At 38.7% G+C, this 144,179-nt stretch overlaps 1 protein-coding gene across 3 annotated transcripts; it reads left to right on the plus strand.

Moving 5' to 3' along the window:
• Positions 1-2,569: 2,569 nt before the first annotated feature.
• LOC122809419 (zinc finger protein 501-like) lies at positions 2,570-118,261 on the plus strand. Of its 3 annotated transcripts, none has more exons than XM_044080908.1 (4): positions 2,570-2,756; positions 69,173-69,299; positions 95,445-95,567; positions 116,347-118,261. In XM_044080908.1, the coding sequence occupies exons 1-4, from the start codon at positions 2,745-2,747 to the stop codon at positions 117,591-117,593; spliced, it is 1,509 nt and encodes a 502-aa protein (XP_043936843.1). In that variant the 5' UTR covers positions 2,570-2,744; the 3' UTR covers positions 117,594-118,261. The 3 variants fall into 3 exon arrangements, with proteins under 3 accessions (XP_043936843.1, XP_043936854.1, XP_043936863.1); XM_044080919.1 differs by having other exon boundaries at positions 95,445-95,555; XM_044080928.1 differs by lacking the exon at positions 95,445-95,567.
• Positions 118,262-144,179: the final 25,918 nt, after the last annotated feature.

The raw sequence follows: 144,179 nt of genomic DNA on the forward strand, positions 1-144,179 counted from the left end.
GTTGTAGAGCTTGTTTATGGCTGGGGTCCACCAGACTGGACGCTTGCCTTTGGTACAGAGAGTCTTAGTTTTGTTTGGGATTGCCTGATCCATGCAGTCCTGTAGGTGCTGGTAGAAGGCATTTGTAAGTGATTCAGCAGTTTGAGTAATGTTTACCACTGGCTCAGGGGCCTTAAAGGAGACCACACTAGTTTTTAGAAGTGTGAAATCGGCTTTTGAGAAGTTTTTCACTGTGGTCTTTTTGTTTCAGGTGGGGGTGGGATGAGGACCTCCAGCGAGATTAGTTTATGATCTGATCTCACCAGTGAGGGGTATACTTCGGTGTTGAACATTTTGATCCCATGTTCATGATGATGAGATCAAGTATGTTTTCTCCTCTTGTGGGGATGGTGACTAGTTGTTCCATGGCATTTGAGTTTATGAACTCCAGGAATCTTTGGGTTAGAGTGTTCGGGCTTGAGTAGTGTTCCCAGTCTATATTAGGGTAGTTGAAGTCACCTAGTATGATGGTGTTTGGAGATACATTTATACCCTCCAATGTTTTCAGGAAGGCCATGTGAGGTTCCTGAGTTTGAGAGGGTGGCCTGTAACATGCTACAAATTGCAGAGCAGTCTTGCCTATGGTTAATTGCACCTGGATGGTCTCTGATGCATCGTGCATTGCCACCAACCTTGAGGTGTGGGTGTCCTTTATGAATATGGACACCCCCCCTCCTTTCTTGGTGTTGTCCGGATTTTGGGGCGGGAACGCATGATATGAGGTGAAACCTGTTAGTGCTGGGGTGCTCTCAGGAGCCTTGAACCAGGTTTCTGTCACAGCACAGACATCAATGTTCTCCATATTGAGAAGGGCCTCGAGTGCGTGCATCTTGAGATTGAGACTTCTGGCATTGAGCAGCATTACCCTTAGTTTTTTCCTTTTTGGTGTTCTAGGGTGGTAGGTTTAGAATTTGAGCCTTGCCTAAAAAAGGCACTATGGGGGTGGCAAGAGCCTTTGCCAATATCCGGAAGCCCAGCGGTGACAGGTGAAAGCCGTCCCTTGCGGAGCAGCGTGGCTTGTCCAGCATGTCATCCCAGGCAGACAGACATTGGATCCCCTTTGAATGACACCAGAATTTAAGCCAATTATTAAAGCTGATCATCTTATCACTGTATTGTGGCATCATTCTAGGTGAAGGTAGGATACTGCTCAAGGTCAGGGTCATACCTGCCTGGGCTACATAATCAGAGAGCTCCTCGATGTCCCTTTTCATGTAGTCCAAGGAGGTACGTCTCAGGTCGTTGACACCAGTATGGACAATGACTGGGTCGTACTTGTACCTGCTGTTGAGAGACCTGAGTGCTTGCGTTATGTGGCGGATTCTAGTGCCCGACAGGCAGCTTACTGTGACCTTCTCCTTACTCAGTCTGGTGAGCGGGACGTCAGTGTGTCTGACTATGGAATCACCAATGACAAGTGTGTCTGTCATTTTGTTTGGCCTTAAGGGCTGTGACTGTTTGACACTCTGACTGTGTGGTCTATGTGTTGCATGTGTTGGGTCGTGAGGTGGTAGTTGTTTGGGTGTCTGCTTTGGTGGCCTCTGCTGTTTTGGTAAATTTTTGATCAGAGCCTCCGAGTATGTCTTTGTGTGAGTATGTGTATGATTTGAAGTTGTGATGGTACCATGTGTGACTGGGTATGTATTGTGTGTGGTTCTATAGGTAATATTGTACTTCTCTTTTGCACACTATTTAAATTGATTTACTTTTGCAGTTTTTTTAGGTTTTGGTGGACTACTTTCTTTGCATATTGCTTAGGAGTTCTCCCTTCGGGCCTCTGCTGAAAATGGACCATAGCCAGTTTGAATTGCCTGATAAATACATAAATTAAAGAAAGGTAAAGCAGCCAACATTAGCTTATTTTCTAGCATGAAACTTAACGGAAAAATAAGTCACAATAAACAGAAATGTATTGGAAGATTAGTTGATTTGGAAGAAAAAAGTCATATTTTTACTCTGTCCTGGCATGCTGTTATGTATGACAAGATATCCTGTCTGTAACATGAGCAATTACTGATATAGTTTACTAGCTCAGGGAGGACTGCATGCAGTATCATTTTTTTTTTTTTTTTTGGCTAATTTTTTATGTGTTGATAAAGAAAATTATAGTAATAGACAACAACTTGTGAGTGGGTTTGTGTACGCTCATATTTTAGCTTTATTTGAAAGTGAAGATGCAATGTGTAATTTAGGATTGGTATGCTGATTACAACTTTGTTGAAGCAGATAAGAAATGAAGAAAGAAAAACCCACTAGCTATCCAGCAGGAAATAATGTATAATTGGGATCAGAATATGTATGTTTCACATGTTGTTAATATTAGGTCTTGCTGCTGCTTTGAAAAAACATAGCAGAAATAAACTCAGAAACCTGTTATTATGATAACATTCTGAGCATCAGGGACTCACCGTTGTGAAGCACAGAAATGTTGTTCTGTCACTTTAAAGGAACAACTGTTAGTATTTCCCCTCCCACAAGCACTAATGAATACTACTACTGAAGGAAGCTATGCTTTAAGGATACAGGAAGTGTAGTGTGGACTACTGGGTTTAACCATATGAGTGGAATCTCTGAAGACAGGAAATGCATTTTTCTCTTGCGTCTTAAAGGTTTCAGCCATTCTCTGAAAAAATTGCAGTTCTCTTCAGTAAATGTTAGTTACACTGTCTTAACAGAAGTGGTGCTGCTATCTAAAACAAAGAATCATGAAACTGGAGGTAAGTGCAACAAATTTAAGAGTGAATTTTCCAGTCACGTGTGTTTCTGATACTTTGTAATTTGTTTTTGTGTCATTGTAGTATATTAACGTGTAATAACAGCATTTATACAGTACTGCAGAGTTATTAACAAATCCGGAATCAAAAACAAAAGGAGGCACTTTCTTTTTATAGACATACTTTATTTATCCCAAACTTTACTAAAAGGCCTGAAAGTGCTAAAAAAAGTGCAGTCATTTTCTTAAGTGTGAATATTTTTATTGTATTGGCCAAATATGGCATAGCACTACAAACTTTATATTTTTCTTACATTTCTTTAAACATATTTGAAACAGTATTTTGCACAGACATTCTAGTTATATATTTTATTTTGTTTAAGGGTGACTACATACATAATGCAATATTTATATATAATACTACTTTTTTTGGCTTTATTTGAAAGTGAATATGTTGAGTTTTCAGTCTGGCATTTAGTGCAGATGGTTAAGGCTCAGGGCTGTGAAGGAACCAGCTCCTGTAGCCCAGGGTACAGAGTTCTATTCTTTTCCTCTCCATTTGCCTGCTGCGTGACTCTGAACACGTCACTTAACCAGGCAGTGCTCCCAGGGGACCTCTGAAAAGGGACACTCATGTCCAGTGTGCTTGCCTAGTTAACAAATGTATAAAATGAATTCGGATTTCATAGGTTCGTAGGTAAGTACTAGGTTAGTTGTCCTTGTGGGTCATTTTAAGCCTCGCCAGTTTCCCTTTTTGTGCTCAAAATATCCCATCCCATTTAGTTATAGATTAGCCTTACCCATCCCATGGTCCATAATTATATATCACCCCTAATAAAAATAACTGGGGTCATACCATAGATAATTTGAGGGGACCAATTCATGTGATAAAGCATTTAGGAGCTGCCTCTGTCCATTAATAGCACAGGGGGGCAGTCCTGTGGTACATTTTCTGTTTCCTGTCCATAGATATAACTTGTTATTGAAAACAGACAAGGATGAACTTTGTTTTATGTGGCTGGGGAGTCTGTTCCACAACAGTAGTATCCTCTGCAAAATATACCTGTCCCTCCAAACCATTCTGCTGATGTTGCAGAAGAGGTTTCAGTCCCTAGACTGAGTATTTCTGATGCCACTTGACTTGCTGATGTGCAGTAAATCCATCAGTAATGGGTTGAAGGATGCCTTGCATGCCAGACCCAAGTCATCGCTTAGCAGTCCATAGGATAATGACTATAGTGACAGGGCTTTGTCTGTCCATGTAAGACATGTTGTTTAGGCTTTGTATCCTTTTAGTAAGGTATCTCCATGGTCATTCCGGTTATTGCATGTGTCCAGACAGATATGTGCAAACGGAGCACTATATTCTGTGGCTGGCCAAATAAAGGCTGAGTAAAGGACAATGACACCCCTAGATCTAGAAACAGTCCATTTGTGCAGTATAGAAGGGCTTTTATATGACAGCAGACACATGTTGCTCAAAACTTAGGTCACTGTTCACGTAAGTTCCCAAATCCCGAATAAGGGGGTCAGCTCTTAAGGCAGTATGGTCAGTGTGGTAGCTCCCTGGTATAGATGACTTGCCAAAGGTTATGATAATGCATTTTTAGCACATTGTTTCAGACTATGATTTTGACACCAATTATTTCAGACAAACCTTTCTCCAGGATGGTTAAGTCATTTGGGAATTCAGTGACTGCTCCTTTGCTATTGGCTTTTAGTTCAGAAAAGATGTCAAATAGGAGATGCCCCAGCATAGAATCCTGGAAGACTCCACTGGTAACCGATCTCTTTGTGGAGGTAACTACCCTGATTCTGATTATCTGTGGACTAGCTGACAATCCAGTGATTCATGATCACTTGGATCATTTGTGTATTTTGTGAATCCGAGAAAGTTTCTGCCATTTATTTCTTAAGACTTCCTTGACAAATAGATGCCTTTAATGACCTTCCTGTAACTACCAAAACAAACTGCTACAGTAACAATAAAATAAAAAAAAGTTTAGTTTCAAATACATTTTTCTGTGCACCTCAACTCCACCACATTTGGTGTGCTGGTACACATCTATTAGCTGTTATCAGTCCTGCCAGTTTTGGGTTGTTCTAAGTGAAGCAGTTGTAATAGGTACTCACTTTAACAGTGGATCTTTGTGACTGAACAATTTCAGGAGATACTCTGTGGATCTTTGTGACTGAACTATTTCGGGAGAAACTCTGTTTAGCAGCTTTTTCATTATTTAAGATTCATGAGGTTTTCCAGATTGCTGGATCTGGTAGCTCTGTAAAATTTGGTTCTCCAGACTTCCCTTCTTTTTGTACAGAGTAAAATGTTTTCACAGTGCAGAAACAAAACCTGCCCATAGACAGCTATACCTGTGCTGAGTCTGTGGCTCAGGGAAAGATATCATCAGGTAAATGAATCAAAGGCACCATGGTTCCATTATTATTAGGGGTCAGAGAAATTGTTGTCTTGCTGCAAGATAATGTATCGAGAGATCCATTGTGGTGTTTTATTACTTCCCTTAACTGTAGTATCTTACTCTTGATGCTTTTGCAGATGGAAGCTTACTTAGTGCTCCAAGTCACAGACAGTAAATCAAAACCTGCTGGAGAAAGAAGGGGCCATGATAATTATACTAGGATACCTTTCAGCATTGCTGTACTCGAAGGTTTGGATCCTGCTATATTTACTATATATTTATAGTGAGGAACAAGGTACCATACCACATGTCAAACCTGCTATATTTACTATATATTTATAGTGAGGAACAAGGTACCATACCACATGTCATCAGGTGAAAAATTATGTGAGGACTCCGCTGATGTGGAGCCCATCCAAGCAGAGAGCTTTTTGTTCCTGAGTGTATTACATTTGTTTGACAGCAGGAAATTATAAGCCTATGTAGTCTACCCTTTAAGTGCATTTAACATTGTATTTCTCCAAGCTTACATTCCCCCTTAATGTTTTTCCACCTGTCCCATGCATTGTGTAGAACCAAGAAACACCAGAAGGGTAAAGTACCAATCAAACAATGCTGTAGCTGACCATTATAAAAAAAGAAAGTATGGTACTGCACGACAATTGAAGCTGACCAACAAATGAAAAGTAAAAACCAGTATTCCTTTATTGTAGAACCAGTAAGTGCTTTCACATTTGTATCAACGCTTCATCAGACTTTCTGTTCTTGCATCTTTTTTTGCCTATCCAACTTTTCTCTTTCCCCTACACTGACATGTTGCTTCCAAGTGCAGTTCCCCTGTTTGGACCATGCCTGTCAATAGCGAGTATCACCACTGAGTGCCCTCCCTGCTGTGCTCCATCAGTCACCTGAGCTGCTGATTGAACACTGTTTGGCTGGGACACAGTTAAGGCTTTATTCGTCTATGCCACTGGAGTGGCTAGCCAACATATTCTCTTATATAAAGGCATATTATTGCAAGCTAATTATTTACTTGTGTTCCAACACAGCTTAACCTTAATATACATTTAGAGTAAAAACCTCTGTCAGAGATGTGTGAGGCAGTGAAGCATAATGTTGGCCACATACTGGTTAGAGGCAGTGAGGCATGATATTATTTCTTTTCTTGCTTAAGTATTCGGGATACACACTGCTTTGGTGCTCAGACACTGGTTAGATGTCTTTATGAGAATTATGCACCCCTTACTCTCATCTTTAAGCAAAATGTTTGATAAATACCTACACTGGTCCTTCATGGCCACTAGCTAAAGGCAGTGTTTGAATGTAAAATTATTTTCTGCTTTCAGTCTGTGTCACCTAGCACAATAGAGTTGAGGCTTACTAGTAGTATGCGTATAAATTAAAAAAAAAATTCCTTTCTTGATACATCATCAGACTATTGTTACATACGGGTTCATACCAGGCAATCTACAATTTAAGCGATTTGAAGTCATGCCACTGATGTCCAGCTAGTATGCTTGACTACTTGATCCCATTGTACATAAGGGATGGGGGGGGGTCTAATTGAGGAGATAAGTTTGCAGTTTCCCATCCATTTGTCTAAGTTAGATTTTAAGATTGAGGGGAATGTTTTATGTTGCAAAAAAGTTTGTTCCACGGGTGGGAATTCCTTTGCAGACAGGTCTGTCAGGCCAGTAAGTCTTCTCTCTAAAATTGTGGATGTTTATAAAATCTATTTCATTCTTAATTTGGTGTGATGTTTTCACATTATTTCTACTAATTTTTAAAGCTCAATTCCTCAGAGTTGGTCTTTGTTTGACAACTTTTCCTGAGATTTACACTGACTCTGCCGCATCTAAAGCCATCCATTGCTAAAAAAAGTATATTAATAATGAGTAGCGTTTTGCACTTCTGCTGATGATTTTTACTATGTTTCATAAGAATCCTGTATTAATTGTTATAGTTCTTGCACCTCAGTAGAGTTTCAAAGCTAAATTGTTTCCACTGTTGCTGTAGTATTTAATTACATTGTATCTGCTAGTTTTACAGGACATTAGTATCTACATTGTGTAGTTTCCTAGCACTTGAACTCTAAAACCAGCACTTTTACATTAAGAGAGTTTTCTGACTGCACTCTTGTGGCAACTATAGCAACTTATCTGAGTTGGGGCCTGCTGGTTGGTAGGCCTTTTTCTGATTCTGTATAAGCTCAGTGTTTGTGCTTGGCTGCTCTCCATGCACCAGTGTTTCAGTCCCCAGTTTAAATGTGCTATTAAGTCCCCCTGCTGCTTTAAGAGCATCTGAGTTGTGCACATTGCAGCATCACCTTTTTGGATAGCTGCAGTTCACACTAGTAAAAAAACTGAAGCCATTGGTAGGCACTGCTATCTCTCTGGCCAGCCTGGTGGGCAACTGTATTTGTGCTTAACATAATATTTATTAATATGCCCGACCAAACACTATTGTCAAGATATTAACATTTTCTTTAAAACATGGATTACTGACAGATACACTGCACTCCCTCAAATGACTCCGTTCATGATCAAATGCCCTCCCAACCAGTTGTTTTCAGTCACGTTTTATACAGTCTGTTTAAATCTTCTTGAAACATTCTTGACATATCTATGGCTTTACTGTGGCCCGTGCCAATTTCTGTTCCTTAATCAATTTCTGAGAATATTGTGGACCTCACCAGTTTTCTGTTTCCTTTTCAGTTTCTTTAACAAAAATCCACACGAATAAATTCTCTCAAAGCTCAAAGATTGTCAGCAAAATAAATCCACCAAGGTGTAAAAACGAAAAAGTCTGTTTATTACAAGAGTGTATAACTCCAACTTCGATCGTCAAGCGCTTTCACTAGACTATGCTAGCTTCATCAGAACAAAACTGATGAAGCTAGCATAGTCTAGTGAAAGCGCTTGACGATCGAAGTTGGAGTTATACACTCTTGTAATAAACAGACTTTTTCGTTTTTACACCTTGGTGGATTTATTTTGCTGACAATCTTTGAGCTTTGAGAGAATTTATTCGTGCGGATTTTTGTTAAACAAACGTGTGGTTCCATACGAGTCCTATTGGCTTTTCAGTTTCTGAGAAGACCAGGGTGTACTCTTGTGAGAAGATAGCCTTTTTCTTTTTGCACTGTTTCATTTTGTTGCATCCGTTCTGTCAGTTGAGTCTTTGTATGGATTTTAGCTTATCATGCTATTTTAGCAAGCATCTATTTTTCAGCAAACCCTATATCATCATAGTCATCTGTTACTAATGTTTTAAGCCCACATCATACCTTGTTGTCTTGCAAACGCATTTTTTTACTAGGCTAATCATACTTGTTTGGTGCATATTCTTTGCTGCAGGCTTTGTATCACATACTTTTTCTAAAAAATAACATGCTGTTACTATGAGGGAAGACAACGTTATTTTTGTACAATATCTATCAAGTCCCATTTTTATTTTAAAAATCAAAAATTAAATTTTTTACAACAAAAGCATTTCATAATTTTTTATACGATTTTCATTAACAGTTATGTTATTTACAATAGAAATGTGGTTAACAGTTTTATCTATATAGATTTTGATTATTGTACAGCTTATATCAGACCCTTACTATTATTCTCTGGATGACAATCCCACCAGTCCATCCACCTATATTGTGTTCTTGCCAGATGTGTTGCCTGTGTTAGTCTCTTTGAATGTATTAATTTTGTCAACCCTGTTGTGTAATTTTTGATCTGATGATGTTAATCTTCTTTCCATTCATCACCGATGGGTTCGGTTCCAGGCCCTTGGAACTGAGTCGACCTTTTTACCAAACTCACACCAGCCAAAATAACTCTCGCGCTAAGTCCCTACCCAAAATGCTCTTCTCCCTGTTACCTCGGATCTCATTTCCACGTAGCCGTAAAGCTGCGTTTCAGCCGAGCTCTCAGCTAAGTGGAACTTTATTTGATATTTGTGTAAAAAAATGTTGATAGCTTCGTATTTTGAGTGAATATCATTTCTGGTGTGTTTTCGTCTGTGTAACCTTGTTTTTCTCCTCTCTACTCTACCCGTTATTACCGTTGGTAAACTTTTAAGTACCATTGTTGGTGTGGCCTTTCATCCCTTACACTTGTGGTATTCCTTCAGTACTATATCTGGTATTGTCTTCCCTGTCTAATCTATTAGCTTTGTTTTTTAGTAAGGTGTTTTTTTTTCTGTTTTCTCTCCTACATATCACTGTATTGGCACAATTGTGACTTCTTTGAACAGTGTTTTGACTTTTGTTCTAATTGTATTATACTGTTGGCCTGTGGTGTCTCTCTATTGAGATGTCGGATAAGAAGGGTACTTCAGGTTTAAAGCATTGTGCTTCATGTAATAGCAAGTTACCTAATAGTGATTCTCACGATGATTGTGTATACTGTTTGGGAGTGCCCCACTTTTTGGTTCAGCCTCCGTGTGTTATTTGTCAGAGTTTCAGTCCATACACTCTTAATGAGGTCAAAAATAAACTGACACTGAAAGGGTTACTCAAGTCTCCCTTTTCAGAGGCTATTTCTGCAATAGAGGTCTCAACCGCTCCTACTAAGGACAAAAAGAGATCCCACTCTGTTCCCTCCTCACCATCGGGTGATCAGGGCAAGCCTGTGAAATCAAAGGTCCCAAAGTTGTCTTCGGAGCATAAATCTGCCTCTATGGCTCTATCTTCCTTGCCTCAGAGCATCTCGAAACCTTCGATACCGGCACCAGTCCTGCCTCTGGCACCAATTATAGACCTTCCTATGCTTATTTCAACTTTGGCACCTGTGGCCACTTCGGCTCAGGGCACACCTTTTACTCCATTAGTTACCATTTTGGAACTGACCATTTTGGCTCTGAGCGTTGTACCTACTACACTGGATTTGACCCCTTTACTCCTGGTCTCGAAACTAGAGACTTCAGTGCTGGCAGACCTTGCACCACAGACGTGATACTCCCCTTCCATAGATCCATTTCTGGACCAAGCATATAGCCCATTCATTAAATGCCCTAATTCTGCATACAGAGTATCCACTAGATCCACCAAGAGCCTGTCGGAACATGATGTGGTGCGTCTTGTGGACTACGGAATCGGTCCTTCCTCAATCTGGGGACTGGGGGATGGGTGCTTCAGCCCAGGGTATGGAGCTGTCTTTTTCCTCAGGTCCATCCTCTGTGCCGATAGCCGCATCTGCACCGATCCTGCTTGAGGCTCCATCTGTGGGGGCAGGTTCGTCAGAGCGGGGTGGGACCTGGTCCTGAGGTTGTTTCATGGTTCCAGTTTCCCATCCCTCTTTGAAAAGGCCTGCCTTCCAGGGGGATGGAGAGGGCTCTTGCTTCTGGCAGAATTCCTTTGATGTCAGAACCCTAGTTATCGCCCCCTGAGCTACAGCTGTCGCAGACCACCCTCTGGAACACTGGGCAGAAAAGCCACAGGACACCCTTGTTCAGGGTACCCACTCTTCTGAGTCCTCCTCAGAGACCCCCAATGAGGAGCCCTCTCGGAGGAGGACGTGCAAGAGGAGGCACATGTACTCACCCAAGCAGTCCTTAACAGAAGACATGGATTATGATGATGGCAAAGGGTCTCCATGGTCACCTCCTGACATCCTGGCAATGCTAAAGAAGAGAGGTGACTGGAAGCCCTCCAACCCTTCATCTGAGGAGTCCATGTTCTTGCAGGCTTTCCAAGCCAGGCCTTCTACCTCTTGGCTGACCCCGCCTGCCAACAAGCTCATCCAGCTCAGCGTGCAGCGTGCTTGGAAGAATCCTGATTCCATTGAGGCAATCCTTTGGAGACCAGACAAAATTCTTTCCCCTCCTGAGGAGAACCTGCATTGGTCCAAGGGGTTACCAGTAGATGCTATGGTAGTGGCGACAGCCACGAAAAAGGACTTGGCCGAGGAAAGTCCCGCTGTCCATCTGCCCAACAAGGGAGTCCCGGGTGGTGGATAGACATGAGAAGTGCGTTTTTGCATCAGGGACCTTTGCAATACAGTCCCTGAACTATTTGGCACATTTTACAAGGCTCCAGAGGGACCTGATTGCTGAACTCTCTGGGATGCTCACAGGACAGTTGTCTGATGAGGTCAGGGACAAAGTGGCTTCGCAGCTCGCAACCTGGAATCGATTTCCAACTCTTCCATGAGGTTGCTTTCACATGCAACTGAAGGGGCGGCTAGAGCAGCGGGTTCGGGCATTGTCATGAGGCATCATGTCTGAATGAACATTTGTGATCTCGTGGACCCCTTCAAGTCTTCCTTTCTGAATGCTTCCATCAAAGCTTCATCCCTTTTTGGCTACAAAGTGAAGGACACGCTAGCCAAGTGCGAGCAAGATGGAAAGACCCTGTCTGCTGTAGGCCTACATTTTTCCAATCCTCAACATACCTTCTCCAGGAATCAGGAGTGGAAAAATGTGGCACGAATCTCAGGGTCTTTCTGTGCCATATGTGGTGGTGATACCCCCAGGGGCAGGGGGGTACTAATTCCAGAAGATGCCCCTATATAGGTAGAGTCCTCATAACAAGGGCTCCAGGGATTCCTTCTCTGGTCAGCCTTACCAGCGATTCTGAGGAGCAGCCCGATTGCTTACCTCTGGAAGCAGTCAGGGGTAATTTCTCTCTGCACCAAGCTGCCTGGCTATATATTACCACCGATCTTTGGGTGCAAAGTTTCATCACCAGAGGTTGCACCATTCCCCTTTCTTGTCAACCAAACCTTCCAGAAATATTTCCAGTGTACCACCTAGTCAGAGGGAAGAAGTAGGTTCAGAGATTATAAAGCTGTTTCAAAAAAGAGTCATCCAACCAGTCCCGCCAGACCAGCCCGGATCCGGATTTTACTCAAAATTCTTTTTAGTGCCAAAAAAGACAGGGGACTTGAGACCCATTTTGGATCTTGGCAACTTAAACAAGTCTTTGTCACCCAAACCAAATTCTGGAGGCAATTGGATGTGCTCAATAGATCTCCGGGATGCATATTGCCACATCAAGGTGGATAAGTGCTCCAGGACTCTGCTTCTCTTCTGGATAGGAGCCTGTCATTATCAATTTTGTGCCCTGCCATTCAGTCTCTCTACAGCCCCCAGAGTGTTCACAAAATGCATGGTAGTGGTCATAACTCACTTGAGACTACAAGGATTCTGGTGTTTCCATATCTGGACGACTGGCTCCTCACCGCCCCCATTGAGCATTTTCTGGTAACAGCACTGCATTATTCTCTCTCTCTCTCTCTCTCTCTCGGCACATGGCCCACCTGCATATCAATGTTCTGGAACTGAGAGCATTTCTGTTAGAGTTGCAGGCCTTTCATTCAGCTCTCCCTTCTGGAACAATTGCAATTCAGTTGGACAATATGTCAGTTGTCTGGTACATCAACAAGCAAGGAGGAAGCAAATCCTACCCCTTGGGTTGAGAAGCCATGAGAATTTGGCAGTGGGCGATTAAGATTCAACTGCTTTCTGATAGCACCGCATATCCCAGGGAGCTCCAGCATGATTGTGGACAAACTGAGCAGATGTATCCTCCTGCCTCATGAGTGGTCCCTCAACCCCGAGGTGGTGACACAAATCTTCAGCCACTGTGGCCAACCTTGCTGCAATCTTTTTGCCTCCCCATTGAACTACAAGTGCAGCAGCTATTTCGCCATACTACCCCCAGAGGGGAGTCACTGAGGGAATGCTATAATCCACGATTGGCCCACGGGACTTCTTTACGCTTATCCTCCCATCCCCCTGATTCTACAGTTTCTAAAGAAAGCTGTTCTGTTGAGATGCAAGGTTATCCTCATAGCTCCATTCTGGCCTTGACAAGTTTGGTTACCCTTCCTTCAGCTTCACCTAGTATACCCACCATGAATTCTGAACCCTCTGCCAGATCTGATTACTCAGCCTCAGGGGTTGAGTCACCCAAATCTGTCCAGTCTCAAGCTGACAGCTTGGTTTCTCCACTTCCATTAGTCACCAGGCAAGCTAATCTCTCCTCACCTGTTCAAGAGATCATTCTGGCCTCTCCTAAACCATCCACCAGAATATTATATGGAAAAGGTTCTCCATCTGGTTCAAGGATAACATGTTAGACCTTTTTTGATAATAGAGCCACTGCCTCTACCATACATATACATCTAGCGGCAATGTCTAATTTCCACAATGGTATAGATGGCACCCCTCTTATTTCTTTACACCTATACAAGGCCTTCCTCAAGGGGACTTCTCATATCAGACCTCCTTTGAGACAGCCTGTGGAACCATGCAACCTCACTTTTTAGTCCTTCAGTCTTTCACTCAAAAACCTTTTGAACTTGCTGCGAAGTGTAACGTAAAGTTTTTGTGTTGGAAATCCTTGTTCTTAATAGCCATCACATCTACCAGAAGGGTCTCAGAGCTGCAGGCATTGTGTATCAAGAGGCCCTATCTGGTCTTTCATAAAGACAAGAGTATCACTTTGGACAAATCCATCCTTCCTTCCAAAAAGTTGTTTCTGAATTCTCCATAAACCAGACCATTGATCTACCTGTGTTCTTTCCGAATTTTGCTAATAGAGGAGAGTACTACCTTCACTCCTTAGACGTACATAGACAACTGAGATTTTACCTAGACAGGACCAAACCTATCCATAAATCTGAACAGCTTTTCATCTCCTTTTCTGGGCCCAGAATGGGAGGGGCTGTTTCCAAGGTTACATTATCAAAATGGCTAAGGGACTGCATACATTTCATCTATTCCCTCAGTAACGAACCTATGCCAAAAGTTAAAGCTCACTCCACTTGATCTATGGCAACATCTGTAGCTTTCTATTCCAGGGCTTCCATGGATGACATCTGTGCAGCAGCTACCTGAGCTAAGCCTCGTAACTTTTATCATTCATTACAAATTGGACTTGCTCTCCAGAGGGAGAGCTGCCTTTGGCTCAATAGTACTCTGGAATGTTCTTTCATAAGGGCCGCCCATGGACCTCAAGGTAGCTTGGGATTCTGTCCCATCAGTGATGAATGGAAAGAAGATTAACAACATCAGATAAAGAAGTTATATCTTGCCATAACATTCTATCTGTGTTGTTCATCTTCTTTCATTCATCACCTCCCACTCTCCTCCCCCCCTCCAAAGGTTCCTGGGGGATGCTTTGGGTCTAAGTGGTGTCCTAGGGTATTTGCACAGAAGTGGCCTCTGCTTTACTTCTCTTTCTCTTGCAAACTCGATCGGAGGTAACGGGGAGACGAGCATTCTGGGTAGAGACTTAGCTCAAGAGTTTTTTTGGCTGGCATGAGCTTGGTAAAAAGACCAACTTGATTCCGAGGGCTTGGAACCGAACCCATCAGTGATGAATGAAAGAAGATGAACAGCACAGATGGAATGTTATAGAAAGACATAACTTTTTTTTTTTTCTGTCCTGTTCTTATTAAAACATTCCTTGGACAATCTTATATTACAATTGCTATTTCCTGCCATTTTTGTCCCTATTTGTTGTAAACATACGCTTCCTTTTGGAAGTGTCTGTATCCATAATGTACTTCTGCATAACCTTCTTTCCCACAAAACCTACTCCTGTTCGGAATTTGCAATGTCTCTTCCAATAGCATGGGGACTGCTGTAAGGACTACCCTATCCCTTGATGTAGGTACCGGTGTGCATACCCAGCACTTGCTTGCATTATTTATTTATGCATATGCCATTTGCATTACTGTAAACATATTAAAATCAGGCATCCATTCTGTGACTTTCCCTTTTTCTTTCTTTTTCTCTTTTAGTACTGATTGCATTGCTGTCCCTTGCACCACACCTGTTATGTATATTATTATGACTAACTTTATCAATTTTTCTTTCCATTCTTTTTTTTCTTTGGGATTTTATCTACAAGGGTTTCTGATTTGGCATTCTTTTTCTTCTAAACCAATAAATCAGCACCTATAAAACAGGGGTCTATATTGAATTAGCGAACGCTTAGAAAAGCGAATGCTAATTCATCGACCCCTGTTAAGGGAAAGCTTACAATCTCGAACACCCAGAACAACGATTTTTTTTCACAGGGAAAAAAATCTCTAGGCCGTTTTTGGGAGTTCGCCATTTCCTCCACTATGGTGCGATCTCGGAGTTGGTATATTTAAGTAGGGGGTGTGTGTGTGTGGGGGGGGGGGTGAAGCCCCCCACATTATATATAATGTTTTAAGTTTTTTTTTTTTGTGGACCAGCGATTTTCTTCCCTGTGAAAAAAATCACTGTTCCGGGTATTCGAGATTTTAAGCTTTTGATTAAATGGGGTTGATGAATTAGCGTTCACTTTTCTAAGCGTTCGCTAATTTAATATAGACTCTAAAAACGGATACATAAATAAATGATCATTTATCTGCCTTACTCTGCTGTCCTTTTTATTATTTTGCACTGCTCTCTATGTTCCAGCAGAGTTTTCTTACACTTTTTTTATATTATTTACTTTCAGGACCAAAGGTCCATTTAGTTCCTTTACTTCTAAAGGTCCTTGCCAGTTACTGTCCCATGGACCAGTTTTATTGAAATTTTTATCATGACTTTGCTTCTAGTTTAAATATTCTCTTTTTTTCTGGCAATATTGGAACCTTTTTCCAAATATGGAATGCTTGCTCTTTGGCTACGCCTTTGCATATTTGTTGCATGTCTTCCATCCATAGTTGATGCTTTGCTGCCTCCAGCAGTGGCCTCTCGCTTTGGATCTCCTGATCAAAAGGGAACTGTAGGGGCATCTTTGTGCCTATCATCACTTTGAATGGGGATATGCTCATTTTGCTATTGAGTGTTGATCCGATTCCCATCAAAATGTTAGTAAATGTTTTACCCAATCATTTATTTTTTCAATGCACATCTTTTTAAACCTGTTCTTTAAAGTTCTGTTCATTCTTTCCATTATCCCCTTTGATTGTGGATGGTATGGTGCATGCAATCTTTGTTGAATTCCCAACATGTCACATAATTCATTTTACAGACAAACTGTCATCCATTGTCTGAGTCTATCACCTTGGGCCACCCCCAGTGACAAAACATGTTTTTCCATAGGGCTTCTGCTGTCACTTTAGCTGTCATTCCTTTGGTTGGAATTGCCTCTACCCATTTTGAAAATACATCTACCACCACCAGCAAATAGCAATACCATGGTCCATCTACCGTGGGTACCCTTTGCGCTTTGGCTTTTTACATTTTGCATTTGTCTGAAGACATAGCAGACATTCATCCTGCACTACTTTACACATTTCTTTCAGATTTGGATTTCAGTACTTTTTCTTTCACTACTGGCTGTAATTTCTCTCGTCCCTATATGTCCCAGAATCTAGTGACTAAACGTCACTAGTTTTGCTAGTTGATATGGAATGTATGGTAATTGTAGCCCTTATTTTGTATGAAAAACATAGAAATGCCAGTCTACCCCATTGCTCACATTTTTCCAATTCTGGTACTCCCCTTTCCTTCTGGATTTTTCCTAATCCATATACATTTGTTCCTCCTCCTCCAGGGACTGTACCTAGGAGAACTGGAGTTCCCCTTCAATTTCATCAGGGTATAAAGATTCTCCCTTTTCAGCGGCTTCCTCTGCTTTGGCATAAGCCAAATCATTCCCTCTTGCATCTTTGTTGTTTGTCCTTTGATGGGCTCTGTTTTAAAGCACTGAATTGTCCTTGCAGTTAATACTTTTGTATCTGTTTCCATATGTTCTGTAAAACATGAGTATGCTTTAAAGGTTTTCCTGCACAATTAGTGAATCCTCTCCTTGCCCACGTTGCCATATGTTGGCTGAATGAATTTACCACATAGGCACTGTCACTGTAAATATTCGCTGGATGGAAATGCTGCAGAACATACTTTACAGATTCCAGCTCTTCCCTCTGTGCTGACCTGTATCCTGGTAATTTGACTAGAATCTGCTTGTCTCCCTTCAGAGTCTCTACTGTAAATCCAGTATATTTCCCGTGCTTCCAGAATCGGGCACCATCCACGTACACAGTCTGAATGTGGTGGTCATGATCTGCTTTTAATGGTGACTTATCTGGCATTTCCAGATCTGCCATGCAGTCATGTGGCTTTTACTCATATCCAATAAAACTGGATAGGTAATACTTGTCCACTGTCTCTATGTGTACATCTCTAGTACTGAATGTAGCCAACCATTTTGAAAGAAAAAAAAAAAAACAGTTTGACTAACCTCCTCAGTAATTTTGTTCTAACCCTGTCAGTAATTTTGTTCATCTCACTATTATTTGAGTTTTTATTGTTTGGTGCGCATTTTGTACTATGAACCCTGAAAACATTGTCAAGTATTCTGTCTTCTTTATTTCCCTAGTATATATAGCCAAAAGCTGCTGAATGCAGAGGTGATGGCCTTTTTCCACTGGAGTCATTTTCTAGCTGCAAAAGTTAATCTGTCTCAGCCGTCTCTCCATTCCTGGAGATATTCCATGAGGCCATGACTGAAGTAGCACTGCAGAAAGTGTTTTTCTCTGCTGCTATCAGCTTCTTTGCCTGTGCTAGCTTATACTTTCCCATTTTTAGTGCCTCTTCTTCAATGCAACTTCACTTTAGAGTCAATTCATCTTTTTGTTCTGACAGCGTTTTATAGAGGGGAGCTGCAGCCACTGCTTAATCCCCTATAAATTCCCTGTTGTAGTTCATAATTCCAATAAATTTGTGTAAATCTGGAAATGCCAAAGGTTTTGGCATCTCCAGAATTCCTTACACTTCTTTGTTTACAAGGAGTCCTCCCTGTTGGTCTGATAATAGTTCCTAGAAATTTCGCTTCTTGTGACATAAACTGTATTTTGTCTTTGTTTACTTTAAACCCTGCCTCTTGCAGTTCCTTTAGACTCTCTTTTTTTAGCTGTCGTATGTGTTCTACCATCTCTGACTTTATCAAAATATCATTAATGTAATGTATAGCCCTGTTATTCTTGCTCACATTTTTAAGATTGTCCCCACTGTCTGATGGAAAATTACAGGGCTGTTTTGAAAACCATGTGGTAATCTAGTCATGACACATTTGTTGATTTTTCAAAGGTAAAGGCAAACCATAGCTAATGGTCTATCACAGTGAGCCACTGACTTTCTGTTTTTATTTGAGCTGCTAGTTCTGGTGCTCTCAGTATCGGGTGCACTCTTGGTTGTGTGTACTGATGTATCTTGCACTCTTGGTTGTGTGAACTGATATATCCATCTGTTACCAATCTGTAACTTCCATCTTTCTTTTTTGCTGGCCAAATTGGCGAATTTGTTGGACTATGTCCCTTTTGGATTATGCCAGCTTTTTCCCATTCTAAAATGCATTTCTTCATATCGACTGCAGCTTCAGCTGGAATTGGATGCCGCCTTTGGAAAGGAGGGATGAAGTCCATTGAGCTTCCTCCTGCTTTTGGTTTTTCCCATAGTGTCTGAAAGTCTTGCTCTATAGTGTCTAATGTATCCTGTCCATCTGTCAGCGGCACTGCTCTATTTCCTTTACTTTCTGTCAAGTTAACTTGTACTGTCATACACTTATATGCCCACTTTGTTTTCATCTTTTGTTTTCCACAAAATGCAGCTGGAAAACTCTGTTACTATTCCTAGTTTGTTCATAATATCCATCCCTATCCTAGTGGTCCCACAACTGGGATGCATCAAAAATGTTCCCGTTATGGGATTCCCGTCCTGATTTAAATCTGATTTACTACAGGCTTGCTGCCTACTTGCTGCTGCTTACTAACCTGCACTACTGCTGAAACCTGAAATTAAAGTTTTCTTTCTTGGGCCCATCCTTAACAGTCTGTTTGTAACAGAGACCATTGCTCTTATGTCTATTAAGACATTTTTCCACATCATCTCCTCCATCCAAAAATCGGTCAAAGGTTTGGGTGGGGGGCACAGACCTATTGAGAATCTTCATCATCCCCTATGTTTCTGGGGACTTCTAGTAACACAAATATTGTGTTCTTGCTCCTGAGGATCATCATCATCCTCATCCACTGGATATGCAGGATATTGCAATTCCTGAGACACAGCCTTTTTTTTTTATTTTTTTGTGGTCTGGATTATAGTGAGGATTTTCCCCATATTCTACCAGATAGACATTCCCTTCATTCTTTTATTGCTTTTTATAATTTCCCCTTGCCTTATTGAAAAAATGTTTGACTTTCAGTACTATCATCCTGCAACTTTTGCTTTTGTCTTCCTTTTCTGGTCTCCTTATTTTCTGGTTCCTTGGCATATATTCCCTTCTGTATTTGCTTGCTTTTTCACTTTTTGTAATGTGGACACTCTTGCTTGACATGTCTAAGTTTCTTACAGAAAAAAACATGTCACCTTTTTTCATCAGGGCTTACCAGAGCTGGAGGGGCTGACGTTGCTTACGGTTCATAGGTAGGTACTAGGCTATTGGCCCTAGGGCCTATATAAGCCTAGCCAAAAGGTGACCTGGCTTTTGCCAGCCAAGAAAATTATTTTCCTGTGCTACTGTTGAGCAGAGCCACAGAAGTGATCCCCAGGGTGAATTTCCTATCTCCCATCCAGTCATCAAGATTTTTCATGAAGAGTGCTAATGAGGAGCTTTGTTTGATTTAGATAGGTAGTTTATTCCAGAGTATGGGAAGTCTCTGGGACAGGAATCTATCCCTCCGGCATGTTCTATTTATTGTGGTGACAAGGTTTAGGTCCCTAGAGCATGTAGTTCAGAGGGATTGTAAGTGGAGCATGTCCAAAAGCTCTGGGTTTGAAATAGCTTTGTGTGTTAGGCAGAGATTGCCTCTGAGTAGGTGATATGCGACGGAGTAAATCTGCAGTTTTTTGAGACGGTCTGCATAGGGCATCTGTTTGAGGCCGGAAATTCTCTTTGTGAGGTATTTCTGCGGCCTTTCCAGTTGTTGTAGATGTCTTGTGAGTACATTCCAAAAGGGGTGTTGTACTCTATAATGGGTCTGAGTGAGTAGAGGGGAACAATTACCTTTCCTGGATGAGAAACCTTTTGTGATGAGGTGTGCCATGTAGAAGGATTTCCTGACTACTGTGGCAATGTGATTATCAAAGGAGAGAGTACTGGCCACCTGTGTCCCAAGGTCTCTTTATCACACTTTTGGCATTAAGTAGACTACCGGCTATGTGGTAGTTCATGGGTACAGCGGTTTTACCAAAAGTGATGACAGTGCACTTTTTGGCATTGAGCTTGAAGCCATGGCTTTGACACCAGGCATCTGTCTCAGCGAGGCCCTTTTGTAGGATGTCCACATCTTTTGGAGTTTTGATTATGGCTCCTAGTTTGTAGTCATCTGCGAACTTCGTTCGCCAAAGACCTTCTGTGTTAGCCTATACTTCAGAGAAGTAGATACTAGACAGGAGAGGACCCAGGACTGAACCCTGTGGTACTCCACTTGTCACTGGCCTGAAGTTGGATTTGGAGTCTACTATTTTTACAGTCTGGGTTCTGAAAGTGAGCCAGTTGGCAACCCATCTTGTAACATAGGGATTTATACCTAGTTTAGGGAGTTTATCTATAATTCCAGTGTAGGGGATGGTGTTGAAAGCCTTGGCGAGATCTAGGTAGGCTATGTGAACCACCTTGCCCTCATATTCCGCTTTGGTGACCGCTTCAAAGAAGTCGATCAGGTTTAGGAGAGATGATCTGCCTTTTACAAACCCAAACTGGGTGGGGTCCTGAGTTTGGAGATTACCAATGTTATTGTTTATAAGTTCCATGATACATTCCATAGCCTTGTAGACCAGGCTCATCAGGCTAATGGGGCAGTAGTTTCTGGGGTCTATGGTGGCTTCCACTTTATGGAGTGGGAGAACCATTGCTGTGTGCCATTCAGTGGGCACATAGCCTGAGGTGAGGCTGTTATTGAACATGGTACTTAGGTGGGGTGCCAGTTTGTTCTGTAGTTCATGTAGAATGCAGCCTGGGATGTTGTCAGGTCCCATGGATGCTGTGTTCTTGGCTTTGGAGAGTGTGTGTTTTACCTGTGCAGCTGTCATTACAGGAACTGTGCATTCTTCCGGTATAGAGATGGACCCTTTAGGGGTTGAGAGGGGGGTAAAGTTAGCACTGAACCTATCTGCCAGGATGTTGGCAATATCAGTTGGTTCTGCATATTTAGTGCCATTGTGCTGTAACTCAGAGGAGATCTGAGTGTTGCCATTGAGATTCTTGACATAGCTATAGAATGCTTTGTGGCTGACTTTAGAGTCAGTGGCAATTTTGTTTTCGTAACTTGCTTTGGAGGACTTTGAGGGATCTCGGCTTCTTACTGAGGCTGACCACGGAGTTCCTCCAATCATGAGATTTTACTTTTTTTTTTTTTTTTTTTTTTTTGCAACAGTTTCTTTCTTTTGTTGTAGAGTTTGTTTATGGCAGGGGACCACCAGATTGGCTTCCTTTTTTTGGAGGTTAGCATCTTGGTTCTGTTAGGGATTGCATGATCCATGCAGTCATACCTCTATTGTCCATCAGCATGGGTGTCGTGAAGTTTGCCACTTCTGTCTTAAGAAACGTGAAGTTGGCTTTGGAGAAATTTTTACTGTGGTTTCCCTAATGGGGGGTGGGGGAGGGATGTTTATGTCTAGGGTGATTAGCTTGTGGTTGGATCTGACCAACGAGGAATTGACCTTTGGTGGGGAGCACCGTTCGCCCATGTTGGTAATAACCAGGTCTAGGATATTGCTGCCCCTGGTGGGGGTGTGGATATTTTGATCCAAGGCATTGGAATTTATGAATTCAGAAAACGTTGAGCACAAGAGTTTGTACATGAGTAGTTTTCCCAGTTAATGGTGGGGTAGTTGAAATCGCCCATTATTAGGGTACAACCTAACACCCTAATAATCTCCAGCGTATCAGGAAATGAGGAGTGGGAATCCTGGGACATGGTATGGTGGGGGATCTGTAGCAAGCTACAATTTGGATTGCGGTCTTGCCCAGAGTTAGATGCACATGGATAATCTCGGATGCATTATGCTGAGCAACTAGCCTGGAGGTGTGTATATCCTTAATGAATATGGACACGCCACCGCCTTTAGTGTTTCGGTCCAGGTTAGGTGGCCGAAAGGTGTGGTATGAATTATAGCCTGGTAATGCAGGGGTACTCTCTGGAGCCTTGAACCAGGTCTCTGTCACTGCACAGATGTCGATGTTCTCCGAGTGCCTCGAGTGAGTGCATTTTGAGGTTTAGACTTCTAGCATTGAGTGGCAATACCCTCGTATTCTGCTTGCTTGTACCTGTTACGGTGGTGAATTTGTCATTTGAACCTTGCCTAAAAAGGCACTGTAGGGGTGACTAGAGCATTATTCAGTATTCGGAATCCCAGGAGCAGGCCATCTCTGGCAAAGCATCATGGTTTGTCGATCATGTCATCCCAGGCAGACAGATACTGGATCCACTTAGAATGACACCAGAAGCTTAGCCAATTGTTAAAGTCAATCATTGTGTCCTTGTACTGTGGTATCATTCTGGATGATGGCAGGATGCTACTCAGGGCTAGGGTCATACCTGTCTGGGCTCCAAGATCAGACAGCTCCTCCATGTCCCTTTTCATGTAGTCCAGGGAGGTACATCTCTGGTCATTCACACCAACATGGACAATGACAGAGTCATATTTGTTCTTGTTGTGGCGTGACCTGAGTCCATGCATTATGTGGTAGTTCCTGGTACTCGACAGGCAGCTGCCAGTAACTTTCTCCTTGTTTAGCCTGGTGAGTGGAACATCAATGTGCCTGACTGTAGAGTCATCTGTGACTAGAGTGTTGGGTACGTTGTTATGCCTTATGGGCTGTGGTTGAGTGGCACACTGAGTTTGTGGGCTATGTGTCATTTGGGTTGTGTTGGGGGTGGAGGTTGCTTGTGTTTCTGCCTTGGAGGTCCCTGTTGCTTGGGCAGGTTTTTACTGAAAGCCTCCATGAATGTAGGTGTGTGTTTTGTGTTTCTATGTGTGTGTTTTGGTGATGTAGGTTTTGAGGGACTATGTGATGAGTGTGGTGTGGTGCAAGTGTTTACCTTTTACTATTGACTGTCTAGTCCAGTCTTGGGTGAAGAGAGCTTTGCTTCCAGTTTGGCTTTATAAGTACATCTCTCACAGGTTGTAGTGTTGGGTGGTAGGAGGAGAGGGTTGTCTGTGTACATGTGGCAATTGCTGCATTGCCCCAAGATGCACAGATTCATCAGGTAGACAGGAGAAAACACCAGGAGCTGACCCTTGGACATGCCGGGATAGGTGCTTATTTGTTAAGAACTAGAAACTGTTTTCCTCAAGGCAAGTGTGGAAAGTTGAGTGCTGTAGTAATTTGTAGCTTATTTAGTGCTTACAATGAGTTCTGAACAAGTGCTGAGCTCAAAGAAACAGACTTGAGTGCTGAAACTAAAAAACTGGCTAGTTCTAAAACAAAATTAAGCTAGAAGGCTTCTCTCCAACACAGAGAGGCTTGGGGTTCAGGATCCCACAAACAGTCCTGGACACAGCAAATTTGTATCTAGACCAGACTACCCACAGGAAAAGCAGGAAACGAGCTTAACAAAAAATTCTAAGTGGAAAGAGAGAAAGGAGGAGCAGAAACTAAGTGGATTGGCCTTCTCAAATGTTCTCCCTGTATTAGGTAGAATGAGGTAATAACACTAGACTGGGAGGAGTGTCCCAGATCAAATTTACAGTATGGGCGGGCAACTGCAAAGCCACCAACTATAAGAACAGCTTACAAATAGGGAGGGAGTGTGAGAAACAAACTGCAGAAATGTTTCTCACAGCAGAAAAGCAGCAGTGAGCCTTTAAATGAAAGTTTTAAACAGATAAAAGCACCTCTAGAGAAAGCTTTTGACTGCAAACAAGTTATCAGAATCAAACAACCCAAACAGATGCTTAATAAAAGTGGACAATTTCCAGTAAATACCTCACACACAGTGAAACGTGCTAGAAAGGTATGCAGTAGACAAAGTGCTATAAATAACTCGAAAAAATAAGCAAAAAAAACAGGGTACTTAATGTTATATATTATAGATCCGAGTTTGCTCAGTGTCCTTTCTTCGATTAGCTCAGTGTGAAATGGCAGAAACACTCACAAACTTAACTTCTTAGGTAACAGAAAGTTGAAACCTGAGATAACTTTAAAAAAAAAGCTCAAAAGAACCAATGAGGTGCTTAATCTAAGCTGTAGTCCAGGTGACCCCAGTCAGCCAATAACCTTAAACAACCCTCTCTCACTGAAATGCTTAATGGCTTTGGCTAAACCAAGATGTCCTTGAACATGTGCTCAGACCAGGGTTGCCAGACGTCCCTATTTGGGCGGGACTGTCCAGAGATCAGCAGCCTGATCCCAAGTCCCACCCTGCCAGTTTAAATCCCGGCCAGCCTCCGCTTTGTTTTTTTTTTTTTTTTTTTTTTTTTTTTGATTGTCCCGTATACCTGGCATACGGGCCAATCAAACACGGAGTTTGTGTTCGCATTAAACACAGAAGCTCCGTGTTTTGATTGGCTCATATGCCGGTATACGGGCCAATCAAAAATCACTAAACACGAAGCTTCTCGTGTTGAATGCGGAACTGCAATGCATTAAACACGAGAAGCTCCGTGTTTAGTGCAGCTGCGCAAGTGAAGTGGTACATTCATTCAATAAGGCTCTTCAAGACTCAGCAGTGTGTGTGTTTAACACATTTCCCATGACGTTTCAGCCTGTCATTTTATTCTCGTGGGTTTAGAGGCGAATAATTTGCTACAACAATTACATAATCATACTGCAAAATAAAAAGCAATGCTTCTCAACCCAATTTTATGTTCAACAGTTGCTCCTAAAGGATAAAGTGCTGTTTTAAACAAGACACGCACAACTGAGTGGCAAATTACTTGTACAGAGGTCAAAACTAGGCAATTACCTGTAAAGAACAAAAGCAAAGTTGGAGTTTTTAAACTTTCGACCTTACCGTATCTATAGGGTTCCCGGGCATACTCCAGGGGTACAGTCTTAACAGCGCCATTCCCTGTCCCAGACAGTGGGGTGCCTGCACCACCCCCAGTGCAGCCCTTCTCTACCCTGTCAACTGGTGTGACCAGAAACCGCTTCGACATAGTCTTTGTTGCCACCTCTTTTCAAGTACAGCACTGTCTTTTTTCTTAAACACCACTTGCTATGGAGAAGGACTACTCCGACAAGTTGACAACAACAGCTCACCGGCTCGTAGTCCATGTGGACCTGAACAAAAGGGCAGTACAAAGATCCCGACCCTGCCCTATACTGCCTTTAGGGGCAGGGATACTCTGCATCGCCTGGAAGGATTGGAAAAGTTTCCACGGCTAACCCTGCTCAGCGGCAACTTTGGAACAAAATGAGCGGTCTAGGCAGATGGCTGCAAAACGCTTGTAATCATGCCTCTCAACCTCTTAGCACTAGAAATCTGGACAAACCCAAAAGTAATGCGTGGACCACGGCCCCAAAACAAGACACGTTTTAGATCTCGCTCTTTTAAACTTAGAAAGATGCAGAGCTACTGAGTGAGCTCAGTTCTTATTGACCTTTTTTATTGATCTTCACTTGCCGTGAGAGACCTTCTTCTTCTTTTTTGTCCCTACCTGGGGTGCTGGAAATCTGGCAACCCTGGCTCAGACACACAGCCTGCACAAACACTAGGCCCAAACACAAGCCTGAATATGGACAATGCTACAAATATCCACACCACTTAGGTAGAAACAAACTGCAGAAAAGTTTCTCACAGCAGAAAAGCAGCAGTTTTTCTCATCCACCCCACCTGCCTCTACCTCTTCCCCTCCTACTGCACTTAAAATTTCAAAACCATCTTCATCATTGCTGAGGGAGAAAATGAATGATGAGACATTTTCAAACATTACATGACCCTTCCTCTCGTCAACCTGTGAACACATTGCTCTAAGGTGTCAGTAGTTTTTCAGAGATACATTTAATATCACCCAGAACTCCCTTTACTTGCTCCAAAAATGCATGTATTGACCTTTTCCTTTCCGGTCTTTCCATTTCCCTGTCATCTGTTGTGAACAATTTGAAAAGCCAAATTAAAATATTGTACCTGTTGCAACATTTTGTCGGAAACTGTAATGTTAAAGTATTCTAACAACTTAGTTGTCAGAGTTTATCCCTGGAAATATGCCAAGAGCACAGCCGCCACTCTGTTTAATTTTGAATCGAGATTACAGTCATTACCAGGAATGAAAGTCTTGTAACATTTTGGAGTAAATACTAAATAAACATTTTAAAGAATCATTCCATGCATTGCCAGCTGTATATGACAACCAGTCTTCAAATGTTAACATATTGTAAAAGATACCCTTTTATCATTCCACTGAGGTATTGTCTGTAACAGATGAGATTGCTGGTATAGATCAACTGAAGTGCCTATCATTATGTCACTACTTGTATGTCCTCAGACTTAATGGTGTCTGAAGCTTTAGGCTCCTGTAACTGTTTTTGTAATTCTGCCTCTGAAGCTTTACGTTCATGTACATTTTTTGACAATTCCCATATTTTTATTTGTAGTTCTAACTGTTTAGCTAATGCCTCCAGGACTTTATTTTTTCCTTTGATTAATTCTTGTCTTAAGTGTTTCTGTTTCATCTCCCCCACCCGACTGAGTCTCAGTAGCAGCATGTATTGCCACTTCAGCCTTTTCCAAAATAACAGTAACATGTTGTGCATGTTTCCTGACTTCTATGTCATGCTTTTTTAACATTTCCATTAGTTTTTCATTAATCTTTCTTAAATTGTCTTCCTGCTCTTTGTCTGAAAGTTCTGTATTGTTAGTAATGGCATCCCACTGCAGACAATAAGACTTAAACATTTCTGCTGTCTTCCCAAACTCTAAACATTTATCTAAAAATGACTGAAATTCCATATAAAAAGTGGAGATTGGCATTACAAAATTACCTTTTGTTTCATATACCATATCTCCGCTACCCTGTGTAAATTATGCATTATCTTTTGCAACACAGTTTTATGACATGTTATACAGAATCGAGAATATTTATCCCTACAGTTTATACATTCAAAAAGCGTATATTTTTTTGCAAATATTGATCATAACATTGTATCCATTTACAAAGATAAACTTTATCACATTTGCTAGTACCAAAACTGCTCTGTTATTTTTAACATCACTGCTGGTTTGTTCATACCATTGACATAGTAATGTGCAAACTTTATCTGGTGTTTCATTTAATTCTGTTGCCACAGTATGTGGGCATTTTGCACTTAAGTCCTTGATGGCATCCATGTTATTTCAGAAAGAGGCTTACCATATTTCAGAAATGGCTAAGAGGTGATTAGTCTGTCAACCGAAACTGAAAGCTGGAAATTTCCTGTCTGTTAAAAATGATGGTGAAACATCTTGAAGCAGATACAGAGACAAAGTCTTGGATTCATTGAAACTTGGAAGTAATAGATACTGCTCACCTGGTCAATACCAAATGTGTTGATGTTGGCACCAATGGGGTAACTGTTTGTTTGTTGTAGTGGACTGGTTTGAATATATTATAAAAGATTCAAATTTAGTCTGGCTCACCTCTGTTAAAATAGCAAACAAAGACACTGTACAATTGTATTTGTTCTTAATATAATTGACCAAACACTACTGTCGAGATTAACATTTTTTGTGACTTGGATTATAGACAGATTCACTGCACTTCCTCAAACTACTCTCAGTTCTTGATCAAAAGTCCTCCCAATCAGTTGTTTTCAGTCATTTTTCATACAATCTAAGTTTAAATCTTCTTGAAACATTCTTGACATATCTGTACTTTACTGTGGCCCATGCCAGTTTCTGTTCCTTAATCAGTTTCTGAGAATATTGTGGACCTCACCAGTTTTTCTGTTTCCTTATCAGTTTCTTAGAAGACCAGGGTGTCAGTTTCTGAAAAGATTAGGGTGTACTCTTGTGACAAGATAGCCATTTCTTTTTGCACTACTATCCATTTCTGTTTGTCAGATCTGATCTGTAAATCGAGTTTTTGTTATGCGTATAGGTTCATAGGTAGATACTAGGCTATCTGCCCTAGGGCATTTATAAGCCTAGCCAGAGTTTATTTGGCTTCCGCCTCCTTGTTAGATTAGCGTATTGTGCCTCTGTAAAGTAGTTCACAGAAGGTACCCTTTTAAGATTAGTTTACTGTGTCTCTGTCTAGCAGGGAAACAGAAGAGATCCCAGGGGTGAATTTGCGATTTCCCATCCACGCGTCCAGATTTCGCTTGAAGAGGGTCAGCGAGGGGCTATGTCTAACATGAATTGGGATTCTATTCCAGAGTGAGGGAAGCCTCTGGGAAATGAATCTGTCCCTCCAGCATGTCCTATTTATTTTTGTGCTGAGGTTTAGGTCCCTGGAGCGTGTAGCTCTAAGGGACTGGGTTTGACATGTCTTTGTACGTCAGGCATAGTTGCCTCTGAGTAGGCGGTAAGCAACTGAGTAGAGCTGGAGTTTTTTTTAGTCGAGCTGCATAGGACATCTGTTTGTAGCCAATGATCCTCTTGGTGAGGTACTTTTGGGGTCTCTCCAGTTGCTGCAGGTGTCAGGTAAGGTACCTCCCAAAAGGGGCATTGTATTCAATTATGGGCCTGATGAGTGACGAGTAGAGGGGCACAATGACCTCTCTTGATCTAGATGCGAACCCTTTCGTGATAAGGTGGGCTATATAGAAGGTCTTTCTAACCACTTTGGCAACGTGATTATCAAAGGAGATATTACTATCTACGTTGGTCCCCAAATCTCTAATTACTTCTTCCGTACTTAATGGATTACCACCTATGTGGTAATTTGTGGGCACCTTGTTTTTCCCAAAGGGGATGACTATACACTTTTTCGCATTTAGCTTGAGGCCGTGGCTCTGGCACCAAGCATCCGTCTCTGTGAGACCCTTTTGGAGGATGCTTGTGTCAGCTGGAGATTCGATTATGGCCCCCAGTTTGCAGTCATCTGCGAACTTTGTCAGCCATAATCCCCCCGTGTTAGCCTGAACCTCAGAGAAGTATATACCGAATGAGAGGTCCCAGAACTGAGCCCTTTTGGGATGCTACTTGTAACTGGTTTGGATTCGGACATGGCACCTGCAATTCTGACCATGTGGGTTCTATTTCTGTGCCAATTTGCAACCCATCTTGTGATATAGGGGTTGATATTTAAGCTGGTAAGCTTATTTATGATGCCCGAGTGGGGTATTGTGTTGAAGGCTTTTTTGATGTCCAGGTAGGCTGTGTGGACTACCTTGCCCTCATCTATGGCTTTGGTAACAGTTTCAAAGAAATCAACTAGGTTTAAGAGGCAAGATCTGCCCTTAACAAAGCCGAATTGGGTAGGGTCCAGTGTCTGGAGGCTCCCAATGTCATTGTTTATGAGTTCCATGATAATACGCTCCATAGCTTACCAGACCAGACTAGTCAGGCTTATGGGGCGATAGTTTTTGTGATTACAGGGGCTTTGCATTCGTCCAGTATTAAGATGGGCTCTTTGGGGGGTGGGGGGGATAAAGGGGGGAAAAGTTAGCACTGAAAAGTTAGCACTGAACCTATCTAACAGGATGTTGGCAATATCAGTGGGTTCTGTATATCTAGTGCCATTGTGTTGTAGCTTAGAGCAGATCTGAGTGTTGCCATTGAGATTCTTGACATAGGTGTAGAATGCTTTGTGGTTGTCTTCTAAAATCAGTGGTAATTTTATTTTCATAACTAGCTTTGGAGGATTTTATGAGGGATCTCAGCTTCTTATTGAAGCTGACCAGGGAGTTCCTGCAATCAGGGGATTTTACTCTTTTTTGCAACAGCTTCTTCCTTCTGTTGTAGAGTTAGTTTATGGCAGGGGACCACCAGATTGGCTTCCATTTTTTTTGGAGGATAGTGTCTTTGTTCTGTTGGGGATGGTACGATCCATCCACTCGTGTATGTGCTTATACAGTGCATTTGTACAGGATTCAGCAGTTGTACCTCCTATTTTCCATCTGTATGGGTGTCATGAAGTTTGCCACTTCTGTCTTAAGAAGCATGAAGTTGGCTTTGGAGAAGTTTTTTTTATGGTGGTTTCCTTAATGGGGGGTGGGGGGGGTGGGATATGGATGTCTCGGGTGATTAGCTTGTGGTCGGATCTGACCAGTGAGGAGTTGACTTCTGGCATGGAACATCCGTTACCCATATTAGTGTAAAAAATTATTAGCAGTGATCAAACAAACACCTTACTACTGTATCCATCAATATTTATTTGTATTGGTACAAATTCTTGCCAGACAGTTAACACTGTCAGAGTTATTTCAATTCTATTATAACACAGCTAGAGCACAAAGTAATTTTATTTATTTATTTATTTATTTATTTACATTTGTTGACCGGGAGTGTCCTACTGGATGTAGGTCCATTTTCAGCAGAGGCCTGGGGAGAAAAGCTCCACAGTTAAAATAAACAGACAGTAGTTACATTGGATTACATAGCGATTAACAATTTGATTAACATAGCAATTAATTACAAACGTATTTACAGATGAAGAACATAGTACATCAGTAGGCAACTAGAATCTTTATCTGCGAAATACATAACAGACATTAAATGTTACAATAAGAAGTTCTTGCTGTATAATAAGTACTAGGCTTATGAGCATCTGAGCTTGCTATAACCAAGGTAGCTAGTGGATTGGTAAGAAAGGTAGTGGTTGGATGGGGTGGGTGACATTAGAGTGGGAGTTGCAAGGGCATAGCCAGCATGTTTTTAGGTGTGCTTTTATTAAAGTTTTGAAGTGGGTGCATGATGCTACGGTGGTAATTGTGGGTGGGAGGGAGTTCCATAATTTGGCTATGGTGCAAGAGAATAGTGCTTCACCAGCAGAGTTATTGGCTTTAGAGATCTGCAAGTGATTTTTGTTTCTGGATCTTAGTGGTCTGGTGGTGCGATAGGGTTGGAGTAGATTCTGGAGGGATGGGACATTTAGTGGATGGTTTACTAGTTTTTGGGCGAGTGAGAGTTGATACCATTCGAAGGAGGTGAGGGAGTTCAAGCCAGCCCAGTTCAGCAAGTGAGAGACAGTGGTGACTATGGTAGGATGCCCTTGTGGCAAATTTGGAAATTTTGTTGTAGCAGGTAATGACTCATGCACACTCAAAGACGTCACTAAAGAGAGAAAATACTGTCCAGTTTATATACTCTTTTAAATGTCAAACAATGTTATTTTTAATGCCCTTGTGACTCGTTCTTCTGGTTTCTGTTTGTGTCATGAAAAAGTCCATTGGTTATTTCTAGCCTGGACAGTTTCTGTTGAAATGCCAATGTTACATTACCAACGGCTGTTACTTGATACTTTTATGAACACAAATATTTAACACATCTCCTCTGTTGTATCTGAGATAGCTCCTTAAGTTGCATTTGCTAAAACTTTTATTAACTTTGTAACTTTCCATATTGCCTTAGTGGCGCCATACCAGTGAAAAAAATCATCTCCTGAAATAACATAATTTCCTATGTCCAGCTGTTTTAAAATCTTTCCCTATTTTATTTCATCATGGACCTCCCTCTTTTTTTCTGCTGATTTTGTACCATGTCCTCTGGTAATGTGTGAGTAATTCTCATTATTGGAACTGCATACTCTATGTAACAAAATTTCTCCTCTTTCATCTCTTCCTTAAAAGTATTAACTCCCATGCTGTTTTTATTTTATAGTCCGTTTTTTCACATGACCAGAGTTTGTGTAAAGTAACAACCTTGACTGTCCCTTTTTTTTGAAAACAGAGTATCCCTTTTTCTGTTTTCATCAATTGAAAATGTTTTTTTATGGCTGATTGTTTGTTTGTTTTACAACTCTATTTTTAGAAGATTCTTTAAACATAAACCTGTATGTGTAACCTCTACAGGGACTGCATGTAATGGAGTTTTCCCTCTGTAAGGAATATGGCTAAAAACCCAACAATTTTACTTGTTACGTGTCTTTGCAAACAAATTTTGCGTGTCCAGAAATATATTGAAATCCGGTATCTGATCTTGATGTTGTTCTCATGATCTATTATATCTTGAGTATCTCTCCCCATTTTTTCTTTGCAACTGTTTATTTGCATTTGCTTTTGTATGTACATTTATTTTAGATTGCCTTGTCCTGTCCATAGATTGCTGCTATAGAAACAAATTTAAACTTTTTAAGACTGTTAACAGACTGTTACTGTACTGATACTGTTTGTCTGTTATTAACTTTGATTTTTCTGGACCAACATGGTGTGCTGCTTTTGCTTGGATTTTTATTAGCTGAAAAATACTATTTGTCTAAGTTTTTATTACGTTTTTTAATGACTCTGTACTTTTTCTACCTGTATGTATTGCTGTGTATTATTCCCAGGATGGCAATTACACCAGTCTGAGTAGGATGTTCTTGCTGTACTAGTTTGTTTGTAAGACTGTTTGCTTGCTGTTCTATTTTATGTAAGACATTCTTTTGAAAATATGACATTACAGTCGCTGTTTTTTACCAATATTGATCCTGTTTGCTGTATGTATAAGCTGCCTTTGGAGACGTACTGTACTTTTAATGTGTGTGTGTGTGTGTGTGTGTGTGCGTGTGTGTGTGTGTGTGTGGGGGGGGGGGTGACCCTCTCTTCTTACCATAGAACCTTTTGTCATTTAGGATTTGTCATAGGTACTGCCTTAAATGTTACTCCATTTCCAGACGTAGATGTGGACTTGCATAACCAACATTTAATTGCATTGTTTAGTTTTGCATATACCATTTGCATTACTGTAAATGTATTTACTGTATCTGTATTAACTTTAACTTTACACTGTATCTGTATTAACTTTTCTCTGTGTCTGTATGTCTGTAGGTTATTTCTGTGTTTATTCTGAATCTGTCCTGGCTTATTAAACCAGTAAAGTAATATTTATTTTTGTGTATTTTCCTGTCTCCTTTGTTTAATTAATTTACATTGAGTTTGAAAGATTCCTGCAGACTGATAACATGTGTTCCATTAATTTGTTTTAATGCCTATTGCCTGCCATGATCTGGGTTATAGGGAGGATTATCCTCATATTCTACTGGTCATAATTTACCATTTTTATTATACTGTTAGTGTTTGTAATTACCCTTTTCAGTAAGCTAAGGTGTTTGTCCTTCCTTCTGTTTATTGCTTACCTCCTTTTTCTGTGTACCCTGATGTTTGCACGTTATTTGCATATATGCTCTCTTCTATTTATGATTTACCTGTTTAAAAACAGTGTATTAACGGTCTGTGGCTTTCTCCTGTTTCCATCATTGCACTGCAGAATTGTCTGCAGTAGACAAGATTGTTGTACCTGTAACAACTGACATCTTTAGGCTTAATTTTTATCTTTAGACTTTAAAGCATTAAGCTACTTTTTTTAGTCTACAAGCTGTTTTTGTACATTTCATGTGTGTGTCTGCAATACTGCGCACTTCTTTTAAACTGTTTAGCACTCCGGCTTTGTCTTGCTCGAGGTGGAGTTTGAGATGTGTAATTTCTGAGTCTGTATCTATCTGTCTGACAAACTGATTTTAAAGCTGCACCTGCATTTTGTAGAATGTCATTAACTGTCTGACGGAATTGCTTTAACGCACCATTTTGCCTGACCAAAACATTATTTTGTTTTTTTTTTTCTGTCATGCTATTTAGAGTGTCTGTCTGATCCTTTTCAGATAGTTTTTTTTAAATGGTGGAAACTGGCATTACCTTGTCTGTATGTTTAAAACAGTTATGTGAGTCTAGACACTCACCAGTTCAGCTGCTTCCTTTACTATGACATCTACCAGAGCATTTACTGTAGCCTCTTCTGTATTACATTTTTATGTGCTTTGATTTTGACAATACTAAACTTTCTAATGCCCATAACTCCCATAGTACTGGAACATGTTTTAGGGGTTTGCCAACACTGTCGATGACTCTCCTTCTGACCCAAACTGGCATGTGTAAATGCAAAAAAAAAAAAAAAAACATCATTTTAAACAGACCACACAGTGTATGTCAACCATTGTTTAAATGCCAGCATATTGAAACAAAATTCCTTTTTGTCTTGCCACTGAGGCAGAGTCTGCAATAAAGAAGACTATTGATATATATCAGCAGGAGAAATAACTGCCATTTCTGCTGAACCATGCCCAATGTCAATTGGTATATTTTGTACCCCTTGTAAACCTTGCTGCGCTTTTTCTAATTTAACCTCTGTAGTTTGTGCCCTTAGTAAATGTTGTTGGGCTCTATCCGATTGTTACATTAAACCAGAAATGTCATTATGTAAAGCCTGAATGCTATGTTGAGTCTGTTCCTCTAAATGGTATTATTGTCCCTTACTACTGTCCCTAGGGAAATTTTGAAAATTTGTGAAAATCTTGTTTTTTTTTTTTTTTAAAGGTTAATATTAATAACACACTCTACTATGCTAGAATTTTTTTGTGCATCTGCAATATTTACTGTAAATGACATTTTTATGTAGTCTGTTACATTACTGACATTAACTGCATACACTTGTACTGTATGAGATTTAGGTAAAGCCTTAAGATGTTAAAGAAAATGTGCAACAATTTGCATTATATTTGACATGCATGACTGTTGTATATGTGAAAAACAATCTGTTTGATTCTAGCATTGTTAGTTCATCAGAATAGGATATATCTTATGGTATGGCTTGCATATTAGACTCCTGTGACAAGATAGACAATAAGTTTGGAAAGTTAGTTCCACATAAAAAAAGTCTTTATGAATTGCTGTACATTTGATGTATGGATTATAGGCATTTATGTATTTACAAATACAACTGTTATCTAAATTGTGAACATTAAACGTTTCAGATTTACATTTCATGTATGACACAGAAGTTTTAAGCCATATAAATTTATATTTACAATATGTGAGCATTGTGAAGTTAACTGTCTCTACTGGCATCCATGTTTATAACTGTGAAGAATTTACTGTATTTTGCATAGATGACAAACAGGTGATCAAGCTGAAGTCACTTAGCAGACACGGTGTCCTTCAACAGACGAATTGATGGTGGAACGTCGCAGGACAGCTTCTACGGTGTCACTCTGTATCCACCAACGAAGTACTGGAACTGTTGATGCACTGGAACTGTCAATCTGTTGAACTCCTGGAAAATTTAAGGCCTTTATGAAAAATTAACTGTTGGTAATGGATGAAAAAGGTTATGGCCAGTGAGTTAGGCTCGCCAATGTAAAATATTACTAGCAGTGACTAGACAGACACCGTACTACTCTATCTGTTGATATTTATTTGTATTGGTACAAATTCTTGCCAAACCATTAATACTGTCAGAGTTATTTCAATTCTACTATAGTAGAGCACAAAGTAATGACTGATGCACACTCAAAGATGTCACTAAAGAGAAAATATACTGTCCAGTTTATATACTCTCTCTTAAATGTCAGTGTTCTTTTTAATGTCACAAAACACAAAATAAAGCAAACTTGCTCAAAGGAGCCTGTACACATAAAAGAAAAAAGTGTCAAAAACGCTAAGTAATCCACAAACTGGTAGGAAGGAGAACAAAGGAACTGTTTATTCACCGACTAAGCGCTTTCACCCAATGTCCATAGGGCATCATCAAAGTGAATTAACACAAAAAAACTGTACATTTATACAACTCTAAAATACAACACGCCCACTACTAATTATAAAATGCTGTGCCAATTAATTCTTAAAAAAATAGTTAAAAACAATTGAACACACTGATAAATGTTCTATAATATTAAATAACTGGATGACTAAATAAAAATATATATAAATATGCACAAATGAATATAAATATACATAAATATGTGCAAATCCTGCTATAAATAAATTAAAAAACTTGACTAACAGAAGTGTACCAAAGAAACATATATGTATTTTAAACCTGCATATGTGACATTACAAAAAAAAAGGGGGGGGGGTAGTGTTATTATAAAAGAGACATTATTTCTAATGGTCACCTTAAACCTGCAATGCTCTTAACTTCAATACTGAACTTAATGATATATTATCATTAATGCCTGGAGATATAGTGGCATTTTGTCCGCCTGTAGATATAGTGGCATTTTGGCCTCAATTGCCATTTTAACTCCAAATTCTCTAGGTATAGGTTAACATCACCCTCTCTAAAATGGTCAACAATTCTGTCAATAATAAAAAACAAGACTTTATTGAAACCCTCACATTTCACTGATTGATTATAAAGTGCACTTTCCTTCTTTCTTTTTTTAATGTCCCTTACATGCTCTAATATTCTTTCTTTCATTTTTCTAGTGGTTTTACCCACATAGAATGCTGAACAGGTCACACATGTCGCTATGTAGACCACCATCCTAATATTACAATTGCCTGGACTAGGTATCGAACGTTGGTACCCCTCAACCATGACATATGGCCCTGTGTTAATAAACTTTACATGCTTTACACATGTTACACTTAGACATCCTAGATACCATCCTTTACTTGTTACATGTTTTTTTCAAATAGATTCTTAAGGTTGGCACCTCTAGAAAAAGTCACTTTAGGGGCCAATCCTAACATATTTTTAATGTCAGGACTTACAATCTGGTTCCATGAATGGCCGGCCATAGTCCATATGTGTATAGCTTCATAATTAAAAGGCAATACTAAAGATGTACCATAATCTATCACCTTTAATTTTGTGAGTCCCTGTGTTGGTATGCAAGATAGGCAAGAATTTTTTTTTCTTTTTCTACGTACTTCATTCCTAATTTTAAATCAGTAACTTGTTTGGGTAACCTCCTTCTTGAAACATACCTACAAGAGTATACATTTCCTATTCAAAATCACCTTCACTACTTGTCAGTCTTGAAATCCTAACCATTTGGCCCTTTAGTACACTCTTTTTGATGGTTGAGGTGACAACTGTTGTAATGTAGGAGGTTGACAACTGTTGTAATGTAGGAGGGAATTAGGAGTATGTTTTCTTTCTATGCACTCTAGAAATTAATTTTTATTTTTATCCCAAATTAGTGTAATGTCAAGAAAATCAATGCTCTCGTTACCAACTTTACATGTAAAGTTCAAAAATGACGTATAATTTAAATAACTAATAAATTCTTCAAGCTCACCTACTGAACCTTGCCATAAGATCAGTATGTCATCAAGGAATCTTAACCATGTAATCACTTTACCATACAAGTTGTGTTCAAAACCACAGTTTTCCTCCCACTTGGCTAAGACCAGGTCAGCATATATGGGCGCACATTTAGCCCCACACCCATTGTTTGATGGAAAATTTCACTTTCAAATAGTAGGAAATTATTCAATAACACTAGTTCCATCAAATCAACTAAAAGCTGTCTCTTCACATTGTGCATTCCCTCTTTGCCAAACAGGGCATCTCCAAAAAGCACCAAGCCTTGATCGTGCGGTATAGAGGTGAATAAATTTGTGACATCAACTGTAACAAATAAAAAGTCATCATTAATGGAAGTGTCCCTTAAGATTTCTAAACAGTGCCACAAATCCTTTAAAATGTGTTTATGATACTGTACACAATTTTTACACCAGAAGTCTATGTATGCTGCTATAGGCTTAGTTTTTGAGCCAGTCACAGAGACAATGGACCTAAATGGGGAGGTTGTGTAAATCTTTGTGGATTTTTGGAATTCCAAATATCTTGGGTGTTATTGGGAAATCCAGTCGTATATTTGTACTCTGTATAATCAAGCACATTCTGCGTTAAAAACATCATGTAAGACCCAGTCAATTTTACTATATGCTCTCCTCATCTCATTAATAGAGACCCTCTCATATGTTTCAGTGTCATTTAACAGCTCATAAATTCTACTTACATAATCCTGGTGATCCATCAAAACAACCCCCCCCCCCTCTTGTCAGTCTTCATAACTCTAACCTGGTTATGCTCTTTTTAAGTTGTTTCAACACATTCCTTTCATCCCTTGTTAAATTGTACTCCTGGCGGTTTCCTGAATTCTTAAAAATACATCTTATTTCATTTTCACAAACAGTCTCAAATGCAGCTACATGTAAATCGGTGGGACAAATGTACTTTTCCTTTTTAGCTGTGTAACATAAGGTACAACTGACTTCTGTTTGTCATGAAAATAAAACTTCAGGCTTAATTGTCTAATAAGTTTAAAATTAGTTAACTTTAGCAACATCTTGCTTAAAACTTGGCACAAATGAAAAACCTTTACTAAACAAGGTCATATGCACTTCATTTATGGTGTGCTGCAAAAAATTATACACACTAAAACCATTCTTAGAAATACAGTCACATACAAATTGGTCAACAGGTACCACATCATTGTAATGGCCTTCATAGTTAGAACTGTGTCCATTCAACATAATGTCACTTAACACCTAGTTCTTCCACTGGTGTTGGTAGAATGAATTCCTCACTTGTCCCCCCCCATTGTCTCTGTTGTCTGTTCTGCATTCTCTTGGACATTCTTGGGAGTGGAGGCTTTTCTAAAAAATCATTAACAGTCTCACTTGATGGCTCATTGTCCCTGTTAAATTCATCTTCAGAACGGTTAGCCAAACCATTTTGTTCCTTAGCACGCTTACTAGGTAAAGGGTAAACAGTTTTATGTATGTAATCATTAGTATCTCTTAATATTTTCTTTTGTTTTCTGACTAAATTTTCTTTCATATATTTGTCTGTTTCAATGAAAATAGAATGGTATATATGCTTGTTAGCTTCAAACAGCAAGTCACTATTTATGCTGTTTATTTCAGTTATTTCTTTTTCTAGTACACACAGTTTACAATAATTTTCTCTAATAATAATCCGCACTAGATCTAACCCAGTGCAGTCAAAAAGCTCCAATAGCTCACCATGCATAATCGATCCAGTCTCTGTCTCATTGGGAAATTTCCATATTCTTAAGCCTTTCGGCACTTGGTTTAGTTCCAATGAATGTTTTAAGTCAAGATTGTCAGCTTGCAGGCCTTTGAACTTTAACAACTTCTCAAATGTATGGAGCTGTGTACGGACTGTACCATACCCCTCCCCTTGAGCGGGGTTATCTGTTTGTGTCATGAAAAAGTCCATTGGTTATTTCTAGCCTGGACAGTTTCTGTTGAAATGACAAATGGAAAGTGCAAGTTATTCTTGAGATGAAAAAGTCCCTGAGATGCAAAGTTCCTGTTTGAAATGTCAATGTAACTTCCTTTTTTCTATAACAGAATGCCATTTACAGTAAGCCCACAATTTTGGGGAAAAGCTTTTTAATTTATACAATCTCTATCAATTGGTAATGACCAGGTCCAGGATATTGCTGCCCCTGGTGGGTGTATGGACAAGCTGATCCAGGGCATTGGAATTTATGAATTCCAGAAAACGTTGAGCAAATGAGTTAGTACATGAGTAGTTTTCCCAGTTAATGGCGGGGTAGTTGAAATCACCCATTATTAGGGTATTGGGCTGTACAGTAATATTATCTGGGGCATTGTGGGGGGGGGTCTGTAACAACCTACAACCTGGATTGCAGTCTTGCCCAGTGTTAGTTGCACTTGGATTATTTCGGATGCATTATGTTGAGCAACTAGCCTGGAGGTGTGGATATCCTTAATGAATATGGACACGCCTCCTCCTTTCGTGTTTCAATCTAGGTTAGGTGGCCGAAAGGTGTGGTATAAATTATAGCCTGGTAATGAGGGGTGCTCTCTGGAGCCTTGTACCAGGTCCCTGTCACTGAACAGATGTCAATGTTCTCCATTTTTAGGAGTGCCTCGAGTGAATGCATTTTGAGGTTTAGACTTCTAGCACAGAGTAGCATTACCCTCAGATTTTGCTTGCTTGTATCTGCTGTGGTGGTGAGTTTGTCGTTTGAACCTTGCCTAAAAGAGACACTATGGATTGGCAAGAGCCTTAGCCAGTATCCGGAATCCCAGGAGCAACAGGTGCAGGCCATCTCTGGAAAAGCATTGTGGTCTGTTGATCATGTCGTCCCAGGCAGACACATACTGGATCCCCTGGAATGACACCAGAAGCTTAGCCAGTTGTTGAAGTCAATCATTTTGTCCTTGTACTGTGGTATCATTCTCGGAGATGGCAGGATGCTACTCAGGGCTAGGGTCATACTGCCTGGGCTACATAATCCGAGAGCTCCTCCATATCTCTTTTCATGTAGTCCAGGGGGGTATGTCTCGGGTCATTCACACCAACATGATAATGACAGAGTCATATTTGTACTTGCTGTGGAGTGAACTGAGTGTGTGCATTACGTGGTGGATCCTGGCACCTGACAGGCAGTTGACAGTAACTTTCTCCTTGTTTAGCCTGGTGAGTGGGACATCATTCTGCCTGACTATAGAGTCTCCTATGACTAGTGTGTTGGGTCCGTTGTTTTGCCGCATGGGCTGAGGTTGAGTGGCACACTGATTTTGTGAGCTGTGTGTCATTTGGGTAGTGTTGGGGGTTGGTGGTTGCTTGCATTTTATCTTTGGAGGTCTCTGTTGTTTGGGCAGATTTTTATTGAGAGCCTCTGTGAATGTAGTTGTGTGTTTTGTGTTACTATGTGTGGGTTTAGGTGGTGTAGGTTTTGATGGACTATGTGTTGAGTGTAATGTGGTACAGGTGTTTACCTTCTCTTGACAGCCTAGTACAGTCTTGGCTGGGGAGAGCTTGTCTTCCAGTTTGGCTATATAAGTGCATCTCTCACAGGTTGTAGTGTTGGGTGGTAGGAGGAGAGGGTTGTCAGTGTACATGAGGCAATTGCTACATTGCCCCAAGATGCCCAGATTCATCAGGTGGACAGAGGAAAATACTGGGAGCTGACCCTTAGACATGCCTGTATAGGTGCTTTCTAATTTAAGTACTAAAACCAGTTTTCCTCCTAACAAGTGAGGAAAGTTGAGTGTTGCAGTGATTTGTAGATTTAGTGCTTGTAATGAGTTTAGAAGAAGTGCTGAGCACAAGGAAACTGTTTTGAGTACTAAAACTAGAAAACTGGCTAGTTTATAAGGGAAAATTTGAAGAGAAGACTTTCTGCCACCGAGAATAGTTTAACCGCAGTTAAACGGCCCTGGGCGATGCACAAAACAGTGCAAACATGAGTTTTTAAACAGAAAGATGAAAGGGATAGAAATAGCCCAAAATGGCCAATAAAACTACAGATTCTACTCAAATATATTACATTTGTTTAAATTTTAAATACAAAGTCATCAACAAGGGTTTTCTGTAATTAATTTGATTGGATGTTATAGTTATGTGATTTTTCAAGTGTATAAAAACGCACGTATGTAAAATGAAGTCCTGATAATAAAGAATGAAGTCACTAATTCTTGGTATTATTTTGGCGCTTGTACCACTCATTTGGTGGTTTGAGTTTTAGTGGCATTATCTATTTGTTCACAGTGCTGCATTAGCATCATTTCAGTTCATTTGAATTTGCCACTTGTACCTTCTGAATCCCACCACTGTATTTCCTTTACACAAAGTAATTGGCTTGAACTAACCAGTAAACTACCACCACTGTAACAAAAGCTCACTCTACTGTCACTTGTCTTGTGTATTCAAATAAGACGATGAGGCTTGTGTGTTCGTTTTAAGTAGTTTATTACACACAAACACATCAGGATGGATGACTGGAACATTAAACAAACTGACTGGCTGCTACACACATCCATGCTTTCACTCTGGCTGCTCACTGAAAATGGCACTCTTGCTTGCACGTGCTCAGTACTTGTATGCTGGTACCCATAGGTTTATAGGTGTGTACTAGGCTAATGGCACTGGAGCCTTTACAAACATAGCCTGTAGGATTACCCTGGCATCATACCACCCAACCTTAGTTCCTAGTGCCTCTGTCGAGTAGAGCCACTGGAGTGATCCCCAGGGTGAATTTTCTATTTCCCATCTACTCATCAAAATTTCTCTTTGAGGGACAGTGAGATGTTCTGCGTGACATGTATGGGGAGTCTGTTCCATAATATGGGCAGTCTCTGGGTTATGAACCTATCCCTCCAGCTTGTTCTGTTGATTGTGGTAATGAGGTTGAGGTCTCTGGAGCATGTAGTGCAGAGGGATTGTGATTTCTTTACATGTAACATTTCTAACAGAGCTGGTTCAGACATGGCTTTGTAAGTCAAGCAGAGATCGCCTTTAAGTAGGCGATGTGAGACAGAGAATAGTTTGAGTCTGTCTGTATAGGACAAGTGTTTAAGGGCTAGGATCCTCTTTGTGAGGTACTTTTGTGGCCTCTCCAGCTGTTGCAGGTATCTAGTGAGGTACATGCCAAATGGGGCATTGTACTTGATGATTGGCCTAATGAGGGAAGAGTAGAGGGAGACAATGACCTCTTTCTTCCTGGATACAGAACCCTTAGTAATGAGATGTGCCACATAGGACTTTCTGACCACAGTGGCAATGTGGTGGTCAAAAGAGAGGTTGCTGTCAACCTGTGTTCCCAGATCTCTTATAATGCGTTCTGTGTTCAGTGGACTACCATCGGTGTGGTAATTCAAGGGAGCTGGGTTTTTCCCAAAGAGGATGACCACACATTTATTGGCATTGAGCTTAAAGCCATGGTTCTGACACCAGTCGTTGGTCTTATTGAGGCCTTTCTGTAGGATGTCAGCATCACTTGGGGAGTTAATAATAGCTCCCAACTTGCAATCATCTGTGAACTTTGTCAGCCCGAGTCCCTTCATGTTGGCCTGGACTTCAGAGAAGTAGGTACCAAACAGGAGAGGACCCAGGACCGAACCCTGTGGGACTCCACTCATGACTGGTTGGCAGTCTGACTTGGAGTCCGCTACTTTCACACTGTGGGTTCTATCTGTGAGCCAGTTTGCAACCCACCTAGTGATATAAGGGTTGATGCCTAGCTTAGTAAGTTTTTCTTTGATTCCTGAGTGGGGAATGGTATCAAAGGCCTTGGCCAGATCAAGGCTGGTTGTATGAATCGCCTTACCTTCATCCATATCTCTGGTGACTGATTCAAAGAAGTCGACCAAGTTGAGCAGGCATGGTCTACCCTTCACAAAATCAAACTGTGTAGGATCCAGAGATTAGAGATTCCCTATATCCATTGTTTATTAGGTCCATTATGATGTGTTCCATAGCTTTGCATATCAGACTCATCAGGCTAATGTGGCAATAGTTCCCAGGGTCTGTAATCACTTCTCCTTTGTGGAGAGGGATGACTGTAGCAGTGCACCATTCAGTAGGGACAAAGCCTGAGGTGTGGCTGTGATTGAACAGAGAGCACACAGGTGAGGTGCCAGTTCACTCTGTAGTTCATGTAGAACACAGCCAGGGATACTGTCAGGTCCTATAGAACCTGTATTCTTGGCATTGAACAGTGCTGTTTTAACCTGTGCAGCAGTAATACTGGGTGCCTGGCAATCTACTGGTATTGTGATTGGTCCTGGGGTGGGGGGGAGAGGGGTAAGTTAGCACTGAATCTGTCCTCCAGTATATTTGCAATATCTGTTGGCTCGGTATAGGAGGTACCGTTGTGCAGTAGCTCAGAGCAAATCTGGGTATTGCCATGGAGATTCTTTACATAACTATAGAAAGCCTTGTGGTTGTCTTTCCTATCTGCTGCAATTCTGTTTTCATAGCTAGCTTTAGAGGATTTGATGAGGGATCTCAACATTCTGTTGAGGCTGATAAGGGAGTTTTTCCAGTCTTGGGACTTCACCTTATTCCACATCAGTTTTCTCCTTCTGGAATGGTTCTTAAAGGTACAACACACACACTCTGATCTACATCCTCCCTCTTTGACTAATCTGTCATGCAATGAAAAAATGACAATTGAATAGGCATGCAAAGACGTATATAAACAAGAACAATCATGTCCAAGTTGTTGTGTATATAGGATTAGGTCTTGAGGTAAGACCTGGCCTCGTGATATAGTAATTAGAACTGGGTTTAGCAACAGGGACAGTCACTGAAGAATGTTCTGCTTCAGGATTTTCAGGGATACTTACAGGAACAGATGATGAAATGTTCTCTGGAACATGAACATTGGACAAATCGCTTTGAGAATGTCTCCATTACAGACAAGATGCTGTAACACTGGCTCAGACACTGGTAATAAATGTTTCTGAGTCTGCCTAAATTCCATCCCTTGTGATTCAATGATGTACGATCTCTGTTCTTCACATAAATGTTTTACAAGTCCAATCCGATCAAATCCTTTTGCTGTCTGGATCCTCACTATTTCTCCTTTTAATGGATTCTGAGGTTTGCTGGTTTTGTCGTAGCAGGACATTTGGGGCAAGCGCTTTTTTAGACGTTTACCGTTTACTGATTTGTTTTCAGCACTTGGAACCAACAAATTCTTACTGATTGGCAGTGTGGTTCTGGTTTGTCCTAATATAAAGCTCTGAGCAGGCAAACCAAGTAAATTATTGTGAGGAATGTTTCTGAGATTAAGAAAGTTTAGAAAAACACCAGTATTAGGTTCATAGGTTCATACTAGGCTATCTGCCCGAGGGCATTTACAAGCCTAGCCCATCGTTTTGTGGCTTACGCCACCCCTTTAGTATGGGGAACTATACCCATTATTTTGCTGTGCCTCTGTCGAGCAGTGACAGTATTGTCTTTCGGATTTCTTGAACAGCTGTTTTGCACTTAGAGCTGTACTTTTAGCCAAGCCATTTGATTGTGGATATTCAGGACTACTAGTAACATGAACAAAGTCCCAAGTCTTGGCAAATTATTTGAACTGCTGACTTGTAAAATGTGCAGCATTGTCAGAAAGGACTTTGTGTGGCTACCATCGACAGAAAAATGCCTCTTCAACTTCAAAATGACAGTACTTTAAGTTAGGTTAGGAAGTAGGTCAATCTCAAACCAAATTGAATAAGAGTCTACTACCACCAGGTAATGTTGTCCATTCCATTCAAAAATATCTGTAGCTACTGTTGAACAAGGTAGTTCAGGAATCTGGCTTAACTGAAGTGGTTTCCTTTGTTAATGCAGTTTAGTAGCGGTTAGAGTTGTCTCCTCACAGCAAGAGGTTCCCCTGTTCGATTCTCGGCTGGAGCTCCTTCTGTGTGGAGTCTGCATGTCCTCCCCACGGTGGAGTAATGTTAGACATGCAGGTAGGTGTGAGCATGAATGGGTGTGGCTTCATGGAAGGTTGGGCATTGGGCTGGCAACTCGGCATTGTAAAAATCTACTGCCAATCATTAGCGGAACGGAGTTCCGCTGTGGCGACCCCTAACTGGGAAAAGCTGTAAGACATTACTAGTACTGTTACAAACAGAGCAAGAAGAAAGTATTTTCCCAATATCTTTTGACATAGAAGGCCAAAATACTAGACCTCTTGCCCTTCTTTTGGTAGAATCAGTTCCTGGGTGGCCATGATGCAGGATCATCATATACTCTTGTTGGAAGGATTTTGGAGCAATCAATTTTGGACCTTTCATGATGATAGCATCTTCCATCAAAATCTCGTCTCTGTAAGGAAAATACTGCTGCACACCTACTGGTAAACAAGATTTGACGGCCATCCTCAACTGATAAAATGGTTGAGCTTCTGGAGAATTGGATCTGAAGCTATTTGAGTTCTAAGCTCATCAAGATGTGTGGAAGAAAAATTTCTCAATTCCATGACTTCAAAATCATGTTTCTCATTGTTGTGTTGTTCATTGGTTTGAATGGGTGATCGGGATTAAGTATCAGCAAGATGAAGGTTTGTCTTTGGTGTAAACAAGATTGAAATTGTACTTCTGCAATTTGAGCATCATGCATTGCAATTTCACAGGAGCTGTGTGCCCTGGCATTTTCAAAATACCAACCAAAGGTTGGTGGTCAGCTTTGATTTGAATAGGTTTGCCATAAATATAATCATGGAACTTCGAATATGCAAACACAGTTGCCAAAAACTCTTTCTACTTGAGCATACTGCATCTCGGTTTGGGTTTGAGTTCTCGATGCATAGGCTACTGGTCTGCTCTCTTGACGAATGACTGCAACAAGACCAAACTTCATCACAGGGAAGAGTTACTGGTTTGTGAACGTCTTAGTATCTTAAAGTGGGTGGGGTGGCATTTCTGTGTTTCAGGACATCAAATGCTCTTTAGTGGTGTTCCAGCCAGGACCATGTGACATCTTTGCGTGTCAGCTCTCTTAGCAGTACTGAAAGGTCACTCGTCAGGAATGAACTTGCCCATATATTTGACCATGCTAAGAAAACGTTGCAAGGCTTAAACATTAGCTAGAGCTGGCATCTCAAGAATTGCAGTTTGCTTGGAAGGATCTGGTCATAAGCCTAAACTAGTAAATGAATGACTTACATAGGTAACTTATGCATAGGTAACTTATTTTAGCCTGAATTTACATTTCTGAGGATTCAGCTTAAGATTCCCTTTACGAGCACATTCCAGAACTTTCCTGAGATTTCTATCATGCTCTACTTCACATTGCCTACTACAAGAATATCATCTGATATAGCACATGGATAGCCAGAAAAAATTCCATCGCATGTTGGAAGACACTGGCAGAATTTATTCGAATTGGCATTCTCAAAAAATCTGTACATGCCAAATGGCATACTGAAAGTGGTTAGCAATGAAGATTTTCAATCAAGCAAAATTTGCCAAAATTAACTTTTTGCATCTAAGATGAAAAAAAAAAACAGTGATGGTTGGCATAAGAGCAGCAACTTCTTCAGCAGTTCCCATTTGATGATGAGGTTGTTTTAGTGCTTTGTTCAAATATTTTGGATCAATAATATTTTAATAATATCTGAGCTTTTCTTATGAGCTACCACCATGGAAAATGTTCTACTTCACATTGCCTACAGGTATGCAGGTATGACCCTAGCCCTGAGTAGCATCTTGCCATCACCCAGAATGATACCACAGTACAAGGACAAAATGATTGACTTCAACAATTGGCTAAGCTTCTGGTGTCATTCTAAGGGGATACAGTATCTGTCTGCCCGGGATGACATGATCGACAAACCACAATGCTTTGCCAGAGATGGCCTGCACCTGTTGCCCCTGGGATTCCGGATACTGGCTAAGGCTCTAGCCACCCCTATAGTGCCTTTTTTAGGCAAGGTTCAAATGACGAATTCACCACCGTAACCGGTACAAGCAAGAAGAATCTAAGGGTATTGCTACTAAATGCTAGAAGTCTAAACCTCAAAATGCACTCACTCAAGGCACTCCTTAAAATGGAGAACATCGACATCTGTGCAGTGACAGAGACCTGGTTCAAGGCTCCAGACAGTACCCCTGCATTACCAGACTATAATTCATACCACACCTTTCGGCCACGTAACCTGGACCGAAACACTAAAGGCGGAGGCGTGTCCATATTCATTAAGGATATCCACACCTCCAGGCTAGTTGGTCAGTATAATGCATCCGAGATTATCCAAGTGCAAATAACTCTTGGCAGGACCGCAGTCCAAATTGTAGCTTGCTACAGATCCCCCACCATGCCCCAGGATTCCCACTCCTCATTTCTTGATGCACTAGAAAATATTAGGGTACAACCTAACACCCTAATAATGGACGATTTAAACTACCCAACAATTAACTGGGAAAACTACTCATGTACCAACTCTTGTGCTGAACGTTTTCTGGAATTCATAAATTCCAATGCCTTGGATCAGCTTATCCAAACCCCCACCAGGGGCAAAAATATCCTAGACCTAGTTATTACCAACATGGGCAACCGGTGCTCCACACCAGAGGTCAATTCCTCATTGTTAGATCCGGCCACAAGCTAATCACCCCAGACATCCACATCCCTCCCCCAACCCCCATTCTGGAAACCACAGTAAAACATTTCTCCAAAGCCACCTTCTTAAGACAGAAGTGGCAAACTTCACGACACCCATGCTGGTGGACAATAGAGGTATGACTGCTGAATCCTACACAAATGCACTTTATAAGCACTTACACGAGTGCATGGATCGTGCAATCCCTAACGGAACCAAGATGCTATCCTCCAAAAAAAGGAAGCCAATCTGGTGGTCCCCTGCCATAAACAAACTCTACAACAGAAGATAGAAACTGTTGCAAAAGAGTAAAATCCCATGACTGGAGAAACTCCCTGGTCAGCCTCAGTAAGAAGCTGAGATCCCTCATAAAATCCTCCAAAGCTAGTTACGAAAACAAAATCGCCACTGACTCTAAAGACAACCACAAAGCATTCTATAGCTATGTCAGGAATCTCAATGGCAACACTCAGATCTGCTCTGAGTTACAGCACAATGGCACTAAATATACAGAACCAACTGATATTGCCAACATCCTGGCAGATAGGTTCAATGCTAACTTTACCCCACTGTCATCCCCTAAAGGGCCCAACTCTATACCAGAAGAATGCAAAGTTCCTGTAATCACGGCTGCACAGGTAAAAAACACACTATCCAAAGCCAAGAACACAGCATCCATGGGACCTGACAACATCCCAGGCTGTATTCTACATGAACTGCAGAACGAACTGGCACCCCACCTAAGTACCATATTCAGTCATAGCCTCACCTCAGGCTATGTGCCCACTGAATGGCGCACAGCACCGGTTATCCCACTCCACAAAGGGGGAGCCACCACAGACCCCGGAAACTACCACCCCATTAGCCTAATGAGCCTGGTCTGCAAGGCTATGGAATGTATCATCATGGAACTTATAAACAATGACATTGGTAATCTCCAAACTCAGGACCCCCACCCAGTTCAGGTTTGTAAAAGGCAGATCATGTCTCCTAAACCTGATAGACTTCTTTGAAGCAGTCACCAAAGCCGTAGATGAGGGTAAGGTGGTTCACACAGCCTATCTAGATCTCGCCAAGGCTTTCGACGCCATCCCCTACTCTGGAATTATAGATAAACTCACTAAACTAGACTCACTAAACTAGGTATAAATCCCTTTGTCACAATAAATGGCTCACTGACAGAACCCACACTTTGAAAGTAGCAGACTCCAAATCCAACTTCAGACCAGTGACAAGTGGAGTACCACAGGGTTCAGTCCTGGGTCCTCTCCTGTTACCCTGTACTTCAGAGAAGTTAGATACCAAACACAGAATGTCTTTGGCTAACGAAGTTCACAGATGACTGCAAACTAGGAGCCATAGTCAAAACTCCAAAAGATGTGGACATCCTACAAAAGCGCCTCACTGAGACAGATGCCTGGTGTCAAAGCCATGGCCTCAAGCTCAATGCCAAAAACTGAATTGTCATCCCTTTTGGTAAAAACTCTGTACCCATGAACTACCACATAGGCGGTAGTCTACTTAACACCAAAAGTGTGATGAGACCTTGGGACACAGGTAGACAGTAGTTTCTCCTTTGATAATCACATCGCCACAGTAGTCAGGAAATCCTTCTACATGGCACACCTCATCACAAAAGGTTTCTCATCCAGGGAAAAAAAGAGGCCATTGTTCCTCTCTACTCGTCACTCGTTAGACTCATTATAGAGTACAATGCCACTTTTTTGGTATGTACCTCACAAGACGTCTACAACAACTGGAAAGGCCACAGAGACACCTCACAAAGAGGATTACCGGCCTCAAACAGATGCCCTACGCAGACTGCACTTTACTCCGTCACATATCGCCTACTCGGAGGCGATCTCTGCCTAACACACAAAGCTATGTCAAACCCAGAGCTTTTAGACATGCTCCACTTAAAGAAATCCCAATCCCTACGAGCTACACACTCTAGGGACCTAAACCTTGCTACCACAATAAACAGAACATGCTGGAGGGATAGATTCCTGTCCCAGAGACTTCCCATACTCTGGAACAAACTACCTATCTATATCAAACAAAGCTCCTCATTAGCAAAAACATCTTGATGTTTGGATGGGAGATAGGAAATTCACCCCGGGGATCACTTCTGTGGCTCTGCTCAACAGTGGCACAGGAAAATAATTTTCTTGGGTGGTGAAAACCAGGGTACCTTTTGACTAGGCTTATATAGGCCCTAGGGCCTATAGCCTAGTACCTATCTATGAACCTATACCCATTCGGTTGGTTCTTCTGTCTAGCTCAGCTCTGACACTGTTCTGCATAGCTACAGGAACTTTCTGTGCTGGTGTGATGACTGGGCTTACCTCATGGTTTAACTTCATGGAGTACACGACTGGGTGTTTGCCTAACTTGTCTTCATAAATATTCGCATAGTCAGAAAAAATAGTTTGGGTGAAATTTGAGCTGTTATTTGTGCTTACATGATTGTCTTCTTTATTAAATGAAAGCAGTCATTTTCAAACTGTCTTTGAGGCCTAATAATGACTGCAAGTGTCTCTTGACTATGTAAAACTGCAAGTCATAGCTGTTCCCAGCAGAATAACATGAAAGCACTACAGCGCCTTTGGTTTGAATTTCTTCACCATCATAAGCAACAAGCTTTGCACACTTTGTCAGATCAAGTTTCTCACCAGCTTTTACTCTAGCAAACATATCTGCTGACATTAAATTTCACTTTGAATCAGTATCAACTTTGAGCTCTGTAGGTCTCTCATTAAACAGAACAGTACAAAATACTTCACTCTTTGCCCACAAGTCTACTGCATTGACTGTTTCATTAAGCACAGACACACCGTCAACATAAAAAGTAGGCTCGGAGCTTTCCAATTGATCAACATGCCTCTTTGAATGCTCTTTTAATAAAAGAATATGCCCTTTAGATTTACAAAGTCTTTTGAAATTATTCCACTTTTTACATTCGTGGCACTGTTGACCTAAAGCTAAGCACTTATCTCGCATGTGCTCATGAGTACCTCCACAGTTACAACAGTTATCTATGAGGTTTGCCTCTGGTGTTTGCTAAGTCTCCCCTCTGCTTCATTGAGGGTGACTGAGTTTTACTGAAGCTGCTCTAGCTTTTATAGAAACCACAGGTTTTGCTAGAGAGGTCCAGGGTGTGGTTGTACTCTTGTGTAACTTTTAACCTCATGTTACATACTATCATCATTAGCATTGGAAGGCACTGCAAGCATGTTTCTCTCATTTGTAAGCATATTCGTGTGCTTTTCTGTGAGCTCGCATATCTGACAAATCTCTATGGCCTTGTTTAAAGTTAAATCACTGTCTCAAAGCAAAATCGCTCTCACTGCATCATCTGTAATACCACACACAAGTCAGTCCTTTATCAACTCATCCCTTAAATCACCAAATCTGCACGTTTTAACCTTATTTCTTAAGTCAGTTATATATGCTGCAAATGTTTCACCAGGCTTTTGATCTCTTGTGTAAAATATGTGCCTTTCAATTGTAATATTTGTTTGGGGGTTGCACGTTTCTCTAAATTTATGTTTTAAGCATTCAGGGTCTTCCCGCGTTTTAGCCTGTACCACAATGTGGCGGTCCTCTTCCTCCCCTGCATGCACAGCTGGGGCATACACAAATGAATGCTCCCACTCAATGGCTTTTGAACCAGCTAAATTAATCACAGTCAATGCTTTTGTATGTGTGTCTTTGTCAGAAAAAGCAGCCTGTATGGAAATATCATACTCTTGCTGAAACACTCTCCCACACTTTCTGCAATATGATTATCAAATACAAGTGGAGCAGGCCTGCAAAATTACCATGCCAAAAGTTTCAAAGACACACCAGGTACTTGTGATAATATTCAAATGTACAACAATCCCTTTGAAAAGACTGGTACTTTTGTGAAGTAACTGTACTATTGTACTGCACACACTTGTCAACACTTTGAATACTTTGGATATTTGAATAGCTTTAGTTAATATGAAAAAGAAGCATGTAGAGAAAAAATCTGGTTGTTTTTTTTAATTTCTGACCTGTTTGCGAGTCATTTGAGCTTTGGATGGTCCACTCATGTATATTTCTCCACTACCGACTGTGTGCCTCATGGTTTTGACTTTGGATCCCATTCTGACAGAATGTCGCTCGATAAGACGATGAGACGTGGGTGTTCGTTTAAGTAGTTTATTATGCACAAACACATCAGGATGGATGACTGGAACATTAAACTTAAACTAAGTGACTGGTACACACATACGTGCTTTCACTCTGGCTGCTCATTCAAAATGGCACTCTTGCTTGAAGGATCAGTACTTATATGCACGTGTCCATAGACTGGAAGGGTTCTTAAAGGTACAACGCACACTCTGATCTTGATCTACCATATACCACCCAGACAAATGTCTGTTCTTAATGCCAAATCATCTGTTACATTACATCCCCACTTCTGACCTGCACACTTGCAATCAGTTCCTTACTGAGTCAAAAGTCTGTGTCTGTTACAGCAATCTCTCTGTGGTAGTCCTGTTTATAATGTTCTGGAACTCATGACCTCTATAGATACAAGATAATCCCAGGACCTCTTCCTTGTAAATGTCTAGGCTTTAGCTTTATTCAGCCTGAAAATACACCTGCAACTTTCTATTTGACAGTCTGCTATCAAAACTGATTAGCACCTCTCTTACTCTTCATAACTGCACCTAAGAATGCTAATCAAAACTTTGCAAACTAACATCCTATATTTATAGTTCATTAGACTTTCAATGTGTAATTATGTACAGAATGTTTTTATATTATATCCTTACTAAATAACTCTGATCTTCTCCTTTGAGACCATAGAATAGAAAGTGTAATAGGGCTTGTTAGCACTGACTTATACAGCCTGTATATGCACATAGCTACCTCAGTTCCACCTCACAGTACTACATAAATATCTTTCCAATTAATCATTTCATTGTTTGTTATCCATAAAGTGAAAATGACATAACCTGATAGAAGAGCTTTGTCTACTGCAGTTAGTTGAAGGTGTTGCAGAAATGTATGCACAAATCTATACTTGTAGAAATGAAACCACCAGGAGTAGAGCCTGCCCAGAGTAGTACCTATACTGTAATGGACATGCAACTTCCCTTTTAAGGTGCATTAGAAAGGAAGCCTAGTAACACAATAAACAATAGCTACTATTTCATCTATATATATCTCATAAATTTATTTATGAGTTCATAGGTTTGGTAAAAATAGGACACCAAACACTTCAATGCCCTAGATCTAACGTCTGTACTTAAAGGTGCCCATACATTCACCCAATTTCTTGTCAAAGGTATGTTTGGATGGGCTGAATTTAATTAAAACCAGTAATTTATTCCATTGGTATGGGAATCCTTGATATAAGGGGCTGCCATCTTTCACTATACAGTGGATACTTGTTTTTATCGATGCTGGGTATCTTCTTGTGTTCCATGTCTCCCCGGGAATATTCAGAACAAAAGGTTTCAAATACTAACTGGTCCTTTGGAAAACTGTGTGTGTGTGTGTGTGTGTGTGTGTGTGTGTGTGTGTGTGTGTGTGTGTGTGTGTGTGTGTGTGTGTGTGTCAGGCATAGGTTTCCTCAAAGTATGTGAAAACATACAGGTTATACGGGATTGGGTCTCAATGGTCTTTAACTCTCTTTGGGTATAACATCACTGCAGCTTTAACTATGATTATAGAGTGTTTATGACTAAACTAAAATAATGGCAAAGGTGATGTGAGTATTGATAGATATGGATCAGTGTGTTTTTGTGGATGGGAGGCAAACATTTGACACCATTAACTCATTCACTGAAATGGAGCTCAGGAAGTTTGTACTGTAACTTCAAATGGGTGGAGCCTCAGCGTTTTGACAGAATCAAATTATGTCCTCACATTTCAAACAAATGTTCATATGTCTGAAACCATAGGGGTTATGAGAGAAGTATAAATGGCAAACCCTTCAGCACAAACTATTTTTATAATGGTACTATTCTTTAGGTTCTAGGTCTTAAACTGAATTGTAGAAGTCACAGTAAACACTAACTATTATGCTTGTAATATATTGTAAACAATTTGCAATATCTCAGCAACCACTCAAGTTACACACATACTGTCAGCAGCATGTTATTCATCTAACTGAGAGTTTTCATATGAGGCTAAGGAGTTCTGTCTGTTTACTTGGTTGTTGAGATACCTGCGGTAGTGGTGCTGCGGTAGCATTGTCTCCTCACAGCAAGACGTTGTCGCGTTCGATTCTCAGCTAGAGCGTCTTCTGTGTGGAGGCATGCGTGAATGGGCATACCTTCGTTGAAGGTTGTGCGTCAGGGCTGGTAACTCTGCACGTAAAAATCCACTACCAAACATTAGTGGACTGGAGTTCCGCTGTGGTGACCCCTATCCGGGATAAGCCGAAAGAAACAACAACTTGGTTGTTGAAATATTTAGAAAACTGTGAAAACTATATCTATATAAATATAAAAAACAACAGTTAATATCTCTTTACCTGCACTAGACAGAGGTCAAATATTAATGCAGTTGAGTTTGCCATTGTGTAAGCTTTAAGATGAAATCTTTTAAAACCTTGTACATTGCATGGTTTTGGAATTATCGATGCAAATATGAGCAAGCAATGTTTGTCATGTAGTGGTGTCAATAGGAGATAACTGCAGATGCATCTGGAGGTGTCACTGGGATATAATTTAATAGAACTTTATCAAATGATTACTGTTTCATATTAAACTCTGCTGTAGAAACGCTAATTACTATCCCCTTTAGCCCACTTTTTCCTAACCAAAAATGTTCTCACTAATTTGGACTGCAGTCTTCCTGATGTTACCTTTTACTCAAAAATTCCCCAAAACTTTAGATGACCGTAAATAAAATTTGCAGATTTACCTTCCTTGTTGACTGCAGATCTCGTCATTTGATATTGTGTACAAGGCCTTTCCATCACCAAAAGAGCAGTTTATCTCGTAGGTTTTTTATTCACAAAATACTAAACAGTGCCAATTTCATACCTTTGAGTTGGAAGCTACCCATCCAAGACCAGGTTTTCTTTCCTACGAATTATCATTTGATATTGTGTACAAGGCCTTTCCATCACCAAAAGAGCAGTTTATCTCGTAGGTTTTTTTTATTCACAAAATACTAAACGGTGACAATTTGATACCTTTGAGTTGGAAGCTACCCATCCAAGACCAGGTTTTCTTTCCTATGAATTATCCACAAGAAAGCTGTCACATTAAACAGACCTCCATATAAAATAGTTACTGGAGAGTGTGCTTTCTCCTGACTAGGCTCAGCATTATGGACCAGAACTTCAACCTGAATTATGGAGCCTGGAATCTCTCGCTGAATTCAGAAAGGACTTCTACAAACATTTGCACAAGAGGGTTGAGTGCTTTAGGGACAATGGTAAACACCATATCCCATCAAATGGCATACGACCTTCCATTCACTGTGAAGTGTTAAATTCTGACAATATGACAGGCTTTCCTGGTTTTGTTATCCTAAGTATTGTCCTGCTTCTTTCTTGAATTGTTGAAATTCAAAAGGGTCTTTATGTATATACTGTAAGTATTGTAAACAAATGTGCTTTTACTGTTGACTCTAGCTCCGCAATGTTTATGTAAGATTCTGTAACAAGTAGAAGGATCTGCAACAAGGATGGATGTTCCAAAACACTTTATAAAAACATTTGATTTTTGTATTTATTTATTGTATGTTTCTAGATTATTCATGTTTACTTTTGTGTGTGTGTCCTTTTGGGTCGTGGCTAAAAACGGTTTTTGGACCAGCCCCCCCTACACAGGTAGTAAATAAACAGAGCAATGATGATCTAGATGGAAGCCGAGTGTAAGAAAGCACTATTATTGATGGCGGGTCTTGATGCAGAGAAGGTATTGAATTAATGTCAGCTGTGATTTTATGAATAGGGCAATGCTGCCATTTGTTTTCCCTGATAGAATAATAAGGTTAGTTAGGAGGATATATAAATGGTTAGAGGCAAGAATTAGGGTGGGAGGGTTCCGCTCTGATCAGCTGTTTTTGAACAGAGGAACCAGGCAGGGGTGTCATTTCTCCCTTTTATTTGCTTTATATTTGGAGTTATTGTCAAGGAAAAATAAAGAACTCACAAATTCAAAGATATAACTGGTATGATAATGAGGAAAGTTAGCTTTACTTGCAGATGGTATTATTTTGTACTGGATAAATCCAGAAAAGGACATTTCAGTGTTGTAGAACACTTGAGACGGTGTCAATTGTTTTCAGGGTATAACATTAATGAAGATTCAACAACGGCTATAGCAACACAAAATCTATGACGGCATGATAGGATAAAGTATTTAAGTGTGAGTTCTAAACTGTTCTGTTTTGGCCACTAAATATATGTTTGAAGAGACTAAAAAATGCAAAAATTGAGAAGTTGGAATGACTAGATATGGGGAGAGACTAAACAAAATTTAATAAAAATTGAAAAGTAAGAATCTCTTGATTATGGATATGAATAGTAAGATACAAGCAGTGAAAGTGTTTTTTAGTCTCTCTAGTTTTATATAAAAAGGTCAAGCGTATTTTTAACAAACAGAGCAGAAGTTATTGACCATAGTTTAGAGTGTTTGAAATTTGGGAAGGGAGGAGGAGAAGAGTTAATGAGATAATTTGTTTCTTTCCATAGGGCAAGGTGGTTTATGATTACATGATTTGAGGGAGTAGTTTAGATCTACATGGTTAAGGCTCTTCTTCATAATACAAGCAGAAGGTTTCAAATCTAAGAGGAAAGACGTGGTAATGAAAGGTGTGTGTGTGTGTGTGTGTGTGTGTGTGTGTGTGGGGGGGGGGGGGGTTCAAGAAATAATGAGAGAGATGACTTTTTGATGCAGGCCGTTAAGGAAAATAGCAACAGCCATATAAAATATTTTAATTATAAAGTAGTAGAAAGTATTCGAAGAACTTAGCCAACACAGGACTGGAGAAAGGAGAGAGTACCAGTAAGAGTGACCTGCAAGTAGGGTTGTAGAAAATAGGCAAGATGAGGCTGGAATTTATTCGAGAAAATTTAGTAAAGGAACCAACATAATGAGAGCAAATAACTATGGGGGGGAGATAATCGAGTGGGATGATTCCAAGCAGAAGTTTGGACTGCAAGTTAGAAACTCTGTTCCCTACTGAGGATTGACAGCAAAATATAGGTAAAGAGAAAGGGATGAGGAATGCTAAGTGAAATCTCAGTTCTTCATGAGTTTTTAGGTTGAGTCTAGAACAGAAGCTGCTGCTGAAAGGGATAATTATTAATGCATATTAAGCATTTCATGGTAACTGAATACCAATCAGAAGAGGATAGAAAAGATTCAGAAGAGAGAATGGAAAAACAGTGTACAAAGGAATAGTGGGAGAAAATTGCATGGCTCTCAAGTATACAACAAAGTTCAGAAGGTTTGACATTTTTGGATCAAAGTGTTGCACAGGTATTTTATACCCCAAACAGACTTCAGACACTTACCTTGGGTTATGCTTAATACTATTCACTGCCAAAAAAGCAGTTACTTGAAAGTGGAAATCAAAATTTAAACCAACTATAACAGAAGTATTGAATATTGCAAAAGAGGTAAAATAATTGGTGTAGGAATCCTTAGAAATGAGAAGGAACAAATAACATAGAAATAAATGGAATGTGTAAGAACTGTGCCTGCAGAAGTTCAGGAAGGGTGAAGTTTAAATGAAGGCAGGAACTGAGCAATTTATATAATGTTGGCATGAAATATAGTTGTTAAAATGTAATAACTAAGCTACAGATGAGAGAGAGGTGCTGTAGTCTTTGTCTGTAAGACATGCTTTAATGTCTTTCAGTTCTGTCTGTGAAGGATCTTCTTCAATTTTTAACAGATGACATGTGAGTAGGTGACAGAACAGGGCACAGTGTTCAATAATTGGTCAGGTAAGAGCTCTATTTAGGTAAGAACTACCTCAGTGGCATGGCTTTCAATCCCATGTAGGATCAGGTGAGCAATTCTTGTGCTTTACAGATAGTAATGGGTTGTATGAGTATCAAATGAAAGTTTATCCGCTGCAAGGACTCCAAGGTAATTTACTACACTTCACCATTTAGTTTTCACTCACCAGTAGTATAGAAAACAGAGTGGGGGTTGCCAAATGCCAAAATGCTGTATTTCCAAGATATAGCTAATATCCACTACACTTATTACTATATATTTAAATACTTTTCAACAAAAAATCTTGTAAAGTTCATTTCAAAAGTATAATATACAGTATTTACACGGTCAAATCCAACATAGTCTTACAATGTTAAATTTGTCTGAATCCAGACTGTTATTTTAAGGTTTCTGACCAGTCTGGGAGAACTTTTGTTTCTGTCCCTCCATTGTGTATACTTTACTGAGTTTTTTTTTTCATTAACGTCAGTGTGTCAGTATCAAAGCTCTTGTATGTCTGAGTGTACTGTTACATCATTTTCTACTGTTCAGACATATACAGTTTAAGCACATCAAAGAACAGCCCTGTTTTCTTACAGTCCTTTACTGCAGCCCCTTTTTATCATCCCAAATACTTAATATCTAAAATTTCCATGACGTTCATGTTTTTTTTTCCCAAAACATCATACCTCATCTGTAGTATGCCATCTTCAGAATATATTTGATTAATACAGACAAAAACATGCACACATTGTATGCTTTGGAGAATTATTTCTGTAGTATTTTCATTTCTATTTCCTTTTCTCCTTAAACATTCTTAAATGGGCTAATACACCTAATAGTCTCTGTTGATCCCAAATCAATATCCATTTTTGTAGGATACGTCTATGCAGTATTTTTTCCAGTTTGTAACTTTTACTCTGTTTTTATTATTTCCCATTAATCAAATAATTCATATCTAACATGGCTGTTTATCTGCAAGTCAACATATGTTGTTGCACCTCTGCCTTTTCCAGCATTCTTCCATTTCTCGCAGGATACAACTTTCAGTTTACTCTCACTCATTTCATACTTCATATTCCATCTTTCCAGTGGTACCATTATCACTCCAAATTACTCAGGTTGAGTCAGTACAGTTTTTTTATATAAACTTGGTTCCATTCGCTATATCCCTAGTTTGGGAGATCTGCTTGTTCGTTTACCCATTCACCCAGTTTGAAAGTGGCTGTTTATATTGGGTACTGTTTTTCTGTCCCTGGATTCTTTTATTGCTTTATTACTATGTTGGGTAGTGTGACATCTCCAATTCCCATAGTTTTTTTAATAGTTTATAGAGCTATTATTGCTTTATTTCAATTTTTTCCAGATTTCCTAATTTTCTGTATATTTACCTTTTCAGTCATGGCCATGTGGAATGGTTAAATGCTGTATCATATTAAACAAAAAAAAAAACACTTGATGAGATAATAACCTTAACTGACTGAATTCTTCCCACTTGAGTATTGATTTTTATACTTTTGTCTTGCAGTAATGTCCATGATTTTCCCTTCAGTTTTCTGGACTTTCTTACTCAATTGTATCTTTAATGTCCATTCATGTTATGAAGTCTCATTAAACTGTGTAGACTTCTCTTGTATTTACCCCATTTACCTAAATTCTCTCCCCTACTCTAGTAAATATTGTCATGTCGCCTCACAGCAAGAGGTTCTCCCATTCGATTCTCGGCTGGAGCGCCTTCTGTGTGGAGTCTGCATGTCCTCCCCACGGTCGTGGCATCCGAAAGATGTGTGAGAGGGTGTGCCTTTGTTGAAGGTTGGGTGTTGAGCTGGCACCTCGGCACTGTAAAAATCTACTGCCAATCATTAGCGGACCAGAGTTACGCTGTGGCGACCCCTAACCGGGAAAAGCCGAAAGAAGAACAAAAAAATTATAATTTAATTCTAAACACTCCACATAATCTAATAGCCCAAAAAAGTAAACTTAATATCCATTATCTGTAGATGAACTCAAAATATCAGTGAAGAACTCTGGAACAAAATTAAATCCTCCAAAAGTAAGTATAAATTAAGAATTGCTGCCTCTTTTAAGGGATAACCCCAAAGCCTTCTTCAGCAGTGTTAGAAACCTTGAAGGTATAATGCCCAGCAATGGTCAGAGCTAACGCTTAACTACAACTCTTACTTGCTTGCTCAGGTCATGGCAAATTTATTGGCGGACAAATTCAGCTCTTATATTACTCTGCTATCTTCCCCTAACTTCCCCCAAAGTACTGGCAAACCCACACACCGCAGGTCCTGAACGCTGTCTCAACTTGCTCCATGGGTCTTGCTAATGTGACATGCTACCTTCTTGTCAGCACCATTCGCATGTCTGGTACATTCACTGATAAGCATATTCGCCCTCAATCTCCCTACTGGATTCACACCAGAGAAATGGAGAACTGTAGTACTCATTCCATTCTGTAAAGGGTGAATCCACTACTGATCCCTGCCTCCTGAATCTGTTTGGCTTCTTTGAAAATATAACTGATGCATTAGATTCAAGCAGTTTGGTTAGCACTGTCCACCTGGAACTGAAGAAAGCTTTTTGATGCCATCCAATGTTTTGACAAGATAATCAAACTAAATGTAAACCCATATGTTACCTGCTGGATTGCAAACTGGATCGCTTACATAACCCAGTCTGTTAGTGTATGAGGCACACTTTCTTTGAAAAACAGTGGTGTCCTCTAGGGATTGGTCCTAGGACCACTTTATGGTATGTACTTCTCTGCTGTTAAGACTGACATCACAAGGGCCTGTGGCGGACCAAGTTGGAACTGTCTAACTACTTGGCCAACTTCAAACTTTTCAGGAAGAACTAACATGCACCGATTAATGGTGATTGGTCAATGAGTTGAGATTAAATCCTAAGACATGCATCACTGTGCTCTTTGGTAATGCTGGATACCCATGAACTTATGACATAGGTGACACCCTTTTGAAAGCTGATTCTGCCATTTGGGATTTGGAGAGTTCATTCTCAATGAAAGTGCCCTGTGATTGCCATGTATCCACTGTTAGGAAATCCTTTATCTTGCAAGACTAATCACCAGGCATATTTATTCCAGATGTAAGGAAGTTATCATCCCTGTCTTCTCCCTCATCAGGCCCATAATAGCGTTTAAAGGCCTGTTTGGTATGTGCAGGGTCATATGTATGATCCATCTTGAGAGACTTTGGCATTTTCTCACTAAGATAATCCACGGTATAACTTTGTTCAGATACCCAGACTGCCTTAAAGGGCTTTTCTCTTTTTTCTATTTCCTACAGTTTCTTGAGAGTTGACCTCTGTCTAGCCTACATAGCCTCAGGGGATCCAGTATTATGTGATCCCTTGCACCTCCATAAAACTAATAACACCTACAACACCTGCTTGAGAGATCTTAACTTCTACTGAAAACTAAATAGGACCTGCCGGTCAGCTAGATATATCTCAGAGAATCCCACTTTTATGGAATAGAATTCCTTTTGATGTAACGTAAAGTAGCTCCTGACCATCTTTAAGCATAACCTGGATGAATGGATGGGCAGTCATTAATACAACCAGAGTATGGTCACTGTAGCCTTCATGGTATAAATTAGCCATGTCAATGGATGCGAACCAATGAAACCCGACGTCAGTAGTGTGAACCATACCTCCAAACAATCACAAAAAAGACACTGTGGGGATATTGCATTGCAGACCACTATTACAACACCGATTTTAGTATATCAGTCCTTTAATAGTACAAGACAATTTAAAAACAACAAATAAGGGAAAAAACTGAATAAACCCTTAACTTTGTCACCGCATTTTCATCCCAACTTTTGGGAGGTTATCTGAGGAAGTCCCAACGTTTGGGATGAAAATGCAGTGACAAAGTTAAGCATTTATTTATTTTTTTTTCCATGTTTGTTGTTTCTAAATTGTCACGTATTAAAGCACTGATATACTGAAATCAGTGGTGTAGTAGTAGCCTGTAATATCCCCACAGTGTCTTTTTGTGATTGTTTGGAGGCACATCAATGGATACCTATAATTTGGGTATTGCGGTTGGGTTTCTAATGATCCTCTGGATCAAATGGTCTAGCATTGACCTATGAACATATGAACCTAAAATACTGAAATAATTTTAATACTCTTGGTATGAATTTGTCTAACTTTTCAGCCATTAATATACAAATGACACATATTCTAAACCAGGACTTGCCTTTCCCTCCTTGAATAACTTTTTATAGTTCTTTTCTGACTTCAAGCTGAACTAGTATACACTATGTAGGTGACAATGGACAACCTTGTCTACCATTCACACTAATGTTCATAATGTCTGCCCCATAATCATTAATTAATCTGCTTGTTTGCCTTTGTGATCACTTTTAAGTAAGCCAGGAATGAATTTGTCACTAAAATTTCTATTTTTAAGAACTTAACGCATGAATTTCCAGTTGACCATATCCAATACTTTTCCAATGTCCTATATAGTAATGCCCGTGTGAGTATCCTCAGTTTCTACTTTCTAGTCTAAGAATAATAGTCAGGGTTCAGCTATTATCTATATTCTGTATGTTGTGTGTAAGTCTAGACGGTCTATCTACTTAGGTAAGACTGTGTCATGTCTCTTAATATTTTAGCAAGAATTCTTACGATTGTATTTAATAAAATCAGTCTTTAGTTTGCGGGATCTTATATTTTGAGCAAGTATTCTTCCAACCATATTCATTGAAATGACACATTTTCTCTAGTCTTACAAAACAGTTTAGTTAATGTTGTATAGCTGTTAGTGTTTCAGTTCATAAAATGCAGTAGAAAATATGCCACTAGAACTGTCATTATGAGGCATGAGGTCCAGTAGGCCATTCAGGAAACTAGCCCAGTCTTCCCAATTTGTAAGCACTGTCTGGTTAAGTGATTTTCTGAAAATCACACTAAGCAAATTAAGGTTGTGTGACTTAAACCATGGACCACAGGAAACTGCTTGTTAGTAGTCCCCAGCCTTAATCTTCTGTGCTGTCAGATATTAATTCTTTCTACTTCAGGTGGAGTTATGTCAAACTATAAACATCTAATGTCTTCCTGCATTAAACTATCTATAGTATTCAAGTACCATTTTAAACAGAACCTCTGCATTATCATGAAGGTTGTCAATTTTTTTTCCAATTTTGTATTTTTCTGTGAATGAAATTTTACTACTTGTAGACTTAGCATAAGGTGGTTGTGTTTTTCTTTACGTGTATCTCCTTGCTAAATATCAGTCATCCCTTTTGCCTTGTATTTACTAATAATCACCTCTACATAAAGCAGTCTTTTTTATTTTTTTCATGTCAGACTGTCTATTTGAGGTTTAATAGGTTCATGGGTGTGTACTAAGCTAATGATTACTTGGGCCTTTATAAGCCTAACCATGCATCCCAAATCTCTGACATGTTCTAGTACCCTTGTTAAGTATAACCAGGGGCTTGTAAGACAAACCATTTATAGGCTGCCTGTGTCTGTTAGAGACATAGGTGCCAAACTAGGGATGAATTTCCTGTTCATCCAGTTGTCTAAGTTACAGTTGAATTGGGTTAGGGAGGAACTCTGCTTCACATGGATGGTGACCCTGTTCCACAGAAGTGGTAGTCTCTGGGATACATAGCTGTCTTTCAAGTAGATCCTCTGTATCACAGGCAAGGTTTAAGTCTTTAGAATGGGTAATTGTGGTACTGTTTGTTTGGCTGATAAGTAGGGGGTCCATCAGGGGGGGCATCTCACAATTCCTTGTATGCTAAGCATAGGTATCTCCTCAATAGCCTGTAGAAGACAGAATGCAGGGAAAGGACTTTGAGGTAGACTGCATTGGGCATGTTACTTATGCCTTGTATTCATTTAGTGAGGAACCTCTGTGGGTGTTCAGTTGTTGGGTGTTTTGGTTAGGTGCATACCAAAGGGGATATTGCATTTATTGATCAGTTTGAGAAATACTGAATACAGTGGAATAATGTCATCCTTGGACCTAGATGCCATACCTTTGTTTATAAGTTACACAACATAGAATTTATTTATTTATTTATTTAACATTTGTTAACTGGGAAAGTCCGACTTGGAACAAAGCCAATTTTCAGGGGAGGCCCGGGGAGAAAGGCTCCAGATGCTTTTCTTTGTAACTTCCTCACTACTCTAGACACATAATGGTCAAAGGCTAGATTATCAGGGGTCAGTGGCTTCCTAAAGGATACTGTTATGCATTTCCTGGCCTTTTGTTTTAGTTTATGAATCTGATACAAGTTATTTGTCTGTGTCGGCCCTTCCTGGAGAACATTAATGCCAGTGTGGGTTTCTCTGACTGGTCCTAATTTGTAGTCATCTGCATATTTGGTCAGCCAGAGTCAACTGACATTGACCTTGACTTCAGAGAAGTAAATGTCTAACAGGACTAGCCCCACAACCAGTCCCTGAGAAGCTCCACTTGTGACTAGCCTTTTTGTAGAGATAGACTCCATAATTTATTTGTTCTATATGGAATGTGTCATTTTTAAGTGTATAGTGTTATTTCACTTTCTGTGTTTGTTTTGTAATTCAGACTGTAGCCCTTTCAATTTGTTTTTGTCTTTATGCCTACCTCAGTCTTTACACTTGCTTTCGTGATCACTTTTATAGCACCCCCACCAAATCTGGTAAGTGTTTAAAAGGTCATTAGTGCCCTCATCTGTAGTTTGAAAAGGGACTCTAAACAGTTTTCACTCCCCAGTTTTCCATTTTTTAATACATCCTCCACTAACGTGTTGGATCTGATTCTTCTTCCTCCTTCACATATCTACCCATCCCTCTTCTTCTTGGGGGTACTTTTACAACTTTATGTTCTTTTCTAGCTAGAGTTGTTTTAGGGTCAAGTCCCCCCAGTAATCTGATTTACATTTATTTTAATCTTAACTCTTGCTGTGAAACAATCCTGAGAATTTCAGGACAATCTCTGGTACATATGTTTCCAGTTTTCCAATATGAGCCTGTTATCTTACTATGGTACCAGGCTGAGGAAAGCTGATTTGGTATGAAAAATGAGGGTAACATTGTGACCGTTTTCTCCTGCAAAAGTAAAAGGAAATGAACTGACTGGATTTGTGTGAAGCTACTGCTAAAAATGTAAAATATAACCTCTTGCATCTCCCATGCTAGCAGGTCATAAAAATGTAAGTACAGTGTGACTTAAAGAAATAGCTGACTAGAATTGTGAAGAGAAAGCAGCCATTAAGAATTTAGGCAGTTGACAGATGTATGTGAGGTCCTGTTTACCGGTAACGTAACTAAGCTCTTACCCTTTTACTTTTGCTATGTGAAAGCGAAATACTGAAATAAATTGATGCAATGTTTTCTGCAAAATAAAATTATACAATGACTTCTGGATATCAGGACTGAGGACTTTGGGTGAAAAAAATGTTTGAGAATGGTCCTTGTTCTGTCTTTTGTATTTGCTTGGAAGAAATTGGTGACATATCTGTGAAAAGGTCTGCCTGATTACATTACTCTAAGGTAAACAAATTATTTTAGTTAGGTCTAGAAACTCCTTAGTAAAAGATGGCTATGATATTTAGTTCATAGGTTTATAGGTGCATAGTGGCCTAATGACCACAAGGGCTATTATAAGCCTAGCCGTGCAACCCAAATGTGACCTACAAATTTGATTTGTATATGGGGTGATTTACTGACCGTCTGTGTCCATCAAAAACATAGATGCCAGACTAATTTCCAATTACCTTTCAATTGGTTCAAGTTACTCTTAAATAGGGATATGGAAGAACTCTGCTCCAAATGGATGGGGAGCCTGTTCTAGATAATGGGAATTCTCTGAGAAGCATATTTGTGTCTCCACCATGTCCTGTTTATGTCACAAGCAAAATTTAGGTCCTTTGATCTTGTAGTTCTGATGCTGTTTGTTTTGCAAATGGTCAAAAGGTTCATCAAAACAGGGTTCAGGGATGTACTAAGCTAATGACTACTTGGGCCTTTTTAAGCCTAACCATGCATCCCAAATCTCTGACATGTTCTAGTACCCTTGATAAGTATAACCAGGGGCTTGTAAGACAAACAATTTATAGGCTGCCGGTGTCCGTTAGAGACATAGGTGCCAAACTAGGGATGAATTTCCTGTTCATCCAATTGTCTAAGTTACAGTTGAATTGGGTTAGGGAGGAACTCTGCTTCACATGGATGGTGACCCTGTTCCACAGAAGTGGTAGTCTCTGGGATACATAGCTGTCTTTCAAGTAGATCCTCTGTATCACAGGCAAGGTTTAAGTCTTTAGAATGGGTAATGGTGGTACTGTTTGTTTGGCTGATATATAGGGGGTCCATCAGGGGGGCATCTCACAATTCCTTGTATGCTAAGCATAGGTATCTCCTCAATAGCCATAGCTTATAAGCCATGCAAAACTCACCTCTCAGAAGTCTGTATGATGCTGAGTTGTCTCTAGATCAGATTTTTTCTGAATATACTCTGTTCGGTACAACTTTAATGTTATTTTGATAGTATATGTGCACCTTCTTTGCATATCTAACCTGTAACTGCACTGTTCACCTTATTTTAAAATGTTTATTTGTATTGTGTTGTTTCTGTATCCACTTAGAGCATTTGGTCCGACTACCAGTGGAAATATTAATTTGTATAGTTTCATATTTGGCTAACCAAGAGTGGCATGTTGCTGCATATCCCAGATGGTGGTAGTGCTACTGTGCCAGGGAAAAAAAGCTGTGGGGAATTGGAAACTTCTGTCAGCCTTTAATCGGAAGTGTGTGTGTGTGTGTGTGTGTGTGTGTGTGTGTGTGTGTGTGTGTGTGTGAGATTAACTTCTGTAGAAAGCAGTTACGATGAGCAAGGAACACTGGAAGATGCTGCTGTTCAGAGGAAGTGGTGAGAAAGGGCCTGGGTGCTAGGCAGAAACTCAGCTCTGTAGATTACCTGCATGCAGTCTAATCTGGTGATGGATGTTAAAAGCACATACCAAGGGCAGCAGTTCAAATTTTCATTATGCTCTTATATGAGGTTACATTTTAGACTTGTGTATACTGTCCTTTTATTTTACCCTGCTAGGTGCCAGTGATGCAACTCAATTAGTGTTTTTCATATTAAATATAAGGATGTGAGGTGTATCTTTCTTCCCATTTAAATATGATGACATTAGCATGAGTTACAGACCTCCTTCATGGCTTATAGAACCTGGTTCTGTTTTTTTTTTTTTTTGTTTTTGGTTAAGTACCCCATTTGGAATTGTTTTTAGAGCTGCTATAATCTATTCATAGTGTTTTCAAATCCTTAAAGTAGCTGACTTGTAGTTTTTTTCTAAAGTTCAGTCTGTAGTCCTTCAGGTCCTGCCAGCTGCTCTTCCCAAGGTGTCAAAGTTATCAGTGTAATCAGGAGCAGTAACTAATGTCAATGAGCATATAATGGGCTTGGAAAACGAATTTCTGGCATTCCTCAGTGACTTTAGTGGGCAGATGTGTGATTTTATCCTGAATATTGCATAAATGTGCTGTATTTGCTCAAAACTATTTACTTTCATAATTCCTATCAAGCTATCTTTACTCTTATTGTGGTACAGTACTGCTTAGAAACAAGTATGACCTTCTGTTCTAAAATTTGTGTTATAGTTTATTTTTAATGAGTCACAAATGACTTTGTACATTACATTTGCCCTTACCTGTTGTTGCATTGCTACCATCCTTGATCTTTTGCATTGTAGCACACTAAATGTCATCAAAAGTATAATCCTTGAGCATGATAAATTAGTAGGTATTCTCTTTGTTGTGCATTAAGACTAAAATGCTGCTATATGAAAAAAGATACTGCAGTTGGCTTTAATAACTGGTTCACTATCCAAAACAGATGTTGTCAGCTATGTGTACTGGTACTTGTCAACTATATGTACTGGTACTATTAATCTCCCTCTCAGCAACAAAGACAATGGAGAAAAGTTCCACATCTCTGTGCATATTTTTATAGCAGCTGATGACATCAGCAAGAATGATTACCGCCAATGAAAGAATGTGGGCAGTACCTAATAGGAGAAAACTACAGTTGTCCCCAATTCTGTGGTGTGTTGTAAAGGCAGAGGAAGTTCCTATGATAAAGCATGATTGAGGATAGGTTTATAAAAGATGGATGGACTTTCCTTTGATTCTGATGCAAAAGAATGAAACTAAGTACAGGTTGGGTTTTGGCACATAAACTATATTAAAGAGTGAAAGGAAACCTCTGGGTTGATATAATATGCAGGTGGCAGTAGTATTTTCCTTAATGCAGTTTAGTTTGGATCTGAAAATCAAACTGACTAGAGTTTAGGGGAGGGGATGGCATTATTGTTAAAGGTGAACCACACCCACAGACAAAAAAAAAAAGTTTGTCATCATGGATTGGTGTTTCCTAGATTTTAACACCACTGTGGGACTATTTACAGGTTTTTAAACATTTTTATACTTAATGAGTCTGACCACATGGGATCTAGCATCTTGAAATGATCCTGACTGTTTAGTCTGCCTCTATGTATCCCAGAATGCAGTGCTTGTCTGTAAAAAAAAAAAAAAAAAAAAAAAAAAAAAAAAAAAATGACATCACGCAGGTTTCTTTCTTCCTAAAGCTCCAGTCACTGCATTGATTTTACATGTATACACTGTCTTTCAGTCCATGCCATTCAATGACTTCTTAAAACACAAATACTGCAAATGCCACAGAACAGACTTTCAACATGCTTTTTACTGCTGCTTCTTTTTAGAATGGCTAAATTGCAGTCTTTTATGAAGCCTGAATTGTACTGCTTTGATTCCTCTCCCATTGCCCTTCACACCTAACTTCCCTAGCTTTCAAAGTGTCAAGGGTAATTTGATCTGTTACCTGTTGTGATTGACAGCTCATAGCAGCAGACTTGGCTCATGTAATGTTTCCTAGTTCTAGCCTTTACTTTCTGTATGGGTAGGGGAAGGGTTAGGAAGCTGTGACATCACAGCTTGGGTATTTTTTAGGACTGTTGTGGTGATGTCAGTTTGGAGAGGGAATTGGCAAGAAAACTACCTGTATTCATTGATGTCATCAAGGCCAATGAATTGGTGACTGCAGCATGCTTTTTCAGGACATGAGAAGTTTTTTTTTTAAAGTAAAACCACCAAAGTACAGTAAGGTACTGTTCTAGTGGAAAGAAACAGTCAATTTAAAATATTTTAAATGTTGTATTGTTGTTTATTCATAGCAGGGACAGTAAACAGGGAGAAAAAGGACAGAACAGTGGAGCATTTAATAGTAGAATCCAGTTGTTGCCCATTTAACGTCTTTACCTCACAGATTCAAGGTACAGAGTGTGATTCTGGTCATTGGCTTGGCTTGTAATAGTCTGCAGATTGATAGCTTAATATTTACCTATGAACATAACTGTACTGACTTTTTATACTTAAGCATGTTTCACTTTTTTCAGTCTCCAGAAAAATTTGAAGATGTTGCTATCACATTTTCAGATGAAGAGTGGATAATGCTAAGCGAGAAGAAAAGGAAGCTGTACAGGGAAGTGATGGTACAGAATTATGAAATGATGACTTCTTTAGGTAAGTTTAAACACTGCAGTGTAGTTTTGAAGCTTTTGTTTGGTAGCAAATGGATGACAGAGTTTTGTAAGATATTGTTATCCACCTACACTTCACATTCTTGGCGTACATTTGAATGATATTGTTTTAGATGCATGTGCAAAAAAAAAAAAAAAAAAAAAGAAATGCAAATGTGATGTGCCCTCTGTTTTTTGGAGATTATAGAATTAGATCCACCCAACCACAACCCCTTTTACATCATCACATAAAATATTGCCTTTGTTTTTCATCCCGTCATTTGGTGTTTCAGTACAAGGCATTTCCCTTCTTCATCCATGTGTATGTTTGGTTAGACAGAAAAGGAAGGTTGTTTGCTGACATTTGTCAATATTGCGAAAGAACAGCAGAGGAGGAGTACCTGTGTTCATTGTGGGTAAGACCTAGGAGGTACTGGTGTGTATTACATGCTGAAGCTTTTTGAGCTTTGAGTAATTACTGGTTGATAGCTGATTTGAATGCAGTCTTCATTTCTGTGAAGCTGGTGCTTTTATAAAGGCCCTTTCCATATTCATAAATATAGAATTTGTTATAGGTTCATAGGTTCATAGGTAGATACTAGGCTATCTGCCCTAGGGCATTTATAAGCCTAGCCAGAGTGTATTTGGCTTCCGCCTCCCTATTAGATTAGCCTACTGTGCCTCTGTAAAGTAGGTCACAGAAGGTACCCTTTAAGATTAGTTTACTGTGCCTCTGTCTAGCAGGGACACAGAAGAGATCCCAGGGGTGAATTTGCGATTTCCCATCCACGCGTCCAGATTTTGCTTGAAGAGGGTCAGCGAGGGGCTATGTCTAACATGAGTTGGGATTCTATTCCAGAGTGAAGAGAGCCTCTGGGAAATGAATCTGTCCCTCTAGCATGTCCTATTTATTTTTGTGCTGAGGTTTAGGTCCCTGGAGTGTGTATGTCTAACATGAATTGGGATTCTATTCCAGAGTGAAGGGAGCCTCTGGGAAATGAACCTGGAGCGTGTATGTCTAACATGAATTGGGATTCTATTCCAGAGTGAAGGGAGTCTCTGGGAAATGAATCTGTCCCTCTAGCATGTCCTATTTATTTTTGTGCTGAGGTTTAGGTCCCTGGAGCATGTAGCTCTAAGGGACTTGGATTTTTTGAAGTGGAGCATGTCCATTAATTCTGGGTTTGACATGGCTTTGTACATCAGGCATAGATCGCCTCTGAGTAGGCGGTAAGCAACTGAGTAGAGCTGGAGTTTCTTTAGTCGAGCTGCATAGGACATCTGTTTGTAGCCCATGATCCTCTTGGCGAGGTACGTTTAGAGTCTCTCCAGTAGCTGCAGGTGTCGGGTAAGGTACATCCCAAAAGGGGCACTGTATTCAATTATGGGCCTGATGAGTAACGAGTAGAGGGGCACAATGACCTCTCGATCTAGTTGCGAACCCTTTAGTGATAAGGTGGGCTATATAGAAGGTCTTTCTAACCACTTTGGCAACGTGATTATCAAAGGAGAGATTACTATCTACGTTGGTCCCCAAATCTCTAATTACTTCTTCCAGATTAATGGATTACCACCTATGTGGTAATTTGTGGGCACCTTGTTTTTCCCAAAGGGGATGACTATGCACTTTTTAGCATTTAGCTTGAGGCCGTGGCTCTGGCATCAAGCATCCGTCTCTGTGAGACCCTTTTGGAGGATGCTTGTGTCAGCTGGAGATTCGATTATGGTCCCCAGTTTGCAGTCATCTGCGAACTTTGTCAACCATAATCCCCCCGTGTTAGCCTGAACCTCAGAGAAGTATATACCGAAGAGAGAGGTCCCAGAACTGAGACCGGTGGGACGCCACTTGTAACTGGTTTGGATTCGGACATGGCACCTGCGATTCTGACCATGTAGGTTCTATCTCTGAGCCAGTTTGCAACCCATCTTGTGATATAGGGGTTGATATTTAAGCTGGTAAGCTTATTTATGATGCCCGAGTGGGGTATTGTGTCGAAGGCTTTTGCGAGGTCCAGGTAGGCTGTGTGGACTACCTTGCCCTCATCTATGGCTTTGGTAAATGTTTCAAAGAAATCAACTAGGTTTAAGAGGCAAGATCTGCCCTTAAAGCTGAATTGGGTAGGGTCCAGTGTCTGGAGGCTCCCAATGTCTTTGTTTATGAGTTCCATGATAATAAGCTCCATAGCTTTGCAGACCAGACTAGTCAGGCTTATGGGGCAATAGTTTCCGGGGTCCGTTGTGGCCCCACCTTTGTGGAGTGGGACCACTGTAGCTGTACGCAATTCTTTGGGTACATATCCTGTAGTAAGGCTAAATTTGAACAGTGACTTAATGTGAGGGTTCAGTTCTTCTTGGAGCTCGTGTAAAACACAACCTGGGACACCATCCGGTCCCATAGATGCTGTGTTTTTTGCTTTGGAGAGGGCAGCTTTCACCTGTGCATCTGTGATGTCAGGGAGGTTACATTCAGTTGCGATAGGCATTTGCTCCTTTGTGGGGGAAGGGGGGGGGAGTTTGCGCTGAATCTGTCTGCCAGGATGTTGGCTACGTCTGTAGGTTCGGTATATTTTGTACCGTTATGCAACAATTCAGAGCATATCTGGGAGTTTCCACCCATGTTCCTGACATAACTAAAGAAGGCCTTGTGATTATCTTTAGTGTCTAGGGCAATTTTTCTTTCAAAGCTGGCCTTTGATGATTTTATGAGGGATCAAAGTTTCTTGCTAATACTGATCAGAGATGCCTTCCCTTTTTGGGATTTTGCTCAGTCATGTAGTAGCTTCCTCCTTCTGTTGTATACCTTATTTATGGCCGGGGTCCACCAGACCGGTCTCCTGTTTTTGGAAGAGTGAGTCTTGGTTTTATTTGGGATAGCCCGATCCATACATTCCTGCAGGTGCTCATAGAATGCATTTGTAAAGGATTCTGCGGATTGGGCTGTATTATCCTGTGGCCCAGGGGCTTTGAAGGATTCCACCTCAGTCTTGAAAAGTGCAAAGTTGGCTTTTGGGAAATTCTTTACAGTGATTTCCTTGGCTGGGGGTGGGGACGGGATATGGATGTCCAGGGAAATTTGTTTATGGTCTGATCTTACCAATGAAGGGTTTACCTCTGGTGTGGAACATAGAGTCCCCATGTTGGTGATGACCAGGTCCAATATGTTGTTCCCTCTTGTGGGAGTGGTGGCCAGTTGTTCCATTGCGTTAGAGTTTATAAATTCAAGGAACCATTGGGCGAGGGTGTTTGGGCTTGAGTAGTTTTCCCAGTCAATGCTTGGGTAGTTGAAGTCACTCAATAACAGAGTGTTTGGAGAGACCTTCATATTCTCCAGTGTTCTCAGATATGCCAAGTGGGGTTCCTGTAATAGGGAGGGTGTTCTGTAGCAGGCTGCAAACTGAAAGGCAGTTTTGCCCGCTGTTAGTTGCACATGGATGGTTTCCAATGCTTCGTGCAGTGTCACTAACCTGGAGGTGTAGGTATTTTTGATGAATATAGATACTCCCCCTCATTTTGTGCTTCGGTCAGAGTTTTGGGGCAGAAACGCATGGTATGATTTATAACCTGGTAGTGCTGGGGTGCTCTCAGGAGCCTTGACCAGGTTTCTGTTACTGCACAAACATCGATTTTCTCCATACTGAGGAGAGCCTCGAGTGCGTGCATCTTGAGGTTTAGACTTCTGGCAATGAGTAGCATTACCTTTACATTTTTTATCCTTGGGTTGTCTATGGAGGTGGGTTTGTCCTTTGAGCCTTGCCTAAAAAAGGCACTATGGGGGTGGCAAGAGCCTTGGCCAGTATACGAAAGCCTAAGGGTGACAGGTGCAAGCAGTCCGTAGTGAAGCAACGTGGCTTGTCGAGCATGTCATCCCAGGCTGACAGACACTGGATCCCCTTTGAATGATACCAATACTTTAGCCAATTGTTGAAACTGATCATTTTGTCTTTATACTGTGGCATCATTCTTGGTGAGGGCAAGATGCTACTCAAGGTCAGGGTCATACCAGCCTGGGCTACATGGTCAGAGAGCTCCTCTAGGTCTCTTTTCATGTAGCCAGGGAGGTACATTTCAGGTCATTCACACCAGCATGGACAATGACAGAGTCATACTTGTACTTGCTTTGGAGTGACCTGAGTGTTTGCGTTATGTGGCGGATCCTGGCACCCGACAGGCAGCTTACAGTGACCTTCTCCTTGTTCAGTCTGGTGAGCAGGACGTCAGTGTGTCGGACAATAAAGTCCCCTGTAACAAGTGTATTTGGTGTGTTGTTTGGCCTTAAGGGCTGTGACTGTGAGGCACACTGAATTTGTGAGATATGTGATTCGTGGGTATTGTTGAGGGGTGGCTGTTGCTTGGATATCTGCTTAGGAGGTCTTTGCTGTTTAGGCAAATTTTTATTTAGAGCCTCTGAGTATGTTTTTGTGTGTTTATGTGTTGGGTATGCAGATGCAATAGGTCTGTATGAGACTGGATTTGTGGTGCGGGTGGTTACCTTTTCCTCCTGACTGACTGTGCCAGTCTTGGGTTGAGAGAGCTCTGCCTCCAGTTTGGCTGTGTAACTGCATCTCTCACATGTATTAGAGTTTGTTGGAAGGAGGAGAGGGTTGTCTGTGTACATAAGGCAATTGTAATATTGCCTCAAAATTCCCAGATTCACCAGCTGGACTGGAGAGTAACCTTGAAACTGACCCTTGGACATACCAGATTAGTATAGGGAACTGTTTTTTTACTGATCAGATTAGGGAAGGGAACTGATTTTTCACTTGATCAGGAAGGACCAATCTGGAGCCTAATACTTATGAGAAGCCAAGGAGGGTGTAGTGCTTTAGTTAGTTAGTGTTTCCTTATAAGAGCTGAGCAAGTGCAGGGCTTTAGAAAGAGAATAGAGTGATTACTTTGAGAGTTTGAACAGTTCTAAGGGAAAAAGTGAAGAGCAGACTTTGTGGAGCCTGGAATAGTTTAAATCTGTTTAGGCGGCGCTCCCCAACGCTGCTCGGTGCGCAAAACCGCGCAAAAAGAGAGTTGTAGCATTTCAAGAGAGATCAAGGAGTTTAGAATTGACCCAAAATGGCCAATAAAACTACAGCTTCTAGGTAGTAACCACTCCTCCAGGGACAGGCAGGCTGTTCAGTGTTAACCACTCCCACTGGTGAACACAGAGACTTCCCTTTAGCCCAAGCACTGGCCTTCTAGAAACTTCCAAACAGTTCATAACAGCAAATCTGTAACTGAACTTTCTCAACTTTCAGAAAGTGGGAAAAAAGCAAGATTTTTTTTCTTCTTTTTGTTGTAGTTTAAAGGTAGCAGAAATACACAAGCAGCAAAATAATCACAACTGTGCAATAAATGACCCCACACTCGAGTGCTAGGCCAAAATCAGGTAAAATGCAGTTTTTACAGAAAAAAATTATTTTAAATCAAGTGCAACACAGGAAATGCAGTAAACAGGCTCTAGATGTGTTCCAAGTAGAATATAAAGTCTGAAGCACAAATATAAAATAAAGCAAAGTTATGAAATTCAGAAGAAAACAGTACCAGTTTACTAACATTTCTTCTTAGTACCGTTATAATTGCTGCTGTAGCAGTAGCTAGAACCAGGGTCATTTTCGCTGATGTGCCCCCATTTGTTCCCCCACAAAATTTATACTGTATCTGCTTGTCCATTTCTCACATCAGCAGCATCTGTAACATTAGACATTTTGCCAGTGTATCCCTTTCTATCAAGATCTGTACTCACTCCATAATACATCTGAGAGCTGCATCGACCCATCTGTTTAAATATTCTATCATGTACATTTAAAAGCATGAATTGGAAAGGAATGCATTTTAAAGGCTCCAATTAATTCTTTTTTTTTTTAAAACAAATTTATTGTTTTAACATATAAGAGAAATATCATAACAATTTTATACAAATAATTAAAAATAGGTATTATTATAATATTCAACAAAACAACTAAAGTATTTACAAAGACATCCACTACAATCAGATCAATTAAACTAAAATACTGTGCTATTGAAATTAGAATTTTTTTAACAAATTTTGTAAATTATCCCATACAATAAAATGTGATGTTTTTCTAGTTGTTCTCATTCTAATTGTGCTTATTTCCATATGACACATTATATTCATAACATTTTAAATTCATTGAACTAAGGAGGTGTATCTGAAATCCAATTTCTAGTTATTATTTTCCTAGCCACTGCTAGGATAGACCATAACAAGGGAAGCTTAATCTTTTTAACACATTGAGGTACAGGTGTGTTGAATAATATAAGAGACTTAGAAATAATGAAATTATCTGTAAAAAGAGCCTGCAAAAATTCATTAATTGACTTCCAGTATTCTTTCAACTTCATACAGTCATAAAACATATGAGCCCAGTCAGCATTAATTTCTACATTACATCTCTTACATAGATTATCTTTATTATTAATTTTATTCATCATCAAAGGTGTATAAAAGATCTATGTAAAAATTTCCATGTATAAAGTCTCCAGACAATGGAAGATGTAGTTCTATAAGCAGATTCCAATATATATTGTTTATCTTGTTGAGTTGGTGGGTCCCCATTAATAGAGGTGAAATAATTCCAGTATGAATCTACATTGTAAAAAGTTTCTTGTCTGATAATTTTATGTATATATGAAAGTTTACCTTTATCAGAAACTTTATGCTGTAAATTTATTATCAAGTAATCAATCAGTTTTGGAATAGATTCTTTAACTGTTATAGACATTAGATCTATTCTATCAATGAGATGTTGTCTAAAGATCTGAACCTCTAACCAGCAAGTTTCTCTTAGATCAAATTCTTGTTTTAAGAAATCTAGATTTTTAACTTTATTATCAGATATCAGCTGATACCAGTACTTTAGATTATTATCTATAGCTAAATGAGCTCCTTCAGAAGTAGATGACATAAGCATACCCTGAGTATAAATTATAGGGAATACAATAAAATTCCATTCCCTATACTTAGGGTGCATGAATATAAAGTTACGATAACTAATAATAATATTTAATGGGTAACAGACCATATGTTTAGGTGTAATAGGTGAAGTACAAAATTCCTTTAGCAACCACAACATGGAGTTATTTATAATCATATTTTTATGTGTTAAGGAGATTTTCATGAAGTGCATACTAATTAGCTCCCAATAATCTTTCCATTTTGACATATGACCGATCTATTAATAAAGTAATAACTTTTATAATAGAAGAGATAATATATAAATTAAAGTCTGGAAAAGAAATACCCCTTGAGACCAGCTATTAGTATGTTTCTTTAATGCAATCCTAGGTCTATTAGGTGCCCATAAGAAATTTAACATTAGTGTATTCAGTTTCTTGATAGTTATTTTTGTAGGTGAAAGTATTATTGATTGTATTAAGTATAAAATCTTGGGGAATATTATCATTTTAATAATTGTAAGTCTCTCCTCCATAGTAAAAACATATTATTCCAGGTATTAAAAAGATTTTGTATATTAAGAAAACAGGTATTATAGTTATTATATATAATAGATTTAATATCTTTAGATAGTATTATACCTAAATAAGTTATCTGACCTGAGTTGGGTACATATTTAGTAAAATCACTAATGAGAGTATTTTTCGTGTATATATAGGTAGTATTTTAGTTTTTCTTCATTGAATATTAAACCAGAAATACTTTTAAAATTCATCATTTTATCAAATAAAGACTGCATAGAAGAATTAGATCCTGCTGATGTAATTAGAACATCATCTGCAAAAGTTGAATTTTGATGTTGTATTTTCTTCTATTTCAAAACCCTCTATGTCAGTACTGTTTCTAATCAAATTAGCCCAAGGCTCCATTACTAAAGTGAATAATAGTGGAGAAAGTGGACATCCTTGCTTTGTACCTTTAAGAATGGGTATTTTTGTGAAACATATGTTCCTACCTTAATATAAGCCAGCGTTCCTTTGTATAAATGCTCAATTAAATTTACAAATGCATCAGAGAAATTTGTGCATTTCAGTAAGGTAAACAGATAGTCCCAACTTACTGAATCAAATGCTGAACCTATATCAAGACTAATAAGTGTTAAATCTTTCTTTTTCCTATTTGCAAAATCAATTAATGTTAAAGTTCTTCTTATATTATCAAAAGTATTTCTATTTATAATGAAGCCCGTCTGATCTATGTCTATAATGCCGGGGATAATTGTCTTCAATCTATCAGCAAAAATACTCATAAACATTTTATAATCAACATTAAGTAATGAGATGGGTCGATATGAAGAACATCTAGTTGGATCTTTATTAGGTTTTAAAATTGGTGAAATAAATGTATATTGCCAAGATGGGGGTTATTAACTCAGTTTGGGCCAGAATAAAACCTTATGTATTAATGAATATGTAGTTTTAGAAAGGATTTTATATATCTCTGGTATAATACCATCATTACCCGGTGCTTTGTTTGATTTAAGCTTATTTATTTGTGTAATAACTTCTGTATATGAAATACTCTTGTCCAATAGTTTAATCTGTTGTTTATTAAGCTTTTTATTCATGTTTGTGGTTATAAACTCCTTTATTTTATCTTTAGGTTCCATGTTAATGTTGTTATGGTTAATCTTGTGAAAGTGATTTCTAAATTCATCCAGTATTTCTGGTATACTAGAAACATTCTTCTTTTCCTTAGAGAAAAGATTTCTTTGATATGGTTTTGTTTATTCAATCTTTTGTTTTATTTTTAAGTCTATGTAAGTATTTGGGGCTTATTGAATAAGACAAAAACTTGTATTTCTCTAAAGTTATTTTAACTTTATGAGTCAAAATTTCTTTGTATTTCTCATTTAGTTTGTTTATTTCTTCAATAACTTTCTTGTCCATAATATTTTCTTTATTATTATGTTTATAAGAGTCTAGTTTACTTTGAATATCTAACAATTCCTTATCCCAAGATTTCCTTTTGTTATTATACCATCTGATACTTTGTCCATATAGATATGATTTTAAGGCATCCCAAACATAGACAATGGAGACTTCAGGAGTATTATTTATGTCTAGAAAATGTTGTACTTCTGAAAGTATATATTCTTTATAGTCTTTTAGCTGAGTTAAGTATGCTGTTATCCTTTTGATCTGAACATTATGAGTATTTTTTATCATGAATTCAAAAACAATTGAGTTATGATCAGATATAGGACATGAAATGATTTTGGAATTAATTAAATCTGTTACCATCTGGTTAGAAATAAAGACCCTATCTATTTTTGAATAAGTTTTGTATCTGTTAGAAAAAAAAAAGGTGTATGGTAATGATTTTGACTCTATCTGATTATTAATATCATTCAAATGATAAGAATTAGCAAAATCATTTAAATGTTTTGCATTAGATGTAATTCTTCTTTTCTTTATAGTGGTAGTATCACTTTCATGTAGTATACAATTAAAATCACCAGCTAAAATAATATCCCTACAGAGAATGATATGATCTTATCAATATGATGTTTCACTGTATTAATACCAATTCCAGGTATCCAATATACATTAATTAAAGTGTAAGTCTTCCATTAATTTGTATTGTAACCATACAAAACATTCCTTTGTCATCCTGATAAGACTTAATGGTTTTAGGAATGGGCATACTTTTATTCCATAAAATAGCCACTCCTCTTTTTTTCTGAGTGTGCTCTGAACTAACCAATACTGTATACTTATTAGTGGCAAGTTTATCAATATCTTTTTTCAAGAGATGGGTTTCTTGCAGGAAGACTAGATTGGCCTTGTGTAGATTAATGTATCTTATTAGGCTTGCCCTTTTACACGGATTATTCAATCCATTAATGTTTAAAGAAATTCCTTTTAAAGATGTCATTTGGCATTTTTAAAACACAAGAATCTTATGATCGAAATAACAAATAACAAGATAAATAATGTTACATCTCCTCTTTTAGGTGTACCTTTAAATATAGCTGTATTTATTAAATCTCTTATGGGATTTTGTATAGGATTCAATTTTGTTTGTAGTGACAATGAGTGTACAAAATATATTGTGGATGTCAAAACTATATACATATAACAATGAACAAGTGAAAATAATGTAAGGATTAAACCTTGCATCCCGCCTGGAGTTGAAAACTCCAACTTAGAGCAGTATTTACTACTCAAGTTAACCTCCTACCCTAAGCAGCAGTACCTCAGCTACCACCTTATCAATTTAATACTAGTTATATTTAACTGAGGTTAACAGTTTTCAATTCAATTATCTATCAAGACAAAACTACACATTTGGTAAAACAGCATCATATAAACTAAAATAAACTTTTTTTTTTTTTTTTAAAAACTGTTCATACTACTATATAGATCTATGTAATATATAACACTTGTATTCTAATAGCATTCAAATAATCTTAATGTTAGAAATCAAGAGGAGAGAAAATTATGTTCTAACATTCATTTAAATCAAAAACTTTGGCTAATATGATTCAGACATTACATGCATTAAGATGCATCTATTTTCTGTCATGTGAATTCTATCAACAGCTTCCAAAAATCTTGAATTGTTTGTATATGAGCATTTACTTAAACTCATTATTGTCAATAGAGTAAAATATTGTATTCATAAAATTATTATAAATCATATTGCATAGTTATGCAGATTCTCAGAAACACCTATGTATTACCTAAAAAAAAAAAAGCCATCACACACATAAACACAGACACACACACATACATATACACACACACATATACACACACACACATACCCACACACACACACACACACACACACACACACACACACATACATATACACATACACATATATACATACATACACACACACACACACACACACACACACACATACACACATATATATATATATCTGATCTCACTGAGTTGTGTGTTAGTAGAGCACTATCCTACTTGCTGTCCCTAGAATAAATCTGTCTGCTTTATACAAAATAATGCACAGCAAACACATATTAGTAACCAGATTTTACAATCATGCTAACCTACTGCTTTAAAATATATCACATGACATTTCTTCCAGAATAGAGTTATAAGATTATTTATGCTTGCCAATCAGATGAATTAAATGAGTTATAGTAAAGTATATGTTTGGGACACAAGTTTTAACACAGATTATTATGCTACTGTTAAGTAGATTTTCAAAAACATTTAAATAAATGTTTCATTTTCTATGCCTTCTAAAATAAGATATTTACTTGCTACAAGAAACTACATCATCCAAACTCATCATAACTGACATATTTTATGAATAGAGTATTTTTCCTGAATCTGTGGTGTGTCAGTGTGATAACCTTGTCAATGTTTATACTAACTGCTTTCAGTTTCTCTGTGAAAATTCTGTGAGTGAAGCTTCTGAGGAAACTCATGGACACTATGCATGAGACAGCCCACATCCCAGATTGTCTCCCTTAACATTTTGGCGGGAAACTTATTAAAACTTGTGGCAGACATTCATTTTGTCAATAGAGTAAAATATTGTATTCATAGAAATTATTATAAATCATATTGGATAGTTATGCAGATTCTCAGAAAAAAAAGCCATCACACTCACACACACACACACACATATATATATATATATATATATATATGATCTCACTGAGTTGTGTGTTAGTAGAGCACTATCCTACTTGCTGTCCCTAGAATAAATCTGTCTGCTTTATACAAAATAATGCACAGCAAACACATATTGGTAACCAGATTTTACAATCATGCTAACCTACTGCTTTAAAATATATCACATGACATTTCTTCCAGAATAGAGTTATAAGATTATTTATGTTTGTCAATCAGATGAATTAAATGAGTTATAGTAAAGTATATGTTTGGAACACAAATTTTTAACACAGATTATTATGCTGCTGTTAAGTAGATTTTCAAAAACATTTAAATAAATGTTTCATTTTTATGCCTTCTAAAATAAGACATTTACTTACTACAAGAAACTACATCATTTAAACTCATTATAACTGACATATTTTATGAACAGAGTATTTTTCCTGAATCTGTGGTGTGTCAGTGTGATAACCTTGTCAATGTTTATACTAACTGCTTTCAGTTTCTCTGTGAGAATTCTGTGATTTGAAGATTCTGAGGTAACTCAAGGACATTGTGCATAAGACAGCCCACATCCCAGATTGTCTCTCTTAACATTTTGGCGGAAACTTATTAAAACTAGTGACAAACATTCATTTAGCAGTGTAAATGCATCTAAACATGACAGAACCTCCACAATGTATTCCACAGATCATCACAGCCTCTATGCAAGTGAAATTAAACTCAAAATTACCAACAAGCAATAAAACTCAGCATTCTTCTCCCAACTCAATTTTCATACAAATCCTATTATTCACTGTGCCCACACAGTCTAAAGCATTTCTATATATTAATAAAGAAAAGAAAAGAGAGTAGAAAATAAAAGGGAGTGAGGCAGAAATAAAAATGTAAGAGAAAGCTGTAAGAAGTATATACAATGGAATGTTACTTACTGTTTATATTAATAGAGTTAAAAATAAAACATATTATTTACTCTTATTTAGTTCTGATTATTATTAGTTAAAGCATGACAGATTATTTACAAACAAGCATAAGCAGTATAATCAAGAAAGTATAATTAGAAATAGCATTTGAAGAACTTATAAACTTTTACAAGAAATAAATATGTTATTATTCTATTAATGATATTTTCATTACTGTTCTATCCCTGCCCTCCCCCACCCTTTACCCACTACATAATCTAAATAGAATGTCATTGTTTAAACAAAGAAAATAATAAAAGAAGGAAAAAAAAGGTAAAGATAAAAAAAATGTATCAAATTACTAACCTTACTTTTTTCAGAAAGAAAAACAAATCGAGTCACAGCCTGCCATTAAATCCTCAGGCATTTTGACTGGTTATGAAACAAAACATTTCTTTGCACATAGAGAATAACTTTGATTAAATCTTTTCCAAAATATTTGTGGCTTTCTGGAAATGCAGGAACTATATTCAAAAAGATTAATAATGAACTAAAATGATGAGAGAGAAAAAAACATATAACAAATCATTTGTTTTTAGTCTCTTCTTCTTCTCTGAAGTCTTCCAGGAAGCTTCAGTTGCCAATCTCTTTAATGAAGAACTAGCCCATTCCATTTCTTCTATTTTATTCAAAATCCTTTTTTTCTTTGACAAACAGTAAAGCGGAGTCTAAATCATCAAGACCTTAGGACCATCAGGAAGGAAGATTTTAAGCTTGGCAGGAAACAGAAGGTATGTTTTAAACTGTGCTTTTTAAGCTCCCTTATTAGTGGCAGAAAAACTTTTCTTTTAGCAATTACCATGGAAGAATAGTCATTGTCAAAACGCACAGTTGTCTCATTAAACTTAACAGGAGCTTTAGCCCAAGCAGATTTAAGAACCATCTCTTTATCAAAAGATGATAGAAATCTAACTATAACTGATCTAGGATAGTTTTTGTTAGAGTTAGTATTAGCTATAGATCTATGTGCTCTTTTGATACCAAAAGAGAATGCTTCTGGTAAATCTAAAGTTTTAGGGAGCCATGTTGTTAAAAAAGAAGTAATATTGTTACCTTCAATATTTTCTGGCAGTCCAAAAATCCTAATGTTATTGCGCCTTGATCTATTTTCCAGGTCATCCAGCTTTGTTTGTAAATGTGTATTTTGTTTCAGCAGGAACTCAATGTTGATTTCCTGTTCTTGTATTTTATTTTCCATGTCATTCACAGCTTCTTCTATGCCTGTCATCTGGATCTTCTGTTGTTGCAGGTCCATATGTAACAAGTCTATTTGTTTTGTAGTTTTTTCTATGAAAGTGTCTATTTTAGTATCCATTTTATCCATCTTAGCAGTAAGTTGCTGGACTATAATTATCAGAGACTGAAGTTCTTTCTTGATGCTGGAGTCTTGAGAATTTGTCTTACTGGAACTCATTTCAGACTGATAAACTGACAGGAAAATTTCCAAAGTAATTTCTGACAGGAATATTATTAAGATTTCCTTTCTTTTTTAGATATAGTTCAAGAACTATATAAAACAAACATATTTAGAAAGAAAATTACTTCAAAAATTAATTTTTTAAGTAATTAATTCCTGTCAATGTAATGAAATTGGTGGAGCTGAAGAAATCTGCTGCTATCCTGTGTTCATCCTTGGCCACGCCCCCCGGCTCCAATTAATTCTGATGTCCTATTAAAGTCAATATATTTTAAATCAAGGACAGTATACTAGACAGTGTTAGTAATAGCTTTTTCAAATTTATTGAGACAACCACTTCTTTTGGTAATCGATTATTGTATGCCTCTCCCAAAAGTAACAGTTCACAACATACCCTGACCATCTGACATGAATTCATCCATACAATGCTGGTTTCTTTAACTGCATCTCTGTTCATCTTGCAAAACTCTTGGAAAAACCAAACAAACCGACTAAGAGAAACACCGGTAGCCATTTTTACAACCAAAAAAGTGCACCAAAACACACTTTAATAACCTAGAATTATTTGCTTTAAAAGAACAGTGCAAATGGTGTTTCCACTGAAGGTCAAAACCATTTGTTGGTGAAGGCATCAGCAGTCAACCGTGCTGAAATGCTGCCACTGTGGGTGACAGACAATTGCAGTACAGCAGTCCTAAAACAAGCAGCAATATGGATTTTTTAAACACATGTCCTAACCAACCAAATGCCACAGCAACTGCACACAGGGTAGTTGTAGTACAATGAGCACTGAAGAATGTCACACCCATTCACATGATGTAGGCCCTAAACAGTCTTGTTCTTCATGCAAGTGGCCAGCTAGGTAAGGTCTCATCCTCAGCAGGGTATTCACCCTTCAATCCCACAAAACAAGAGAAGGTATACAGTAGCATGCCATCATTCCTCTCCTTCCCAGGCAGTTTCCTCCTGGGTCACAGTCAATATTACATTCTTCTATGCTATGCAGATCAGCTTTGAATTTAAAATCTTTTGAAAATAGGGGCACAGAAAAAAATGCATATTCTTCGTCTACTGTCCATCTGGCTGCATGCGGATGTTGCTACAAGAATTCAGACTTCCTTATGTCCAGTCAGACAATTCTGGCTATGGCTAACTAACATCTTGACAGACAAGGAATCATGGCTCTTGGCAATTAATTCCTTCATATTACAAAAAAGGACTGGATTGTTCAAACTGCTGCTACTGTCAATTAAAAAGAAGCAAAATACCCTTGTTCTAAATGGATGTGGCAACCTCAAGCAATGTGGTGCACCCACTATAGTCAGTCAACCCCGGATCCAATCTGCTCTGCACCTTCCCTTTACACAACCTAATCCTGTGCTGGTACAGTTGACCAGAGCTGGATGTTTTTCTGTCTGGATTCCACGCTCCCCTACCACTGAGATTACAGTTCTAAAAGAAGAGTGGCTAACAAATTGTCTAATGGTGAGACTAATGTTTCTATTCTGTTTTGGTCCTTGGTAATTCTGCAGTATTTGACATGGTGAGTAACCAATTCCCACTGAACTGGGTAGGGTAGTATATTACAGCAGAACTTCTGTTATCCGACTGCTTTGCCTCCTATCTATTCAGGATTTAGTTAAAGTGTGGTGTTAAACCTCTTCCTCCTAGCTTCCAGGGTGTTAAATGCAGGATACTTACACCTTGGGCCATTATCAGAAGAAATGTGGTTCAACTTTAGATAATGCACAAAACTGTACTCCTTTCGCAGAGAAACAGCTGGTGACAGTCAATATAAATTTTTAGAGTGAATGTTATCAGTAGATTAAACATAATCGTGTGAAGCTCAACACTGCCAAAAACAGAAAGCCTGCTGGTTCACCCCACAAAAACAGAACTCTACAGCTTCAGTTCTATGCACCTTGAATAATCCACAGGAATGAAAATTTGAGTTTGTTTCCAGCTGGATCACCTCCGACTAGTCGGTCACAATTCATCTTGCTTTCATATGAGCTTCAACTGGAATAAATCACTTTACTCCACCTGAAGACAGTAATTGTTCAGGTTTTGGTCTACTCAGTAAGAGAGCTGTAGCCTCTTTTTCATGGGGCTCTAAGAACCCAAAAGTAATCGTTTCTACCTGGTACAGAATTCTACAGACAGGATTTTGACCGAACACCTCAGCATTATCTGTACTGGCTTCCTTTACACTTCTGTACTACAATGTTCTGGTACTACTGTTAGCCTTACACAGACTCTTGTTGAGTTGCTGGTCTCCAAGAGGTGTACTAAGGCCCTTCGTCCAGCCAAGAAGTACTGGAGGCCCTGAAGAAGTGTTACCATGCAGAATGCTAGTTGGACTTAACACAGTGGTTCATGGTACTACCATTACTGGACAGCTTTAAAGGGTCCCTGAAACTTAACTGTTTGAATTGGCCTACTATATATGACCAGCATTCAGTATTACACCATTTACTAGTCATTTTAGTTTTCACTCCAAAGCAATTTGGCTTTGTTTTATTAGTGTTGAAGTCTTATGCTTGTATTACAATCTGAACCTTCATCATAACACGAAACATGAAAGAACCATAGCTGAAAAGAAATGTCATCTGTTTTCTAGAAAAGTAAGCACAGCTAATCAAAGATGGGAGAGACAAGGGGCACTTATGGAATAGTAACAGAGGCTATTTAGAACTACAATATAGCCAATAAACCAAAACCAGTCCAATGAATGGGCAGCTCAAAAGAAAGCAAAGTTGCACAACACAAAGAAAGCAGTTTAACAATGAAAGAAAGCAGTTTAACAATGCTCTTCCGCAGAAGTATGGAGTTATAAACAGATAAAAGCATTAAAATTTAAAATGGCCACTATATGCTTGTGTGTCAAAAGGGAGACTGTATGCGAAGGTAGGCTATAAGGGCATAATGTAGGCAACAGATCTCAGACAGGAAACCAGGCCTCTGAAGGATGCATACTCAATGTCATGAATGAAATTCAACATATCAATTCAACCACCAGAGGTATCAAAATGTATCAGGAAGCCGAAAACCACGCAGAAAGAGAAGACATGTAGACTCTGCAGAGGTAGTACCCCAACAAGGGAATGAACTACAGACTTAACTGTTGTGAGGCATAACCACCAATTGCTGCACCACATGAAAGCATATCAAATCAAACACACTAAGCAATGTGTCAGAGCTCTTAGAAATATTTGTGTAATAACCCCGACATAAGTTTTGAAATTCTTAAACCAAAAACCTTGAATAGCAATTCAGTGAAAGGCTTCCCCCAATCTATTACTTTTATCACACACCTGTCATCTCAACTTGAGGGTAGGGGAAACTGCATCCTTTATTAACAAATTCAAATTGTTTTGGAATTCTGAACACATGCAACTCCCATTAAAAAATGGGATGATCTCCTTTGAATGTTAAGGAACAGGAATGCATAACTGTCGAAAGGTCCTTCAACTGCTTGAACAAAATTAATTCCATGCATTTGCAAATAAACATTTTTTCATCAATTCTGTCTAGATGGTCTACAGTACGGGTGTAAAACATACAAGTATAGAAATCTCTGTGAATATCAAAGAATTACTGTTAGTGATCAGTTCTGCAAATTTTCAACCACCCAAAAACTTTAAATTTCAAGTGGACATATTTAACCAAAAACACTCAACTGTCATTTGGCTGGTGCACAAGTGAACATCTGGAAATGAATGGCAAACCAAGGTTTGACAGCTGCAGTAAAAATAATTTTATCTTAATGCAATCACGGATATTAAACACTGGTCATTTTCCTCAATGTCCCAGTTATCTCAGCATAAACATTTGTTAAAGATTTTTCCTTCCAGCCTAAAAATGATAATGGCTCTCCACTATGAAAACTTCTATATAGTTGTGAAGCTAATGAAAATGTTTCTAAAGCCACATTTTGAGTGTAATAAAAGGCCACATTTATTCATGTGGTCCAGGATCTGATTGTGAACATTTTTTTAATAGCTTTGTTGAAGGGCACAGGCTTTTTATTGGTCAGTTGTTTTTACTAAGTTAGTCTTGGAATGTGATGACGGAGGGGTTACAGGTATGCATTAGGATATCTGCAAAGAACAGTGCTGTCATCATAAAAGAGGCTGATGAGATGTAATGTTCAGAGAGTTGTTTTTGCATAGTGTTTTTTTTCCAATAATTGTGTAGCAGTTTTAGAGGAAATTTGCCAGAAGCACTCTGAGGATGTTTTGAGTTGATATATCCCTGTGTTTATATATGTTTTCTCCAAGTGTTGTGATTTCCTCCAACATTCCAAAGATGTGCAGTAGGCAGATTGGCAACTTTTCAAGTGTGTGTGTGTGTGTGTGTGTGTGTGTGTGTGTGTGTGTGTGTGTGTGTGTGTGTGTGTGCCAGTCTATCTCGCGCAATCTACTTTTCCCCCTCCTTGCCTGGTAAATTTTGTGGATGATGGTGTTTCCATTAATGGGGTCATTATAGGAGTCTTCTGCAACTTTTAAATGTGTATGGATAGATGTGCTTGTGTAGGTGTTAACCTGATCTAGCAGCAAGCACACTGGATAAAATTATATCTAGACCAGAGAAATAACATTCATCATGGTATCTTCAGCACTTGCCATCTAGGAATTGCACCTTTGGAGATGAGCTGAACATGACAGAATGTTTTTAATGACTGTGTAAATATTGTGGTCAGAGGAGACCTCACCTCATTGTCTATGCAAGTGCCCAGGTCCCTAATAAATGCATCTTTTTTGAGAGGGATCTTCTTTGTGGTAGGTGCTTGGGGACTTGAGTTTTCTGAAGGCGATGATAATGCACTTTTTCCTTTAACCTTAGACATTTGACCTGGCACCATTTGTTAGAACATCAATCCCTCTTAAAAGGACCCAGGAGTACTCTTCATAGATGATGATGGTTCCAAGTTTGCAATCATCTGCAGACTTGGTCAGCCATAAACACTTTATCAATTTGAATTTTATAAAGGTAAATAGCAAATAGGAGATGCCTGAGTACAGATCCCTGGTGTCCCCTAGTGATAAGCTTTCTAGAGGAGAGTGTTCCCCAACCCTGATTTGATGGGTTTGGTTTGTGACCCAGTCAGCTATCCATTGAGTTATATAAGGAGTTGCATAAGGAGTTACATTTGGTTTGTATACAATGCCTAATTGTAGGATGTTATGAATGGCCTTGGTGAGATTAGTGTGCTTTGTGTAAACCAGTTTGCCCTTGTTGAAAGCGTAAGTGATTTTTCCACAGCAGTTTTTCTTTGTTAATTAATTCAGACACACAAATCAGTTGAGATGCTAAGGTTGAACATAGTCAGCTGTGGGTTTGTGAGGCAATGTTTCACACTTGCATGGAAACATCCCAGCAAATTGTGACCATGGAACAAGTGTCTTTTACCTTCAAGAATAGCTTTAAGACCTGCTCCTAAGTGATCTTTTGGAGGAGGGTAAAGACAAGATGTCATGTGGAGGAAATGAGGGGATATAGAGGGGGGAGAAGGTGGGACTAAATTTATCTGCTAATATGTTGGCTTTGCCCTCAGACGCTGACTCTGAACTTCCAGTTCTGTGCAATGTTGTGTAATATTCCTAAGGTTTCTTAAATAACTGAAGAAGAATTTGTGACTGTTCATAGCTGTTGTATAAATATAAAATGGTTTCCCCTACTCCATTTTGTATTAAGTTTCATTTTACTTATACTTATGTGTAGTTTTAAAAATGTAGCATACATGAATAGTTCATAGGTTGGTACTAGGCTATCGGCCCTAGGGCCTATACAAGCCTAGCCATAACAATTCCCTGGCTATTTCTTCCCACAATATTCACTTCCCTGGACCAATGTTCATTTAATTTAGTTAATTTTTTCAGCACAAATGTTCAGCTATAATTGCTTTGTGTTATCATAAGATCCTTGAAATATAAGAGTCTGCTGTAAAGTATAACCAGATGTATTACATTTAGATAACACTGGAATGTGGGAGTCTAGCATAAATCACAGTACCTTCAGACTATGGGAGTCTAATAATTTAATGTATAGCTGTGAGTAATTTTCTGTTCTTCCTTTACTATTGTAAGTGTAAAAAGTTAATGCTTTTCTGAATCAAATGCACAAGAAATTACTTGTGTTTTTTTTCCAATAAAATGTTATAAAAAAGAGCTTCACTGGCAATCCAGTCAGACTTTGCAGATCACTGCTGTAACAGAAGAAAAAACATGTTTAGCCAAGCATGCTTGTAAAGTAGCTGCTTGAATAGGCAGTGAGGTAAAAGGTTTACAGTATAAATAAACAGTTAACGTTAAACTGTATTAAAAGAAATAACTAATTTCATCAGTTCTGTCAGTTGTCTTTGCCAATTGTGGTATTTAAAGTTTATATTTGGCTGTGGTGGATTAGATTATTTTTCTAAATTCTTTAATTTGAGTGCATTTTAGGAGTGAGGGAACCTTATTTTTGTTTGTTTTAAGGGGTGAGTTGTTTTCCTTTTTTAAGTAATGTAAATACTTTAGTTTACCATTTACTAATTTAACATTCTATGCAACCTGTGTGAATACAGCACTTGTTATATTGGCACTGATTGCTGATAGAAGTATTTCATAATGAATTTACTATACTAATAAAGCAGCCTCAGGTCAGTCCGTGCTTTCATTCAATTATCTGTAACTTGCCATTGTCAAACACGCAGATCCAAATATTACCGCAGCTATCCAGTTTTAATTCCATGATTAATTATTTAATAAGTAATTTTAAGTCAAACAAAAACAGTTAAACACACATTTAACTATTTACAACCTGTTTGAGATTAGGCATTAATTAGTGACTATATTTCATTTTCATTCTATTTCAAGATTTAACAACTGGACCAGTGACCTCTCGCTTTTTATTGGTTTACAGTATTAAGTAGATGTAGATCTTGGGTACTTTGTTTTGTGTCAATATCCTCATCAAGTTCAGATTCCATTGCAGCACCCTATACAACCCATTCTTTACTATGGAGTTTTGTTTGTGAGCTCTAAAATTCTCACTTCTATATTTTTAAATTCTGTTAATGATCATTTTCATCTGCCATTTTAATGTTTTGTCTTTGGTTTTCTGTCTTCTAGTTGTAGGCTTTCTTAGTCACTTCCAACACTAAAGGTAACGCTTTCACCTTTTTAGTGCATTATTTTATACCAACTAAACAAAGCATTTATGTGCTGAGGTTAAATCCTCTAAGTATAAGACTTAAACATACCATTCAAGTAATTTTTGTTCTAAAGTAACTTCATACCTTCCCAAAGCCTTCCTCTCTTGTCTCTGTCTAACTCTGAACCATCACAACTCCAACAAATGTCCCTCTTGTCTTTGGGAACATTTTTTAAAGTCTCAGTGAGGGTAATTCTTATTTTTCTTCATTTAATTGTGTATCTAGAATTGACATATTTCTTTATATCTGAAATATTTTTATTTAATCATAGATCCCTTGCTATTTTTATCTTTATACTGTACTGTCTTATCAAGTTTAATATTGTCCTATATGTTCTGTTCTTTACTAATCTGTCATTTCTGTTCTGGCCTCACTTACAAAAATCACTATTTGTCATTCAACAAAATTACTATTCAACCTTTTCATCTCTTCCTTAAGCTGTAATTTTAGACCTGCATATGCACGTTGACAGAATTCAATGACCCACAACTTTTGTATAGCTTCATCCCATTTTATACCTCCTCTCTTTTTATCATCTGCTCCCATTTTTTGTTCTTCTCTAAATGTTCACATCATTCTCTTCTATGTTATTCCTATTACTATATGCTGTATTAACCTACTGGTGTTCTGTTTTTTTTTCCAAGGACTAACTTTCTTTAACATAAAGATTTGCTTAATATCTTTACTTATACAAGTCTGTATATAATGTTCTTCATATTAATTTCCAAAATCTGCCCAAATGCCCGCATGTGATCTTTTTGTTACCTCACTGGACATTGTACCCATCATTTGCTTCCATTAGTGCATACATTCCATATTGTGAATCAAATACCTTAATCTAAGCTGCATAGCATAATAATATGCCTCCAAATCTGGAAGTCCCAAACTACACTTTTTCTTTGTTGGCATTGTTCTTCCCATTCCACTCTTTCTTTGTTATCCCTCCAAAACTCTCTTTTTTTCCTTTTTTGTATATGTCCATATCTGACCTCTTGGATGATGCAAATGAATCTGACCTGCATACAGTACCAGTAGGACCAAAAACATTTGTATTTCGTACATCTTATTTTCAGTGTCCATAAGACAAGACTACAGAAACTGCTGTTAATCCCATAAGACAAAACTATGGAAACTACCGTTTATCCCATTTGGAGCAAATTCCCAAATCTCATTTTGTTATGATCCACAAAAGAAGCCCTGAACCAAATCATGCATTGATGCTTAGTTCATTACTACCGCCTTTGTTTTTGCTTAATTTACTTTATGTTCTGCTGTACTATTATAAAATTATATTTTATTAAATTAAGTATTTTATCACACTCGACTGGTAGCATAGTATTATGTTATCTGTAAAAAGTGCTGTTTTCTCATTTAATGTTTCTCCATTTATATCCAATTATGTTTGATTGTCTTATGTGCCTGGTTAATGGTTCTAAATATGAAGCAAAGAGTCTTGGTGGAAATGAACAGTCCTACCCAGTTTTTCTTGTAAGGCTAAATGCTTTAGAGAGCTCCCCACTGCACATCACCGTAGCTTGAGCTCCTCTGTAGATATTCACTATTGTTTCCCATGTTTGTGGAAACTGACATACATCACGTGGTCAATTTTATAAATTCCCATCTCATTCTATCAAATACCTTTTCAGCACCCAAACCTATTAACATCTATTATTATTATTGTCCAATCATTCTTTTCAATCTTAAGGGTTCATTTATCATTGTCAATATTTGCCTACCTTCTACAAAACCACACTGATTTAGGTGTGCTATTATTCTTAGCAATATATTTGCCATTTTTTTTTTTCAAATTGTGTTAAGTACTTTATAACTCTGTAGTAATTATTCAGAACTGACATGGTTTTTATAACCCTGGATAAAGGGAATCCTTTCTCTCATTGATATAACCACCATTACTGCTTTCCAAGTCAAAATCATATTCCCACCCAAAAAATGTTATTTAAAAGTGCTAACCAGACCTTTATATCTTGTTCCTTTTTTCACACACTTACTAGAATTCTCTCACTAAAAAGATTTCCCCCTTATTCTAGTTTCTCATTGCATTTTTAATTTCATTTTCCTTATTTTGATGTTAATAACCCTCTTTCGATTTATGTTAATCAAGGAAGTTGTTTATGCTGTAGTATAATTTACCTTTGTATTCATGTTTTCCTGGTTCAACTTCTATCCTACCTTCACAAGTTTCTTGATTTTATTTATCATTCTTTTAACCCTTTCCTGTCTGTTTGCCTTATTTGAGGCAAAATCTTGGTTGCCCTAGAATGTCAAAAAGTAGTCATTTTTTAAAAAACAGTTGCTCTATGTTCATTTCTGTCTTTGCGTACTCTTTCCGAGACATTATAGCTTCTTTCAATTGCTCTTCAACCTATGTTCCACTTTTCTTTTTTGCTTCTATAAATTCCTTATATTTAAGCCCTCTAAATACCTGCTGACCATTATTCTAGAATTATGATATTATCCCTGGATGTAGATGAAACAACCTTGGCAATTAGTTGTGCCATAGGAAATATTTCCTGACAACACTTGCCATGTAGTGATCAAAGGAGAGAGAGAGAGAACGAGAAAACATATCTACCTAGGTGCCCAGATATCTGACTACTTTTTACTTTATGCTTGATAATGGACTGTTGTCAGTATTGTAAGTTGAAGTAAATTGCTGTTTTCCAAAGGAAACAATACTTCATATTTTAGTGTTTCTATTTAAGACCATTATCCATACACCAGGTATTGTATTCTTTTTGTAGGGTACAAGTACTGTACCTGCAGAGATTAAATCATATCCAGTTTCCAATCATCAGCTAATTTAGTCATCTAGAGGTCCCAATTTTCAATTTTGAGGTGAGAAAATTAATTGCTAATGGAAGACAACCAAGCATAGATCTTGGCTTTAATCTAGTGGTCATCTTTATAGTTAGATAAGGCATATGCCACACAGCGTGTGTTCTTTTGTTCAACTGTCTATCCATCTTAATACATAATCATCAATATTTAAGGCCAATATCTTTCTTGCAATACTGTCATGCTGTATGATATTGAATGTCTTGGCCAAATGGAGATACAGTATGAACAGCATGACCACTACTGATTTGCTTGGGTGACCTTCTCAAAGAAGTTTGCAAGATTTAACAGGCATGTTTGATGTTTTACAAAGCCAAATTGCAGTGGGTCAAGCCTAATGAGATTTTTGATATCATAATTAATGAGGCTGGTTATGATATAGTCAGTGGGTTTAACACATAGCCTAGTGACAACCTATGAACCTATCAGCCCTAGGGCCTATACAAGCCTAGCCATAACAATTCCCTGGCTATTTCTTCCCACACTATTTACTTCACTGGACCCCTGTCTAGCAGGGTGACAGACGTGATCCCTAGGGTGAGTTTCCTTTCTCCCATCCAGTCATCAAGGTTCCTTTTGAAGAGGGCCAAAGAGGCGTTCTGCTTGACATGTATGGGCAGTCTATTCTAGAGTCTGGGGAGTCTGTGTCTGGAATCTATCCCTCCAGCAAGTTTTGTTTATTGTGATGACAAGGTTTAGATCCCTAGAGTGTGTGGCTCTGAGGGACTGGGATTTAAGTGTAGCATGTCCAACAGCTCTGGGTTTGACATGGCCTTGTATGTTAAGCAGAGATCGCCTCTGAGTAGACGATATGCGACAGAGTATAGCTGGAGTGTTTTAAGGCGGTCAGCATAGGGCATCAGATGCATCAGACTTAGGAGGCTAATTGGACATCAAGGAAGATACTGCAGCTGATTATCTCAGAGAGTCCTAGAAGGATTCTGCAAGTATTGGTCAGGGAGGATGCTCTGGGTACTCTTATTGAATTTCTTCAAGGTTCAGAGCCACTGGTATTTGTTAGGGTTGATGTCCCTTCCAAGAAAAGACAAACGATGATGCATGTTTCAGTCCATCGTGCGTTTCCTCAAAGGGAATTGCAAGAGTTTACTCAGGGCTTGTTTTCTGCCTTGAGGGCCCTGAAGGCTACTGAAGAGTTTTGCTGCCTGTTCCTCCTTGGACCTCTACCCCTTCTAAATGGCCTAGGGAATTGAATTCCATGGATGAGGATTCGGAGTCTGAGGAGAGGCCCTTGTCCTATTCTTCACAGATGCCTTCACCTTTGGCTTATGGTTCTGATGAAAAGGAATCTCTATTCCTGAGTCTCCTTTTGAGTTATTGTCCTTCAGGAACACAGTTGCTATGATGATGGAAAACTTCCATGGGATTGTTCTCAAGTGTTTGAAATGCAGAGGAGATATTATGATTTGCTTCAGGTGGATACTCCTAAACCCTCAGCAGTTCTGCTGTGTTGGCTGCCTTGTTGGTTACTTTCATTGCTTCTTCCAAGTCTCCTGATTATCAGCCTCCTGCTCCCAAGAAACCTGATAGGTTCTATAGGACACTGAGGATTGTCTGTTTTTATTTGTGTCCTTCTACTAATCTTGCTGTGGTCAGTCTGTTCTGACAAACCTTCCAAGCTCTTGCCTCTTCTGAAATTGTGCCTTCTGATAAGGATAGTAGGGCAATGGAGAGGAGTGGTGAGAAGGCTTTTTTTTTTTGTTTTTTTAAAAGCTGCCTTAATGACCATTTGTGAAAAACATCCATTGCTGCATTGAAAATATGCATCACTGCCAGAATGGAATGTCACAGACAACATTTTAAAATAACCCTGAAAGTATAGGGACATTCCTTTGGTTTTCAGGGGATCAGTTGTACGGGGGCAGGATAACTGGGTTACACCAGTTTGTGCACAAATATTTCAGCAATGCTGATGCAATTTAACAGTGTTGCTTCTTGTCTAAGCCATATTGTTTAATGGCTATGTAGACAAGGGGCAGTTAGAAAGCTACATGTGACTGCAGAGACCTCATTTGCTAGTATGATTTTTGGGAAAGGATGCATGCTGGTTACTGGGTAGAGTCATAATGAAATGAGGATGCATTTATACTAGTACTTGTCCTAGTTAAAACTAAGTACAACACTTTTGTTTTGTAGGCTACTGCATTCCAGAGGAAGAGCTGTTGGCACTTATTGAAAGGAAGGTGCCACAGCCTGGTAGTCATGTTCAGCAGAAACAGAAGAAGTGGAAGGATCTTTATCCAAAAGGTACTCAGCACTGTGAGTATTTGTTTGAGAAAGACTTGCAAAAGATCTGTATACAATTTTCCCCTGTTTAGCTACTGTATCTTGAACCTTCATGGGTAGACACAAATTTACACATGTATGGCCCTACTTGATTTGTGAGGTGGGAAATCTTAAGTACTCAAAGGGTGACAAGAATTTAAGTGCATCTTCTTAAAGGTGCGCATGTCTAGGCATCTTATGGTTCCTTTGATCACTTGCCTAATATTGTTCCCACATCCTTAACAATCTCATTGGTGTCTTGTGCAAGGTTATGGAGAAGATGGTTATGGAATGTATTCAGAGAGAAAGGAGTGATCTTGTGTGTGTACATGTGAGCCAGTACCGATTTGTTAAGGGAAGGTGATTTGGGTACTTTGTTTAGGAAGTCACAGCTGTTGTGGATAAGGGATTAATTGTATACAGTGTACTTGATCAGGCAAGAGCATTATGAACAAGGTCAGTGAGCTCATGGTCAATACATGTATCATCCGCTGGACTGACAACTGACTTCGCAGTCAGTAAAGGTGGGGTGCTTACTCTCCTCACCATTTGAAGTTACCAGTGGAGTCCTGCTGGGCTCCATTCTTCTCTCTGATATTGTCTTTTCAAATTTACAGGTTGGTAACAACCTCTGACTCTCTAACTTTGCTGATAATTCCAACAGCATAGCATTGCTGTCTTCCCCAGGTAGTAGTTTTGAAAATGTTGGATATGGCCTACAGCTGGTGTAAAAATAATGGTTTGCTCTTCAGTCTTTGCTAATGCTATTTGTTTTGTTGATGGAAAATCATGTATTATGGTTTATTTTGTTAAGCACATAGAAACAGTGATATCACCTTTGATCAGTAGGTTGTGATAATAGAAAGAAAGGCTTTCAGTGTCATCATAGGAGCATAGGAGGTTACTAGGCTAATGGCTCTGGGGCCCTTACAAGCCTAGTCAAGAGTTTATCCCCAAAAAGAAACCTCCGTCAGCACCTGTCACCCTTGTCAATGAGGGACACAGGTGGAACCCCTGGGACAAAGTTGTGCTTTCCCATCCACTCATCGAGGTTGTGCTTGAAGAGGGTCAGTGAGGTACTTCGACATGTATGGGAAATTTATTCCAGAGACAGGGCAGCTTCTGGGAGACAAATCTGTCTCTCCAGCAGGTTTTGTTGATACTGCATATTAGATTCAGGCCTTTCAAGTGGATAATGCGCAAGGAGCTAAACTGATGGATATGGCGCATCTCTAGTTGTTCAGAGTCCGAGATTGCCTTGTAGATGAGACACAGATCACCCCTGAGCAGTCTGTACGATACCAAATAGAGTGATAGTGATTTGAGCCTGCCACATGGGACAGATGTTGGAGGCCATGGTTTCTCTGTATGAGGTGTTTCTGTGCCTTTCCAGTTGGTGCAGATGTTTGAAGAGGTACATACCAAATGGGGCGTTGTACTCCATTATTGGTCTAATGAGGGAGGAGTTTAGAGAGGTAATAACCTCCTTTTTACTGGATGCAATTCCTTTACTTATGAGATGAACCAAGTAAAAGGCTTTTCCGACCACTGCCACTATGTGATGGTCAAATGTGAGATTATCAACCTGACTACCCAGGTCTTACACCACAGGTTGTGTGTTTAGGGGGTTGCCGTTGATGTGGTAAACAGTAAGGACCATGTTTTTGCCAAATGGTATGATGATACAATTTTTTGCATTTAGCTTGAGGCAATGACTTTGGCACCAGTCATTAGTTGCTGTGAGACCCTCTTGCAGTATGTTAACATTATTTGGGGAGTCAATGACTGCACCCAACTTACAATTGTCCACAGACTTGGTTAGCCACAGGCCTTTTGTCTTTGCCTGGACCTCTGAGAAGTAGATGCCAAACAGTAGGGGTCCCAGGATAGATCCATGGGGAATGCCACTAGTGACACATCTGCTATCAGAGGTGGAGGCGCCTATTTTGACCTTGAGGGTCCTGTTTGTGATCAATTGGCCACCCACCCAATAAGATAGGGATTTATGCCAAGTTGTGTTAGCTTCTAGATGATACCCGAGTGGGGGATTTTGTTAAAGGCCTTGGCCAAGTCAAGGTAAGCTGTATGTACTGACTTTCCCTCACTCAGGGCCTTGGTGACGGTCTCAAAAAGACAACCAGGTTCAACAAACAAGATCTTCCCTTGACAAATCCAAACTGGGTGGAGTCAAGTGCTTGGAGATTGCCTATGTCTTTGTTTATGAGATCCATAATAATGCATTATTTAATTTCCTGACTCATTTGGAGAGGATTCAGCAGTTCATCACAAAGATATTATTTGGGCCTGGCAATCTGGATTATTCAGATATGTTTAAAAGGCTGTCCCAATTTTTGGTATAATATCCACTTCTGAGAGAAGATCTATGACATGATTTCTGGACCATAAAAGACCCGCTTCTTTTCAGGATTCTCTTTTAGTAGCACACCAGTGAGAGAGGACTAAACATGCACAAAGATAGGCAACCTTAAAATATCCATTAACAACGGCAGAAAACGAGACATATTTATCACTCTGTGGCTCTCCCAGTTTTGGAAAAAAATTCCTCTGCCATTATGAGAATGCCAGTCCCTTCACACCTTCTAAAGATGCCTCAATGAAACCTATTTTTTCAGTGTAGGATAACAGCCATTAAGCTTTTAGAAGGCCTTTAGGCCATAAACTTGTTTTTAAAGCTAAGGTTATAGAAACATAGCATTCGAATAATATCCTGTAATTAAAAGGGCTTTCAGAGAGCATTCCATTAGTATCCCATAATTAAAAGTGCTTTCATATAGATTCACACAGACAAATACAGGAAGATGTGTAAATATTTTGTCTGAAAAAAGATGTCTGGTGAGGAGATACTGATGAGAACTGTCGAGTGCCCCCATGGCACACCTGGGTTTGGTTTGTGACTTGGGTGTCGTCGGGTTTACAGGGGAGTATTGGGAGTGAGAAGCCAATGTCATTTTGCCCATCCTAAGGGGTAGAAGGCAGCCTAGGCTCACTACAGTAGTGGCATTTAGGGACTGGTAGGCTTCATGCTACAGAAGCAGTGTGCCACTTTGTCAGGAGCTTACTCATGCATGGAAGTGTTCATGCACCTCCCAGTCATAGCAGTTGTGGAGCTTGCAAGGCTGATACAAGGTGGTTTAAGGCACATTCCCAGGAGTAGTATGATGCTGCACCAGCATCCTTATCTCCTCGCTAGCTGTGGTTGTGGGTCAGGTTGAGGTCAGGAGAGACCAAAAAGGATCTGGTCAAACAGTGAACAAGGAGAGGAGCTGGTAGCAGCTGATGGTCAGCTGTGGAGAGAAGAAAAAAAAATGAAACTTAAGAGAATTATTTTCCTTGGCACATCATGTTAAGTAAAAAATAAAACACTTTTGATATGAATTATAGAGGCTTATAAATCACAACCAGTGTTTTGTGTGTACAAGACAACGGATGCCAAGAAATTCACCTTAAAAAAGAATGAAGCAAAGCTCAAATGATGAATCCTGACAAGATTACAACCTATGTCTTTTCTACTTTTATATATTGGGGCTTTTCTCCCAGACCTCCACTGAAAATGGGCTTGTCCCCAGCTGGCCTATCCTGGTAAACAAATGTCAAATGATATATTTTTTTATTTATCCAAGTCTGTGTTTTCCATGATTTTAGGGAGTAATCATGGTGCTTCAGACACTACATATAAGATATGATGCAGTATAGTACAGTACAATATAATTTATCACACACAGGAAAGATTTTATTTATTAATTTTTATTTATTTATTGACATTTGATGACTGGGAAGGTGTTACTGGCTAGGAGCCCATTTTCAGCAGAGGCTTGGGGAGAAACATTTTAAGAGTAATAATTTTATAGTCTTTTAAAATAGTGCAAAAAGCAAATGCCATTTAAATAATTATACCAAATTAGACATAATATAAAAACATTAGTTGAGAGTAGATACAAGTTATATGAAAATGAAACCTTGTGGCAGCACTATCATTCACACAAAGCAAATTTCTGGTTTTTTTTTTTTTTTCAGCACATTTTACCTCAAGGTAAAGTGCATTGTTCTCCATTCTGGATGTACAGTGAATCTAAAAAGTTTACACACCCCCTGTTAAAATGCCAGGTTTTAGTGATATCAGTAAATAATTTCAAAAATGTTCCCACCTTTAATGTGGCATATAACCTGTACAATTCAATTGAAAAACAAACAAATATGTTGGGGGAAAACTATAAAAAATAAAAAACATACAATAAGCTGGTTGCATAAGTGCACACACCCTTAAACTAATACTTTGTTGAAGCAGCTTTTGATTTAATTACTGCATTCAGTCTTCTTGGGCACACACCTGCCATCAATTAAAGAGCCACTGATTAAACCCAAATAAAGTTCAGCTGTCCTGGTAGGATTTTGCTGACATTTACTCAGTTGCCTGCTACAGCAAAAGCCATGGCTCACAGAAAGCTTACAAAGCATCAAAGGGATCTCATTGTTGAAAGCTATCAGTCAGGAGAAGGGTACAAAAAAATTTCCACAGCACTGGATATACCATGGAACACAGTGAAGACGGTCATCAAAACGTGGAGAAAATATGGGGCAACAGTGTCGTTGCAAAGAACTGAATGTCCTTCTAAAATTGATGAAAAGACAAGATGAAAACTGGTCAGGGAGGCTGCGGGCTGCCAAGAGACCTATAGCAACACTGAAGGAGCTGCTGGAATTTCTGGCAAGTACTGGTTGTGTACTACATGTGACAACAATCACCTGTATTTTCCATATGTCTGAGCTATGGGGTAGGGTTGCAAGAAGGAAGCCTTTTCTTACACAGAAAAACATCCAGGCCTGGCTAAAATTTGCAAAGCAATGCATCAAGTCTCCCAAAAGCATTATAGGAAAATGTGTTATGGTCTGATGAGACCAAGTTTGAACTTTTTTTGCCACAATTCCAAAAAGTACGTTTGGCGCAAAAACAGCACTTCGCATCACCAAAACAACACCATCCCCAAGTGGAACTGGGGCTTTAGTCAGGGTGTAGGGAATTATGAACAGATCCAAATGCCAGTCACTTTTGGCCCAAAACCTTCCAGGCATCTGCTAGAAAAATGAAGAGGAATTTCACCTTTTAGCATGACAATGACTCCAAGCATGCATCCAAATCAACAAAAGAATGGCTTCACCAGAAGAAAATTAAAGTTTTGGAATGGCCCAGCCAGAGCCCAGACCTAAATCCAATAGAAAATCTGTAGGGTGACCTGAAGAAGGCTGTGCTCAAGAGATGCCCTTGCAATCTGACAGATTTGGAGCACTTTTGCAAGGAAGAGTGGGTAAATATTGCCAAGTCAAGATGTGCCATGCTGATAGAATCCTGCCCAAGAAGACTGAATGCTGTAATTAAATCAAAAGGTACTTCAACAAAGTATTATAGTTTAAGGGTATGCACACTTATGCAACCAGATTATTGTACGTTTTTTATTTTTTATATTTTATCTTGTTTTTTGTTTTTCAATTGAATTGTGCAGGTTATAGGTCACATTAAAGGTGGGAAAAGTTTTGAAATGATTTATTGTGGGATCATTTTTTAATATCACAAAAACCTGGCATTTTAACAGGGGTGTGTAAACTTTTTTATATCCACTGTAGAATCCACTATACCCCACCAAACAATTATGTAGCTCCTCAGAATGAAAAATGGGGGTCTATATTACGGCATTGAAACGCTGCAACTTTGAACAACTGAACTCCTAACAAGTATTCAGCGAAATTCACTTCCGCGATTCACTGAATACTTCAAGGGCAAAGATGTAGTTGGCCAACTATGCAATGTTGCCCTTTTCTCCAATGTAGTGCGATCTCTGAGTTGGTATATTTAGTTACCATATTTCCCCGAAAATAAGACCGGGTCTTTTACTCTTTCCCCGACGAAATACATATTAGGGCTTATCAGGGGATGCCTTATTCACCCCCCCCCCCCCGTACAACAATCTACATTTATTAATTTATTCATGTACAAAAATCGACATTTATTCATGTACACAAATTGACATTTATTTGGTACTTTTCTGTTATTTGGCAACAGTTCTAAGTAGTGTGTTAACAGTTGTGTGAGAATTCTACATAAACAGTGCAATAAACATTTCATAGTGGCTCTTTAATTGAGTGGCTTTCATAGTGCAATATTTCATGCTTAACAAAGTGCAGAAAAATCTCAATACATGTGTATTGGAGGAGGGGAATAAAACTGAAAACAGAAGTAATCCATTCTGTTGCCCCGATAATGGAAAAGTTGTTCAAATACAGTCGTGTCATCTTCTTCTGGAACATTGTCATAAGTCTCCAACCCCCAAATTTATGTCCTGAATTTCTTGCAACTCCATTTCCTGTAGAACCATTGGCCCCAGTCTGTCATGCCTAGCAATAGAGCTCTCCTTAAATGAGCACTGCTTGTCCAAATAGCCTGCTTGTAGTGCATTGGCAACACAGCTGTCAGTGATTTTATCCCATGAATTCTTCACCCAAGTCACGACCTCTTGCAGGCTAGGCTTCAAAAAGTTTCCACGCTGATTTCTCTTCATTCTATTTTCAATGTAGTCATTGAGTTCCAAGCACAAATGGTCCTTGAATGGCTTGTTTACTGCAATATCAAGAGTCTGGAGAAAGGCAGTCATTCCTGCGGGAATCATTATTTGATCTATTCTTCTCCGTGCAAGGAATTTCTTCATGTTTTAAGTGCTGTGAGTGCTGGCTGAATCCCGGACTAGCAGACCTCTTTCACCACCCCACAAAACAAGTGGCAGCATTACATCGACCCACTTCCTTAACTGCTTGTGTGCACCAGGCTTTTTCGGTTTCAAGAATGTAAATGCCTGAAACACGTTCAATCTTATCTTTCTTGCCCTTATTAATGATTAGAGGTGGGGTTTTCTTTCCATCTAGACAAATTGCCAAAGTACAGGTAACGTGTACTCTCGTAACCAGTGGAGGGAATATAGATTGATGAGGCACCCCTCTGATCAATTGTTTGAGATCCTTGGCCTATAAACACTGCAGTTTCATCCATAGCAGTCATGTTGGAGAGTTGGTATTTAGAAAAGTCGGTGCCATCAGCAAACGACTTGAATGCAAGTGCACGTTTAATAACTTCAGTTATCTTCCAGCTTGAGCAGTGTTGTTGATCTTCTTAGAGATGGTTCATATCGCTAAAGGAAGCCATCCAGCCAATGTTGTGATGCTTTAAATTCTTCTGGGGATATTTCTAACTGTGGTGCCATTGCAAGGGCAAATGCTTGAATATCAGCCCTGTGCACAACCAAAGCCTTTGCTCTCCTGTTAGCAATCCAGTCACAGATGATGTCTCCAGCTCAGAAAATAATGGTTGCTGACACCTGATCCACACTTGCACTTCTTAGCATTTCCCTCATCGGCTTGTTGACTGAGGTTGTTGTATGCTGCATGCCATTTTTGGACCATTTGGAGAACTAACTTTTCTTTGCAGAAAGCCATCAGATTTTTTTCTCCGGGAGTCCTCCACGATTCCTTTCTTGTACTCAGTGGAATAGCTCTTTCTTTGTGCACTCATCTTGTCTGGGGGGGGGGGTTAATTAAAGACTTATGAGACCAGAGTGGCAACACAAAATGGTGACTAATAAGAAGACACAACCACAACCGTTCTTTATCAAGTGCGTGTTGTCTGTACTTTGACCAATCAAAGCACACCTGCCAATATTTGTGGGCCAAGGATCTCAACCATCAAGTGTGAGTGATGATTAGGGTTACAGTAAGAATCATGGAGGACTCCCAGGGAAGAATCTTATGACTTTCTGCAAAGAGAAGAAGTTGGGTGTCTGGTCCAAAAATGGTGAGCAGAGTACTACAACCTCAGTCAACGGGTTTCAATAATATTATTTTATAGTTCAACTTGTCCGTCATGTGTTGTTGATGATCTTAACTGGGGCTTATTTTTGGGGTAGGGGCTTATATCATGACCACCCTGGAAAACCATGCTAGGCCTTATTCTCTGGTTAGGTCTTATTTATGAAGAAATACTGTAGGGGGGTGTGGGGGGCAAATCCCCCACATCAGGGGGCATGGGGGATGCAGCCCCCCACATGGGTGGGTTTGGTTTAGGTAGAACTAGTTCCGTTGCTTTGCAGGGCAAGTATTTATTTGCCCAAGTACTCAGCGAATCGCAAAAGTGAATTTCGCTGAATACTTGTCGATGTTGAAGTGTTTGATGTTACAGCATTTCGATGCCTTAATATAGCCCCAAAAAATGATACATCTGCTATTTCATTCACTGCAAGCAGACAAAACTAATTCTAAAATGGGTTAATGCCAGCATCCCCACACAGAAATGATTAAAAAAGTGAACTTCTTTTCCTCCATTCACTCTTTTTAAAGCAAAGAGCTGCTGCTGTATCATTTCATGAAAGAGCACTGACATACGTTGTGGCACTATCATTCCCACAAAGCAAAATTTTATTTTTTTTTTACAGCAGATGTTTCACCCACATTCATGGACATGTGTGTTAATAACTGGCAGAGATAGCTTTATTTTATCAGTGCAGAGATGGAAATGCCCAGGAGTAGGTTCATAGGCAAGTACTAGGCTAGCTGTCTTTGTGGGCCATTTTAAGACTAGCCAGTTTTTCTTTCAAAGATGAGAATTAAACCCTCGTAACTTCTGTCTTTCAGGTAAACACCTTAACCATTATACCAACTTCCCTGCCACAACGTTTTCTTTTTTCCTTTTCCTTAGATTTATAGTTTCTTAAGTTCATAGCTAATTACTAAGTTGCTTTCTTAATTCGAAGTCTAGCCAATTTCTCTCCAAAAGGTGAGAATCAAACACTGTACTTTGTGTCTGCGAGTCAATAGTCTGATTTAATAAGGGTAACCCATTTCTTTTCAAATGTATTCTGTAGTAACAGTGCACCACAGCAGCATTATGAGCACTTCATATATTCACCCAAACTTGGTAGCTCTAGTCTGGTCAATGTGGCTACACTGCTGACCATAGCTTTCCTTGTAGCCTCACTCTTTGTTTGGCTTCTTCTGCAGACTAAACATTTATTTAGAACAGCATGTCTCAGTGATCAGGCCAAACTTGCTTTACAGGTAGCAGATTGTTTCAAAGAAAGATCAAGCAAGTTTGCACATTCAGTATTTTTATGTGGCTGATAATTTTTAGGTATTGTTCTTAAGATAGGCTCAATCTAAGTAAGTCAATAAACCTTGCTAATTCAAAGTAAGTAGTGAAAGAGTAATGTGCTAAGTCAAGTTGAATTGCATGTGTTTACAGGTGTGTGTATGTTGGGGCTGCTATCTGCTTAAACTGAACTGAAAAGCTACTAACCACCTCAGGCAGCCCCAACTCAAACTCCAGGAATTACAGACCCATCAGCCTAAAATGTCTTCTATGCAAAGCTGTAGAACTTATCATATAGGATTTAATTAACTATGACATCAAAAAAATCTTATTAGACTCAACCCTAGCAATTTGGTTTTGTCAAGGGTAGATCCTGTCTAATGAATTTTGTAAACTTCTTCAAGAAGGTCACTCAGGCTGTTTACTCTGGACAAGCTGTCTACACAGTGTACCTTGACCTCTCCAAGGCATTCAGTACCATACCACATGCAAATACAATAAATAAGCAGACCTATATGTGGTTAGGTGAATAGCCAACTGTTTTAGAGAGAGGACTCTCACACTGTGAAACTTGAGGGAGGTGGCGAGCATCCTCTGAAAACATGATGGTGACAAGTGAAATCCAGCAGGGATCAGTTCTGGGACCTCTGCTGTTCTGAGTCTACTTTTCCAATCACCAGTTGTCGAATGAGAATCTCTGGTTAACAAAGTTTCCAGATGATTGTAAGCTAGGGGTTGTCAAGTGTCAAGTTGTCAAGTGGGAGGGTGGCCTAATGGTTAAGGTGTTTGCCTTACAAATGCAAGATGCAGAGTTTGTGTCTCACAAGGAATAATTGGCTGGGCTTAAAATGGCTTGCAAGGTCAGTAAGCTTAGTACTAATCTATGAATCTATGAAAGTCCTATCTGACATACATGCACTCCAGCATGACCTTACACTTGTCAATTGCTGGTGTACTAAAAATGCGTTCAAGCTTAATGCCAACAGTGCAACATTGTAGCATTTGGTACGAACTTTGGGAAGGTGGCCTAATGATTAAGGTGTTTGCCTTATAAACACAAGGTGCAGGATTTGAGGCTCACAAGGGATAATTGGCTAGGCTTAAAATGGTTTGCAAGGTCAGTTAGCCTAGTACTAACCTATGAACTATGAACTCCCTACCTCCTACTTAAAGCAAAGATAACGCACCACTTCAAAGTGAAAATGTTGCGACAGACCTGGATACATGGGTGCACAGCTCCCTTACGTTTGACCATTACATTGCAACAGTGTTTTGGAAATCCTTTTATTTGCACAGCTCATAGTTAAATGTGTGTCTTCCTGATGAAAAGAAGTCTTCACCTCTTACTCTTCACAATGATTAAACCTGTCAGTGAGTACAACATATGCTTTGGGACATATCTTACTAAACATGTTCATAAAGGATGCACACACCTCCAGACTGGTAGCCCAACATAACGCATCAGAGATACTTCAGGTGCAGCTAACATTGGGTAAGATGGCGATTTAGGTTGTAGCCTGTTATAGGTCCCAAACCATGTCCCAAGACACTCACTCCATGTTCCTAAGCACCCTGGGGAATATTAGGGTCCAGCCTAACACACTCCTACTGGGCGACTTCAACTACCCCTCCAAACTGCTTATGTCCCAATACACTTGCCCAACATTTCTTGGAATTCATTAATTCCAATGCCTTGAACCAGCTCGTTCTTACCCCCACAAGAGGTAGCAACATCTTTGACCTGGTCATTACTAACATGGGCGACTGTTGCTCTACACCAGTAGTCAAATCCTCCTTGGTTAGATCCTACCACAAACTAATCACCTTGGAAATCCTCCCACCCACAAAGGTAACCACCATGAAAACCTTCTCCAAAGCTAACTTTAGGCTCCTAAGAACAGAAGTGGCTAACTTCACGGCAACCATGCAAATGGAGAATAGTTGCATGACCACCGAATCATACACCAATGCACTGTACAAACACGTTCACAAATGCATGGATCTCACCATACCCAATAGAACCAAGACACTCTCCTCCAAAAAAAGGAAGCCAATCTGGTGGTCCCTTGCCATAAACAAACTCTACAACAGGAGGAGGAAACTGATGCGGAATAAGGTGAAGTCCCAAGACTGGAAAAACTCCATTATCAGCCTCAGCAAAAAGTTGAGATCCCTCATCAAATCCTCTAAAGCTAACTATGAAAACAGAATTGCAGCAGATAGTAAAGACAACCACAAGGCCTTCTATAGTTATGTAAAGAACCTCCACAGCAATACCCAGATTTGCTCTGAGCTACTGCACAATGGTACCTCCTATACTGAGCCAGCAGATATTGCCAATATACTGGCCAACAGATTCAGTGCTAACTTTACCCCCCCCCCCCCGAAGGACCAATCACAATACCAGTAGATTGTCAGGCACCCAGTATCATTGCTGCACAGGTTAAAGCAGCACTGTCCAAGGCCAAGAATACAGCTTCGGTGGGACCTGACAATATCCCTGGCTGTGTTGTACATGAACTACAGAGTGAACTGGCACCTCATATGTGTGCCCTGTTCAATCACAGCCTCACCTCAGGCTTTGTCTCTACCAAATGGCACACTGGTATAGTCATCCCTCTCCACAAAGGAGGAGTGACTACAGACCCTGGGAACTATCACCCCATTAGCTAACAAGTCTGATATGCAAAGCTATGGAATGCATCATCATGGACCTAATTAACACGGATATAATGAATCTCCAAACTCTGGATCCCACACATTTTGTGAAGGGCAGATCATGCCTGCTTAACTTGGTTGACTTCTGTGAGTCAGTCACCAGCGCAATGGATGAAGGCAAGGTGGTTCATACAGTCTACCTTGTTCTGGCCAAGGCCTTTGATACCATTCACCACTAAGGAATCATAGAAAAAACTCACTAAGCTAGGCATTAACCCCTATATCACTAGGTGAGTTGCAAACTGGCTCACAGATGGAACCCACAGTGTGAAAGTAGCTGACTTCAAGTCAGACTGCTGATCAGTCACGAGTGGCATCCCACAGGGATCGGTCCTGGGTCCTGTCCTGTTTGGTATCTACTTTCAGAAGTCCAGTCCAACATGAAGGGACTCTGGCTGACAAAGTTCACAGACGATTGCAAGTTGGGAACCATTATTAATTCTCCAAGTGATGTTGACATCCTATAGAAAGGCCTCTCTGAGATCAACGACTGGTGTCAGAACCATGGCCTTAAGCTCAATGCCAAAAAATGTGTCATCATCCCCCTTGGGAAAAACCCAATTCCCATGAGCTACCACATCAATGGTAGTCCACTGAACACAGAAGGCATTATACGAGATCTGGGAACACAGGTTGACAGCAACCTCTCTCTGACCACAGTGGCAACGTGGTGGTCAAAAAAGTCCTATGTGGCACATCTCATTACTAAGGGTAATGGGTCACCTCATCCCATAAGTCAACAGGCTAGCCCCTCTTCAACAACATACCCAATAAAACATCCCTTTCTTTATTAAATTCTTCCAAGTTGCTTACCATCCTGGCAAGTCTCACGGTGACCCATAAGAGAACAATGAGCCACTTTCATCCATTATTAGATTTTGATATGGTACACGAGCTAATGGTTTCAGAGAACAGCAAAACAGTGACTGAGAACAATGGGGCATATAGAAATGCATTGATCTTGACCTATACTCCACAATTCCCACTTGTTAGAGACATTTTGATAAAGAATTGGTTTATTCTCAGTAATGATGAACAGGTGGGGAGAAAGGTAGGAAATATGCCCACAGTAGTATACAAAAAGGACACATGCATTAAAAATATTTTGGAGAAAAAATAAAGAAAATGTCAACAGCACAGTTAAGGGTGGGATGACAAAACGTGGACACTGTACGCAATGTAAGTTTGTATTGGAAGGAGACTGCATTTTGATTAAGAACTGTGATTATTTTAGATCACAAGAGCAATTGTGGCACAAAAAATGTAGTATATGGTGTGGTGTGCCAGATATGTCAAAGATACTACACTGGCAAAACTAAAAAAGAATTTAGAACACGGATTTACCAACGTATGTATGACATAGGGAAATGTAACATCAAAAATGCACTAGCTAAACACTTGAGTGATTTTCCTACGCATAAATTTAAGTTTATAGTATTGGAGCAAGTGGAGCTAACTGAGGTGGGGGGGGGGGGGGCATTTAGAACTATTTCTTGAATACAAGGAGCTTATGTGGCAACTAAGGGTTAATGCCACCCCCCAGGTCTCAATGAAGTAATATTTCTTGTTACTTGAAGTTTAAAGCGGATTTTTATTTTTGAAAAAGTATTTTTTGAACAAATACTTTTTGAACAATTATGTTTTGACTAGGTCTGACAAGTTTGTCAATAATTTAGAAGAGTTGTATAATTAATATTCTATTGCTTGATACTAACAGGTTTTAAAGTGAATGGATTACCGTGAGTCTGCTGCTTTTAAAATGTTTGAACTAATTAATTAGTTATGTTAATGAATCTGTTTAGGTATTTAAATGATATTTTTATGAACACCAGTTTTCTGAAGAAGACAGTGGTAATTATTGACGTAAGCGTTTAATAAATGTTATTGATTTTGGCTCCAGTTCATCCTAGTGCTTTCTTTTTGTTCTTTGGTTTATCGCTGGATTGTGGTCTAGGTATTCATATTAAGCTAGCAGCATGCTGATTGCTTCTCCGTATTCTGCAAGCCTTCCTTGCATTTTTTTAAACCAGGCCAGTATGACTTCTCATGAAGTGATATGACAACCTTCTTGTACCGCTTCTCTTTTGTTGGTGATATTGCTTTACCTTCATTTGCTTTCTCATTTTCTGAGATTTGCTTCCCACGCTTACATTTTATTGAATTTAAGTTGCCCATGTCACTGCCCAGGAGCAGACAAAGCTTGGGCAAGGGATTGAAAAGTGTCAGCTATAGCTGTATACAACATTGATTCTGGAACCAGACTTCTCAAATGGAGATGGTATCTCTCTCCTGCTGTAGAGATGAGGCCCGACAGAGGCCTCTGTTGGTATGGAGATATTCATAAAGTCCCAATATTATTGCCACATATTTCGAGTTTGTATTAGCAGATGAATGGTGTTGTCACTGAGACTGTGAACAACAGAATAACACTCTTGTTTGTATGTCTGCATTTAATAGCTATTCAGATTGTCTGGACTTAATGGAGGCCATCTAAAAGGCACTTGATTCGGTATCATCTGCTAGTTGTACAACTAGTTGAAATTTGTGATCTTATAAGAATGATGATACTAGAGAGTGTGATTGCGGTTTGCATCTTAACTGGTGTGAACCTAAATGATGCGTTGACTTCTGTTCGAATTGCCCATGAAGAAAGCCATGCTCAAACACAGGGCTGAGTTGAGGTGTGTGTGTAAAACAGAGACTAAAGACTAAATTTATATTCATGTCATCTGACTTGTGCAGTAATGTTAGCTTGACAAGTCTGATCTGTAAAGCCATGGAGTCTATGATTATGAACTTCCTAAACAAGGACATAGGCAATCTCCAAGCACTTGACCCCACCCAATTTGGATTCGTCAAGAGCAGATCTTTCCTGTTGAACCTGGTTGACTTATTTGAGACGATCACCAAGGCCCTGGATGAAGGAAAGTCAGTATATACAGCTTACCTTGACGTGGCCAAGGCTTTTGACACAATCCCCCACTCGGGCAGCCTCAAAAAGCTAACACAACTTGACATAAATCCATATCTCATCAGGTATGTGGCCAACTGGCTCAGTGATAGGACCCACAAGATCAAAATAGGTGTCTACCCCTCTGAAAGCAATCCTGTTACTAGTGGTGTTTCCTGAGGATCTGTCCTGGGACCCTTACTGTTTGGCATCTACTTCTCAGAGGTCCAGGCAAAGACAAAAGGCCTGTGGCTGACCAAGTTTGCAGATGACTGTAAGTTGGGTGCTGTCATTGACTCCCCAAATGATGTTAACATACTGCAAGAGGGTCTTACAGCAAGAAGTGACTGGTGCCAAAATCATGGCCTTAAGTTAAATGCAAAAAAAATGTATTATCATACCAGTCAGCAAAACATGGCCCCTACTGATTACCACATCAACTGCAACCTCCTAATCACACAACCTATGGGGAGTGATCTAGATACACAGGTTGACTACAATCTCACATTCGACCATCATATAGTGGCAGTGGTCAGAAAAGCCTTTTACTTGGTTCATCTCATAAGTAAAAGGGATTGCATCCAGAAAAAAGGTTATTACCTCTCTATGAAAAATAAGCCAATTTTGAGTATAATGCCCTGTTTGGTATGTACCTCTCCAAACACCTGTACAAACCGGAAAGGCCACAGAAATACCTCACAAGAGAATCCATGGCTCTGTATCATACATATTGCTCAGAGGTGATCTGTGTCTTGCCTACAAGGCAATTTCGGACCCCGCCCTTCTAGATATGCTCCATATTCGTAAGTCTAGTTCCTCACGCATCACCAACTTGAAAGCCCTAAGTCTAATATGCGTTATCAACAAAACCTGCTGGAGAGACAGGTTTGTCTTCCAGAGGCTGCCCCTTTTCTGGAATAGACTTTCCATACACATCAAACAGAGTACCTTGCTGACTGTCTTCAAGCGCAACCTCGACGAATGGATGTTAAACCACAAATTTGTCCTAGGGGTTCCACCTGTGGCCTTCATTGACAGAGGCAACAGGTGCTGACTAAGGTTCCTTTTTTTGGGAATAATCTCTTTGCTAGGCTTGTAAGGGCCTCAGGGCCATTAGCTTAGTAACCTCTTATGGTCCTATGCACAACCCCATTCAAGAGAATCTGTTCAAAACAGGACAGCAGCTGGATGGGCCTGGGAAAGAAATTTTAACATGTGGTAAGAATGTCCTAGAAAGATCTGCTTCTTTATGGGATGAGTTAAACTTCCTCTTCTAGAGGAGCTTTTTCCACATACCAGAAGGGGGGTGGAAGAAAGGGGATTGAATGGATCCCATTTAAATTAGCACTAGTAGATGAGTTGGTTGTATGGAGGTATGGCTGAATGATGGTTGGTACTTGTCATGGCAGTAACCATGTAACCTGCTTTTAGAACTTGGCAGTGAGAGAAGCCATCAAGAAAAATAAGACTTCCATACAGTAATACTGGGGAGGGTAAACTATTTGGCAAATAGGTACAGATGGACTGGAAGAAGCAACTATACCAGTTTGTGAAGTGAAAGCCTTGGTGTGGGAAGAGTTTGAGAGCATGGGAAATAGCTTTCACATGGTCGCAAAAACATTCTGGCAAACCACATTGTGACCTGATACAGGGAGGCACATTGTTCAGACCTTTCTCAAAAAGGATGGAGAAACACAGGCTTTAACTACAGTTATTTCTGAGAGGTAGTGGGGACACTTTAAGCAACCCCCATGAAACCAGGGAACAGGTCTTAAATTTAAGGAAGCAGTACCAAAAGTCATTATCAGGATCAGGTCAGTGTCTGTAGATGGCGTCATCGTAAGATTTATGCCGTTCAAACACAAGGCCGAGATCTGCCCATCTGAAAGAGATAGATATTTGGTGAGAGTCATGATTAATGTGCCTTTTCAGTATTTTGTAAAATGTCAGGACATTATGTGTGGACTGGCAAATTTTTGTGATGGTCCTCATTTTTAAAAGGGAGACAGAAGATGTCTTCCAGTTACAGAGTAATTGTGTTTCTCATCTTCCTGGGAAAGCCTACGCCAGGGTACTTGAAGGAGACTTCTACCTGGTAACTAAGGGCTTGATTTAGGAGCAATACACATTTTGTCTTGACTTTGAAACAGTGGACAAACTCTTCATCCTTACATGGATATTGTAGGGTTTATCATAGGAAGTTACTAGGCTATTGCCCTGAGGCCTCGTAAGCCTAGCCAAGAGTTTAGCCTATGTTTGGACAAGTCAGCACCCAAAGCCCCTGTCCAGCAGGGACACAGCTGGAATCCTAGGGGTGTATTATTTGTTTCCCATCCAGTTATCTAAGTAGGTTGCACTTAGGGATAATGAGGTACTCTTCTTGGCATGGAGAGGGGGGTCTTTTCCACAGATGGGGGAGTCTCTGGGATACAAATCTGTCCCACCAACAATTCCTAGATAGATCAGGGTGATGTGTGTGTGGGTTACACGAGTGGAGCTCGACTTGCAGATATGCAGTAGTCCCATCAATGCGGGGTCTGAGATTGCTCTGTATGCCAGACAGAGGTCACCTGTGAGGAGTCTGTATGAAACTGAGTAGAGGGGACTGGGCTTTTAGCCTATCTGTGTAGGGTAGATGTTTGAGGCCCTGAATTCTCTTGGTAAGGAACCTCTGTGGTCTCTCCAGCTGCCGCATGTGCTTTGCAAGGTACATACCAAAGGGGGCATTGTACTCAATAAATGGTCTTAAAAGGGAAGAATACAGGGATGTCATGACTGATGAAATTAAGCTACCCTTACTTATGAGGTGGGCCATGTAGAAAGCTATCTGTAGAACAGAAGCGACATGGTGGTCAAAATTCAGGTTGCTATCAACCTGGGTGCCCAAATCCCTCACGACTGATTGCGTGCTTAGGACGTTGTTATTAATGTGATATGTGGGGACATAACTGTCCTCAATGGGGATGATCATGCATTTTTTGGATTTCAGCTTGAGGCCATGTTTCTGGCACCAGTCATTTGTGTGGGCGAGACCGTCTTGGAGGACATCCTCCTCACTTGGGGTATTAATGACCATGCCCAGCTTGCAGTCATCTGCAAACTTGGTCAGACATAGTCTACTGGTTTTGGCCTGCACCTCAGAGAAGTATATCCAGAATAACAGAGACCCCAAGACCAATCTCCAGGGCACACCACTCATTACAGATCTACAGCTTGAGGTGGCTTCCCCTGTTTTGATTAGGTGGGTTCTATCAGTGAGCCAGTTTGCTACCATCTGGTAACATATGGATTGATGCCTACTTCAGAGAGTTTATCTATTGTGCCTGAGTGGGGAATAGTGTTGAAGGCTTTGGTCAGGTCAAGGTAGGCATTGTGCATCATCTTCCCCTCGTCCATGGCTTTGGTGACTGTCTCAAAGAAGTCAACCAGATTTAACAGACATAACCACCCCTTGATAAGGCCAAACTGTGTGGGGTCGAGTGTTTGGAGGGTGCCAGTGTCCCTGTTAATGATGTCCATGATCCATTCCATGGCCTTGTAGATCAGACTAGTTAAGCTGATGGGTCTATAATTTCCCAGATCGGTGGACAACTCCACCTTTGTGTAAAGGGATGACAGTGGCTGTCCTCCACTCGGCTTGGACAAAGCTGGTACTCAGGCTTTGGTTGAATAGGGTACCTAATGGTGCTGCAGCTTCATGCCCAAGTTTATGTAAGATGCAACCTGGGATGTTATCAGGTCCCGTGGAGACTGTATTTTTTGCCTTTGAGAGGGCAGTGATGACCTGTTCCCTAGAGATAAGGGGAGGGAGGCAGGTACTGGGGATGTCCTGATTTACTGATTTGGGGGGAGAGGGAGTTCAGAGGGATGAAGTTTTCTCTTAATCTGTCAGCCAATAGGTTGGCTATATCTACAGCATTTGTGTATGTGGCGTCCTTGACCACCAGTTCTGAACAGATCTGGGTGCTTCCTTTGAGACTGCGGACATATGTGAAAGAAGATGTTATGATTGTCTCTAGTAGATGCGGCCATTTTGGGCTCAAAGTTGGCTTTAGAGGATTTCACTAGTGCTCTTAATTTGCTTGTTCAGGCTAAGGAGAGATTGCTTCTAATTGAGCACCTGCTCCTTCTTGGTCCTGGACAGCAGTTTTTCCTTTTTGTTATAGAGTGTATTTATTGCAGATGTCCACCAGACAGGTTTATAGGTTCAGAACTTGCCAGTACAGTCTGCATGTGTTTCATGGACATATATGCCTTGTACAAGTCGCTACAACAGTATAGGTACTAGGACTACTGCTGTATGCCACTCAGGCCCTCTATTTGGAGAGCGAGAGAGAGAAGTTTGTGTCCATATTGTCAACATTTAAATCCAGTACAGTCAAGTTGAGTTTAGGATTCTACCAGTGGTGTGTATTCTTCTGTCCCCTCCAGTTCATGATTTTTGTGGACAATGTATCATAACATGGTTAATGTTTAGAGAACATCCAGATTGTGGATGTTGAGGGTTGCATCCTTGTTGTTTGTAGACAGTGTTGTCCTCTTGATTTTAAGTGAATGAAGTTCCAGAATGCTAGCTAGCAGATGAGTGTGAAGTGAATAGGCTGCAGATCCTCATTTCCAAGTCAGAGTTCAGGATTTTTACCTGTTAAAGTGGATTTCTGTCTGCAGCTGAGAAGAGAGCAACTCTTCCCAAGTGGAAAAATTGAATTACCTTGGGCTCTTGTTTGCAAGTGACAGTACATGAAACTGGGAGATTAACCATTGAGTTAATGTAGCTGTCACTGCTGCAGGTGTTATCCTGGAGAGTGATGCTGAAGCAAGAGCTGCGTCAGTTTACTAGCCCTCCATTACCCATTATTCTCGTACGACTAAGTACTGGCTAATGACTTAAAGAATGGCATCCTAGACACAAGCGCAGAAATAAGATTCCTATAGAAGGTTGCTGCATTCACTCTGTTTGGAGTAGAGTTGATTCTCCTTCTGCGTTGGCAAGAGTCAGCTGAAGATGGTTAGGTGTCTAGTGAAGATACCTATTGGACCCCTTCTAGGAAAGGTGTAATAGGCATGACCTTCTGTGAAGAGGCCACATGGCAGACCAGGATATACGGTAGCTGGATAGGTTATATCTTTTAGGTTGTCCAATAATGCCATGCAATAGTACTGGATGAGCTGGTGACAGGTTCTGGTGATACCCTGGTCTACCTGTTTATCTTGCTACCAGTGTGACCTCCACTAAAATAAGTGGTTTCAAACTGGATGGCTATTTTAAGGAATTCCTCCAGAACTGATAAGATCTTTCTTGTTCAGTCTTAATTATCTTTTTGTGTGATTTCTGTTATGCAGTATTGTGCAAAAGGCAAAAAAGTCAAAGTTGTCCTTCTGCTTTGTTTGTATCCTGTACATACTGCTTCTATTCCCTCATTCTCCGACATGGTGTGGCCTGTATATATGGATCTTATATGAATGCAGCCTGAAGAGGATGGCTGTCTATGTCGCCATTACTCTGCTATTCTGTTGCAAGCCTTCCAGTCTTCCTAAACACCTGTTGCAAACCCTCCAGTCTTCCCAAACAGCCGTCAGGTATTACTTAAAAAAAAAATCCCTTACCCAGAAATACAGAACTAAGCATTAGCATTTCATGCTCTGTTAATCCTATGACATTTTCTTCAGCAATTAAGTCTGAGTCAAATGGATCACAGGTGGGAGTTTTCCTATGTGAATGTAAGTTCTATACCCTCTTCTTGTGTGACTACATTTAAATGATTAATCAAATCAGGGCTCTTTTGTTCTGTCTGAACCTCACCCCCAAATAAATTGCCCTTATTTTCAGTTCTACATTTCCTGCTTTTGTCTGCTAACTTGATCTCTGTACATATCATATGTGTACATATAATTGTTCCTTGCTCATGCACTGTAAATCAAATAATGTAATGTGTTTTTCATTTTTTTTTTTTTTGCAGCTGGAAAACCTGTCATCTCTCTATCAGAACTTGTAGAAGGCCTTGAAAAATTTGCTGGCAAAATAAAATTTAAATACTCCTCCCATCAAACAAGTTTTTCAGATGAAGTACCATTACTTAAAAATACCACAAACAATCAAATGGATCAACTGGCAAAAAGTTTTGGACAGAAAACTAAAATAGCATGTAAGACGGTTGCTGAATACAAAACAAATCAGGTGACACCTAAAGCACGTCAGCACACTGATTGTCAAAAAAGCTCCCAGTGCAAACATCATGCCAGACAGTGTAATCCTACAGATAAGAAACTGATAAAAAGTGCTGCTTGTGGACCGAGTTCTAAACACAGAACTTACTTGAATGAAAAGCACCAGCCAGACCAAAATAATAAACATACGAGTGAAAATTCCATGAAACATGCTGAATACAATAGTCATGTAAATAGATTTCAGAGTAAGAATGCCCAGCAAGTTCAGTCTAAGGAAAAAACCTATAAGTGTGCTGAGTGTGGTAAGTGTTACAAACATAAATCACATCTTCATAGACATCAAATGAATCATACGGGATTAAAACGTTATGAGTGTAAAGATTGTGGAAAATCACACAAAGACAAAGCAGCTCTTCACCGCCATCACTGGGTACATACAAAAAAGAAACCATTTGAATGTACTGTGTGCCGGATAGGTTTTACAAGGAAAGCTAATTTTATGGCTCACAGTTTGATACATAATTCAGAAAATATGTTTAAATGCAGTGATTGTGGGCGAACTTTCACTCGGAAGCCTTCACTCATTGAACATCAGTTTGTCCATGCTGAAGTGAGACCGTTTAAGTGCATCACATGTGGGAAGAGTTTTGCTAGGCATACTCGACTTGTTAGACATGCTGTGATTCACACACAAGAGAAGCCTTTTAAATGTACTGAATGTGGAAGATGTTTCAATTACAGACCACATCTTATTAGACACCAGATAATTCACACAGTGACGCCTTTTGTGTGTGAAGTGTGTGGAAAGGGTTTTAGAAGAGAAAGTTATCTTCTCAGCCATCATTTTGTGCATACAGGAGAGAGGCCTTTTGAATGTAGTAAGTGCTGGAGGACGTTTGCAGAGAAAGCTCAAGTCTCTCAACATGAGAAAATCCACAACCAGGAACGCAAGTTTATATGTTCTGACTGTGGAAAGAGTTACACAGCTAAAGCAAATTTATATCGACACCAGCAAATTCATACAGCTAAAGTCAGTTGAACATGTGGGAGAAACAGACAAATGTAGGTTTTGTAAAACAGAATTGGAAACCGCTGCACATCTTTTTGCTAGTTGTGGTATGCTAATGTCAGCAGGATTGTATACTGCAAGGCATAATAATGTGGCAAGACTGTTGCATTGGGGATTGTGCATACATTATGATATGTAATATAGAAGAAGATGAAAAACATTGGAAAAATGAGCCACAAAGCATTATAGGATATGAAGTTTATATCACATGGAATCACCCATTACCAGCAGTTCAAAAATTAGATCCGAGAACACCAGATATTGTAGTCCATGAAAAGAAAACAAAAGTAGCATTGATCACTGAAATTGCTGAATGCAGTGACTACAGTGTCTTACATGCAGAGAGACACTTAAGTCATAAAATACCAGAATTAGCACCCCAAAAGACTTGGAGAAATTAAGAAGTGGTAAACCTGCAACATTATAAATGGATGTATCTGTATGAAGTTATTTGCAACTAAATAATTTTAAATTTTTTTTAAATTTTTAAATAATAATCAGATGTCTAAACTGCATGGAAGTTTAGAAAAGTCATAAGCTAATAGAGTAAAATGACCTGATATGATTTTCAAATGTCATATGAAGTCATTTTGGCTTTTGATCATAGAAAATACTAATTAAAAAAAAGTTTGGCCGTACCCATTATAACTGCTCACCTTTGAGTTCTTCTTGCTCTCTTATTTTGTTTTAAAGTTAAAACATTTGAATTTCAAAGAAAGAAACAACAAAATTGCTACATTAATGCCTCTGAAGGAGATTATTCCTCACCTCATTGCTTCAGCATTCATCTCCAAATATGCAAAAAAAAAAAAAAAAAAAAAAAAACACTCCGCAGCTGTGAGAAATGACAATATGACTGCAGTGAGAATAACTAGTCCTATAAGAGTTTGGAATCTGATAACTTTAAAATCAGCTATATACATATTTTTACATCTTGGCTATGTACATTGTTATGGACTAATGGTAAGAAATAAAACAAAATGTTTTGCAGCAGCATCACAAAATCTTTGACTTAGTAAGCAGCAGCGCATAAACATGAGGCTGAAAACAAAAGCTAAATTTTTTTTTCTAAAAAAAAAATACCATGATGTTACAATATCTGGGTTACCAGAAAACACCAAAAGATCAGTCTCATTGCATTTTTACAAACCTGTTAACCGAAAAGTCTTTGAAAAGAACTGCTATCACTGTCCAGTGAAAGGATCCCAAACTCCCTAAAGCCTAACCATGTTCTGTAATCCGCAGGCTGCTGTCATATACTGATAAAGGTTTCATTTTCTAAGCTACTTGGTCAGTTTCCACGGTCAGATATAATGGTACCATAATCGGATTTAATCAGGACTTTTTCTTGTCGTTAAAATCCCTGATACAACACTTTGGCCCTTCACAAATCATCACAGTCTCACAGTAGCCTACAGTAATTTAATATGCATCTTTGCAAGTCTGTGTCAGGCTTTTCAATATTTTCATAAAAATAGAATTTTGTCAGAGTTAGAAATTAATTGGATATCCTGGAAAGAAAAAAAAGATGCAAGGTAAGTCTGTAGCCTGCCATTGTCTATCTACAGACAAACGAACAAAAAAAGGATAACTACTGACTTTGGGTCACTGTATAAGATCATAGGTTTATAGGCAAGTACTAGGTAGCTGCCCTTGTGGGCCATTTAAACCGTAGCCAGTTTCTGTCAAAGATGAGAATCAAACCTTCTATCCTGTGTCTGTTTGGTAAATGCCTTAACCATTCTGCCAACCCCCAACCCTCAATAGTCCTGTACTGATCTTCTTTCAACCTGTTAAAAATCTGTCTTAGTAGCTTTGCATTACATTATATAATTGCAGTGGCATAAAAAGACAAATTGCCTCTGTAGTTTGCCGTATCTGTGTAGTTAATTTATTTCAGTTGTCCCACATGTGCCTTCTCTTGCCCACAATCATACCAAACGTCGTTGAGTGACTCTGCAGTCTTGAACTCCATTTCCCATTTAGGTAACATGTTCCATTTGACAACTGTTCTTTTCATGGGGGGAAAAAGTATTTTCTAAAGTCTAAATTGAACATTGTACCTTTAATTTCATAAGTATATTTTCTCTCTATTTGTCTTGAGTTAAATGCCTCATTCTGTTCTGTTTTGTTAGTAACTGTATACAGTTGCCATGAAATCTCTTTAAATTCTTGTTGCTTTTTGCTGAAATGTAAACATCTCTGGTCTTACCCGTACTGAGACTGAAATTTATCACTTGTGAGCAGTGTTCTATCCTGGTTAAGAAATCAAAAAAAAAATAAAGAAATAAAATAAAGATGTGCAACAGTGGCAGGGGAGTCCACAGGATTTTTTTGCAGGGGGGTTCAAACCTAGAGCCCCCCCCCCCACGCAGCCATTCCCATGTCCCATTACTTGACTCTTTCTCCCCAGTTGCCATACACACTGTTCAAAACTCTGTGCGTACTGTTTATGCTTTACTTCTACAATGATTACAGATATTTGGATTTAATTTACAAATTGTATTTCAAATTTTGTAGCACAAACACTGATTTGACATTTCCTAAACAAAGCAATAGTCTTACAGTGAAAACAGACATAGCATTAAAACTGCTCTCCTTTGAAACTCACATTCACTGAAACAGCACAGAAACCCACATTCAAAGAAAATGGATCGGCCAGTGGTGGGTTAAGTTAACCTTTGGGCTGTTTCATATCATAGGCCCATTGCACACAGTTTTAGGATCATACAAAAAGTTCTTGATTCACTTTCCTGATTGTATTAATTATAATATGCAGTTGAATTATATCCCTTGTATAATACAGCACCACTTGAGTGTTTTTTAAATTTATAGTTCTGAACGTTTTTCCAGTAAGCAATGAAACAAAACAAATGAACCAGTAATGACAACCTGCCCTATTTGGAACATTTCAACCATAAAAGACCACTCAAACTTCTGTCATTAAAATCCACTAATATCAGTCAATATGCACAATCGCTGCAGAAGTAAAATTCATCTGAATAATTTCACGTTAAAGGGATCTGAAACTAATGAAGAGGTTGTTGCTAGAAAACAACTTTATATTTCATTGTTTTATCTACAAATTCAGTGCCTGTTACATTAAAAAACACAAAAATGGAAGGTACTAAAGAGAACTAGTAATCCAAAGTAAGTACCCCGTACACAGCGTCAGTGAAAGGATTTATTGAACGGCAAGACAGCAGCAGTACAAACAGTGCAATACGTAGTACAATAGCAATCCACGTTTCGTCAATAACTTCATCAGAAAAACACAGCGAAACTGTACCATTTAAATACAAGTAACAAGTTTAAATTAACCAATTAAGGCTAAAAACCTTGCATACATTAATTAAAATCATTCACGTCACATACTACACAAAGACCAAATACAAAACCACTCTAGTTGAATTGAATTAAAACCATTAAATAACATGAAATGTATATTGTTAGAATGATGACTGAAATTTAAAAAACTATAATTTTCATCAAAGACACACTAAATATAACATTAAAATATGATTTACACTAAAATACCCTAAATAGTTTAAAATACTTTAAAAAAGAATGATGGCACCATCTAATGGTAGAAATTAACATTACAACTAAACAACTCAACCTGATAAAATCCAAAGGTATGTTTAAATATATTAAAAATCTCAATATAAATATGTATGTGATTTAACTAACCTATTTTTACTAAGATATGTTATAATTTAGCTGACCTAAGTTTCAAAACTGGTTTAAGAGAAATCATATCATTAATGCCAGGATGTTTGTTTGCTTCTAGTACCATCTGCCAATATAGTTCTCTGTATTCAACTAAAGTTTCCCACATACCTCCTCTAGGGTCTGTGGGAACACCTTCCAAAACAAAGAACTCAAATGTAGCTTCTTTACAAGTTTGTGTGTGTTTGAAAAGTGAGTTAGTTTCTCGTGCAATTTTAATATCATACAGATGTTCGTAAATCCTCTGTTTAATTTTCCTCTCACTTTTCCCAATGTAGAAGGCGTCACATTTTGTACATAGAGCAATATAAATAATACCATTAGTATTACAATTGACAAAAGATTTAACTGTCAAAGTTTTGTTCCTGGCCTTCAAACAAACTGATTCTTCTGTTTTTAGGTACATACAATAACTACAAGCCCCACATTTGAAAACTCCATTTTTCTTTTTCTTGTTTTTCTCCAAGAACTTGTTGTTAGAACCTCTTTCCAGCAGGCATTTAATGGTTTTACCCTTCTTGTAAATATATTTAATTTCTTTATCAAAAATGTGACTTAAGTCTGAAACTTTTGCAAAATTTTTCCACTCTTTGTCAATGATTTTCCTGACTAAACCAGATTGACCGTCATAAATAGTGGAAATACCTGAACAAAATTCATTGTTTATAGTAACGTCAGCCCTATTAACAATAGTTTCATGTATAGATTTACCCAATATTGGGGCAAATCTATCTATCCTAACTTCACAAACTTCATGACATATCTCATCAAACATTTTCTCAGGGTAACCTCTGTCAAGGAACATGGTCCTCAGAATACTACACTCTTCCATAAAGCTGGTATCATCAGAGGTCATTCTACAAATCCTAACCATCTGTCCTTTTAAAACACTTTTCTTTTGGTATAAGGGGTGGGAGCTGGTATAGTGTAGATAAGTGTTTGAGAAAGTGTTTTTTCTATGTACTCTTGAAACAAATTTCTTCTCTAATTTCACAATGTTAACATCCAAGTAATTGACCTCATGTACATTAAAACTCTTAGTAAATTTGAGAAAATTAGTGGTCTCATTTATATAATCTACAAATAGGTCAAACTCATCCTTGGTGCCTTTCCACAAAAAACATAGATAATCGAGAAATCTACAGTACAATGTCCATTTGTTACTGTAAACTGGGGTTAGGATAAACTTGTTTTCCCAATATGCCATAATAATGTTAGCATACGTTGGTGCACAGTGTGCTCCCATAGCCACACCCCTGACTTGTCTGTAATATTCTCCTTCAAAAAATAAAAAGTTGTTCTTAAGGGCAACTTCCATAAGAACAAGAATAGTTCTAAAGTCGTTACCTGTTACATTAAAAAAATGGTAGCTGGTACGTTGCAATAGGAATGGGTGGCAATCTGAAAAACAGGTTCATAGTTACTAGGCGTCTTATCCAAAGGAGGACATACTCATGACCGCAGCATCCAACCCCTTTAAAATATAAGTCTACATGCTGTGGGAGTAGAACCTACAGCCCTCTGCATTAAGATGCAAGTAACCCTGCTTTAAAATTCTATTCCACAGTAGTGATACCATTTGCTAAACAAAACAGTTGCAACTTTTAAACAGAGTTAGTATGAGCAGCAGTAAACTTATCTTCCCTTGAAGCTCACAATTCATTGAAAATGCACTTGAAAATTCTACCTGCTAACTAACTAGGGCATTTCACCCAATCACACACACACACACACACACACACACACACACACACACACACACACACACACACACACACACTCACTCGTCAACCTCTTAGTGCAGGAAATCTGGACAAAGCTTAAATAGGGACAGATTATAAATGTTGCTCTCATGAATTTGATTTGTACTGCGGTGGTGGTGCTGCGGTAGCGTTGTCGCCTCATAGCAAGACGTTGTCCCGTTTGATTCTCAGCTAGAGTGTCTTCTGTGTGGAGGCATACATGAATGGGGCGTGCCTTCGTTGAAGGCTGTGCATCAGGGCTGGTAACCCGGTACATAAAAATCCACTACCAATCATTAGCGGACTGGAGTTCCGCTGTGGTGACCCCTAACCGGGAAAAGCCGAAAGACACAAAAAAACTAGAATAACGGGATTTGTATTAGTATGCATTTTTCTAAAGGATATGACGTCTCAAACTCAATTGTCTGTCATTATTTAGCAACTTCAATTCTTTTCAGGAGGAATATGGGGCAAAAATCTGGACATTCTACAAAAACCCTGACAGCTGAGGAGTAAACGATCTCCCTCTTAAACACACACACACACACACACACACACACACACACACACACACACACACACACACACAATCTCTTATCACAAGAAATCTAGACAAAGCATGGTATAATGTTGGGGACAAAGGCCCAATTCTTATTTGCATGTAAACTGTATCCTTTATGGTAAATTAAAGATTAATTATATAACCCATTAAATTTTAATGCATATTAAATTTGCAGTTAGTGACCGTTTGCCCTTAATTTTCCCTGAGTCATAGATCACAAAATACGTTCAATGACAGAATAGCCTAAAAATGCCCTTGGAAATATGGCCATAATCTTATTTAAGTAATTCAAGAAAATAAAAGAATAATCAAAATACTACTTCTACTAATTTTGGGAAACACAGCTAACCATATGATTTCTTATAGCAGTGTAAGCATACCACCAAAATGATTTTAGCAATGATGTTGCGACAAAAGTCAACATAAAATGATTTTGCAGTTTCAGCCTGGGATCCACAAACACTGTCTGCAGTTGCATAGAGCTGTTACTTGGTCTAAACCATATACTAGAGTCCTACATAATGAATAAATGGACCTGAATGAAGTGGAATAGTAAAGCAAACTTCTGCATACCCAAAGGAGTCCAAGTATGCAGAACTCTAGCTAGGTTTTCTTGCACCCTGTGCAACTCCACAGTCTGGCAGCCCCCCTAACTTGAAAGAAAAAAAAGTCTGTTAAAGATTAAAATACCACACATACTTTAGCTGTGACACTAACTACAAATACAGTATCGGCAATCATTTTCAAAAGCCAGTGCTGCATGTCTGCATTATCAACAGCAACTGCCACTTGCACCTCCTAAGTTCTTGCAGCAGTGGCACCTGCCCCCTTTACTCTGCTATAGCTACGCCTCTGCAGATTTACAAAAGGTATGTATATTATGGGCCATAACGTCATCTGCAGTTTAGAAAGATTAGAATTGTGGGATAGACTAAGTAGTGAAGCAGAAACTTTATGGCATTCTGTGCCTTGATTCCTCCAGAATCTGGAAATGCTCCAAAACACAGTTCTTTGAAATATCAACTAAGTAATTTATTCATGTGTGTTCAGCAGGAAAGAAACCAACACAGTCAATGTCAGTGAGTGAACTCATAATATGAACTTACACACCCCTACCTACCTACTTCTTACATCCACACACCCCTGCCTACCTACCTACTACTTACATCCACATACCCCTCCTACCTACCTACTTCTTACATCCACAAACCCCTGCCTACCTATTTATTTTGCGCGCGCACACACGCACACATGTACCACCCACTTGTACATTCGTCCGCAGTCCAAACATCTTCTGGAATTGAAATTCCATGCAGGCGCAGAAGATGAAGACATAAACCATTGGTTGCACAGACATAGAAGGAGAAAACAGGTCAGAAATGCCTGTTGCGTCTATGTAACTGGACGCAAAGGGCATTCTTAAAGAAAGAACACCCTTAAAAAAAAAAAAAAAAAAAAAAAAACGCATCTTTTTTTTAAATTAAAATAAAATTAATCTCCCGGCCAGCTGGCTCCAGGGGGGGTGCAAGTGTACCCCCTTGTACCTGCCTGTGGGCACCCTTGAACATTGGCCAGACTTCCTTTGTCCAGTCCCAGTATAACCTAGTTCTAAATCTGTTTCAGACTGGACTGTTTTTTTTTTCAGAAATTCATTTTAGTGCTCATCCTTCAATTTGTTGTTAACAAAAAATTGTCTCTCCTTTTTATTCATATCCAAAACCCTCACTACTACTGAGGTCAGACTTGTAGATCTGTACTTTCCTAGCTAGCTCCACCTTATAGACAGGAACCACTGTGGCATTCTTCCTGTCTTCTAGAATCTCACCACTGGGGAGTAAACAGTGGAAGCCTCCTGTCAAACGATCAATAAATATACTCGTCATTATGAAATAAATAAAATAAATAAATAAAATACACTTGCCATGTTATTCAGAATCCTAAGGGTGTGCCAGCAGGATCTTGTTCCTTGCTTACCCTTAATTGCTTGAATTTCTTTTTTTACACCTTTTTTTTGTATATGAGACTGTTAGATTTCCTTCTTTCCACCTTTCTCCTCTCAAGCTTACATTCTTTTCTTCTCTTTTATGAACACAGAACCTAAGAACTCATTGATAATTATTGCCTTTTCCTGTCTTCATTGTTTTGTCACCCACTCCTTGTCCAGTCCTACAGCTCTGCTTTGATCTTTCTTTTTCCTCTGTGTACATAAACAGTCCTTTCTTTCCTCTTATTAGTATTTACATGTATATCTTTGTTAGTATCTGAATGTGTTTTCTGGTGTGTGCAACACTTCAATATCCCTAGCAACTCACAGCATAACATCAGGCCAAGCTTCACTACAGTACCGCACTTCTAGCTACAGAATATATTTTCAGCTCCCCATTTAAATGTTGGCACTCAATAACTTCGACTATTGACATGTTGGGGGAAGAAAAATATCTGACAATGCAGGAGAAGAGAGAATATCGAATATCACTCTTCTACTTTAAACTTTTTTGCAGGGGAGGCAAGTCCCACTGTACCCCCACCAAAAAGATATATATACTAATTCTTAAGAAATTGCTGTATCCCAGAGAAAAGGGGAATATTTTGAGAAATTGCAATATTGGACTTGGTGTATATAAATCAATTTTTTTTTTTGCCATTCAGTATCAGCATTACGGGACTTGGTAAAGTGGGTCCTGACATTTTAATTGCCTATATTTTCTTTTTTCAAAACAGGTTTATTGTTTTAACGTATAAGAGAAATATCATAACAATTTTATACAAGTAATTAAAAATAGGTATTATTATAATATTCAACAAAACAACTAAAGTATATACAAAGACATCCACTACAATCAGATCAATTAATTAAACTAAAATACCATGCTATTGAAATTAAAATTTTTTTAACAAATTTTGTAAATTATCCCATACAATAAAATAAGATGTTTTTCTATTTGTTCTAGTCCTAATTGTGTTTATTTCCATATGGCACACTATATTCATAACATTTTTAAATTCATTGAACGAAGGAGGTGTATCTGAAATCCAATTTCTAGTTATTATTTTCCTAGCCACTGCTAGAATAGACCATAACAAGGGAAGCTTAACCTTTTAACACTTTGAGGTACAGGTGTGTTGAATAATATAAGAGATTTAGAAATAATGAAATTATCTGTAAAAAGAGCCTGCAAAAATTCATTAATTGACTTCCAGTATTCTTTCAATTTTATACAGTCATAAAACATATGAGCCCAGTCAGCATTAATTTCTACATTACATCTCTTACATAGATTATCTTTATTATTTATTTTATTCATCATCAAAGGTGTATAAAAAGATCTATGTAAAAATTTCCATGTATAAAGTCTCCAGACAATGGAAGACGTAGTTCTATAAGCAGATTCCAATATATATTGTTTATCTTGTTGATTTGGTGGGTCCCCATTAATAGAAGTGAAATAATTCCAGTATGAATCTACACTGTAGAAAGTTTCTTGTCTGATAACTTTATGTATGTATGAAAGTTTACCTTTATCAGAAACTTTGTTGTAAATTTAATATCAAGTAATCAATCAGTGTTGGAATAGATTCTTTAACAGTTATAGACATTAAATCTATTTTATTAATGAGATGTTGTCTAAAGGTCTGAACCTCTAACCAGCAAGTTTCTCTTAGATCAAATTCTTGTTTTAAGAAATCTAGATTTTTAACTTTATTATCAGATATCAACTGATACCAGTACTTTAGATCATTATCTATAGCTAAATGAGTTCCTTCAGATGTAGATGACAAAAGCATACCCTGAGTATACATTATAGGAAATACAATAAAATTCCATTCCCTATACTTAGGGTGCATGAATATAAAGTTACGATAACTAATAATAATATTTAATGGGTAACAAACCATATGTTTAGATGTAATAGGTGAAGTACAAAATTCCTTTAGTAACCATAACGTGGAGTTATTTACAATCATATTTTTATGTGTTAAGGAGATTTTCATGAAGTGTATACTAATTAGTTCCCAATAATCTTTCCATTTTGTGACATATGACTGATCTATTAATAAAGTAATAACTTTTACAATAGAAGAGATAGTATATAAATTGTCTGGAAAAGAAATACCCCCTTGAGACCAGCTATTAGTATGTTTCTTTAATGCAATCCTAGGTCTATTAGGTGCCCATAAGAAATTTAACATTAGTGTGTTCAGTTTCTTGATAATTATTTTTGTAGGTGGAAGTATTATTGATTGTATTAAGTATAAAATCTTGGGGAATATTATCATTTTAATAATTGTAAGTCTCTCCTCCATAGTAAAAAACATATTATTCCAGGTATTAAAAAGATTTTGTATATTAAGAAAACAGGTATTATAATTATTATATACAATAGATTTAATATCTTTAGATAGTATTATACCTAAATAAGTTATCTGACCTGAATTGGGTACATATTTAGTAAAATCACTAATGAGAATATTTTTTCGTGTATATATAGGTAGTATTTTAGTTTTTTCTTCATTGAATATTAAACCAGAAATACTTTTAAAATTGATCATGTTATCAAATAGAGACTGTATAGAAGAATTAGATCCTGCTGATGTAATTAGAACATAATCTGCAAAAAGTTGAATTTTGGATGTTGTATTTTCATCTATTTCAAAACCCTCTATGTCAGTACTGTTTCTGATCAAATTAGCCCAAGGCTCCATTACTAAAGTGAATAATAGTGGAGAAAGTGGACATCCTTGTTTTGTACCTTTAAGAATGGGTATTTTTTGTGAAACATATGTTCCTACCTTAATATAAGCCAACGTTCCTTTGTATAAATGTTCAATTAGATTTACAAATGCATCCGAGAAGTTTGTGCACTTCATTAAGGTAAACAGATAGTCCCAACTTACTGAATCAAATGCTGAACTTATATCAAGACTAATAAGTGTTAAATCTTTCTTTTTCCTATTTGCAAAATCTATTAATGTTAAAGTTCTTCTTATATTATCAAAAGTATTTCTATTCACAATGAAGCCTGTCTGATCTATATCTATAATGCTGGGAATGATTGTCTTCAATCTATCAGCAAAGATATTCATAAACATTTTATAATCAACATTAAGTAATGAGATGGGCCGATATGAAGAACATCCAGTTGGATCTTTATTAGGTTTTAAAATTGGCGAAATAAATGTATATTGCCAAGATGGGGGGGGGTTATTAACTCAGTTTGGGCCAAAATAAAAACCTTATGTATTAATGAATATGTATTTTTAGAAAGGATTTTATATATCTCTGGAATAATACCATCATTACCCGGTGCTTTGTTTGATTTAAGCTTATTTATTTGTGTAAAAACTTCTGTATATGAAATACCCTTGTCCAATAGTTTAATCTGTTGTTTATTAAGCTTTTTATTCATATTTGTGGTTATAAACTCCTTTATTTTATCTTTAAGGTTCCATGTTAATATTATTATGGTTAATTTTGTGAAAGTGATTTCTAAATTCATCTAGTATTTCTGGTATACTAGAAACATTCTTCTTTTTCCTTAGAGAAAAGATTTCTTTGATATGGTTTTGTTTATTCAACCATTTGTTTTATTTTTAAGTCTATGTAAGTATTTGGGGCTTATTGAATAAGACAAAAACTTGTATTTCTCTAAAGTTATTTTAACTTTATGAGTTAAAATTTCTTTGTATTTCTCATTTAGTTTGTTTATTTCTTCAATAACTTTCTTGTCCATAATATTTTCTTTATTATTATGTTTATAAGAGTCTAATTTACTTTGAATATCTAACAATTCCTTATCCCAAGATTTCCTTTTATTATTATACCATCTGATACTTTGTCCATATAGATATGATTTTAAGGCATCCCAAACATAAACAATGGAGACTTCAGGAGTGTTATTTATGTCTAAAAAATGTTTTACTTCTGAAAGTATATATTCTTTATAGTCTTTTAGTTGAGTTAAGTATGCTGGTATCCTTTTGATCTGAACATTATGAGTATTTTTTATCATGAATTCAAAAACAATTGAATTATGATCAGATATAGGACATGAAATGATTTTGGAATTAATTAAATCTGTTACCATCTGGTTAGAAATAAAGACCCTATCTATTTTTGAATAAGTTTTGTATCTGTTAGAAAAAAAGGTGTATGGTAATGATTTTGAATCTATCTGATTATTAATATCATTCAAATGATAAGAATTAGCAAAATCCTTTAAATGTTTTGCATTAGATGTAATTCTTCTCTTTCCTATAGTGGTAGTATCACTTTCATGTAGTATACAATTAAAGTCACCAGCTAAAATAATATCTCCTATAGAGAATGATATGATCTTATCAAGATGATGTTTCACTGTATTAATACCAATTCCAGGTATCCAATATACATTAATTAAAGTGTAAGTCTTCCCATTAATTTGTATTGTAACCATACAAAACATTCCTTTGTCATCCTGATAAGACTTAATGGTTTTAGGAATGGGCATACTTTTATTCCATAAAATAGCCACTCCTCTTTTTTTCCGAGTGTGCTCTGAACTAACCAATACTGTATATTTGTTTGTGGCTAGTTTATCAATATCTTTTTTCAAGAGATGGGTTTCTTGTAGGAAGACTAAGTTGGCCTTATGTAAATTAATGTATCTTATTAGGCTTGCCCTTTTACATGGATTATTCAATCCATTAATGTTTAAAGAAATTCCTTTTAAAGATGTCATTTGGCATTTTAAAACTTAAGAATCTTATGATCAAAATAACAAATAACAAGATAAGTAATGTTACATCTCCTCCTTTAGGTGTACCTTTAAATATAGCTGTATTTATTGAATCTCTTATGGGATTTCGTGTAGGATTCAATTTTGTTTGTAGTGACAATGAATGTACAAAATATATTGTGGATGTCAAAACTATATACAAATAACAATGAACAAGTGAAAATAATGTAAGGATTAAACCTTGCATCCAGCCTGGAGTTGTAAATTCCAACTTAGAGTAGTATTTACCACTCAAGTTAACCCCCTACCCTAAGCAGCAGTACGTCAGCTACCACCTTATCAATTTAATATTAGTTATATTTAACTGAAGTTAGCAGTTTTCAATTCAATTATCTAGCAAGACAAGACTACACATTTGGTAAAACAGCATCATATAAACTAAAATAAACCTTTTTTTTTTTTTTTTTTTTTTTTTTTAAAAACTGTTCATACTACTATATACATCCATGTAATATAAAACACTTGTATTCAAATAGCATTCAAATAATCTTGATGTTAGAAATCAAGAGGAGAGAAAAATAAGTTCTAACATTCATTTAAATCAAAAACTTTGGCTAATATGATTCAGACATTACATATATTAGGATGCATCTATTTTCTGTCATGTAAATACAGTTAACAGCTTCCAAAAAACCTTGAATTGCTTGTATATGAGCATTTACTCAAACTCATTATTGACAATAGAATAAAATATTGTATTCATAGAAATTGTTATAAATCATACATCATAGTTAAGCAGATTCTCAGAAACATTTATATACATATCTACATACACACACATACACACACACATATATATATATATATATATATACATACATACACATATACACACACACACACATATACATATATTTTATATATATATATATATATATATATATATATATAAATATACACATGTATACACACACACACACACACACAAACACACACATACACACACATACATACACACACACACACACACACACACATATATATATATATCTGATCTCACTGAGTTGTATCTTTACTGAGCACCATCTTACATTGCTATCCCTTCAATAAATCTGTCTGCTTTATACAAAATAATGCACAGCAAACACATTTTAGTAACCAGATTTTACAAACATGCTATACTACTGCTTTAAAATATATCACATGACAATTTCTTCCAGTATAGAGTTATAAAATTATTTATGCTTGTCAATCAGATGAATTAAATGAGTTATAGTAATGTATATGTTTGGGACATAGGTTTTTAACACATATTATTAATCTGCTATTCCTGTATCTGTGATGTGTCAGTGTGATATCTAGGTCAAAGGTAAGACCAGCTGCTTTCAGCTTCTCTGTGAGAATTCTGAGAATTGAAGCTTTTGAAGTAGCTCATGGACACTGTGCATGAGACAGCCCACATCCCAGATTGTCTCTCTTAACATTTTATGGAAACTTATTAAAACTAGTGACAAACATTCATTTAGCAGTGTAAATGCATTTAAACATGACAAAACCTTCACAATGCATTCTACAGGTTATTACAGACTCTATGTAAGTGAAATCAAGCCCAAAATTATTAATAAGTAACAAAACTCAACATTTTGTCCCAACTCAACTCCTATCACGAATCTTATTATTTACTGTGTCTATATGATCAAAAGTATTTCTATATATTAATAAAGAAAAGAAAAGAGAGTAGAAAGTAAAAGGGTTTAAGGCAGAAATAAAAAATGTAAGAGAAAGCTATAAGAAGTATATACAATAGAATATTACTTACTGTTTATATTAATAGAGTTAAAAATAAAACATATTATTTACTATTATTTAGTTCTAATTATTATTAGTTAAAGCATGACAGATTATTTACAAACAAGCATAAGCAGTGTAATCAAGAAAGTATAATTAGGTAGTGTCATTCCTGTATCTGTGATGTGTCAGTGTGATATCTAGGTCAAATGTGAGACTAGCTGCTTTCAGCTTCTCTGTGAGAATTCTGAGAGTTGAAGCTTTTGAAGTAGCTCATGGACACTGTGCATGAGACAGCCCACATCCCAGATTGTCTCTCTTAACATTTTGGCGGAAACTTATTAAAACTAGTGACAAACATTCATTTAGCAGTGTAAATGCATCTAAACATGACAAAACCTTCACAATGCATTCTACAGGTTATTACAGACTCTATGTAAGTGAAATCAAGCCCAAAATTATTAATAAGTAACAAAACTCAACATTTTTGTCCCAACTCAACTCCTATGCAAATCTTATTATTTACTGTGTCTATATGATCAAAAGCATTTCTATATATTAATAAAGAAAAGAAAAGAGAGTAAAAAGTAAAAGGGTGTAAGGCAGAAATATAAAAAAAAATGTAAGAGAAAGCTATAAGAAGTATATACCATAGAATGTTACTTACTGTTTATATTAATAGAGTTAAAAATAAAACATATTATTTACTATTATTTAGTTCTAATTATTATTAGTTAAAGCATGACAGATTATTTACAAACAAGCATAAGCAGTGTAATCAAGAAAGTATAATTAGGAATAGCATTTGAAGAACATATAAACTTTTAAAGGAAAAAAAATGTATCAAATTACTGACCTTATTTTTCCTCTTCAGAAAGAGAAACAAGTTAAATCACAGCTTGCCATTAAATCTCCAGATATTTTGACTAGTTATGAAACAAAACATTTCTTTGCACACAGAGAATAACTTTGATTAAATCTTTTTCAAAATATTTGTTGCTTCTTGGAAATGCAGGAACTATATTTAAAAAGATTAATAATAAAATAAAATGATGAGAGAGAAAAAAAAACATAGTACAAATCATTTGTTTTTAGTCTCTTCTTCTTCTCTGAAGTCTTCCACGAAGTTTCAGTTGCCAGTCTCTTTAACGAAGGACTAGCCCATTCCATTTCTTCTGTTTTTTCCAAAATCTTATTTTTTTTGATAAACAGTAAAGCAGAGTCTAAGTCATCGAAAATTTTAGGACCATCAGGAAGGAAGATTTTAAGCTTGGCAGGAAACAGAAGGTATGTTTTAAACTGTGCTTTTTTAAGCTCCCTTATTAGTGGCAGAAAAACTTTTCTTTTAGCTAATACCATGGAAGAATAGTCATTGTCAAAGCGCACAGTTGTTTCATTAATCTTAATAGGAGCTTTAGCCCAAGCAGATTTAAGAACCATCTCTTTATCAAAAGATGATAGAAATCTAACTATAACTGATCTAGGATAGTTTTTGTTAGTTAGTATTAGCTATAGATCTATGTGCTCTTCGATACCAAAAGAGAATGCTTCTGGTAAATCTAAAGTTTTAGGAGCCATGTTGTTAAAAAAGAAGTAATATTGTTACCTTCAATATTTTCTGGCAGTCCAAAAATCCTAATGTTATTGCCTAGATATATTTTCCAGGTCATCCAGCTTTGTTTGTAAATGTGTATTTTGTTTCAGCAGAAACTCAATGTTGATTTCCTCTTCTTGTATTCTATTTTCCATGTCATTCACAGCTTCTTCTATGCCTGTCATCTGGATCTTCTGTTGTTGCAGGTCCATATGTAACAAGTCTATTTGTTTTGTAGTTTTTTCTATGAAAGTGTCTATTTTAGTATCCATTTTATCCATCTTAGCAGTAAGTTGCTGGACTATAATTATCAGAGACTGAAGTTCTTTCTTGATGCTGGAGTCTTGAGAATTTGTCTTACTGGAACTCATTTCAGACTGATAAACTGACAGGAAAATTTCCAAAGTAATTTCTGACAGGAATATTATTAAGATTTCCTTTCTTTTTTAGATATAGTTCAAGAACTATATAAAACAAACATATTTAGAAAGAAAATTACTTCAAAAATTAATTTTTTAAGTAATTAATTCCTGTCAATGTAATGAAATTGGTGGAGCTGAAGAAATCTGCTGCTATCCTGTGTTCATCCTTGGCCACGCCCCAATTGCCTATATTTTCTCTTAACATGGATATTGTTTTTTTTACAAATATGCAGTTTTTATTAACCTAAATCATTTGGTATTGTAGACTGTCACCCTCTTATCTCTCAGTTAGCAGGTGTTAAAGTTCACAAATAAATAAGAGTTTTACCTTTTAGTCTTAAGTCAAGAATAACGCTTTAGGATGTGAAGAGTACTGGTTTATTTCATAAACAGTGGTGAGAGACTACCTGCCAAGATTTTCAAATCAGCCTCAAAGAAGAAAGGAAAAATATTGCATACATACCATTTTATATTAATTTCTTCCATGCAGATTACTTTCAACTAAGCAGTGTTTTTAAAAATGTCTTAATCCATCATGATTTTATCTTTGAGCTTCATGTGAACATTTTACAAATATGCATTTTAAAATGTAGACCACCTGCTCTAAAATGTAATATCTTTTAACCTTGTAACATTCAGTACCAGTGCACACTATCGTACAGACATCCTTACAAAGACTCATCCCCCAGCCTGAGAAGGTCAGAGTGTTCTCTTAATCTGGTTTCAAAAGATTCCTGACACATTTTTTCTTTATTAGCATTCTACTAGATTCTTTAAGCGTAATATAACATCATAACATCACTTTAATCCTTCAGCACTTACTTCACATTCAGCTATCTGTCAGTACAGAGAGATTGGAGTTGTAAGATACTTGAAATGTAAAGCTACAACTTGTGTGAAACTATATTTTGCATAATCATGCATCTATTTTTCATTTTTTTTTTCTTTTGACATAAACGTGTTCTAACATTTTATTTGACTCGTTTGCAAAGAAACTACAAGTTAATATGCATTTTGTAATAAATAATCATGAGACATTTTTCTGTAGCACAGGTATAGGTTTTCATTCTGAAATACTAAGCAGGTTCAAAGACTACGTCATAGATGAGCCTAACTCATTGTGCTTTGGAAAGTAATGCTCTCCCCTGTGAGGCTTCACCTTGGCGTTTCCCTAGGCTGCATTCTAGAATAGTCTTCCAGCTGATATACCAGATACAAGAGTTATTTTCTGTGCTGATGTTCTCCTGTTAGAGTTCATCCCCACCAAACTTGAATCATTGCTAACAATCTATCTGACTTTTACAAACTCTGTTTGTGATTCAGTAAGCAGTATCTACAGGTTTATACTTCCAGAATAAACTCTGGATTGTTTGCACTTCTGGATCTCACCACTTTTCATAGGTTCATAGGTAGGTACTAGGCTATCTGCCCGAAGGCATTTATAAGCCTAGCCGGAATGTGTTGGCTTTCGCTGCCTCCTTAGATTAGTTCCCTGTACCTCTGTCCACCAGAGCCATTGAAGTGATTCCTGGGGTAAACTTCCTGTTTCCCATTCACTCATCAATGTTTCTCTTGAAGAGTGTTAGCAAGGAGCTCTGCCTAATGTAGATTGGAATATTGTTCCAGAGCATGGGAAGTCTCTGGGACAGGAATCTATCCCTCTAGCACGTCCTATTTATTGTTGTGGTGAGATTTAGATCCCTGGAGCATGTGGCTTGAGGGGATATGGTTTTCTTTAGGTGGAGCATGTCCATCAATTCTGGGTTGGACATGGCCTTGTATGTCAGGCAGAGATCACCTCTGAGTAGGCGGTATGCAACTGAGTACAGCTGGAGTTTCTTCAGTCAAGCTGCATAGGGCATCTGCTTGAGGCCAGTGATCCTCTTGGTGAGGTACTTCTGTGGTTTTTCCAGTTGTTGCAGGTGTCTTGTAAGGTACATCCCAAATGGGACATTGTACTCCATGATGAGTCTGATGAGTGATGCGTAGAGGGGACCAATAAAATCTTTTGATCTGGATGCAAACCCTTTTGTTATTAGGTGGGCCACATGGAAGGATTTTCCAACCACTTTGGCAATATGATTATCAAAGGAGAGGTTACTATCTACTTGGGTCCGCAGATCCCTTATTATGTCTTCTGTATTTAGGGGGCTACCACCTATGTGGTAGTTTGTGGGTCCTTTGTTTTTTCCAAAGGGGATGACTATGCACTTTTTGGCATTTAGCTTGAGGCCATGGTTTTGACATCAGGTATCTATCTCAGTGAGACCCTTTTGGAGGATGATTGTGTCAGCCGGAGAGTCAGTTATAGCCCCTAGTTTGCAGTGGTCTGCGAACTTGGTCAGCCATAGTCCTCCTGTGCTTGCCTGTACCTCTGAGAAGTATATGCCAAACAGGAGGGGTCCTAGGACTGAGCCCTGGGGAGTACCACTTGTAACTGGTTTAGAGTCGGACCTAGCTCCCACAACTCTTACCATATGGGTTCTGTCCGTGAGCTAGTTGGCAACCCATCTCGTGACATAGGGGTTTATGTTCAGACTGGTGTGCTTGTCTATAATACCTGAGTGGGAAATGGTGTCAAAGGCCTTTGTGAGGCCTAGTTAGGCTGTATGGACCACCTTTCCCTCGTCTATAGCCTTGGTAACTGTCTCATAGGTTCATACTAGGCTATCTGCCCTAGGACATTTATAAGCCTAGCCAGAGTGAGTTTGGCTTTCGCCACCCATTTTAAATTAATTTTGCTGTGCCCTTTTTCGAGGTTAGTATACTGTGCCTCTGTCTAACAGTGACACAGAAGTGATACCCGGGGTAAACCTACTATCTCCCATCCACTCATCAAGATTCCTCTTGAAGAGAGTCAATGAGGGACTCTTCCTAACCTGGACTTCAAAGAAGTTCACCAGGTTTAGGAGGCATGATCTGCCCTTAACAAAGCCGAATTGGGTAGGGTCCAGTGTTTGGAAGTTTCCTATGTCTCTGTTAATGAGATCCGTGATGATGCACTCCATAGCTTTGCAGACCAAGCTAGTCAGGCTTATAGGGCGATAGTCTCCGGGGTCTGTTGTGGCTCCACCTTTGTGGAGCAGAATAACCGTTGCTGTGCACCACTCTGTGGGCACATAGCCTGTGGAGAGGCTGAGTTTAAACAGTGTGTTTAGGTGAGGGGTTAGTTCATCTTTGAGCTCATGTAGGACGCAGCCTGGGACATCGTCCGCTCCCGTTGATGCTGTGTTTTTGGGTTTGGAGAGGGCCGTTTTAACCTGAGCATCTGTGATTTCAGGGGCACTACATTCTTCTGGTATAACTTTAGGCCCTTTTGGGGTTGAGAGGGGGGTGAAGTTTGCACTGAATCTGTCTGCCAGGATGTTGGCTATATCAGTCGGTTCAGTGTATTTTGTGCCATTCTGCACTAACTCTGAGCAGATCTGAGAATTGCCACTTAGTTTCTTGACATAGCTAAAGAATGCCTTGTGGTTATCTTTGGAGTCCATGGCAATTTTTCTTTCAAAGCTAGCCTTGGATGATTTTATGAGGGAATGTAGTTTCTTGCTGATACTGATCAGGGATGTCTTCCCTTCTTGGGATTTTACTCTTTTTTTTTTTGTACTAGTTTCCTCCTCCTATTGTATAGCTTGTTTATGGCAGGGTTCCACCAGACTGGTTTCCTTTTCTGGGAGGAGTGAGTCTTGGTTTTGTTTGGGATAGCACGATCCATGCATTCTTGTAGGTGCCCGTAGAGTGCATGAGTAAAGGATTTTGCAGCTTGGACAGCATTATCCTTTAGCATGGGGGCTTTGAAACTTCTCACCTTGGTCTTAAATAATGTGAAGTTTGTTTTGAAAAGATTTTCTCGGTGGTTTCTTTGACCGGGAGTGGTGCTGGAATGTGGATATCCAAAGTGATTATGGTCAGATCTAACCAGCGAGGGGTTGACCTCCGGTGAGGAACACTGGTCGCCCATGTTGGTGATGACCAGGTCCACCTCTGGTGGGGGTGTTGACCAGTTGATCCAGGGCATTTGAGTTTATAAATTCTAGGAAATGTTGGGCAAGGGAGTTTGTACTTGAGTAGTTCTCCCAGTTAATGTTTGGGTAATTGAAATCGCCCAATATCAGGGTGTTTGGTAGGACCTTTATGTTTCCCAGAGTTTCCAGGAATGTGGAGTGGGGGTCTTGGGACATGGTGGGTGATCTGTAGCAAGCTATAATTTGAATAGCAGTTTTGCCTGTTAGTTGCACTGGGATAATCTCTGAAGCATTGTGTTGTTCCACTTACCTGGAGGTGTGGGTATCCTTGATGAATATGGATACTCCCCCGCCTTTTGTATTTTGGTCAAGGTTTTGTGGCCAAAATGTATGGTAGGAGTTGTAGCCTGGTAGTGCTGGGGTGCTCTCTGGAGCCTTAAACCAGGTTTCTGTTGCTGCACATATATTGATTTTCTACATACTGAGGAGTGCCTTGAGTGCGTGCATTTTGAGGTTTAGACTTCCGGCATTGAGTAGCATTACTCTCAGTTTTTTGTTACGTGTGCTATTTATGGCAGTGGGTTTGTCTTTTGAGCCTTGCCTAAAAAAGGCACTATGGGAGTGGCAATAGCCTTGGCCAGTATTCGAAAGCCTAAGGGTGACAGGTGCAAGCAGTTTCTAGTGAGGCTGTTGGATCCCCTTTGAATGACACCAGAAGCTTAGCCAATTGTTGAAACTGCTTATTTTTTCTCTATACCATGGTATCATTCTTGGTGAGGGCAGGATGCTACTCAGGGTCAGGGTCATACGGCCTGGGCTATGTGATCAGAGAGCTTCATGTCTCTTTTCATGTAGTCCAGGGAGGTACAGCTCAGGTCATTCACACCAACATGGACAATGCAGAGTCATATTTGTACTTGTTCTGGAGTGACCGGAGTGCTTGTGTTATGTGGCGGATCCTAGCACCTGACAGAAAGCTAACAGTAACCTTCTCCTTGTTCAGCCTAGTGAGTAGGACGTCAGTGTGCCTGACTATAGAGTCACCTATTACTAGTGTGCTGGGTATGTTATTTTGCCTTAAGGGCTGTGATTGTGTGGCACACTGGTTTTGTGAAGTATGTGTTTCATGGTTTGTGTTGGGGGGTGGAGGTTGCTTGGATGTCTGCTTTGGAGGTCTCTGTTGCTTTTGCAGATTTTTATTTAGAGCCTGCGAGTATGTTTTTGTGTATTTGTGTGTTTTTTGCTGGTGCTGGTTTCATGGGTCTGTGTGAGACTGGTGTGATGCAAGTAATTCCCTTCTCTTCTTGACAGCCTGGTCCAGTCTTTGGTTGAGAGAGCTTAGCCTCCAGTTTGGCTGTATAATTGCATCTCTCGCATGTATTAGTGTTTGGTGGAAGGAGGAGAGGGTTGCCTTTGTACAGGAGGCAATTGTAACATTGCTTCAAAATGCCCAGATTCACCAGTTGGACTGGAGAGTACACCTGAAACTGCCCTTTGTACATGCCTGGATAGGTACATTGAACTGTTTTACTGATTGGCTGGTAAGGTCGAATAGAGAGCCTTGTCCTTCTCTGCAGTATAGGAGGGTCTAGTGCTAAGGTTTATTAGTGCTTGCTATGAGTTTTGAGCAAGTGCTGGGATGAGAAGTGAATGGTTTGAGTGCTTAAGTTGAAAGTTTGTCTAGTTCCAAGGGAAAAATTGAAGAGTAGACTTTGTGGAGCCGGGAATAGTTATACCCTAGCTAACCGGCGCTGCCCGGCACGCAAAACCTTGCAAATGCGGGTTTTATAGCAGGGAAATAAAAGAGAGAGAAATTAGCCCAAAATGGCCAATAAACTACTAACGTCTGGGCTGAAACCACTCCTCCAGGGACAGATAGGCTACTCAAAGCTCCCTCCCTCTCTCACAGTGAACAGAGAAACTTCCTTCTGTCCAAGTAAGGTATAGGCAAACACAGAAGCTTGTAACACAGCCCTGAATTCAGCACTAACCTGAAAACTGGACTGTAATAGCTTAGAAAGGTGGGAAAACAAGTATATATATTTTTTGTTTTTTTTCAGAAAATAAAGCAGATACAATAAAAAAAAAAACACTTTAAATGCGCAGAAATGGCTGTCACACTTGAGTGTGTAGCCTACAACAGTTAAACAGGTAATTTAAACACAAAAACAACTTTGTTAAAGTGCAGGCAGTAAAATAAGTACAATATGTAGCTGAAGCAAGTTTTTTAAATCACAGAAACTCTGGAAAGTCAGCGTTTTAGGTGGAATTAGCTAAAGGCAGCAAGAACATGCAGAAAAATGATACTTAATCACTCCAAAGTCTGTCTGCTGCTGTAGAACTCTGCATGGCACCAGCATACCTCTCAACCTGGAAACATCAAAAATCTCGACAAGGCCCATAAGAAATAGGTACAAATCTGTACGCTGATTAACATAAAATTAGCATACATAAATATGTAACCCTGCCCACTCCAATGGAATTATGGGATACCAACTTTCAAACACAAACTGAACAGACAACCAAATTATAGCACTAGAGTTCCCCTGCAGCCATTCCAATGTCCCATTACCTGGCTATTTTGCCCCATTTACCATAAACACTAATGTGCATACTGCTTTACTTCTACATTGATTATTTGGATTTTATTTTTACATTTTATAGCACAATGCACAAACACTAATAGATACTGTCTCACAATGAAAATAAACATAGCATTAAAACTTCTCTGCCCTTGAAACTCACATTCATTGAAACCCACACCCCATCCAAGGAAAATGCATCTGGCTAGTGGTGGATAAAGATTACCTTTGGGCTGTTTTGAAATCATAGGCCCCTTGCACACAGAACAAGAAACATACATGGGTTCTTTGATACACCTTCCTGACTTTATTAAATTATATTCCTTGTGTAATACAGCAGCACACTTGTTAGACTTAATGACCATTACTAATTGGCAAGACCACAAAGCCATTATGAGATGTGGTGTTCACCATTCTCAGGGTATGCAATTTTAGATTATATATTTATTTAAAATAAAAACACACCTGCAATCCCACTCAACTTTTTAACAGGTTATGTCCTCTCGAGGGAACCCTGTCAATGAATTGCTCCTCTATGCGTGTCAATGAGTCCCCAACAGACGAGCACAAGTCAACCCTAGCGATTACACTGCAAAGCAAATCAAAGAGCCAGTTACCTCTCACTGATGAGATGCAAGATGAGGAAAATAAAACAATGAGGGAGAAGGGATGAAAGTTCAAACAGACATTTTACTATACCAATAAACAAGTCAAGAGAAGAAAGACCACTGGAAAACTGACCTGCCTTCAGAGGCAATGGGATGTTTAAACATACACTACAAGTAAGCATTTATCAAAATCAGTAATGTACTATAACAGAAAAATTAATGCCTGAACCTCCTTATGTTGCTTTGTCATTATATACACCCAGTGATTACACTTAATTCCTAAAACGTTATGTTGCTTTGTCATTATATACACCCAGTGATTACACTTGATTCCTAAAACGGATTACAAAAAGAAATGCATTCACTAAGGGTTTATGGATCATGTAGGTTTTTAGAAATAAACTCAGCAATGCTCACTCCCTCTACTAAAAAGGGTATTGTTAAAGCCCAGTAATCATAACTGATCCGATTAAGAAACAATGTGGCACAACACGAACGAGTATACAATTAGTGGCATTGATTGCTAGACCATAATCAGTGTTACTTACAAAGTTAATTTTACAGGTATTTGTAAAGAACTGCAAAACATGCAGTTTGCAGGCAAAGAAGAGAGAGCAGGGGTTTGTGCCATACATTAAACCATGCAAATTTCTTCTAACAGCTACTTAAGGCACGGAAAACCACACGTGCATGAAAGTTAAAAACTGGTAAGTGTCAGACTTCTCAAGAAAACAGTTTTCTAAAGACTTGAAAAGTATTTGCCACATTAATCATGCATGCCTGTACATCTTCCCATTTGTAGGCACTAACAACACGTGTGGGCCAGTTTTGCGTGTTAATCTGCCGTGGCAAAAAAAAAGTCTTTAACATTCACTCGTGTGGAAGCTAAATATGATATAATTTATTTCAAGGCATCCAAATCTATATGTGATCACACAACTACATCAACATAAAAGTACAGTGCAGTGCATTTATACAAGGACAAATCGTAACCAAACGGAAATAAAGAAAGGCAACAGTAAAATGTACCACTCCAAAAGTAATGTAAATTGATTTTGAAACACAAGTAACTGGAAAACATTTCTAGCCAAACGCATACTCACCCTGTTTCTCCCAGAGCAAGTCATGGTTTCAAAACATCTGAACAGTCCAAGCTCAGCTGAAAACCACTAAAACTACAGCTCCTAATCCTCCATTAAGCATTTTGGATTGAGTTGCTTGCTTGCAGGTCTGCCATAATTCATTAAGTGCTGCTGCCGTTATTTCTGCCGGTCCTGCTCGCATTTGAGTAGAAAGTTCTGTGCGCATGACGTGAGCTCCAAGGAGCTCAATTCCAACAGGCTGGTAGCCCTGACGGAGCTGACGTCATCGCTCACGTGATGACGTCAGCTCTGTCAGCGCGAAAATTAAAAAAAAAACAAAGAAAAAAATCAGAAATGAAGGGGTGCCACTTGGGAATCGTGGCACCCCTTCATTTGAACCCCAAAACTCGGTAAAAACAGAGTAATTCGGTGTGGTTGGGAGGTATGGGCACCAGGCAGGAGCTTGCTGAGCTGTATACTAGCATAAAAACCTTGCAAATGTGGGTTTTATAGCGGGGAAATGAAAGAGAGAGAAATTAGCCCAAAATGGCCAATAAACTACAAATGTCTAGGCTGAAACCACTCCTCCAGGGACAGATAGGCTGCTCAAAGCTCCCCTCTCTCACAGGTGAACAGAGAAACTTCCTTCTATTCAAGTAAGGTATGGGCAACACAGAAACTTGTAAACCAGCCCTGAATTCAGCACTAACATGAAAATTGGACTATACTAGCTTAGAAAGGTGGGAAAACAAGTATATTTTTTAGGGTTTTTTTCAGAAAATAAAGCAGATACAATAAAAAAAAAAAACACTTTAAATGCCCATTTCCATTGTAGCATGTATAATCCTGACTGACCGTTGTATATATCAAGGTATTTCTCTTGACATCATTTTCCTAAACAGACCTACAGAACTGTAGCAAGAAAAGTTTTATCTAAACTGAGAGTAACCTGTACAATTTCAAATAATTTCACTCCTGATCTATAAACAAAAATATAGTAATTTCCAAAGTGGAGTATGCGCTACCTCTTGTCACATTATGTAACCTGAAAAACAAAGTTAAATTTTTAAAAGTATTTAAATAAAATCTGCTAATTTACTAACCTCTTGGAAGTAAGATTCCCATCACTAGACTCTTCTTCACTCCATAACTCTTTACTTTTCCTTTTTGCAACCACCCTTCATAAATTCCTATACTGTGAATTCTACACTCAATTTACAGTACAACTTCCATTTCCAGTTTTCCTTGTTCTAGAAGATCCTAACAAACCAGAGCATTAATAATAAACATGTCACCATTTCCTGTCTGCTCCATATAAAGCGTCTTCTAAAAACTTATTCCAGTTATATTATTCACAAAATTTATGAAGAAATTGGAAAACTCAGTGACTTCTCTCACATTACGTATATATTCTCTCCTGCCTTGTGTGTCTGCATAGTGAGTACCTTTAGTTCATGTAAAGCCTTTTTATTTTTTCTACATTAAGCTTCTTCTTCCATGCTGTCCTTATATACACTGTGTTTGCTCATTATGCCTATTTTTTTATCATGCAATCCTTGTGGTAATTTTATGTCATTGTTTATACTGCTTATGGTTTAATGTCATGTATTATTTACCTGTAACTGTTCACCAATATGTATAGCCCTATTGTTTATCTCGTGTCAGAATTGGAGCAGTAGAGTGAAGCAGTAGTTAGAGGTGCCATCCCACATTGCCTAGTCTTCTATTTCATGTCATGTCAGGGTTGCCTTCCCTGTGGAGTCTAC

This window comes from Protopterus annectens, chromosome 1.part1 (genome assembly GCF_019279795.1).
Source record: "Protopterus annectens isolate FY-2018-M chromosome 1.part1, PAN1.0, whole genome shotgun sequence".
NCBI lineage: Eukaryota > Metazoa > Chordata > Ceratodontiformes > Protopteridae > Protopterus > Protopterus annectens.

Excerpts from the sequence above, each read along its gene's own strand:
- LOC122809419 (XM_044080908.1), top strand. Across the intron at positions 69,300-95,444 it reads TGAAATGATGACTTCTTTAG|GCTACTGCATTCCAGAGGAA; the intron begins GTAAGTTTAAAC and ends TTTGTTTTGTAG. Across the intron at positions 95,568-116,346 it reads TCCAAAAGGTACTCAGCACT|CTGGAAAACCTGTCATCTCT; the intron begins GTGAGTATTTGT and ends TTTTTTTTGCAG.